Raw genomic sequence first — 143,298 nt, 5'->3', positions numbered from 1 at the left:
TGATTTATGTGTGATCGCTCAATGAACATCTTCAGTCGGCCTCTGAGATCAATCTGAGATCATCAGTTTGCAGATACTAAATCAAGAAACATTTAATTAATAAATACACTAGTATAGATGTAGTATATTATATATAACAGATTGCACGATGGTTTTTTTTTTAATATTCTTCTATATTACACTAATAGGCAGCTGTTATTCAAAGATTCAGTCTAAATGTGTAACTTCTAATGTAAAGTTTAACAAGAAATCAGATGATAATGAGTGTCCCAAGACGATCCACCAAAACACAACTTAAAGAGGAACCACAAAAAAAAAAATACAGGTCACACTTTGCATATCTGAAATTCCCTTCTTAACATAACAAATCCATTTAAAGAGCACAAGATTGGGAACTTGAGGAACATCCTGAGAAGTCGTGATCACTGAATCAACACTTCATCAGTTCACTCTCAGCGCAGTTTAACAGGTTAGTGCTCTTTCATTCATTCGTAAGTGATGAACGGCTGATTACTAATTATGCTGTACTTTCCACATCATTTTGCTAATGAAATATTACTTCAGCATTTGATGTACTTTTTTCCTTATACAAATATATAAATTTAACCTTAAAAAACAATCATGCCAATTCATCAGCTATGCAGACAGGACATTAGAAAACTTTTTTTTTTTTTTTTCCCCAGCAACAAAACCCACTGGCAAAGTGATGGACCAAATTTGGCTTCATCTGCTTTTTCTTTCAGGTAAAACATTAAACAAAACATTTAAATAACATTTCAAAAATGTAACAACATTACAAAATAAATTAGATTTGCATATTCTTGCTGTTTATCACGATATTATATGATATTGTAAAGAGACCTTGAGTTTGCAGAAAGACGCTATATAAAAAAAATAAACATTTTGTTTTGTTAAACAAAAATAAACAAAACGTAATAAAAACCTTGTAGGCAAGAGAGAGACAAAGAGAATTAAGAGAAGTTTAGCACATAAATTCTATATTTTTGTTCTTTTTTTTCTTTGTCGAGAAAAGGGGTTTTAAGCCAAATGTGTTGTCACATGACTTCGTGTTGCTCATGTTAAAGCACAGTTTCCCAGTTCAAAAGCGTATAAATCATATTCATATTATTAAATTGTCAAGTTACCTCATTAGATAAAATGTATTAATTTTGTTCCCCTTCAGTCGTACTCTATGACATTACATCATAACTGACGTATTTGGGGTCTCACTTGGGGGCCCAATCACCTCTGAGCTATTTTGAAAAGGCCAATGAAAACTGGCTAGTGGAATTTGCATGCCAAGCCACTCCCTCGTACATATGGGTATAGAAGTTGGCAGCGTGCATCCACTCATTCAGACTTTTGCTTCAGAGCCGATCGCTGCGTGAGCTGCTTCTACAAGAAGGAAGAAGATACCTTTATCGCTGCGGGAGTTTCTCAAGCTGTGTGGAACATCCTTTCTTTGCATTCCAGCGGAGAGATCGCCCTGCTGCGCTCAGATGAGTGCTGCGGTCCTCCCCTGGGCAATCCAGCCTAAAATAGCAAATTCCTACAGCATATACGGTCGTTGAGAGTGTCTTTTTCAAGACGCATCTCTGATCGTGTGCTTTTAGGGAGCGATAGTTTCCTTACTTCCTCATGACGGTCACAAACGCTGTCTCACAGGTTTGGGATGTAAACAATGCATGTTAAAATAGCGTCTGTGAATGGGTTATGCCCACGCTGAGTGGACAGACCCATTATTACGCTCGGTCATAGCTTAGATTTAATATGTGGGATGCCTTTGCGCTCTACCCTTCCGGTTTCACAGGTCGCTAGACTCCCGAGGCCGCATCAGCGGAGGGGCTATAGTCTTCTGATGCTGAAGATTCTGCTGAGCGGCTGCCCATTGTGGTGGCTGTGCAGTCGCCGTCTCAGGCTAAGTTGACGGCCATGTTCCTCCGGGCAGCCTCGACAACCAGGCCGGAGGTTGGGTTCCCGCCTTCCCTGCCTGTTCGCGGTCTGACGATTGGTTTCCAAGAGCTCAACTACATGTTCTGCTCTTTCCCTACACTCTCCTCGCGGGTGGGGGTGACCTGGAACACATCGACACCTTCCGGTGGAGTGTGCAATTGCGGTGCACTCGTGCTTGCAGGACGCCGCCACCTGATGAGGCTGTCCGTGTTTCCCTCCAAGCTTGTAAGCGTTGCCAGCCCTGACTGTAAAGCAGGGCTCACAACGCTGCAGGCCATGCCACCTCCGCCCTGCATGCCATGGTCCTCCTGCATTATATTAGGCCATGATTCTGACGTGCACGAGGATAGTTCTGACTCGAGGTTGATGCAGAAACTGCATATGGTGATCGAAAGGTCTCGGTGCAGTCCCTCGGTCAGGTGATGTCCATCTTTGTGGCCTAAGAGAAAAAAAAGTTTCTGGCTGAATCTGGTGAGATGTACAGCACCGACAAAGCTCACTTTCTTGGTGTTTCATCTCTCAGGCCAGCCTCTTCGGCGACACTGTCCAGTTCACACGCAGATAAGAGTGCCCATGGTAGGGCCGCGTTTTTCGTCTGCCATCGCCGAAGGTGCCCCCCGGTGGTCCCAACAGGACTTGCTACGCTCCCCTTTGGGGGCGTTGAGCTTGCCACACCTAAGGAGTGGTAGTCTGCCATCTGGGTTGCCTTGTGAAAAAAATAAAAAATGAGGCTTCCTGGAAGCAGGCTACCCTGGGTTTGCTCTTGGAATACCCTTGGGAAAGACAGGGGCATTCTCCACCGCTGCCGCCTCTGACCTACAGGTCAAGAGGTACCCACCCCTTCAATAAAAGAGCAATTTTCTCTGTGTCCTGTTGGGTTTGTTTGTGAGCGACGCAAGTCTTCCTCACACCGAAGCCCAGCACATGGTCTCACCGTCTAAGCCGAGGATGCAGGACAAGTCTTAAAGGAGAACGGAGCTCCCTCTTTTCTTGGTATGGAGTTGGATCCGGTCGAGATATGTCAGCTAAAAGGGTTGGTGCTGAACTGCCTGATTCTTTTCAGGCATAGGACAGCGGTCCCTCAAAACTTTTAGAGGCTCCTAAGGCATATGGCGGCCGTAGCCGCGGTTTGGCCGCTCGGCTGTTCCAAATGAGATCACTTCAGCACTGACGATACAACCGGATCCTGAGATGGGAATGGCACTGTGACACACTACGGGTTGGCGTCCCCCTCAGTGTTGCCACCTTCCCAGCTACCTGTCAGACCCTGTGTTCCTATGGGCAGCCATGCTCTTTGGCCAGGTGTCAAGCAGCCATCTCGAAAGCCTCCAACACAGACTGGGGTGCCGTTTGCAACATGCAGGCAGTCTCGGGCTCCTGGAGAGGACCTCGACTGCAGCGACATTAGTCGCTCGAGTTGCTAGCAATGCTTTTACCTCCACCGGTTCCTACCGATGCTGCGGGACAAGTACACACTAGTCCATAGAACACCATAGCTGAGGTAGCGTACACCTACCCCTGAGGTAGCAAAGGATGTTCCCTCCACTCTGAATGTGTTCATCACCAAGATGTAGTGTATGGCTGCCCCTGGAAAGCATCACCTGGCCATAAGGTTCCGGAGCCGTCCCCCTGGGCCACACCTTTTCCCCTCTCGAGATGTCCTTGTGACCCTCTTAGGTCTGCGGAGTGCTCCCTTGAGCCGCTGAATCAATCAAGCTGAAAATCCGGTTGCCTAGACCTCACTCCTGATTGCGCTCACGTCTGTTAAGAGGGTGGGGAACCTGCATGCATCTTTAGTCAACGGAATGTGCCTCTGGCTATTCTCACATGACCTTGAGATCCCGGTATGGTTATGTGCCCGGGGTTCCCACCACTCCCTTCAGGGATCAGGTGGTGAACCTGCAAGCGCTGCTGATGGAGGAGGCAGACCCAGCCTTAGTGTTGCTGTGTTTAACTGGGTGCCATGCACGTTACGTGGACTGCACCCGGAGCTCAAACGCTCCGTGCAGCTTTTGTTTGTCTCTTGCGTTAAGCTGTGTCCTTCCGTGTGTTACGGGGTAACTTACGTAATTGGCGGGAGGACGGCTGCGCCATTCCTTACAGATCCGTGCGCTTTTTCCCAGTCATTCCCTTCAGTGAACTCTGGGTCCTCCATTGCCCCGCAGTCCGGATTAGAGTGGAGTAGTCCGTGACTGTGCTCCAACTGAAGGTTGTGGCATGTGTCTCAAGCTGCGAGTTTGTAATGCTTAACTGCACACAGGAGGTGCCGGCACTGTCACTTGATTTTTTCTTTTTTTTTTTGTGTGTGTGTGTGTGTGTTTTTTTTGTAAGTAGAAACAACAAGTTACAATAGCTTATTCCTATGTTTGTGGTCATATAAGAGTAAGCCATTATTCAAACCTATTCTAAATATTTATTTTATTTGTGTATATTCACAATAAAAACAAATAGTGTGCCTTTGTAAAAAGGAAACAAACAGGATGCAACTTTCTCAAGAGTGCATCAGAAAAATGAAACTGAATTCATTTTTTATTTAGAAAAATATATTTCACATATAAGCCTATTTATTTCTTTTATATATAGCAGAAGTGCTACAGGTGTGTGAACATGCCAAACCTCACATTCTGTTGTTATTCTGCTTTTTGTGTGTATAAAATTAATCCATGGAAAACAAATTTAGGTACTTGGGTCACAGACATGAATCAATTCAAATTTCATTTAATTGTAGTTTAACAATCTTGTCTGTTAACAGTCAATGGGTAATAATGGCTTACGACCCTCGGTTGTCGGTTAGGCTGTAGGAGAAATAAAATAACCGAAATGAGCATTCCTGGACTAAAAAAAGTTAATCAGAAAAATGATAATACAACTGCTCCCGTTTATGATTACTGCTTGATGATCCAGCAAATAGTCTATAACAAAGTAGAAAAATAAAAACTAAAAATAAATTCATGACACTTGTTAATAAAACTAATTTTATGTAGGCCTATAATAGGTTTTGTTTGGCCTATATAATTTTTACACGTATTTATTTTGTCAATAACAAAACAAACTGGATGGAAAGTTGGCTAGTTACAGCAGCACGCTTTGCAACATAATGACTCGGACCACTAGTTCGCTTATAGGGAGGGCCGGCTCTGAATATGTGTCAAATTACGTCAAAACACCTGTCTTGGCGAGTATCCTCGTAAACACAGTTATGTCTTAAAGGCAGTGTTTCCCCTGCCATTACATTAGGGGGGCGGCCTGCCCCCCCAACGGCCCCCCCACCCCCTTGAAGGTCAAGTTAATTTTATTTCATTTTATTTTCTATATAGCGCCAGATCACAACAAAAAAAACTTTACCTTTCCTATACAACAGCAGCTCTATACCTTGTTCTTTTATTAAACAAACTAAATGGTCTTACGTTATTCATCTTATTCACACAACGGCATGTCATTTCTGTCTCTACATGGACGCTAGGGCTGTGTATTGCCAAGAATCTGGCGATACGATACGTATCATGATACAGGGGTTGCGATGCGATATGTTGCGATACACTGTGATACTGTAAACAAGACGATATATTGGGATATTTCTTATTTACTTGATAGGGCAGTATTACACAGGAAGCGAAGTGGGAGAGAGAGAGAGAGAGAGAGTGAGAGACGGGATCGGGAAGGATCTGCGAGCCGGGACTGGAAAAAGGGACGCGCAAAGCGCAACGTCGTTCATGTCGACGAGCTGAACAAGGCTGCACGTCGGTTTTTGAAGTCAACGGGGAGGAGAATGTTGGTTCACAACAATAAAATAAAAGTTTATCTACTGGCACCGTTTCCATTTTTTTCTTGTTGTTCTTGTTGTTATGGAAACGTTAGTTCTACCTACTCTCTTGTCATTGGTCAGCTGTTTCTTTCAGAAAAGCTGAACTTTTTTCCAACTCGAAAAGACGCTCTGAGCTGCAGAAAAAGACGCCGGCGGTGGCATTTAAAAAAAGCGCTCAGGCCTTTTTTGAAAACACGGTTTACTCCATAGGATTTTAATGTAAAACAGATGCTGACAGTTTAAAAAAAGACGCCAAGTGTGAACACAGCCTAAGAATCTGACTTGAACTTAAAACACTGTTTTAAAGTGCTTAAAACACATTAGTATATTTGTTCTATTGTATTTATTTGTGTGCCATTGGTTGTACTTTATGCGTTTTTATTTTATTACTGACTTCATTTGTCTTATGTCTGATAGTGTTTGTATAAGTTAGGCTAGTAGGTTTTTTTTTTTTTGTCCTGTAAATTAGCACTGATCCATGCTTGAGGGTTCAACTCTGGCAAATGAAGAAATTAAGACACATATTATAATTTTACTACAGTAAAGTAAAATAATATAATTATGAAACATTCATTTTTTTTTTACTTTGAAGTGTAGTTGTATTACAACATAATATAATTCTCTATTAGATATAATAATAATAATAATAATAATAATAATAACAACAATAACTTGTACATAATAACTTTTGTTCACAATTAAAATCCACAGTAACCTTTTAATTCTTTAAGTTAAACTAGACTTTTCTGATGGGTTGTTTTACACTACTGTAAGTTAGAAATTACAGTATTGAAACAACAGAATTAAAACAAGACACAAATAAAGCCAGATGGAAACTTTAAGAAGGAAAAATAAGATGACTTTACTCTCTTGCAGGACTCCTGTCATTAACTCTGTGTATACAGCGAGAGTATATTCTGATCAAGCAGATAATGTCATGGGAAAATGCACAGAATTACTGCAGGACACACCATATTGACCTGGCCACCGTTCAGAGTAATGAAAACTGGACGAGGCTGCAAGAAGCTGCAGATGAAAAACTGTTTACTGGCCTCGCCTGGATCGGACTGTACAACGACGTCAACAGCTGGCGCTGGTCTTATAACGAGGAGAGTCTGGTGTTTCAGTCCTGGGCTTTGGGTCAGCCAAATAACTACGGTTCGGGAGAGGAGTGTGTTGGGATGTATTCTTTTGGAGTCTGGTTTGATTGCTACTGCACAGATTTATATTATTTTGTGTGTTACAATGGTGAGAAACGCGTATAATCACTCTTTATTGATGCTCACTAATTCAGTGTATGAATGAAGACATGCAAAAATGATAACATTATAAAGTTCACAAGGACTCAGCACACAAAACTTGCTTTATTTTGACACAGAAAAGGCTAAAAAGAATAATAACTTGCAGTTCAGAAGTTGAGAAGCCAAATGAAATGAAAGACTCCAACCAGTTACATTAGTGAAAAATTAAAAGAAGCTGCTCAGATGAGTCATTTGTTTGCGAATCAGACTACACTAGTTTGTTCTTATATGAACAGGAGAAAAAAAAGTCCAGTCTTTTAATCTAATCACATTCAGTCTGAGTAAATATGATTTTATTTTTTATTTTCACTAAAGGTTTAGTATTGCAGGTAAACATATTGGTCCTGTCATGAGCAGAAGTATATTTCCCTCCCAAAATGACACTTATATTTCTACTATTTTATATCATCAGTGAATCATACAGTGTTCTGCCCATGCTAGATTAAGATACTTTATTTTGATATTTTACAAATTCGGAAAGCTGACAAATAAAACTTACAATGAGAGACTGAAGGTATAGTTCACCCAAAAATACAATTAACATGACTGAACCTCATGTCATTTCAAACCTGCACTGTAAAAAAAAAACACATATATATATATATTTTTTTAGTTCAATTATTTCTCAGTTTTCACTTCAAGCTTTCATGCTTTATTCAATGTGTAAATTTTACAAATAATTACAAGGAAATGGCAAGTAACACATTAAATCAAATGTGAAATTTGGAAAGTAGAAAAATGGAAATGGTATTTTCATGTAAAATTTACCCCAATAATCTTTGTTTACAACTTCAAAAAAGTCCTTGTCCTTGTAAGTAATAATCATAATAAAGTTAACATTTTCAGGTGAACTATGCCTTTATGTAAATATAATTTAAAAATGAACAATTTAGAAATAGTCTGCAGGTTTAAAAGACTCACACTTGTTACAGAAAATCAATTTTGTTTTAACACTATTTTTTAATTTTCACAGAAAGTACAAACACAACACAGAAAATGGTTTTAATTAATACTCAGAAGACATGGCTAGATGCTCAGAAGTTCTGCAGAGAACATTACACAGACCTGGCTACCATTAGGAGTCAAGATGACAATGACCAGATAGCCAGACTCATATATGATCCAACACGTCGAGTCTGGATCGGATTGTACAGGGAGACTTGGAAGTGGTCAGATCAAGCCATTGTTACTAACTCAACCCAACTCGCTACTCAGACATTTACTCGGTGGAACGAAGACTGTGTTTATGCAAAGAGTAATGATCGCACAATTGGCGATAGCTTGTGCACTGCGGGCAACTACTTCTACTGTAGCACAGGTAGGTCTGATCTGAACTATTGTGTACACTCATTTGTTATTTGTTGACAAAAAACCAAACAGGACAATGTAACTTTGATTTAATTTATTAATTTATTATCTACATCAGATTTTCACAAACTATGGTTCATGAAGGGATGGCAAAGGTGTTGTTAATATATATATTAATTTATATAATATAAATCAATTTCAATTCAATTTAAATGTTTAACAGTTACAAATTTTGCAAAAATGACACTTCTCAATTTAAAATGTCAGGTGACGGACCATGTTTTTGATTTTTGGTCAAAGTGGTTTGGCTGACAGAAAGTTTGTGAATCCCTGATTTAAGGGAAGATTCATGAGGTAATGTATAGAAAAACTAAGTAAAATGTACAATGTGCTTTTCCCACAGTCAAGAGGAAGAGGCAGGTGATCCGAGTGCAGGTGAAATCCGGTCAGAATGTGGATGAAGCTAAACTGAAGGCGCTCGTCTTAAACGAGGTTAATATTATAAATAATCAGATTTTCCTCCAGAGTGAACAAAAACCCACATCAGTCAGTCTTTTGACAATTTCTGCTCTTTCTGTAAGATTTACAGAAATGTTATTTTGTTATTTTGATCTGAAATGCCTCCAACTTGTTTGCCCGGGATTCATCCATTGAGTAATCAAAGGCTGTTTCTGTGGTTTAGTTGAAGCAGACGCTGAACAATCAGGACGTCACACTGACATGGAGAAGGCAACCCGACGGGAAAGTCTTCCAGAAGGACAGCGCTGTACGGAAACGCAGTAAAGATGTTTGTTCTTCTTTGAAGTGAAATTTACCTAAATTAATAATTCCAGATATCTGAATTATTACATTAGATTAACAATTTCATAACACTTTACAAGAATGTTTTATTAGCATGAACCAAGAATGAACTACTTTTACAGCATTTATTAATTTGAATGACTTAATGTTAATTTTAACATTTACCATTTCATTATTAAAATCACAAGTTAGTAATGAATGACTATTTTTTATTAACTAACATTAATGCAACGTTGTAGTAAAGTGTTACCAACAATTTATAGTAATTTCATTTTGCATTTATTCATTTAGTTAACAGCTATTAATGCCTAAATATGATGTTTTAACATTGTAATTGTTTAGCATTTGTCTTCTTTAAGAACAGATAAAGAACTTTGGCGACTGGATCTCAACTGAAACCGAACATTTTGTTTTGATAGAAAAATGATGGGGTAGACCTGAAATAATCCTTTCAACAAGAAAAACTTGAGCATGTAAATGCTTAAATCCATACAAAAGAAACATATTTTGAATTAAATTTGAGAGATTTTTGTCCCTCTATTGACAGTCTACGCAACAACCGCTTTGATGCATCAAAAACTTTATAAAGAGGCTGTAAAACGAATCCATATAAATGGAGCGCTTTAGTCCAAATTTTCTGAGGAGACCCAAGCGCTTAATACAAGACAACAGATTTAATTTCAGGCTTTTATTCACATATAAACATGAATAAAAGCACACCAGTCATGGCAAACAGAAGCTCAGCATGCTTGACGTGTGAAAACCAACGAGGTTCGTTCTCATTACATGCGGCACTGATGAGGTTTGTTCTCACACGTCAAGCAAGTACAGTTGAGATTCTACTTAAGTTCCCTGATAATGTTTCTGAAGACAATCACCTATTGCACCTTTAACCAATACTAAAAATGACTTCACGAGTCTATAATGTGTTTTGATTCCTGCTGTTTTAGTGCTCAGATATACTGCAGTGCCCTGTATGTGCTTAAGAACTAAAATAAACATGTTGTGATCATATTATTAATCACTGATTACCAGTAAGCAAATGTCAGATATGGTACTGGTGCATCACTGTTTTGTTATATTTACTTGTGATGATTCAGTAAAACTTATAATAGACTAACATTATAATATTTACAATAAACATAGTGTTTAACTATGATTTGTGGTCATGGTTGTTCTTTGTAATAAAGTATGTACATATTCCATGCTCTTGTGTTCAGATTAACGTTGTATGTCGGCACCAAAAGCCTGGTGGTCAGTGCGTCGACATACAGCGCAACTGCACTAACGGTGATCCGAGTTCGATTCCCGTCTCGAGGTCCTTTGCTGCCCCCCTTTCTCCTCCCACTGCTTTCTTGTCATCTCTCCTACTGTGCTATCTACAAGAATGCATAAAAACGCCCAAATTAATGTTACATTAGTATCACTGAATACAGTTTTTAAAATATTTTTGTTAATGAGCTTTTTACATATTTTCTGCATTCACTTTAATTTCAATTCCATTTTTACTAATTTAGTTCTGTTTGTTATTTTATTATTAGTTTTAGTTTGTTTAGTACATCAGTTAGGTATTTTAGTACTTCTAGTTAAATGAAATGAAAATGAGAAATGTTGCTTTGGCAACTAGCAGAGATGAGTAAGTTTTTTAGATTTTACGTTAACAATTATGCACTCATTTAAAAATGCAAAAAAAAAAAAAAATCCTTAATTCTGTTCTCACAATGTGAAACAGACAACAAAACACCTGATGCTGTCAATAGACTGTATTTCCCATTAGACTGCAAGATAAATTACAGACTGACTTGAAATTACTACTAGGGCTGTAGCTATCGATTATTTCATTAATTGAATACTCTACCAATTATTCCATTGATTAATCGAGCAATCGGATAAGAAGTTTTTCTTTATTAAAGAGCAATACTAAATATACAAGAGAAAATACGATAGGCCTCTTAAAATAAACAACTAATTTGTTTCCTTTTTAAAAAAATGACTTTTTATTGCAGAAATTGCATACATTAATAACCGTGAAAACTACACCCATTTAATGCATTTATTTGCCAAATTACATTCAAAATGCAAATACAAATATATCAATAAAAAATAAATTAAATAGACACATTTTTCTGCAACATGAAATTAGAGTTATTTGGAGAATAAAGGCTTTTAAATGTCTCTCTACACTGGTATGTGTGTGTACTAGTTTTTGCTACATTGTGGGGACCAAATGTCCCCACAAGGATAGTAAAACCAGAAATTTTTGACCGGCCTGCGGTCCCCACAATGTTAAAAAAATATTAAAAATAGTAAATGATGTTTATCTAAAAGTGTAATGATGCAAATGTGTTTTCTGTGAGGGGTAGGTTTAGGGTTAGGGTTGGGTTTAGGGGATAGACAATATTGTTTGGTCAGTATAAAAACTATAGAAGTCTATGGAAAGTCCCCACAATTCACAAAGACAAACATGTGTGAGTGTCTCTGTACTGGTCAGTTCACAGCAGTGATAGAAATGAATCTTTTCCAATAAGTTTAAATTGATTTTTTACATTTTATGGGCATTTTTACCTTTATAAAGCCTTTTTTCTAAAAGGGTGCATCCTGTTTTGAGTCAAATTCTTATATTTAATCAGTCAGTTAGAATAATAAGACATTTGGGCTGTTTCCAAACAAATGATCAGTATCAACAAAATTCATCTTTGCAATGAAGAGGAAACACAGAAGCTGCATCTGAAGAGGCATTTAGATGCAGGCCTATTTACACAATATTTAACCCTGGTGAAAAAAAAAAAACAGCATATGCTGGTACGTATGTTTTGATGCTGGGATGCTGGTTAAGTAGGTTTTGGTGCTGGTTTTGGTAAATAATATTTTGTTATTTTAAACAAAACATTGAATACTAATATTTACATGTATTTTTAAAATAAAAAGATACTTTAAATGTAGGCGGCAGCAAATAACCGTTAATAAGCGAGTCACTGCGATTGAACTGAATCATTTAACGGGTGATTCGTTCAGAAACGAAACACCATCATGTTGCTCAAAGACGTAAAACAGTGCTGTGGCTGTGTTTGGAATTATTATTTGTTGGCGAAATAGAGCAAAAACAGGCAATATGCTGTCTAAAATGTAAGTCTCGTAATATTAACTTTTTGTTTATTGAACTGTTGCATAAAATCAGTAACAAATTTGTAGTCATGCTGATTTTTAGAGGTGAAAACTGGCACTCTTCGTTTGATACTGAATAACTTTCTAACTTTCTGTGCGTCACATAAAGAAAATGAGACAATCAACATGAATGGCGCTTAGTCTTTCCAAAGACACAGCTAACTTAGGGACAACATATCTAACCACCACTGATTTAATGTCAGGTGTTTATCTGTTTGTGCGTCAGTAATAATGGTCCGTGGGGAATCACAGTGTTCTGTGTGTAGTTGCAGGAAATTTGGACTAAATGAAGCCTCGAGGCAAATTATTTGCCTTGATCTTTTTGTATTCGAGTTACTCGAGGAATCGTTTCAGCCCTAATTACTACAAAATAAAAATACTGTCTAATTTGATTTAGTAGTCTAATGTTTATGGATTAATCCATTTTTTATTCAGAATAATGGCAGTTTTTTCCCTAGTGGAGGTGTGATGAGTCCTCTAGAGGGCGCCGTGTCTGATCTTTTGCTGCTTGAACTCGACGTCAGTCCTGTTCCTGAAGATCTTCATCAGCTGCTTCAGATGTATTTGAATATGGTTGCGCACTTTTGCTCAGCACACACATTCTATCAGCATGGTTTGAATATTGCCTATTTTTGCTCTATTTTTGCTCGAGAATCCTGGGCAGAGAATGGTTTGTAATCGTGCCATGCCGTACCAGGCTCAGGTGGAAAAACAACTGGAACCGTACCTGACCGTTCTAAGAACCGTTTGGCCGACAGTGGAAAAGTGGCTTTTGTGGCCCAGCGAAACATACCAATTTGAAAAACTAACAGATTGTGTAACTGAGATAAAAAAAAAAAAATAAAAAAAAAATTCTGAAAAAACAGAGGTGCTAATTATTGGACCTAAAACCTCCGCATGTAATAACCTAAAACACTGTCTAATACTTGATGGCTGTTCTGTCAATTCTTCATCATCAGTTGGGAACCTAGGTGTGCTATTTGATAGCAATCTTTCCTTTGAAAGCCACATCTCTAGCATTTTTCCATCTCAAAAATATATCTAAATTAAGACCTACACTCTCAATGTCAAATGCCGAAACGTTAATTCATGCATTATGACCTCAAAGTTAGATTATTGTAATGCTTTATTGGGTGGTTGTTCTGCTCGCTTAATAAACAAACTCCAGCTGGTCCAAAATGCAGCAGCTAGAGTTCTTAGTAGAACCAGAAAGTATGACCATATTAGCCCGGTTCTGTCAACACTGCACTGGCTCCCTATTAAACATTGTATAGATTTTAAAATCTTGCTAGTTACTTATAAAGCCCTGAATGGTTTAGCTCCTCAGTACCTGTGTGAGTTCTTATCACATTATAGTCCCTCACGTCCGCTGCGTTCTGAAACTCTGCCAATTTGATAATACCTAGAATATCCAGATCAACCGCGGGCGGCAGATCATTTTCTTTTTTAGCGCCCAAAATCTGGAACAATCTACCTAATACTGTTTGGGACGCAGACACACTCTGTCAGTTTAAATCTAGATTAAAGACCCATCTCTTTAACCTTGCTTACACATAACACATCAACACATTTCTATAATTCAAATCCATTAAAGGATTGTCAGGCTGCGTTAATTAGGTCAGCCGGAACCGGGAACACTTCCTATAACACCCGACGTACTCAGTGCATCGTCAGAAGAATGGCATCTACGCTAATATTAGACCATGGGAACCAGACGAGTCCTCTGCGTCTGGCCCCCCGACTGAGCCTGGTTTCTCCCAAGGTTTTTTTCTCCATTCTGTCACCGATGGAGTTTTGGTTCCTTGCTGCTGTCGCCTCTGGCTTGCTTAGTTGGGGACACTTTTTCTTCACACAATATCGTATACTATTTGAACTGAACTGAGCTGGATGATGACATCATTGAATTCAATGATGAACTGCCTTTACCTGAAAATTGAGTGTTTACTGTTGCCTTTTTGCATTATTGATGCACTATTTCCTATTTAATACTGTACAGCCGCCTTGTCACAATTCTGTAATGTTAAAAGCGGACTTGACTTGACACTTAAAACTGACTCGAACAAACTGTTTTGAAATCATGGACAAATGTCATTTGTAAAATCAGAGTGTTTTTTGACCTTAGATGCATTTAAACCCGTCCAATACAATATCAGGACACTTTCAAAAACCATCTGACTTGCTCTTTAATTTTGTGTTACGTGATACACATTTCTTTTTTCATTCTCAGACAGGCTGCCACTGACTTGCATTTTATGAATCACCAAGGCCTGATGATGAATAAATTAACAGCATTTATCAATCAGCATTTCTGGCTGAACTCTCTCACTAAACATGCAACCTGACGAGGTCATGCGAACACATTTATTCTTGCACTCTGAATTCTCTATTTTTTAAAGCAGTAGTTCCTGCTACACAGCAAACACATCAAATAAACCAGCCGACTGTGATAAATTTCCATCTTGAAGACACTGGTTTCCATCCTGACCTGCACAAGGACACTTTATTCAAAGAGAAGAAGCAAATAATCTCTCCTGTTTGATCCTAGAGAGCCGCAGTCCTCCAGAGTTCAGCTCCAACTAGGGGGTGTGCAATATAGATTGTCTGCGATAACATCGTAATGTTTTATGTTCAATTTGACATTATCGGGTATTTTGCAAAAACCATTTAGAACACCTACCGAGTGCAGTCTAGACTAGTGCCTGTACGCATTAACGGTGCATTTTCACTGCATGATTTAGTCTAAAATACATTTAGAATGATCACAAATTCAAGACATGGAGGCAGGACTCAACGCTAAGGATTTCTTCTACTTGCCCGGTCAAAATTTCCACTGGCCCTACCACAAAAACATTAAATAGTTGCTGTCATCATTGTTTTTGACTTATGTTATCTTTTTATTTTAATAAATAAGCTTATATGACACCAAAAGTTTACAAACCAAATAAAATTGTACAACTCTCAATTCCAATTTCGATGCCACACCTAAACCTACTAGCCTAACTAAAGTCCAAACATTGTTCAAATTTTTTTTCATTATTATTAATATTTCATAAAAATGAAAAGATGCTTTAGGGAAAAACAGCAGACAGACTAAATAACGCAAACTTAGTCTTTGTCAACAGGTGGCGCTTATGGAATAAGAGTGATATTACGTTTCCAAGGTTACCATTGTAAACAAAGCAGTGCCGCGCTTACGAACACTACTTTAAATACATCATACATGGGCAAATGAAAAGAAAACGCCATGTAAACTTTTCTTAAAACAGTCCGTTCCCCTCACAGATACATCAAATATTTCCAGTATTTCGCGCATTGTGCACCGTGATCTTGGTCTGCCTGCTACACTATTTTTTTCTCTTTGCGTTCATCTTTAGCGTTTCTGGCCTCTGTTAACGGAAGTCTAAAGACACACACATGACATTTGGAAAGAAGACTGCATGCAGTTCATGTGCAAGCCCAGAATAAGAGATCGGTTGAAATATGTCTGGTCGATTGGTGCATCTGTCTCCACTGTATAAATGAAGTATGTATTGATCACTGTTAAAGCTACAAAGGTAATACTTTTGTAGGCTATTTTTTCATCAGAGACGTGTCTCTCTGTGATCGAAGGTTAAAAAACATGTGAAAATGATAAACTTTCGTGACAACGCGGCAGTGGCCCGATCTTTCAAGCGTCTTTCACGCGGGCCATCGGGCACTCCTTATTGTTGAGCCCTGCATGGGGGACAGAAAATGTATAGATTTATTTCACTTCATATAGTTAATCAATATCACACTAAGAGTGCCATTTTCTTCTCCAAAAATTACCATCATTACAAATGTGATATTGATTTTTTACAGTTCAATAGACAAGAATTACGAGACTTACGTAGACACCATATTGCCTATTTTTGCTCTATTTCACCAACAAAAATCATTCCAAACACAGCAACAGCACAGTTTTGAGTCTCATGACGGCAACATGACTGTATTTTGTTCCTGAATGATTCAACCGATTAAATGACTCGGTTCAATCGCAATGACTCACTTATAAACTGTGACTTGCTGCCGCCTACTAGCGATTATAATTACACATTTAAAGTATCTTTTTCTTATTTAAATAATTTCAAATCAGTATTCAGTATTCAACATTTTGTTTAAAATATCAAAACATTATTCATGCATTTGTAACTGCAGGTTAAATGCATTCATGACCTGCATTAAACAGTGTGTAAATACATCTAAATGCCACTTCAAATGCAGCTTTTGTTTCCTCTGCATTGAAAAGACAAATTTTGTTGTTACTGATTTCATTTGCTTAGTAACAGCCCAAATGTAAAAAATTGACTCAAATGACTCACTTTTACAAAAAACGGCTTTGTAAAGGTTAAAATGCCCATAAAAGGTACAAATGAATCTTTTTAAACCTTAAAGATTAAATTCTATCGGTGTGAACTGACCAGCTGAGAACTGAGTCAGCTGTCCATTAAGACAGTCCTTAAGATACGAGCACATTACACAAAGCAAATTATCATCTAATTATCGTTATTGATAAAATCCCAGAAAATAGAGATATTTTTTGTCAATATCACACACCCCTAGCTCCAACTCCCAGGACTGTGGCTCTCCAAGACCAAATTGCCTACCCCTGACACAGACTGATACAGGGCCTGGTGTTCCCATGGAATTCCAATATTCATCCCTTCCATTGCTGGTTGCATTATCCATAACCAGAGGAAAAGGAAAGGAGAAATCAGACAGCCTTTCCAGACTCCAGTTTCGGTGGTGAAGGAATCGGCGTTGCCGCTTTGCAATCTGATGCAGCAACTGGAGTTCCAGAAGAGGTCAAGGAATATGTTAATAAAGTGCTGAGGGATGCCTAGCTTCATGCTATATTGCTATGCTTCATTCCATATTTCAGGAATTCTGCAGGGGTTTGGACAGAGATTCCATACATACATACAGATTGTTTTTGGTTTTTTTTGATGCAAAGTTTCATTCCCTTACTAAAGACTTAGCTTTTCTTTTCATATATATTTTACATGTCAGAAAAGGACCTAAATGCATTATGATGGTTAATTTTCCATCACATTTTTCAGTTTTAAATTTTTCACATTTATGCAAATGAAAATGTGACCTCAAACTGTTACAGCACTCAGCACTCTTCTGTATATTTCACACTTTTAAAACTACTAATTAAATTCATTTAAATCGACTTCTTATAGTTTATTACAGGCTTTTCTGTCATTACCATAACATTAATAATATTATGTTTATAATTTTAAATGATTGAATATAACATCTCTTTTAATAAAATGCTATTATTATGATGTTCCTTCTGCACTCTAAATTTCCAGGAAAAGGGCCGAGCTACTAGCATTTGCATAGGAAAATAACTGCTGAAGAGTCAAAAAAAAAAAAAAAAAAAAAAAGGCATTCAATGTGGCATGATCTGAAAACATACTCTACTAAATCACAAACACAGCTGACCTGAAAACTGACAAAGAAACCAAACGCTTCAAAAATGTGGCTCTGACCAAGCGTGTGATTTTCTCCAATTAAAGCAAGAACTGATCAAATGTAAATGTGCACCTTGAATGCAACACCAGTTGGTTTGGACAGAAGTGTTGGCCAGATCCACACATGTAAGTGTAAAGTTCATTTTAGATTAAAAGAAAAGTGGATTTTCTAAATAAAACCATCTGTAAATGTTTGTACATGAAGTATGATCTTTCTGAGGTGACACTGTGTGTTTTGCATAGACTTGCATTGTCCTTATTTACATGATCCATAAGAACATTTAAACTGAAAAAAAAAAAAATAATAATAAAAAAACACAGACCACAATGTCACCCAAAACAATTAAAGTGACAGCATTCCACTTTAAATCAATGTTTATCTATTTATATTATTTCATCAGGTCAAAAGTATGTGAAAATGCACTCAGTGTCTTACACTACTTAGGAAATCATGACTAATATCATCTGTCTAATGTTTTAAAGCTGATTTGTGTGTGATCAGCCAATGAACATCTTCAGTCGGCCTCTGAGATCAATCTGAGATCATCAATTCGCAGATACTAAATCAAGAAACATTTAATTAATAAATACACTAGTATAGATATAGTATATTATATATAACAGATTGCACAATGTTTTTTTTTCATATTCTTCTATATTACACTAATAGACAGCTGTTATTCAAAGATTCAGTCTAAATGTGTATCTTCTAATGTAAAGTTTAACGAGAAATCATACGATAATGAGTGTCCCAAGACGATCCACCAAAACACAACTTAAGGAGGAACAAAAAACAATAAGGTCACACTTTGCATATCTGACAGTGATTCCCTTCTTAACGTAACAAATCCATTTAAAGAGCACAAGATTGGGAACTTGAGAAACATCCCGAGAAGTCGTGATCACTGAAAGTAGGCCAACACTTTAACAGTTTAACAGGTTAGTGCTCTTTTTCATTCATAAGTGATGAACGGCTGATTACTAATTATGCTGTACTTTCCACATCATATTGTTGCTAACGAAATATTACTTTAGCATTTTATGTTTTTTATTTTCCCTTATACAAATACGTAAATTTAACCTTAAAAACAATCATGCCAATTCATCAACTATGCAGCGGTTTTCAATTCCAGTCCTTGCTGGAATTCCAGCCCATAAATGCAGGCATAAATGCAATCATAAAATCAAAACTATATTGGCATAATTGTCAGGCGTTTACAGTATTTGCAAAATATATGGTAGCAAAAACTAGCATATACAGAATATTAATTAGGTAATGCGATACACAAATATAAAAATACCAGTTATTATATAACATATTATTATTTTAATAACTCGTTAGGGCTATATTTTGTAAACACCTCACAATTATGGCAATAAAATTTTGACTTTATGATTAATGCCTGTGTGTGATGATAAATGAGCATGTTTTCATTTACAAATGAAACTATGTGAATGTTTCATTCCTCAAAGAAACACTATATAGTAGTTATAATTACAGTCTACTAATTAGCCAAAATAAAATTAAATATATGTTAAAATTCAAATTTAAACTAGATTCCAGTAAAATAATCAAGCTTTACTGGCATGTCGAGCATTTACAGTAGGCAATCATTTACATACAGAATGTTAAGTAATGTTAAGAGATCGAAATGAAGGGGAAAAAACAAATATAAACAAAAAAAAAAAAAAATATAACCAATAATAAAGGCTAATAATAATAATAATAATAATAATAATAATAAACATATTATGGGAAAAAGACAGTTCAGTTAATGGGCTTACAAGACTGTGTAATGGGTTATTTTATTTGATGTACTTTATGTAACATTTATTCACGATAAACTTCATTCGTATGCTATCTACATCGCGTGTAGACAGCATGGCATATGACTAATATAATAATGTAACCGAGCGTTCGTGCAGGGTTCGCCTAAACACTTAAGAATAAGAAAACAATAAAACGAGAGCTTCTTAACTTGTCCCAACTTTTATTCTCCGTCACACTTTTTCAGAGAGAGCTCAAAACTCCCACACGCCAGCATGAAAAGTGTGCATGCTCAATGCCCATCAAAGGTTGGAATCGATTCCGTCGGGGGAATCGACTCCCCATTCAGAGCCGTTTTCAGTTCAAACAAAGCTTATAAGGGCGCCTCTCAAACGAACGGCTGCATCATACGAAGGCTGCATATCTTGGCTGCTGTCATCAAACGTCGCCGAACGCCGATTCACGAAAATAAACTGAATGAAAGGAGTCGGTACTGAGCATATCTGAGTTTGAAGATGCAGCTTTGCTCGCTAATAGTGATTAGAAGTCTGATTCGTTTCCACAAAAAGGTTCTTTTAGATAGATCGTTTTAATGAACCAGTTCAAAAATGATTCAGAAGTTATTTTACGGTGGAACTGGCTTTTGTTGTCCACATGAGCGCTGCACAAAAGAATAGATCATGACATGATCGAGGGTCTTGATCCTATTTCCATCTTAAATAAAACGCTATTTTTAACCTTTCTATCAGCCTCTGATCATTTTGAAAGCACCGAGAGCACAGATCAGTGGCGGAGAGTGAGCGTCTGACTGACAGATAAACCACAAGCTCTTATAGCAATGTTGTTGTTAATGTTCTGGTTATTTTGTTTCAGTGTACAGTTTGTTAATTTTGTGCAACGCATACGGTTGAAGTAACATCATTCAGCTGAACCGTACACGTCTTGTTTCATTCATGCAATAAACGCATGTACACTGCTGTGGGCTATGACTAATTTCATGGGCAACGCAGATAAAAATAATTTAAATACAGAAATGTATCAATTTATAAAAACAAAGCTTCATATTATGAAAAGGTTACTTTCTAAAACTTTTATATCCTACAGTGATGGCGAAATTAGGTTCCTCCAATCTAAAAAACAAGAATCGAAGAAGAATCGAAAACAACAGTGAGGAATCGATTCTTGGAATCGAATCCCATCGATTCCAGAAACAGCAATCGGAATCGGACTCGATTCCAAAATTTTCGGAATCGAACAGCCCTACCCGAGGGGGAAAAATGCGTTACAAACACACATACATAATGAGCGCCAGTACATTCAGAATTAGTGCAACATAACAGAAAGAAATAAAGTCTGTTACAATAATTTAATAATGTGTTCATTTCTATAATAATTAATATAATAATTTCTTAATTTAAAATCAAATATTAACAAAGCCATCTCTGATAATCTCGGGTTACTATGGTCATGCAGGTTTGTTTACGCATTAAACTTGTGGCCACAAGGAAATATGTTGTTCCCTTAACATAAGAAGTCGTGGCCACGAGAAATGGATGTCGTTCCTTCAACATAGCAAGTTAATATGACATTCACACTAATTAATATTCCGTGGCCACAACATATGTTCACACGAGTTAATATGTCATGGCCACGACAAAATTAAGTGAACCGAACATGTCCCCTTCCGGTCACCGTACATTCAAGCAGGAGGAGAATTTAGTACTATTAGTTCAATTTGCACTTGAACAGATAAATATGTCAAAATAGCACTGTCACAATAATAACATTTTGACTTCGAAATGATACCTGACTAAAGTATCTTGATACTACTACTTAGAGTTGGGAACCGAAAAATCGATTCCAATTCCAAAATCGGATACTTAAGTTCAGGAATCGGATACTTGTAAAATTAAAATTTCAATTCCGCATATCGATTCCTTTGTACGCTGCTGCTTCTTTTTTTCTTCATCTGTGAGGACCCGACTTAACGATCTGCCAGGACCTTGCTCGCTAATCTAAGCACTCCAAAGTTTAGCTACACTTGCGATCAGAGGCTGAAAAAGCTAAGTAAAATATTTGTGATAGGCTCAATATGTTGTAAGAGAGCAAAAAGAAAGCACTTTATTTTAACAGCATTCAATTAAGACATAATACAGAAATTGAATAAAGTAATGAAGATGTTAAAGTAATGCCCTCACAGTCTTCTCTGTATGAATTAAACATCCATACACTGATCCTTTTTAAAGGTGAAAACACCTCCAGATGTGTGTTTCAGACAGGTAGGATTCCAGGTTTGGGCGGGGGTGGGGATTACCAACAGTACGGCACTTTTTTCGGTACATTACTCTCTGTGTAATAACAAAAACATTTATTTCAGTTAAAAAAATAAGTCGAAAAATCTCAATTTCAACATTTTGAACAATAGGGCCCTACAATCTTTTTCCTTTTTTTTTCATAAATTCTTGTGTTTTTATTTTTTCTGATAATCAAATACAGGCATTAAATATTTATTTATTTTTAATGAAATTAAAATTAAACCTTTTTATTTGTTGCCAAACAAACAGTTTTTTCTGTTATTTCTGTTATTATTATAATTTCTGCATTTAATTGTTTAATTAAATTTTCCAGAAATAGGAATATTTAAACACCTACATTATACTGTACAAAACTAATACAAGACTAATACATTTCTGTTACATGTTAAACCGTACTTTTATTTTGACAGGTTACCGGTTAGTTTTTGTGTGTATACACTACGGTATGATGCTAATTTTCTCAAATGAAACGGTAAAAAAGTTATAGAGATTAAGTTCATGCATTTATGTCCCCATATAATGAGACGCAGAGGCCGAAAATAACCGCGAGCGCCACGTGAGCTTCATTATTTGTGTAGTAAACAAAGCCGTGTCTCTTCCATTCATTCATACAGAGCCAAGCATTTTAATATTCACAGACATTAGTCCGTATCACGATTCGAATTAAGTGAGAGACCTACTTTTGATTTATTAAACCAAAAATTGAGGAATTCTGCGGCATCCCGCGCTATAGAGTAAATTCCGTTTTCATGAATGGACTCTGCAATCCCGTCCACGTTTAGCGGAGGAGAAATTGTAGACGCGTGACCACGTAACGTAACGTTAGAGACAGAAATGACATGCCGTTGTGTAAATAAGATAAATAACATAAGGCTATTTCATTTGTTTAATAAAAGAACAAGGTATAGACCTGTTCTATAGGAAAGGTAACCTTAAATGACGTCTGTTGTGATCTGCCGCTATATAGAAAATAAAGTTTACTTGACCTTCAAGGGGGCGGGGGCTGCCCCCCTAATATAATGGCAGGGGAAACACTGTAATCTACAAGTTTTAAAAACGAGTTAATCCGCGGGTCACGTGCGTTCCGAATCGTGGGTCGTGATCCGCACGGATCACGGATCAACCGCGATCCGTTGCACACCTAATTATCTGTAAAGTGTTGTTCTGGAAGTGGACTTCTCCTTTAAAGCTACTGAAGTTAGTCTGTCAAGATCAGTGACTGATTTTCTTTTTCTTTTGTAATTTCATTAACATTATAGCCAATACACAGACAACAGTAGGGCTGTCCAAAAATAAATCAATTAAAAAATAAAAAAAGCAACATTTAGAATATTCGTTGAATTTAAAATAAAAATCCAAAACGTTGCTTTCGAATTTTAGGTGTGGGTCAGGCAGCCTTATAACCTACTGGTTTTCCGTGCTTTATATTATACTATGTATACATGATGCTATTTGTTTCTAATTGTTTAAGCAACTTAATTATATATGGTTTATAAACATTATTTTAAACATTACGCACTTTTTTTTTTTAAAAGGCGTATTATTTTATTTAGTAATATTATGCTTCATGCACCATCTTGTGGCCTCAGGAAAGAAGCCAAAACCCTGGCCAGGCTGGTTTTAGCTGGAAGTAGCTGGTTTTAGCTGGTCTCCCAGCCTGACCAAACTGGTGTTCATTTGGCCTAATTACAAATTAATCAGTTTGTTTCACTTACTGACAAGGTTCAATTTAAGGTAAGTTTAGTATCATAATTAGGTAGGTTAGATGATACAGCTTAAATTATTCTGGTTGTTAATGATAATATATCTGAGAAGAGTATAAAACAAAATTATTAAAGTGGTTTCACAAATAAATTATAGTATAAAGCATAAAATCAAGCTAGCACTCAAAAAATCAGCGTAGAACTCAAATCAGATTTAATTATAAAATAAAGATGTATATTATCCCTTACTTATTATAATCTTAATTCAAGTGATGAAGGATTTTAAAAGTCCGACAGTAATCAGTGTTGAGTGCTACTGTAAGGTTAACTCTGCCTGGTTTAAATGTTTCAAAATGATTAACAGTTGAAAATATTAGACATTTAGAAAAGTAATCAAAAAGTAATTAAAAGTAATAAGTTACATTACTTTTATAAATTAATTTAAAAGTTACACTACTTATTACATTTTAAATCGAGTAACTTGTAATCTGTAACCTATTACATTTCCAAAGTAACCTTCCCAACACTGCATCCAGCAACACAACACCTCAATCACTCAATTCTTGTCTAACTTACATCCATGCTCCAGCATCAAAACAATGGAGGTTGGACTGTGACAGCTGGTCTGAGGAAAACGCTCATGTCAGTCAACTATCGTGGGAGCGGCCTCTATCTGAGAACGGCTCGATTTGAAAAAGTGGATATTATTTTTACAGATTAATTAAAAACCACTGCATGGATTTTTATCATTATAGGGTACATGTGTACATACACTGCCAACACACATTAATGTTCAAACAACATGAAAAAGTGAACTTAGCATCCGATGACCCCTTTAAGAAGGAAAAATAAGATGACTGTACTCTCTTGCAGGACTCCTGTCATTAACTCTGTGTATACAGCAGGAGTATATTTTGATCCAAGAATATATGACGTGGGAAACTGCACAGAATTCCTGCAGGACACACCATACTGACCTGGCCATCGTTCAGAGTAATGAAAACTGGATGAGGCTGCAAGAAGCTGCAAACGAAAAAGCCTATTCCGGCTACAACGACATCAACAGCTGGCGCTGGTCTTATGACGGCTACGGTTTGGGAGAGGAGTGTGTTGTGATGTATCCTGATGGATTCTGGCAAGATTATCCCTGTAGCGACTCATTTAATTTTGTGTGTTATGATGGTGAGAAACACATATGGTAACTCATTAATTCAGTGTATGAATTAAAACACTATGATCACATTATTGGTGAAAATTTACATCATAAACCACTGTTATTTTAGTATTATTAACAGGCTGTTATAACTTTTGTTTATTTGTTTATTTTATTTTATTTACATTTTAGTCAGTGTTTATTTTTATACATTTTAGTTTTTTTATCTATATAGTTATTTATTTATTCATTCAGTTGTAGTGGTTTTCATACATCAAAACTTCAGATTGCACTCTAATCTAGTTTTTTTAACGCACACTCAACTAAATAAAAATTGGAAATGTTTCCTTAAAAACTAGCTGAAGTACATGATTTATTTAGAGAAGTGAAATTAAAGATTCAAGTCAATTCAAACCAGTTAGTGAAAATTAAAAGAAGCTGCTCAAATGAGTCATTTGTTTGTGAAACAGACCACACAAGTTTGTTTTTATCTGAACAAGTTGTCTTTTAATCCAATCATATTCAGTCAGCAATTTCAAAAAATATTTTTTTTATTTTCACTGAAAATTAAGCATTGCAGGTAAATATAGTGGTATCGTCATTAACGGAGAAGTTCACTTCCAGAACAAAAATTTACAGAAAATGTACTCACCCCCTTGTCATCCAAGATGTTCATGTCTTTCTTTCTTCAGTCGATAAGGAATTCTGTTTCTTGAGGAAAACATTCCCAAATTTTTCTCCATATAGTGGACTTCAGTGGTGCCCCCAAGTACTTCCAAAATGTAGTTTAAATGCAGCTTCAAAGGGCTCTAAATGATCTCAGCCGAGGAAGGAGGGTTTTTTCTAGCAAAACGATCAGTCATTTTTGAAACAAATTGACAATTTATTTACTTTCTAACCTCAAATGCTCATCTTATCTCATCTCTGCGATGCGCATATGTAGTCTGTGTAATCTGGGTCAATACTAGGGGTCGACCGATATGTGTTTTTCAGGGCCGATGCCGATACCGATTATTACAGATCAAATGCACCGATAAACGATATTTTGAACCGATATGTGTCAAAATACAAATGTCACATTTTTTGTCAACACAGTAGCTTAGGAAAAGCTGAAAACAAAAATTACATTTGCCATTTAAAATTATAAGCAAAAGAACAAATCCGTTGGCTTGTAGCCATGACGAAATTAAATAACTTTTAACGAAAAAATGTCCCGACGTCGATTTCAGCGTCTCTCCCACAAAGGAAAATATATATAAATACAACAACAAGTAGTAATAGACTAAATGATAGATGTCGGTTTCTTAACAGTAAACTGACCATTTTCTAGTCCAAGCTGAACGTCCTTCAAGGACAGCGCATCCACACTTTGCTCTGCCATGTGCCATTCTCTGTCTGTACAGCCCGCTCTGATGACCGTTATGCAAATCCTGCGTGCACAGACCTTGCCAATAAAATGCGCCGCAGTCCATGCGTGCATAACAGTCATGAGCGCAGGCCGTACAGGTGCTCTATAAGAATGAGTAAAGCCAAAGACTAAAGGACAGACATGCTGTTCAGAAAGGACGTCGGGAAAAGGAGATTATTACACTGCCTGCTCCCATCCAAATTACACCAGAGTTACCGACCGCTACCGCGTTTGTTTGTAAATTTATTCCGCGTCGCAAAAAAATCTGGTCGAGTCCCGCGGGAATGCAGACCTCTAGTATACGGTCCTACTTTTGATTAATTCATCCAAACTTTGATGACTCATCCAAACTTTGAAAAATTCCGTGGCATTTAGTGTTAACAGTATACAGTACATTCCATTTATATGACTGGATTCCGCGATTCCGTCCGTGTTTTCCGCATCCGGGAAATCAAGATAACATTGAGGTGTTTTTTTTCACCGTAAAGGATTGTGAATTACTAAAACACAATCAACTTCTGCTGCTGACTTACCTTTGAGAGACAAGTGATTACTGCCGCACGCTGCACGCAGCTCCAGCAAGCGCGTTCTGTCTGTGTCTTCACTTCCTTCAGCCTTGGAATTGATTGGTCGGACTCGCGACTTCCAACAAATCTGATGCGCGGTGGGCGGAGACTGCTCTAGGGCACAGAGTGGTGAGCTCTGACAGGCTGCGTCGGAGCCAAAGAGCGCATTTCAAAAATAAATTATTTTTATCGGCAAATCGGTTTTGAAAATAACCGATTCCGATAATCGTGAAAATGCTTAATATCGGCGCCAATAATCGGTAGGGCCGATAATCGGTCGACCTCTAGTCAATACACTTAGGGTATGTCTTGTTTTCATCTTCATCAATGTCAAAATCATCCTACATTGCTGTTTTACCTTTTTTTGTAAAGGTGTTTAATCTTCTCTGCATGTTCACTTTGTAAACACTAGGTTGGTACTTCGCCAGCAAACTTGGGAGCACAATTGGAGAATGTTTTCCTCAAGAAACATAATTTCTTATTGACTGAGAAAGAAAGACATGAACATCTTGGATGACAAGGGGGTGAGTAAATTATCTGTAAAGTTTTGTTCTGGAAGTGGACTTCTCCTTTAACAGAAATATACTGCCCATCCAAAATGACACTATTATATTTTAAACTATTTTATATAATCAGTTAATCATACAGTGTCCAACCCCTGCCAGAATTCATGATATATTTGAATTTTTATAGTTTACAAATTCTCAAAGCAGACAAATAAAACTTACAATGAGACTTCCAAAATAAAAGTTGTTTACAAAATAAACAATTATTATTCAGTTCAATTACTTTTCAGTTTTCACATCAAGCTTTCATGCTTAATTCAATAAGTAAATTTCAAAAATAATTACAAGGAAATGGCAAGTAACACAAATTAAATGTGAACTTTTGAAGGAAATATTGTCTTGTTAAATTGTTTACAACATAAAAAACGTTTTTTACAGTGTATATAAAAAAAAGTCATTTTAATTAAATTCTTTTAAGTAAAGTGAATCCTTGTGAGACATTTTTTTGGTGAACTATGCCTTTATGTAAACATAATTTAAAAATGGACAATTTACAAATATCAGCAGGTTTAACAGGCTTACGCTCATTTCAGAAATTAATTTGGTTTTAACATCTTGACTCTATTTTTTAATTTTCACAGAAAGTACAAACGCAACACAGAAAATAGTTTTGAGCAATACTCAGGAGACATGGCAAAATGCTCAGAAGTTCTGCAGAGAACATTACACAGACCTGGTTACCATTGGGAGTCAAGTTGACAATGACCAGATAACCAGCATAATATATGGTCCAGTGCTCGTAGTCTGGATCGGATTGTACAGGGAGACTTGGAAGTGGTCAGATCAGGCCAATGTTACTTCCTCAACCAAAATCGCTATTCAGACATTAACTCAGTGGAACGAAGACTGTGCTGGTGTATATAGTTCTTCTCACACAATTGACGATAGCTTGTGCACTGCGGGCAACTACTTCTACTGTAGCACAGGTAGGTCTGATCTGAACTATTGTGTACACTCATTTGTTTTTTGTTGACAAAGACCAAAACAACTTTGATTTAATTTATTATCTACAATAGAGTTTCACAAACTACGGCTCATGAAGGGATGGGACTGACTAAATGTTTTCGGTTTTTGGTCGAAGGGGATTGGCTGACAAAAACTTTGGGAATCCCTGATTTAAGGGAAGATTCATAAGGTAACATATAGTAAAAATAAGTAAAATATATAATGTGTAATATAATTTTTCCACAGTCAAAAAGAAGAGGCAGGTGATCCGAGTGCAGGTGAAATCCGGTCAGAATGTGAATGAAGCTAAACTGAAGGCGCTCGTCTTAAACGAGGTTAGTTTTGTAATTAAATCATCAGATCCCCCATCCAGAGTGAACAAAAACCCATGCCAGTCGGTCTCCATGTAAAAAAAAAAAAAAAAAACAAACAAACAATGTTTTATGTTTGAATTTTCAACAAATTCTGCTCTTACTGTAAGTTTTAGAGGGGTTCATTTTGAGCTGAAATCCCTCAAACTTGGCTGTTTCTGTGGTTTAGTTGAAGCAGATGCTGATCAATCAGGACGTCACACTGACATGGAGAACGCAACCCGACGGAAAAGTCTTCCAGAAGGACAGGACCGTACAGAAACATAGCGAAGCCAACACTACTCATGTTTGTTCTCCTTTGCAGTGAAATTTAAAAATTAAAGCAATTCATTCTTAGTTACAGACATCTGAATTATTACATTACATTAATATATAGTAATCAAAAACACAGTTACATATTCATTTAGTAAACAGCTTTTAACGCCTACATATGAGCTAATAACTGGAAGCATGTTTTAGCATTGTAATTTGACTTTTCATCAAGAACAGATAAAGGCCTTTGGAAGGATTAAAATGCATCAGATTTTCTCACAAATGCAGTTCACAAAAGCATCAGCAAAAAGCAGCATATTAAACACTTCTGAGCACTCACAATACTTACAAGAATACACCTTTATATCTGTAATAAAACTGTGTAAGCTTAGCAGAATTAATGTACTATAATGCACCATTTAAATGAGTAGATGAGTATAAAAGGTCATTCCAGCTGGAATCATCAAATTTTGGAAAAGTTCCCCACCTGACCTCCTCAGATTTGTCTGAAAAAAATCCATGTGATGGGTAATATGCCCAATAGATCATATACAAAATTTCAGATCTCTACTGTCGTACTTTTTTCACAAAAAAATCTGTAAAAAAGTTTGTTTTTTACCCTGTTTTGGCATCACAGTCTGAGTGACCATGTTCAGACTGAAATATCTCCAAAACTATTTGTGCCAGGTCCATGAAATTTTCTGGGCTAAGAGTCCTAGTCCAGAACTGCATGAATTACAACTCACAGCATTGTTACTGAATTTACACCTGAATGCTGGCCCTCTACTTTTTTTGAAACTATTACTTTAAGGGTTTTCAGATGTCCATAAAAACCTCAATTTTCAATGTATAAGCATCAAACTTGGTAAATGGTCTGATATGTACCATGTCTTTCACATCCTTTGATATCAGACAATAGAGTCTTATGGACGTTGAGATATTAAGGTCCAAAAATGGAAAAAAAAAAAACTAATTTGCACCAATGTTCAGAGCAATATTTCCCATGAATGACACTAGGTGTGAACATAAAACTTGTTTTTTTTGAAAGAGCATACTGTTACTGATAAAATATAAAAAAATTAGGATGGGGTTTTGCCTCATTTTTGAAAGAGTTCTCCCATAAATGCGTTCCATTGTAACAGTTGGCAAAAATATGGATGCCTATGGATAATTCCAACTGACTCGGTCTGCACTGAACTGGCCCGAGTGTGTGTTTCAGAACCCCAACTTAAGTGGCCGTTCCATTACACTTTCCTGAGGTGGAGGTCGGATTTCCCCGAGTCCCGAGCACAATGGAATGCTGCATTATAGCATTAATTCAGGCATATGAGTTCAAAATAGCTGGTACTACAGTAGTTGTGAATGTCACACAACAATGATATTTTTTTTAAATTATTACAGAAAAATGAGGCAAAACCCCATCCCAATTTTTTTTATATTTTATCAATAAGAACATGCTCTTCCAAAAAAAAAAAAAAGTTTCATGTTCACACCTGGTGTCATTCATGAGAAATATTGCTCTGAACATTGGTGTAAATGAGTTTTTTTTCAATTTTTGGACCTTAATATCTCAACGTCCATAAGACTCTATTGTCTGATGTCAAAGGATGTGAAAGACTTGGTACATATCAGACCATTTACCAAGTTTGATGCTTATACATTGAAGATTGAGGTTTCTATGGACATCTGAAAACCCTTAAAGTAATAGTTTCAAAGAAAAGTAGAGGGCCAGCATTCAGGTGTAAATTCAGTAACAATGCTGTGAGTTGTAATTCATGCAGTTCTGGACTAGGACTCTTAGCCCAGAAAATTTCATGGACCTGGCACAAATAGTTCTGGAGATATTTTAGTCTGAACATGGTCACTCAGACAGTAATGCCAAAACGGGGTGAAAAACAAACTTTTTTTTTACTGATTTTTGTTAAAAAAAAAGTATGCACAGTAGAGATCTGAAATTCTGTATATGATCTATTGGGCATATTACCCATCACATAGATTTTTTTCAGACAAATCTGAGGGGGTCAGGTGGGGACATTTGATGATTCCAGCTGGAATGACCCATAATTAAAAATCCATTACAACTAGGGCTGCGAGAGACAAGCTCCTGCGGTAATGATGCAATGATACTCGTAGCTGTACTTAAATACCGCTATTCATCACACCTGCACGACACCTCCATCAGATCAACAGTAAGACTCACAGACAGTCGCACTACAGACTCAAAATGACTTGACAAAACCAAACGCTCCTCCTCAACAAAAGGAACTTACTATTAAACCACTACTAAACCATCTGATGTACGATACTTAAAGGGTCATGAAACCCCCGTTTCAGCACTGGTTAGTATTCACCACAGTTTTGAAAAATGCTTCAAAAGTGTGCGTGGTGCGCTGCGGAGCAGAGGGGGAAGAGGGGAGAGAGTCAACTTCGGGTTCAGACAGTTTCATTTCGCTCCCATTGAGTTAACAACACAAATAAATGCACAGGCATTTGCACTCTGCATCAAAAACATATATGTGAGCGTGCTGTTGCACCTCTATTGACTTTTAAGGCTTATTTTGCGGCATTTATAATCCTTTTGATAGGTTGCATTAAGGAGTTGTAAAAACCGCTGTTACACTCACCTTATGAATGAATCGCATTTGTGCCGAACTCTACTTACAAAGCAAACCAAAACAGTCTCCTTCGATCCATTAATGTTTCTCACATCAATCTCACAGTCTGAAGCGTCTGTCATAGCAAATCAACACGCGCTGTCGTGAATAATTAGGCGAAGCCTCTTCTCATAGGATAAGAACGCGCAGCCTCATGAATAATTATGAGACACCGACGCAACATCGATGTACTATAGTCCATTGCCACGTCACAAACTGTGACATCAGCACAATGTCGATTTTAAACCCGGAAGATGAAAATAGAGCAAAAAAACTCAAAATTAACCAGTTTTCTCCAACAATTAAAATTAATGGATTCTAACATTGTCATATATGATGTGCAACACAAACACCTCTGCTCAAATATCAGAAAAAGTAGTCTGGGGTTTCATAAACCTTTAACCAATACTAAAAATGACTTCTATAAGTCTATGAGTTTATAATGTGCTTTGATTCCTGCTGTTTTAGCGCTCAAATATACAGCAGTGACCCGTATGTGCTTAAGAACTGAAATAAACAAACATGCTGTGATCACATTATTAATCACTGATTACTAGAAAGCAAATATATTAGAGTTGGTACCAGTGCATTGCTGTTTTTTGTTATATTTTCATGTGAAGATTCAGTAAAACTTTATTTATATTTACTAATATTTACAATAAAATTAGTGTTGAACTATGATTTGTGGTTATGGTTGTTCTTTGTATTAAAGTATCTAATTCACTTTGGTTTTAGTCATAGCTATTCTGTTGTGTGTTTGTCATTTACTACTTTTTATTTATTAAATTTAGTCTATTTAGTATATCAGTTTTACTTCTACTTCTAGTTAAATTAAATGAAAATGAGAATTTTTTGGCAACAAACAAAAATAACATGCATTTTATTTTTAAGCATTATACAATAATTATGAGGTTAAAACATATCACAATGTGCTTTGAGGACATATTTACCCCTCATACATGTAAGATTTAAGACATCTAATGCCTTATTATCAGAAACATTCAAAATGGATAAGAACTTTTCTTATGAAAATATTACACAGCTGGTGAAACACGGAAAGTAGGGAAGCTGATATTTGAAGCCAGAACTGCTTAGAATAAGAACAAAAGTAGAATAAATATGAAATGGATTCAATTTCCTCTTGGTAGAAAGTGCAGAGTCAAGAACATATTATGGTTAAATTTACAAAAAAATATGTTAAAGTGTTCATCAGTCTGGTCAGTGGCTTAAATTACAACCATAAACACCTGCATTTAGTTTCATAGACCGTCTTTGACAATGCATTTCGATTCTGACATCCAAAGGCACAACAAGCCATTTTTCTGTGTATTTTTCCGTAAAAAACAAAGCTTTACGAAGCAATTTAAAATAAAAAAAGAACACCTTGAGCATTCACACTAGGCTTGGGCGGTAATACGGTAATATGGTATACCGCGGGATCTAAAAATAGCAACGGTATCAGTTTCAATACCGTTACACTGTCATAAAAAACAATGCACTTATATAGGAGACAAGGATTAAGTATTAAATATAATTTATTTAATGCCTAAAAATTATTTTAGAAAGGATAAGTGTCTGTGACCCGTTAAAATACCAACATTTGTTTTCCGGGATTAATTTTACATGCGCAAAAAGCAGCAAACAACAGAACATAAGGATTCACATGGACTATATATATATATAATGGCTATATATATATAATGAATGAATAGGCCTATAAGATAAATATTTTTACTTAATAAAACAAACGAACAAAAAAAAGTGCGACAAGTAGCTAGTATGCAGAGTTTTGGTTCATTTTTTGTGCTGCGTGAAAAAAAGACGACTGAAAGAGACATCCTATTTTTCTGTATTTTACAAACAGCAAACTGTTTACAGTTTCGATTATCTGTAAAGAGTCGTTTCCCCTGTTAGAAGGAAAAAATCTAGTGATTGCGCCAGCGCCGCACGCGCACACACAATCAGCCAAACATATGGGGGGTAAATAAAAAAAAAAAAAAAAATAAAAAAAAAAAAAAAAAAAAAAAAAAAAATCACACTGCTTAATCGTTATCAACGTACTGCCGTGATATTATGCCAAACATTTTTTTATGTGGATATTGTAATGCGAGAAGTACAAAACCAGGTTTACATAATAAGTAATATTTTAGCATTCAAATACGTCTTGAATACGGAGACATTTGGATTTGTGTCGTATGACAGACCCAATGTTAGTTTCAGTGTCGTTTTAGCTTAAATGGTTTCGTTTTGGCTTGTCGCCGAGCTTCTTATATTTTTCATTCTTGTTCTTTTCTAAATACTGTTAAATTGAAAGGATTTTTTTGTGGAGTGAGGGGAACTAAAATAGCCTAGCCTATGTTTATAGTGTATTGTAAATATTTCGCGTCGACACCAGGGGGGTGTTTCATAAAACAAGTTTATCAAATAAGCCAGGCTAATTTCAGTTAGTCCGACTTATTGTCAATTGATTTTTGCTCAAAATAAGTCAGAATAACTGAAATAAGCCTGGCTTATTTGGTAAACTGGTTTTATGAAGCAGCGCCCAGGTCTTTCTGAATGTAATAATAAAATGCGACTTAACGTTATAGGCCTGAAAAAAAAGACCTTTTAAACCATTTAAATGATTGTATTAATCTGTCAAACTTCTTTCTGTCGGTTAACGGTTAATCGGTTAAAATGAGCATCCCTATTTAGGACTATTGCTTTGCAATACTTTTTAGAATATGGATGATGTTTATGTTAATTCAACTCTGGTTGACTGTTGTGGGTCTATTTGCACTTTTTTATAAGCTGCTCTTCTTTGTTATTAAAAGTTGTTCAGGCGGTGTGATTTAATTTAATTGATTTGTGTGCGCGTCTATGCGCGAAAACTGTTCTGGATGTTTATGTTAATTTAATTCTGTTTGACTGTTGTATTTGCACTTTTTTATAAACTGCTATTTGTTGCTAATAAAAGTTGTTAATATTGTTGTGCATGTTATTTTGTTATTGTTTCAGTAATAGTGTTTGGTATAGAGCTCGGGAGTTTACGTCACTGCGCATTGCATTCTGGGTAGTCGCCGCCATGTATTAGGACACGCTAAATAGCGTACAATGACAATACATACAAATCACTAGAGGAAAAAACGACTGTATTTGCGTTAATATTTTTAAGAGCTGCTTGCATTTGCGTAGAACAAATGTACTAATATTTGAATCCATTGCTTTCATTTGAGCACTCAGTCGTGTGGCCAGAACACAACACATACACACTCACAGAAATCATACCGCCGCCTTCTACTGTACCACACACAGGACCGAATTAATTTCTCTTTTGCAGTTTTTAATAACTAGGTGGCACTGATATATCTGCCCGATAAAATAAACACACTATAACTTGATCTCAGCCAGTTGATCCTGTAAGTGAACCACCACTCTGCACATTTTGTGTGTATCTCAGATGTCTGTTCTATTCAAAAGTAAGTGCCCTGCGAACTTGAAATATTCCACCCTGATAACCGTTCGAAGACAGCGTATATGTTCCATTCAACGAACATTAAAGTGTGCGACATGAATTTAAACTGCATTTATTTACAGGGGTATATTGTGTCACACTTCTCTAAGTTTCGTCTGTGTGTGAAGACTATGCAGGCGGTGGCGTAACGCAAATCCAAGAATGAATATTTCTAAGTAAACTTAAACTGATTTCCACTGCTCAGGGAGTGGGGAGCAATGAACATTGTTTAGGGACCATGTTAATCGCAACACAGTTCAGTCATGGAGCTCTCTCTGAACTAGCTGGTTATATGAATCAGGTTAAATAAGAGAGCCATGCAATATATGTAGAGCGACGGTACGTGAAGAATGGAATTGAGAAAGGCTGATGTATTTAATCATATGTCATATCGCCCTAATTTCATTGAGGGATAAAGTTCAATAAGTTTTACTGGACTTAAATTGAACAAATACACGATTTCTTATAAAGAGCTGCTGAACAGTAACGTTTAATCACATGAGTTGCTTTATGAACAGGGACAGTGATCGCAACGAGCCGTATCACAAATTAAATTACATTTCCAAACGTGTTACTGATGGCGTGAGCACTTACAAATTCATGTGGATCGGAAATTGTAAAACTGTAATAAATAATAAATACAAACGAAAAGCCAGATTTTTAAGTTGTTTATTTTCAATGAGCTGCTTTCGCCATTGTGTTGTTTTAAGCTGAAAAGCATAAAATTGCGCTTCATTTTAGATCCGTCCTCCACTCCGGTTATGATAGCAGATATGGCAGTTCATGTCACAGCAAGCGTTCTCAATTCTAATGTGTTTTTAAATATACAATATAAATTTTAACATCTACCTCCACTATTTCTCAATCTAGACTGTGGCGTCCATGTCCGAATGTCCCAGAATGCCATGCGTTGCTGACGTCAAACTCCCATTCGCTATTCAGTTTCTGAACGGTTTAGGCACAAGCCAACAGTTTGGTGACGGTGTCTGAGCCTTACGTCATATTTTTTTTTGTTATTCACGGTAATACCGTATACCGAGGTAAAATAGGGAGGAAGTTTGACGATATCAAAATTTGGATACCGCCCAAGCCTAATTCACACTAAGGAACAGACATACAAACACTCTGTATCACTATACCTTCTAACTTCAACTTAACTCTCCTCATGATAGCAATCAAACCAATAAAAACACTATTGCAAACATTTCCCTGCGCAGGCTCGGTGAAGCTTTAATTTTCTGATGTGTAGAGCAATAACTCATTCTGACTTCACTCGTTCAACATCTAGGGCATAAATCCGTCGGTTAGACTACGTCAGGTTTAAATGCTAAAAGCCAGTTTCCTACTCAAAAATCACCATTATTTCATAAAAGCAGACACTGAGCTGAAAAAAACTGAGGAAAACTCACCAGTATCGTCGAATAAATCCTCACAGGCCCACACCTGCTGATTCCGTTAACGTTACCTCAGCTCTTGGCGCTCACAGACGAGCTTTAACGGACGCGGCGTTTGGTCCGATATCCGATTGATGTTTCACAGCATTATCCGATCAAAAACGACAAATCGAGACAAGGGCCGTCGGTTTCAACAGCTAATTTGCACTGTTAATTTCTATCGCTCGATCTATTTCGCACAACAGTTGTCAAGTTCTGACTGCACTGAACTCGAACTCTCCGCGTCGGTGGGCGGGGCAACTTAATCACAGCGCGTAATTTGATTGGTGTGTGAACATCTGCAATATCGTATTTGCTTTCTGATTGGTGTTTTTTTACTGCATGTTTTAACAATTTTAATATATTTAATAATATTTGTATTTTTTCTTAGTTTGCGGTTTATTTTTAAATTTTATTTTTTCTTTGGCATTATAAATTAGGTAGATAAATCTTAAAATGAGTTAATATTTTTTTACAGTATTCTTTATTACCATTGTTGACATTATTAGGCCGTCACCATTCAAATACAACGCTATGTACTGTAGATCTATTTAAATTTTGTCTTTGACGTGTATATATTTTATCATTTAGGTTTTTTTTTTTCATGCTATAACTATATTCATGGTTTCATATTTTTTATGCTTACTATAGCACTTACTAATATGTTCAGTCCAGACATCACTTTACCATTGGCTGCAGTCCTAAGAGTAATTTAATGTTTAGTGTTGTGTTTGGAAGAGCATATGTGTACTTTATCATGATAACAGGACGAGTGAGAGTAAAAACGTTGCTGTATTTACAGTTTGTTTGAACGGTGGGGCACTTTGACAGGAACGGCTCTGATCCAAACCCTACTGGGCTTTCCTGCAATGCTATAAAATATAAAAATATTCAATAGTATGCAGACATGCTGTAACATGCAGATATTTGTGTGATTTAATGTATATTTTGTGTATTAATTGTAGAAACCTTACACCTGTCCACTATTCTTTGATCATTAAAAGTTCCTCACCTGCACAAGTCATAAGTTGTCCATCAGGAACCCTGTAGAGCTCAACGCCTCATTTAACAACATCTCATAATCAGTTATTTTCTACAAAAGGGGACAGTTCAGAATACACACTAAATCTACATCCAAGCTCTGTCTTGCCTACTTTTGGGAACAGCTTTTTCGTCAGAAGCATCATGATGCCTTAAAATACCCACACAGGGAACACATTAGGTTTTGGTTCAGAGCCACAGAGAGATGGATGGGGTGTGATTGTCCAGTGTTGGGGTGCAAGTGAATCTGTAGCATTGAAGGTAAGACAATTTTTGATGTTAAATAAGCTTTAATGATGATTTTATTTCAATGAGAGAGAGAGAAACAGGACAGTTCTGATACACAACTGAGATTAACTCTCACACAATACACTCTAGACCAGAGGTCTCAAACTCAATTCCTGGAGGGCCACAGCTCTGCAGAGTTTAGCTCCAGCCAGCTCCAACTCACACCTGCTTGGCAGGTCTTCAGGATTACTAGATAATCCTGAAGACCTTAATTAGCTGGATCAGGTGTGTTTGATTAGGGTTGGAGCTAAACTGTGCAAAGCTGTGGCCCTCCAGGAACTGAGTTTGAGACCAGTGCTCTAGACAGAAGTTGGCTTCCTGATGCATGAACACTGGAATTACACAAAAAATCTGTGAAATGTACAGTAAAAAGCAGCAGCTGTGGTTTTGCAACCTTTACCATAAAAATAAGGTAGCAACATTTTAGGTTATTTTTCTGACATTTTTCAGAGACTATAGTTTTCTTAGAAAGCTTAATTTTAGTTTTGTTTGTTTCTTTCTTTCTTTCTTTCTTTAAGAATTTCTTTTAGAATTTTTGACTGTGGACTTTAAATACAGTGAATGGAAGCATAATGGAAACTACAGAACAGCTTTTCTCATCTGGTGGATCAATATCCAAAAACGACAAAATTGTATATTTTTATATATTATATTTTACTATAATTTAATAATATTTTAATATGATATTTAGGATATTTTTCTTACTTTTGTTCATTAATCAGACTGGGAACTGTGTTAAATAAAAGTCCTAAAGAATACGAAAATCCATATTACAGTTAACTAAAAAAAAACTTAAACTTAAACTTCCTTTACTGGTAATGTTTATCACTGGTATAATGTTTATTTCAATTTAGCTTAACCTTATGTACTTAACTAAAATTGAAAAACTACATAGACATAGAAATTCCTAAAACTTTAAAATAAAAACCAAAAATATAAAATTTAAACCTAATTTAAAATCTGAATAAAACCAGTATCTCAGTGATACTAAAATAACACTGGTGTGTGTGTGCAGGAATGTTTGGAAGCATGATGGGAAGGCAGATGGTCTCTTCATAAGGGACGTCTGGTCCAGATGGCCAGTGTGTGTGTGAGTGTGCATTGCGGTGGACCAGTGACTTACACACTGATCCTGCAACACGCAAACACTGAAGTGCGAAATAGTCAAATGAGTAACTGAACACAAATCTTTTGATGTGCTCTTCTCACTCTGCATGTGCTGATATCTCGACTCGGTCTTGTGGTCTAGACAGGAAGGCCCTTGTTCACTAGTGTTTCACCACTGGATATTTCTGCATCTGCTCTGGACCTGCAAGATAAAGCAGCCAGTGAAACAGCTAAAGGACAAACTAAAACATCAACGTATTTACATCCAGGCAGGATGAGTGGCACAGGGTTAGCTCTTCTCTGTCTGATGGGCCCCCTGCTGGTTTGGGGCCAGAATGACACGGAGCCCATCGTGCTGGAAGGGAAGTGTTTAGTCGTTTGCGACTCCACTCCGACCACAGAACCCGCCGGGAACGCCTTGGGAATGTCGGTGCGCTCCGGGAGCGGCCGCATCGCTTTCTCGGCTGTGCGGAACAACAACCACGAACCATCTGAGATGAGCAACCGCACCATGACCATATACTTCGACCAGGTAATGACGCCTCCTATAGCTGCTTTATCAGCAGTGCATGAGGGTACCAGCGTTATGACAGAATGGATGGTCCCGGTTTCCATTTGTCTTTCTGTATTCCATTAAAGGTTCTGGTGAACGTTGGGAGTCATTTTGATCCGGCACGGAGTGTTTTCGTGGCTCCTAGAAAAGGAGTGTACAGCTTCAGTTTCCATGTGGTCAAAGTTTATAACAGACAAACTATACACGTGAGTCAAAAGAGAAACGCAGTCAACGCAGAAAAGGCCTTGTTGTTTCATGAGTATTTATTGCCTTTTAATAATTTTCTGAATATTTCAGGAATAGTTCTGCCAAAAGTGAAAAAGGGGTTGGAAATGTCCTCATCCTCAGACCATCTGAGATGTAGATGAGTTTGTTTGTTCATCAGATTTGTAGAAATGTGTCATTGTATCACTGTCTCACCGATGGATCCGCTGCAGTGAATGGGTGCCGTCAGAATGAGAGTCCAAACAGCTGATAAAAACATGACAATAATCCACAAGCAATCCAAACTTGCTAAAATATGATTCCATAATCCATAATAATGCGAAAAAGTGGTTTGGTTTGAATCAGGAGAGAAATCTGCACGGATCACGCATCGTTTAAACAGTCCAAAACAGCTTTAAACAAATACGTGGCTGGATTTTGATGAGAGGGATCTGTTTTTTTTTGTCTTCTCAAAATGTTAACTGTTGGACTGGAGTGGTGTGGATTACTTGTGGATTACTGTCATGTTTTTATCAGCTGTTTGAACTTTCATTCTGACGGCACCCATTCACTGCAGAGGATCCGTTGGTGAGACAGTGATGGAATGACACATTTCTACAAATCTGATGAAGAAACAAACTCATCTACATCTTGGATGGCCTGAGGGTGAGCACATTTTTAGCAAAGCTGCATTTTTGGCTGAACTATTCCATTAATTGTCTTTTTAAAACTTTTGTAGTGACAAAGGTACAAATCAGTACTGTCTAGATCAGCAGTTCCCAACTGGTGTCACTTCTCAGTGCTCCAACATTGCACAAGAATTGTTTATTGTACGAATGTCCTTAAAATTCTATTAAAAATCACATTACAATATTACAAAAAGTCTTTACTTTCCGGCTCTCCATCCAGGTGAGTCTGGTGTTGAACGGGTGGCCGGTGATCTCTGCTTTCGCCGGCGATCAGGATGTGACGCGTGAGGCAGCGACCAATGCCGGTCTGGTTACGATGGAGAGAGGAGACAAAGCTTACCTCAAACTGGAAAGAGGAAACCTGATGGGCGGCTGGAAATTCTCCACTTTCTCCGGATTCCTGGTCTTTCCCTTATAGAAAGAAGTTCATGTAGAAAACAGAGACAGAGCACATTTTGCAGAAAGACATGTTCAGACAAGGATGAATCCTCTGTTCGTGTACTTACACATGCGGCTGGGCTCCTTCCTCTGCATCTTTTCTTTATGCATGAACCTGCTTGTTGAGGTCAGAGATGCACGTTCTATGGCACTTTTTACTAACAAGATACAAAATGGAGTATAAAAATGTTTCTTTTTTAACAAATATTCTGTGCAGGGTGCTAAACCTACAGATTGTGTTAATCATCAACTTCGGGACATCAAATTACATTTATAAAAGTTTTTTTTTTATTTAATTTCAATAAACTAACTAACTTTGTAGGAGAAATAAGGACAATAAAGCGAAACTGCTGCAGGTTGCACACAATAATTCCAGATAAATATTACATTTTGATTAGTGATTAAACATTACTTACAAATATTTTTACTGTTACAAATCATCAGCAGATTGTCACAAAGGCGGCATTGATTTTAATTGTTTGATGCAGGCAAGAAAGTCGTGACGGCTGGACAGAACAAAAATCATAAATTGATGTTTAAGACAAACTTTTCTAACTGTACAATAAAATTCTGATGTCTTGAGGCATAAACGATTCTAAATTGGAACCTCCTTTGTTTTTAAACAATAGATAAAAGAATTTGTTATTTATTAAGATTTATAATATTAGCCATTACATCATAACTGGCCATTATAAAAATAATTATTGATCATCCTTATTGGCCAAAATTATTATATAGAATATCTTACAGTGAGACACTACAGGGAAAACTACCATTTGTTCATGTATTTGTCAAATGTAACTTTTTTTTTTCCATAGTATGTATTCTTTCAGACTCGTGTGTAATATAATGAAGAGTTATATACACATTCAATATATTACACTTGTCTGTTTGCATCTGTGTATTTCATGTACAGCACATATCTTGTTACATAAAGTGTTTGTTTTTTTTTCTAAATGAGCTTTTATCTTCAATTCAGCAGCACTTACAAACACCAAAATTTAGTTTTATTCATTTCTATATTCTTATACAACATTTTACTCCTAATGGTATCCGTTTTCTGTCTTTTGACAGTATTTTCTGATTTCTGGAAAGAGAAATCCAAAATCCCTTCTGCGAAGACCTAAAACTGACTATAGCCAGTGTTCAGATTCATGTTCTGGAAAAGTATGTAAATTAGTGCATGTTTAATTATGTATAAATAATAATTTGAATTTGAATATTTAAACATTACATTTCAGAAAACTTCTAATACAAAACAATTCCCTGTTGATTAAGCACGTTAAAGTATGTTGGTAACTATAATGATTTTTTATCCTGTATTTACCTGTGGTGTCTTGCCTCTAAAACATGATTCGTCTGGTTTCATTCTGCCATGAAGGTCAGAGTGTAAATGGACACAAGTGGCTGTAGAGTCTATTTATCATCATTATCTGCCATCTGTTGTTCTGGCTACAAACGTCAGAGCCAATAAAGCGACTTCCTCCAGGCCGTCCGAGGACAGCAGGTCTGAGAGCTGACGCGCACGCTCTCTTCTGCCATCACATGTTCTGTTTCTGGCTTCATGTGAATCATGCAAAGAGGTAAAGGAAGCATTAAAGGGGTAACTCGCCCAAAAATTCAAGGAGAAGTCCACTTTCAGAACAACAGTTTACAAATGATTTACTCACCCCCTTTTCATCCAAGATGTTCATGTCTTTCTGTCTTCAGTTGTAAAGAAATTATGGTTTTTGAGGAAAATATTTATTTTTCTTCATACAATGGACTTAAATTTTGCCCCCGATTTTGAACTTCCAAAATGTAGTTTAAATGCAACTTCAAAGGGCTCTAAACGATCCCAGGAAGGAAGAAGGGTCTCATCTAGTGAAACGATCTGTCACTTTTTTCGAAAAATAAAAATGTGTATACTTTTTAAGCACAAAAGCTTGCGTAGCACAGGCTCTCGGATGCGCGCTCTTGAATGATTTGTTCATTTTGAATCCATCTTAAATGTGACTCGGAAAGAACGAGTCGTCTCGGGGAGTGATTCGTTCAGTCGCGCATGTTCTGTACTGGAATTAGTTCACCTGTTTCGAGTCTTCGGGTTTTTCGAGTGGTTCGTTCATCTTATGCGGCTGTCACGTGATGAACGAACAACTCAAACCCGAAAACTTGTCAGATAAGAGGTGAGGTGAGCTAATCATAGACTAAAGACCCAGGTAAACAATGAATTAATCTTTTCTGTTTCTTATAGCATTACAGTTTTGTCTTGTTTGTAGTGTGATCAGCGTTTGTGTAAGCGGTAGATGTGTTAGGGAAGTAACACATATCATTTTAATTATATTTTGCTAAAATTAACGAAAAAAGATTCGTTCATTTTGCTGAACGAGACTCAAAGGTCCGAGTCGGTAAAATGATCTGAACTTCCCATCACTACTACGAATCACGTCTAAGTTCATCGTCTGTGTACTCCGGCTCAAAAAGGAAGAGTATGATGAAAAAAAAAAAAAAAATTCTCCTACAACTTTTGAATCGTAGTAGCTTTTTGTTTGTAAACAGCGTTTGACTTGCACTTTGTTAGATTTTTGCGCGTTCACTTTGTAAACACTGGGTCTGTAGTTCCGTGACCTTTCGACCTGATTCAATAGTGCGTAGTGTTGTGAAAGCACATCCCAGAGCCTGTGCTACGCAAGCTTTTGTGCTTAAAAAGTATACACATTTTTATTTTTCGAAAAAAATGACCGATCGTTTCGCTAGATGAGACCCTTCTTCCTTCCTGGGATCGTTTAGAGCCTTTGAAGCCGCATTTAAACTACATTTTGGAAGTTCAAAATCGGGGGCACAGTTAAAGTCTATTATATGAAGAAAAATCCTGAAATGTTTTCCTCAAAAATGGTCATTTCTTTACGACTGAAGACAGAAAGACATGAACATCTTGGATGACAATTATCTGTAAATTGTTGTTCTGGAAGTGGACTTTAATTGTATTTTTTTTTACATGCTAAGGAAGTCAGTTGCTACCGTCAGCTGTTTGGTTACCAACATTGTTCAGACATCTTCTTTTGTGTTTAATAGAAGAGAAGAAACAAACTCCATACAGGTTTGGGGGGGAAAAATGACACAATTTTTAATTTCCGGTTAACTGTCCCTTTAAGGTCCATCCATAACCATCAGTTGCGCGTTGTAGATTGTACAAATTCATACGAATTCGCCACTAGTTCGCCTAAACGTAAGCAAAATCTGCTAAATCTGCAACTCCGGTAATTACAAGCACCTAAGTCCACCTGACGATGGTTTTAAAGGGAACTACCGTCGGTTATTTCTGCATCCACCCACTCATTCCACGGCATTTTGTCCAGATCACCGGGAGAGATGCGACACGAGCGCACGGCATGCTGACGATACGGATCCGTGCCCGTTAGATTCCGGTGGGACAGATGGAGAGATGGGATTGGGAACGTTCCGAACGCCAGGATCCCGCTGACTGAACGGCACGAACTGTCACTCCTGATTAGCGCGCCAAATCCTCTGCGTCACGTGACAGAGCGCGCGTCATCTGATATTAAAACGCAAGGAATAGCCAACAGAGTCACATGTTGGAAAACAATATAAAATGTATTTAAAGGTAAGCACAGCACTTTGTTAGTTACAGTAGTTGATTGTCGCGTGATCCACAGACTACAGTAAAAGCAGTCGGCTCGATCTGAATTACTGCATATTCATGTGAATTTCACTCCAAAATCCAAAGAAAAAAACGAAAAAGACTGTATTTTGGATAAAGAAATTGAATCATATTTTTACTACCATTATTTGTTTGTTTGGTTGCATTGTGACAATTAAGCACATCTTCCCAATACTGTCATTATTATGATGCAAATATTTCGTGTCCTGAAAATCAGCCTAAATAAAATACAGTACAAAAACCACTACAGTGATGTGTATATCAAAATGTAAATATCTTTAACATATAAAGTTATAAAACCTATTCTTTTATTTTATATCTACTGACATTTGGACGAGGAAGGGTTAAATATATCTAATTGTCTTAAAAATGCAATAAAAAAAAAAAAAATGTGGTCTTAAAATTGATTTTCCATATGCAAAATATATGCTTATTTATTTCTTTCGATTTTGAGGTAAAACTGGAGTTGGACATGTTCTTCACAGGTTTCACCACCATTAAATAATATTTGGGCCTTAATTTAAGATTTATGTATTTGATTTGCATATTAAATTTCCATTCATCTGTATCACACGACTTGAACATAAACTCAAACATAAAAAAACAGGTCAGATTTCTACTTATCAATGAGATACTATTAAAAGCTGTTATATATATTTTGAGGTCATTTAGATTTTTGTAATTTCCTCTCATTTAAGTTTAATTAAAGTTATAGTAATTTCATTGTTTTAGTAATTTTTTTTATTACTGTGTTTACATCTATCTATCTATCTATCTATCTATATCTATATATATATATATATATGTTGAGTTTATTTGCAAAAACAGATAACTCAGTTATTTTTACTTAATAATCAGTTTGATTGAGATTAATTGCACAATGCACAATGAAAAAAACATGATTTGTAAAAAATTTAAAAAATGGAGTTATCTGTTTTTGCAAATAAACTCTTCATATATATATATATATATATGAAATATTTAAATAAAATATGCAAAAAATATTTTAAGTAATAAACATTTTGCATAGTTTATTATTAATCTGCCCTCACATTAAGTGAATAAGTCAGTTTATGTTAAAACAGTCATCCAAATGGATGTAAATTTGATATGCCAATCAAAGACATAAATCTTAAATTGAGGTCTAAATACTTTTTGAGTGTTCAGCCACCCTGAAAGTCACTAAAAGCCACTAAAACATGCTTTCAGCTGCCAAAAGCTGATGTTCTGCAGAGGTGAGTGTGATCACATCACGTCATGGTTTTTTCTGCGAGTTCTCTGAGTAGGAACAAGACGTGCCGACGCTGGAAGGAGCCGTTCGGTGTCTCTGCCGCGGTTTCTGAACAATATTCATGGTGTTGTTGTTGCCGATCTGAACCCCACAGACGTTTGACATCGAGATCTGAACTCCGCCTGAGAGGAAACCGGAAAGACAAGTGAAACGCTCAGTCACTGTTTCTGTTCCTGATTTCACAAAATCTAAAGACTCGCTCCATCTAGTGGCAGATGTGAGATATTCTTACTCAGCATCTTGATTTCTGACCATTTCTGACCTTTTTTTTTTTTTGGTAAATAAATGGCAACTGCTCGCTTTACTCTCTAACAAATACGCTAAGATATTATGTGTGACAGCCAGTTTCCACCATAAAAAAGGTCATTGCAATTTTTTCTCATACAATTCTGACTTTTCTTCTTGCAATTAGTAGTATATATCTCACAATTCAGAATTTTTTTCCTCAGAATTGCAAGGAAAGAGTCAAAATTGTGAGATTAAAAAAAAATTATAAACTGTGACCCTGGAGCACTAAACCAGTCATAAGAATCACGGGTATATTTATAGCAATAGCCAAAAATACACTGTATGGGTCAAAATTATAGATTTTTCTTTTAAGCCAAAAACCATTAGGATATTAAGTAAAGATCATGTTCCATGAAGATATTTTGTAAATTTCCTACCGTAAATATATCAAAACGTAATTTTTGATTAGTAATATGCATTGTTAAGAACTTCATTTGGACAACTTTAGAGGTGATTTTCTCGATATTTAGATTTTTTTTTTTTTTTTGCACCCTCAGATCCCAGATATTCAAATAGTTGTATCTCAGCCAAATATTTATTCAGGTTTCCGGTGATGTATAAAACTCAATTTTGAAAAACTGACACTTCTGACTGGTTTTGTGGTCCAGGGTCACAATTGTAATTTTTACTCCATGGTGGAAACAAGCTCCGATAATTATTTGTTCTGCAGATGCACAATTATCAAATAAAGAGATTTTTTTTTTCACACCTGATGTTGATGTTTGCTAAATGAGTCACACAACGTGGGATCTTTGCACTTTATCTTTTGCCTTTTATACACTTAAAAAGTAAGGTTAAGAATTAATCAACTTTAATTTTAAAAATAAATTTGCAATTTCTTTTTTTTTTTTTTACAAATAAAAACTCACAAAATTACTAACATGCTGCTTCAGTCTCAGTCTTTCTCTATATTAAATCTACAGGTCAGGAGATACGGGTCATTTTTCTACTGCATTATTTTTCATTATTTAACATTATTTATTTAATGTATTAATTTATTATTTAATTGATTTATTCATTCAATATTATTTATTTATTTATTATTGTTTCAATATTTTATTTTGTCAACATCCCTGCTTAAAAGCTAACAGTTAAATGTGTTTGTTGCATTTCCCATGGAGCTTTCAGATTCGGATGAAACAGTGCAAAACTGACCTGGTGTTGAAGTTTGCCGCTGTAAGAGGAAACACAAACACACAGCATGACGTTAGGATAGGAGAGGTCAGACCGTCAGTAATATATAGTATAAATATAATACAGTATATAATATAAGACCTGTGTTGTTCTGACAGGCGTCGCCGGCGGAGCAGGACGAGGAAACGTTTCTGTGAGAAACAACAACCAACACAAATACATTGAGCACCAAACAAATCATCCAAATCATCACAATTCATCTCTGCTGCTCAGATTACCTTTCCTTATGGGTTTTGTGAAACCGACAGCCATTTCCTACAAGACAAAATATTAGTTAATACACATCCTCAGACACTATACTGTAGTTCATTCATTTCTAAACACATTTTAAATACATTTATAGTCTTTTAAATGAAGACTTTTAAAAACAAGCCAGATTTATCATGTAAAAGTACAATTATTTGACTTGATCTCTTCTTAATTTTACACTGAATATTAATTTAACCATTTTAAAACCACAAATGTAATAATATTAGTAACAAAACAGCTTTGAATCACATGAGCTGCTGATTATTGATTGATTATAAAATATGAGCTGCTGATTATTGAGCTTGATGAGTACAGTTCGTTAGAGAAATACAATTTTTAACAATTCATTTTAAAAAAATGTAATATTTATTCAATATGTTATGTTAATTAAAATATTTTGATGCTTTTAATTAGTTTATATTGAAATGGTTTTAAAAATGATATAAAATTTCTACAGAAGTACATTAGACACCTGTTTAGGAGGCGAACCAGTGACGCAGGAAGGAACCTGAGGACGTATTTCTGAAACGCAGAGATGATCAAGAAGTCAAAATCATGACAGTACTGAAAATGAAAAGGCTTTATAACCTGCTATGTCCATTATGTGGCACACTTCCAGTATGTTCAATAAATGAGAAATGTACAGTTTTTATATTATATATGCTTGGTGAACATTTATTTACCATACATACCACCGTGTGGTTTAGAGATCTGGATCGATCTTAAACTGGAACAGACGTCATCATCCTGCGTGTGAGAAAATACTTTTTTTTTTTCTCGATCTGGATATATTTAAGTATTCACACCATTTGCAACCAATTTTACTCTCATCATTTGTGAATGAAACAAAAAAGTCAACTGTACCAGCTGCTTCAGAACATCATAGACGGCAGCATTGAGTCCATGTTTGTGCATATTAAAGATCTTCTCCGTCTCTTTGACGCAATCTGAGAACACGAGACAGTGAGGTGAGAGCCTGCGGAGGTCGGTTCACGCGAATCGAACGGGTTCGAGTCTCACCGAGGAACGGCGGTCTCCTCCCGGGATCCTGCTGCCAGCATTTAGTCATGAGCTTCACCATATCATTCAGACCTTTGGCCTTGCTGCAATCTATCGGCGTCAGATCGGGTCTGTCCCCCTCCGGGATCCGGAAGCGCACCAGAGTGGAAAGAACGCCTGCGGGACGAACACGAATGAAACACCGCAGCGGACGGGAACGAGAGAGCAGCTGAAGAACGCTTACCGCCGTACGGCTCCTTCCCGGTGATGATGGACCACAGCAGGACGCCGTAACTGCGGATCGGACCGTTCACAGAACAATGATTATCAATCTGAACCCTTCTATCAGTTTTGACTCAGAAGCAGTACATACAAATTTCTAAAAAAAATTCAACATTTTTTGTCCAGTAAAAAATCTTCACATTCATTTGGATTTTTTAAAATATTTTTATAAAATCTAAGCATTTAAACTAAATTGTACAGTACATAAACATTTCTAAAAGAAAAATGCAGCATTTTTGTGCAGTAAAAAATCTTTGCATAAGGATTAAGATGATGCATTTATTTTATATTTGGATTTATATTTGGATTTTTAAAAAATATATTTTTATAAGATATAAGCATTTAAACTAAATTGTACAGTACATAAAAATATATTTTTAAAAAATCTGCATTTTTGAACAGTAAAAATCTTTGCATAAGGATTAAGATGATGCATTTATTTATTTATTTTATTTATATATTTTATTTTATTTATGGATATTTAAAAAATATTTTTATAAAATCTAAGCATTTAAACTAAATTGTACAGTACATAAACATTTCTAAAAGAAAAATGCAGCATTTTTGTGCAGTAAAAATCTTTGCATAAGGATTAAGATGATGCATTTATTTATTTATTTTATTTATATATTTTATTTTATTTATGGATATTTAAAAAATATTTTTATAAAATCTAAGCATTTTAAATTGTACAGTACATAAACATTTCTAAAAGAAAAATGCAGCATTTTTGTGCAGTAAAAATCTTTGCATAAGGATTAAGATGATGCATTTATTTATTTATTTATATTTGGATTTTTTTTTTATATTTTTATAAGATATAAGCATTTAAACTAAATTGTACAGTACATAAAAATATATTTTAAAAAATCTGCATTTTTGAACAGTAAAAATCTTTGCATAAGGATTAAGATGATGCATTTATTTATTTATTTTATTTATATTTGGATATTTAAAAAATATTTTTATAAAATCTAAGCATTTAAACTAAATTGTACAGTACATAAACATTTTAAAAGAAAAATGCAGCATTTTTGTGCAGTAAAAATCTTTGCATAAGGATTAAGATGATGCATTTATTTATTTATTTATATTTGGATTTAAAAAAATAAATAAATAAATATATTTTAAAAAATCTGCAATTTTGAACAGTAAAAATCTTTGCATAAGGATTAAGATGATGCATTTATTTATTTATTTATATTTGGATTTTAAAAAAATAAATAAATATATTTTAAAAAATCTGCAATTTTGAACAGTAAAAATCTTTGCATAAGGATTAAGATGATGCATTTATTTATTTATTTTATTTATATTTGGATATTTAAAAAATATTTTTATAAAATCTAAGCATTTAAACTAAATTGTACAGTACATAAACATTTCTAAAAGAAAAATGCAGCATTTTTGTGCAGTAAAAATCTTTGCATAAGGATTAAGATGATGGATTTATTTATTTATTTATATTTGGATTTAAAAAAATAAATAAATAAATATATTTTAAAAAATCTGCAATTTTGAACAGTAAAAATCTTTGCATAAGGATTAAGATGATGCATTTATTTATTTATTTATATTTGGATTTTAAAAAAATAAATAAATATATTTTAAAAAATCTGCAATTTTGAACAGTAAAAATCTTTGCATAAGGATTAAGATGATGCATTTATTTATTTATTTTATTTATATTTGGATATTTAAAAAATATTTTTATAAAATCTAAGCATTTAAACTAAATTGTACAGTACATAAACATTTCTAAAAGAAAAATGCAGTGCAGTAAAAAATCTTTGTGTAAGGATTAAGATGACATTTATTTATATTTGGATTTTTTAAAATATTTTTATAAGATACAAGCATTTAAACTAAATTGTACAGTACATAACATTTTCTAAAAAAAAATCTGCATTTTTTGTACTGTAAAAAAAATCTTTGCATAAGGATTAAGATGATGCATTTATTTATTTATATTTGGATTTAAAAAATATATTTTTATAAGATATAAGCATTTAAACTAAACTGTAACACCTTTTGCATTCAGGCAGGTCTAAAGTGGTACATTTAAAAAATATATTTAAAAAAAATAACATATTACACATGGATTAAGATGATCAAAATAAACACCATGTATTTATTCTTTTTTTATATATATATATATGTTTAAGACATATAACCATCTAAACACTTTTGAGTAATTTTTATTTAAAACAAATTAACACTTTTATTTAGCAAGGACTCATTCAATTGATCAAAAGTGACAATAAAAGATTTGAGTATTTCTGGTGTTCCTCTGGTTACCTGTACACGTCGGAGGCTTTGCTGGCTTTGTAATTGACAGACTTCAGCGCTTCAGGTGGCATGTAGCTCAGCGTTCCTCCCTCGTCCTCACTTTTCTCTCGAGGGTATTTAGAAAGACTTCGAGCCACTCGAGACAGGCCGAAATCTGTCAGCTGCAGGACACAGAAAAACAAAGAGAGGGTTAAATAAATGTTAAATGCACTGGCCAATCAATAATAACATCCTGAACGTAGTGACAGACGTATTTTTCAGCAACGCATCAAGATCATTTTAAGACACTGCTTTTGGCTTTAAGACATTTAAGGCTCTGAAACTCTGGAGGTCTGAAGAAGCTCTCAGTCCTGTTTCTTACAGAAAGGTCAAAAGGTCTCATTCCTCATTCTCATTCTTGTAAAGGATCATCGGTTCGTCTGGTTTGAGTTTATGGCCTGGTCTGACAAAGGTGGAGGGGTTTCTCCTGCTGCGGGAGTGAATTACACTCATTCTTTGTTTTAAAGCGGTGTTAAATCAGCACATGTGGAGGGGGAGACGTCGTAACTGATGGTTTTACGGCTCACATATGTGAAGGAATCCAAGACTGCTCAAGTGGAGCAGCATCAGACTCTTTATGAGCTTCTAGGCAGAAACCAAACAGATTTGCGCTTTACGGTAGCTACGATTACAGCAACCAAACAATCTCTTAATAATCGACCTAAACCCCTCAATCTACTTTCTATCCAATGGCAAGAAGCGGAGGTTCTTGTAAAAAAGCTTTGAACATGACAGCTTCATCTCTAGAGCTTTTTTCACCATTTAAATTGAGCAAGTTATCATCAGATACACAAACAAATTACATTATAACCAAACTGAATTGACAGAAATGACAGAAATAATCCTCTTACAGTAGAACGTACTCCTCAAAGAAGTAGTAGTAATAAAACATATTTTTAAATGGAATATATCACACATTTTTTGTATTTTTGTTGCTACAGACTGTTCAAAATTAAACAAATTAAAGGATTACTTCAGTGGTTTTATGCATTCATTCGATTACCAAATTAATGGTTTTGATATTAAATCATAAACACAGAATCCAGACAAACTATTTTACAAAAAATTAAATATTTCTTCGGGCCCTACGATTGTAAAAGTTAAATAAATGATGATATTGTTAAAGTTTTATGAATGTAATTGATTAAACATATTTTTCATTATTAAATCTAAATGAAACGATTACAATAAAATCCATGTAAAAAATGTAATCAATTATTAGATTGATAAGTTTTATTATTAAATTATTAATTTTATAAAATTATAATTATAAATTATATAATAATATATAATACAATATAATATAATATAATATAATAAATTATGTAATTATAAAATTATTAATTATTAAAACCAAATTAAACAACATAAAATCCAGAAAAATTCTAAAGGAAAACAGAATTTGTCAAAAACTAAAACAGAATTTCAAACAGTCAATAGGGCATTGCTATTGCAAAAAGTGTAATAAATTATTAGATTGATAAGTTTTATGAATTCAACTAATTAGACATGATTTTTATTATTATTATTATTATTATTATTAAAGCTCAATGAAACCATTAAAACAGAATGCAGAGACTGAAAAAGGAAAACACAGAATTTGGGAAAAATAAAATGGAATTTGGAGGGGGAAAAAACATTCAATTGGGCACAAAAAATAGACTTAATATTAAAAAAGGAAAACACTAAATTTGGGTGGGAAATAAGCAGGCCTGGACTCGCCTTGGTTTTGAGACTGTCGTCCAGCAGCACGTTGCTGGGCTTCAGGTCCAGATGCAGGACCGACAAATGGTGAAGGAAGTTCATTCCCAGGCTGATCTCGTGCGCCATGCGGAAGGTCAGAGGCCACGGCGGCGGTCCGTCCAGCGTCTGCAGCAGATCGGCCACCGAACCGTTCGGCATGAACTCCATCACCAGCCCCGACCGGAGCGGCAGCTGCATGTCGCCCACACGGCCCTCGTACAGGCCCAAAATGCTGATGACGTTGGGATTCCCGCCCTGCAACATCAGATGAGCTTCTCTCTGAATGGAGGACGCAGATCTGCTTCAGGATGAGAGAAAACAAAGTCAACTATTTTACAGACCCATGCTTTCAAAGCACCACAGCATTTACAGTTTTAATCAAACATTTAAAAAAAAAAACACAAGACAATTTCTGCCAAAATACTGCTTATACCAAAATACCAAAATACTCAGGAAGGGATGACTGGTGACCAACAGTGGATTGTTTGGGGCAAGTTGTCACAATGGAAACCTGCTATTCAGTGGCAACGACTACAACAAATTTTATGCACTGAAAAAAATTGCTGTAGGATTTACAGTTTCCACTTTGAAATTTCATGTATATTTCACAAATAATTACAAAGAAACTGCAAAAAACATGAATCAAATGTGAAATGTTCTTGTAAGATGTACTGTTTTATGCTGTAAAATGTTTTGTTTTAAGCTGTACATGAAATGAAGATTATTGGAATATAGTGCTGTGCAGCAATTAATTGCATCCAAAATAAAAAAAAAAGTTAACATAATATATGTGTGTGTACTGTGTTTATTTATGATATATAAATACACACACATGCATGGATATACATATATATAGAAAAATAAGTTTATATTTATATTCATTATATCAATAAAAAGATATAGATGTAAATATTTTCATTTGTGTGTATTCATATACACATAATAAATAAACAGTACACACATATATCATGTAAACGAAATTATTTTGGATGCAATTAATCACGACTGATCATTGCGCGGTGCGTTTTACAAGAAAACAAAATACTGTTTCAGTCTTCATATTAAACAGTTTTACATCTAATGAGTGTTACTTGCCATTATTTGTGACACTGACTAGCAATTTCTAAATAAAAAAAACCTTTTTTTTGGCACCTTTTTTGTTCAGCGCATTTACAAATACATTTTTTTTTCAGCGTATTTTTTTCTTTGAAATACACGTCAAGCATTATACGTTATGGGAATGTTTCCATTTTTCCGATAACCAGCTATAAATATCAAACTAGAACTTAAAAGAACTCAAAAAAAAAAAAAAAAAAAGAACAAGAACAAAAACCACAAGGATCCACCTCAAAATCAAATCGTTTCTGTATAAAATCGCTAAATATAATTCTGTAATGTGTCTCCTTCACCTTCGAGGCAATCAAATCATTGTGTTAACAACGATGTTATAACAATGCCAGTTTCTTTATTTCACCCATGGCAGCAGAAATATGTTCTAAGAACATTTTGCGAACGTTTATTATATGTTATGGACAACACGACACAGTTCATGAAATGCCACCAGTGGAAATGATGAACAAACACCAAACCAGCATAAACTGCCTTTGTTAAATGCATTTTATATTTTTATCTAATGTACGTTTTATTTCTCTTAACAACTCTTTATTGAAAATCTCCCTTCATTACACTGATTTTTGTCCTGATGTTTTGGCTGTCAGTGTGGTTTCATTGTATTCACGTGATGCGGAGAACTTCCCAATGTGTGAAGTTGCCCCGACGTCCCCCGTTAAACTAAATAACCCATAAACAAAATCAAATCAAGATCGCATCTCATGCCATTTGAAAGCTAAATTAATTCAGAATAATTGTACAATAGTAAGGCTGCATTGGGCTTTCTGAACTGTAGCTATCAAAGTAAATATCTGCAAGGACAACGTCCATCTGCTGTCGTATTACCCGTCTTTATAACGTAATAACTTTATGGCCACGTCCCTTCCCAGGGTGGTGTGCTTCGCCCGGTAGATCTCGCCGAATCCGCCGGATCCGATGCTCGTCCAGCACTGCAGACTCTCATCGCGGATCACATCAACCCGGATGCAGAAAGAGTCGTCCATCTCGGCACACGAGCGTCCGATCTACTCAACGACTGCTTTATGAACACTTCTAAACGATCTCAACCGGACAGTGCTTAAACATGTCATATTCTGCTCGAGTCCGTCGCTGTCTGCTCCTCCAAGTTCCTCGTTAATGGCGACGCTTCCACATCGAGAAGCTCCTTTCACTTCCCCTTCAAACCAGCGCGCTACACTCACGACTGACGTCACCGCACCTGCTCACCTGAACAACGAACACCGAACGACTCCGCTTTGATGTGTGCTCTCATCACAACACCTGGACCTACATCAATAACCAACAGATCACGCGTTTTGTTCTGGGGTTTTTGGCAAAGTGTACATTTATAACAAGACTGGGAACATCCAACAACATACGGCACATCAAGCATTCATAACACGAATAAGCAACAGTAATTATTATTATACTCACAACAACATAGCAACAATCAGGGGGGAAAACACACACAAGGAGCAAAAATCAAAAGAAGAAAACCTAAATACAGAATACAGAAACAGAGAGGCAAAGAGTTTCAGGCTTTCTTTTTTTGAAGTATTTAAAGCTCTGAGACATTTTCAGAAAGAAATACTGTATATTAAAGGAGGGCTTGCATTTTTTTGCTTTTGCATGTGTGAATATGCTATTTACAACATATCTTGTTGACAACGTCTGAAGAAAGAAGAAACCTTGCAAACAAATGGAGGAATTGTTTTCATTTTTACTGATAACCAGCTATGGATATCAAACTAGAATTTAGAAGTAACCGGAAAAAAAAACCCCACAAGGATCCACCTTAAAACTGAATAGCTTCTGTATAAAATCCCTAAACATAATTCTGTAATGTGTCTTCCTTAACCTTGTGTTAACAACAACATTATAACAATGCCAGTTTCTTTATTTCACCAATGGAAGCAGAAATATGTTCTAAGAACATTTTGCTAACGTTACCATTACGTTTTTCTTCAGTAAGTTTTATGTAGGCTTTAGAGAAAACATTATTAAAGGGAATGCTGTTTTGTCATTCTACAAATACTTTTTCATACCATGTAAAACTAGGCCTAACATAATATCGGACAAATCTAAAAGATTTCAAATAACGTTCAATAAAAGATGTATAGATAATATATTAGTGCTAATGTTTTAAGAACATTATTAAAAACCAGATAACTTTAAATAAACGTTCCATTACCGTTGCTTGAAGAATGTTTGTTCATAACTTTGTGAGAACCTTGCCAAAACGGTCTAAGAACACAGTAGTTTTGTATACATTTTTATATGTAGGGTGGTTTTCATATCACACACCTTTTAATGTTTTAGGAAAATAAGAAAAGTTAGTGTTTCGCTCGTCTGTCCTTCCTAAAATATTGTATATTTACAAATTCTTCAATGAAATCTAAATTCAGTTATTAGTATAGGTATAAAAATACAAAAAAAAAACGGTCCCCATTCTGATACATAAGCGAAACGTGTAAGAAAGAAAAAATGTACTACAACGCATGATGAGGCTAAAACAAGCTTGGGAAGCCGATTTGTAAATTCTACCTGTTTGCAGTTGAGTTTAGACGGATGTGGCTTTTACGTCAGTGGAAATTCCCACACGATGTGACTGCATCTGACTAAAGCCATAATAAAGACTGCGTTCGTGTGTTTTTCACGCATTTTCATCTATTATGTCATGTTACGTGTTTCAAACTCGTTTCTGATCAAAGCTCGGCTGTGTTTCTGCGTTTCATGTCAGTAGATGTATGCGAGCAAACGTTAAAGCGCTCCGGGAGATTGTCGGTGCGCGTCCTTTACGCGCGTTACGGTAAAAGATGAACGCGAAGTTTCCCTTTGGTTTCATTTTATCAACAATCACCATGACCAGTCCAAAATGTGGACAAACGAGTCTCGCGAAACCCTGGGTGATTTCTAAACCAAAATAGGCAGTTTATAACGCAGCAGGACGAAATATAGACTGAATCTGGAGTGGCGCAGAGAGCGTTCCGATTAGCGCTCCGGATTGTTGATCGCGAACGCTTCCTAAACAGACGCAAGAGCGCAGTTTAAAGTTCACGCGATTATGGTAAGAACGCATGTTTACTGTCGCTCGCTCCTACATATCGTAAATGTTTCTGTTTTATCCTTGTGTTTTTGTAAATGAACAAGATTGCTGAGACTTCCTTGGGAATCTGTTCTGACTCGCAGTCAAACGAATCGTGTTTTCAGTCACTTGTAGAACATTCACTTTGAAGGAACCAGTTTAATCTTTAATCGTTCGGCCGAATTTAAACGGCGAAACCCATATTAATAGAAAATAATAAAATAACGTTTGGTAACGTTCCCGTTAAGTTCTAAATTTTCCCTCAAAACGTTTTAAGGTTTTAACCTCTTTTTTGGTTGTTTGAACGTTTGTGACAACATTAATGGAATGTTCACTTGTACTATTTTTCAAACATTATGGGAACCCACATGTTACTGGAAGAACGTTTGTTCATACCGTATATTTCATACCCTTAAACACCTTTTCTTGGTGACACTCACTTCTCAAATCTCTTTTTGAGAAAAGAAAGCATTGTGGAACCATCTGTAATTGGTCGTGTTTTAATAACTGAACTGAAAATCATACATATTGGCCAATACGTGTAGTGATCGTACAAGCAATCCAAATTTGTTTGAGGCCTTCAGTAGCAAATAAACTACAAACAGAGCTTTCTATTCCTTCTTGGTCCAGGGTTGGTCTTACTGTACAGTGTTGAATCATAAGCAGCGATTCATGTTTCTCACGTCTCTTCCAGTGAGTTGCATCATGGCTCTCTCAGGTCTCACACTGGATGACTTTCGATCCCAGCAGGAGGTTGAGGATGAGTTCACCTGTGCAGGTGTGTTGAGGGGGGCATTGGTGGCGCTGCAGCCCAACGTCGAGCGACTCTTTGGGGTGAAGTTGAGTATCGGGGGAGAGGACGCCCTGTCTGCGCAGAGCGGACAGATCTGGCTGCAGCTGCGGGGGGCTGGAAGAGAAGTGCAGGCAGCAAAGGTGCTTTACACACTTTAGACTTTCAGTTTCTGTGTGCATAAAGTGAAACAACAACAACAGCGTTTATTTACAAAGTCCAAAGTCAAAGCAATACAGCATTAACAACTGCATCAATTTGCATGGCTGTAAAACTGCATGTGTACAGATGCGTGTATTAGTTTATGGATTCAAAGGCTGTAATTACAGTGAACGTTTCCTATTAAAATGGTTAAGGGTTTACTCACCTTATGTATTTTGCAACTCTTAGCTTTTTGTGAAAGGTGTCGTCAATCAGGAAGCTCAGCAAGAAATCCAGTTTCCTGAAGCTCTTCAATGTGTCTTCTGTGGCGCTAAAGGGCTGTTCATGGACTGCCTGGTTAAAAACACCTCTGCTAATGTAGTGGTGAGTAAAAAGTCTTTTCTAAAGATCATTTGTGCCAATGCATTTTTTTTTAACCAGGAGCAGGTGTACTAAAGTATATGATACTGTACTATAACCCTTATTACAGAGAATATAGCCAAAGGTTTTTACAGATTTTTATGTATACTGTTCTTTGCCCACATTTCCGCTCCGTTCTCATTGTGCAAGTATCCAAAGATGGTGCGTGCACGAACAAGCTTGATTTTCCACCTCGTCTCCCTGCAGCAACGCCTTTTTTACTACGCATGACATAATTTCCATATGCATATTTCCACCCAGACATGATTCTTCTACCTTTGTTACGTGAAACTAGGCGAACAGGAGGTGATACAGATTATCATACACGCTACAGTGGACCTCTGTACCCAGAAAGAGAGAGATTTCACTGCTGAAAATCATTTTCTGTTTTGCTGACCTGAGACATAGGTCATAAACATCCATAATCAATCCATAAATCAAGCCAAAGATTACCTTACTGGATAAAGTGCATAACAGTCTAGATAAATCTAACAGGAGAAACAAAAATAAATGGTTAAAATGCAAGACTAATGTAACATGAAAATCAAAACAAACGGCATTATGTGCTAAATAAATGTTACATTAAAAAATGCATAAAAAGCAAGATAAAGATTACATGAGAAGCAAGATAAAAATGCACCCAATGCATAAATTGTGCTTTCTGTACCCTGTTCTAATTATTATTTGGATGGTCCACATTTTGTTGGTAATTAAGACAAGTTTTGAAAAAAAAAATGTAGAAGCCCTTTGGTTTTTGAGACCCTGGAAGTGTGTATCAAGCAAGTGACTAGAGTACAGTTTGATCCTATGTTGACTTCAAGCATGCACATATTCATTCAGTATTCATTTCTTTAAATGTACTTTTGGAAAACTCAACATTAGTTAAAAATTTTTTAAATGCATTTTAAAATGTAACACTTTAAATCGGACCCTAATTGTAATCCCTAATTTATGCTCTTGTTTACTGTACCGTAGTAAATCCTGTTGCGTAGTTAACGATAAGGCATCTGCTAATGAACATTGTGACTGAATCTCTCCTTCAGCTGGGATCTCAAGGCCTCGTCCTCATAACCGGGCTGGCAGAACCTGTGGTGAAAGCCTATTCCTTAATTTCAGACCTGGTGGAGAAGTACAAGAGCAGCCAGGGACGGCGCACCGAGGCTGGATTAGAATCCTTGGATTCGCGTCGGGCCTTCAAAACCATCGTCGAGAGTCTGGAGGATCGTCACACCCTAGACCTGTTGGTGTTACCTGTGATTGTGAAAGAGGTTCTGCTGGATTTAGTGAAGCAGTCTGGACTGGACTCGCATGCAAAGCGGGACCAGGAAGGTCTGATCCCGGTCGAAGCCAATGGATCACGGGTGATGCAGAGAACTGTCGGTGATGTTTTTGAAAGCTCTGAAGGACATCTGAGATCAAATCATAATGCGGAGAACTCTCATTCCCAGCAGCCCGTTTTTTTCCCACAATCTGGCCATCACAGAATTAACGGCACGGATGATTTCAGCAACCAATCCTACAATCCGTTTTCTCGAGGTTTCACCCTTGACCCAACACACTTTGAGATCCCAGAGTCTCCAGAACAAGCTTCGCCACAAGAAACTGAATCAGAGACGCGGCCACAGGACGCCGTTCTGTTGTCCACGGGGACCAGAGAGGATTTTGACCACTTTCTCAAGTTCTTCACCGCAATGGGATTTGCAGAGGATGTGGTGCAAGCTGTTCTAACCCGAAATGGTCCCAAAGAAGCCTCGCAGCTTCTGGATTTGATCCAGCAGGAGCAGGACAAAACAGGCCAGCGTAAACGCCACAGCGAGTCCCAGAACGTGGCGGGAATTGGTGGAGAAATGCATGAGGCTCTTCAGATACTAGAGGCCAGTAAAGGAGAACCCAACGCTAAAGAGGAAGACTTTGTCTTGGATGTGTTAAAGAAGGCCGCGGCAACTTGCGGCTACACCGAGGAGAGCGTAATGGAAGTGTACAGCAATCTACCCGGGCTCACGCCTCACGAGCTGCTCATGGAGCTACAGAAACAACGAGAGCCGAACAGGACGAAAGGTGGCAGTAAAAAAGCTGATTTGAAGATGGGCACAAATACATTGGCAGATCTTGACACTGGGAGTGGAAAGACTGGTGCAGAGATGAGGACCCCAAAACTAGATGCATCCAAACCGGTGAACATTAATGGCAGGCCTTTATCGGTGAGAGGCCCACCGCAGATGACATACTCCTTTGAAACCTTGGACTCTGACATACAACCAATGAATTCACCAGTCCGATCTCCTCCACAGACTGTCGGACAGAACCTGAACTTCGGTTCCCCAAATGTCTCCAACCAAATTACTGTGCACAAACCTAACCATGGCAGACCTGGTGCGGCATCTGTGGTCACAGGACCTCAGCGGTTCCTCGAGAGCCTCAAGACGCCCTTCCAACTGCAGCTGTCGGATGAGCCTGGTGACCCCATGCTGCGTTCGATCATCATCGATGGGAGCAATGTTGCAATGACGTAAAAAAAAAATCTCAATATGATATGTCTTTTAGTGGTTAGAATGAGAACAGAGAGGGAGTGTCTCTGTCAACTCCCTAATTCTAGCAAAATGCATTACATGCATTCCTGTCTATCAGCAGTCATCTCTAGTGTGTTGTTGCACTTAAAATGTAGCTAAACGTAACATTCATTTTTTCCTTGTTTTTTAGTACAGACATTCTTGAATCATGAAACGTTTACTAGAGATGCACAATGACATGTTAAAGCAAGACACCACAGGTGAAGACAGTAAAATTTTTATAGTTTCATACCAGCTGATTCATGACAAATGATTTGGTATTACAAATTTTCTTAAATGAAATGTTTAAAAACAGATGTCAGTCAGGTTCAAAAGTCTTCTTTGTTTTTGTTGACATATTAGAGTTAAAGGTTTTTACCAAGGAATTTTGGATTTCTCTTTTTAAGCACTACATAAATCAGAAAATACTGTCATAAGAAAGAAAATACTGTCAGTAGCCAGAAAAAAAATTAATTTAGGAATAAAATGTATAAAATCAGTCGTATGATATATGAACAAACCCCTCTGTAAAAACCTTCAGAATATTGAGAGGAATAAAACTGCTAAGTTTGGTGTCTGTAAGTGCTGCTGAACTGGAGATAAAAACTCAAATGGCCTTTAGAGATATGCATTGTATCTGAAATCTACAAACGCAAATAGATAAAGTGCAATAATACAACCAGGCAAATGATACATCAACAAAGCCCTCAGTAAAAACCTTCAAAATATATAGAAGAATAAAACTGCTAAGTTTAGTGTTTGTAAGTGGTGCTGAAGTGGAGATAAAAACTCAAACGGCCTTTAGAGATATGCATCGTATTTGAAATCTACAGACACTAATAGATAAAGTGCAATAATAAAATCAGGCGAATGGTATATTAACAAACCCTTCAGTAAAAACCTTCAGAACATAGGGAGGAATGAAACTGCTAAGTTTGGTGTTTGTAAGTGGTGCTGAAGTGGAGATAAAAACTCAAACGGCCTTTAGAGATATGCATTGTATTTGAAATCTACAAACGCAAATAGATAAAGTGCAATAATAAAATCAGGCAAATGGTATATCAACAAACCCTTCAGTAAAAACCTTCAGAATATATACAAGAATAAAACTCCTAAGTTTGGTGTTCGTAAGTGGTGCCAAAGTGGAGATAAAAAACTCAGTGGCCTTTAGAGATATGCATTGTATTTGAACTTTACAGGCGCAAATAGTAAAATCAGGCAAATGATATATCAACAAAACCTTCAGAGTATAAACAGGAGTAAAACAGAAATTTTGGTGTATTTAAGTTCTGCTAAAGTGGAGGGAAAAAAAACTTTTTTTTGAGAAACACTTTTAAATATATGCATTATATTTGAAATCTACAGATGCATATAGATAATGTGTAATAAAACACTTAAAAGTGTATTTTGGATGTTTTCTTTCCACTAGTCTGAAAGAAAATGAAGTGCGGTTTACATTTAAAACAAGAAAAAGAAAACTATATGTGCCAATGGGATCAAAAAACACAAGTTTTCTCCTTGAATTATTATTATTTTTATTATTTTACCTCTCTCTGATACTTGTTCTTGTTTTAAGCACTAATTCACTTAAATTTGATCAGTTTCTCAGTAAACAAGACTTATTCTTTGTCATTTTGCATCTTCAGTAAATGTTTCTGGATTTAAGAATGTTTAGATATTTGTACTGGAAAACAAGACAAAAATACAGAGGAAATGTTCTTGTCAGATAATTTAGTGAGCAGCTGATGATGTTTTGTGCAGTGCATTCGGTGAATGTCTAGGGAGTGATTGTGCAGTATGTGATTGATTTTTACGTTGGCCTGTGCATGTGCTCTTGTGAATCTGACCCTTATCCTCCGCAGTCACGGCTTGGGTTTTTTTTACTCCTGTCGAGGCATCGCTCTGGCCGTACAACACTTCTGGGCGAGAGGCCATCGTGAAATCACAGTGTTCGTCCCTCAGTGGAGACAGAAGAACAACTCAAAGGTTCAAGGTGATGCTGACTTCATGCTTTGCTATCTCAGCGTGTTGTGACAGCAGTCTGTGCGTCATCACGTGGCTCTGTGTCTTTTGTAGAACGGCAGTTCATGAATGAACTCTTCGATCTGGGTTTCCTCAAATACACTCCATCCAGAGAGGTCGAGGGCAAGAGAATCAACTCGTACGATGACCGGTAATGAGTCATTTAATCTCAAATCAACACAATCATGTGTAAAATGCGTTGAGTTTGTTTATGTTAAACTGTGTAATCCAAATAGATGGACATTTTACCTGTCATTCAAATACAGATATTCTTAAATTTAGCTCTGAATATTTTTGAGTGCAGCAGCTGAGACGTAAACCGAAACAGGAAACGCATAGGATGCAGTTTTCATTAAATAATGGGTGATTGTTCGTTAGATTCATGCTGGATCTGGCGCAGAAGACGAATGGAGTGATTGTGACTAATGACAATCTGAGAGATCTGGTGGACGAGTCGCCCGTGTGGAGAGACATCATAAAGAAAAGGTGGGCATCAGTAAAATATTGGAATATTTCTAAATCAGATCACATTTACAGTCATTTGCTCTCGGTTTGTTCCCCATCTTAGATTTTTTTTTTTTACCTAATGTGATTGTTTTATGTGTAAAGTGAGGTTTTGATATTTGAAGCGTTCCTGAAGCACCTAAAATGCTCTCTATGAAGGCAGATCACTTGGTTTTGTGTCTGTGAATAGGCCTGTCACGTACTAATGAAGGTGTCGTTTCAGTTTGCTTCAGTATGTGTTTGCCGGCGATCTTTTCATGTTACCTGACGATCCTTTGGGTCGCGGTGGACCTCATCTGAAAGACTTCCTACATAAACACAACAGGTACTACCAACATCCACACTAAAGCACACTATCTGTAAAAACAGAGAAATAATATTACACATTAAAACAGTAAAGACTGTATTTATAATGCGAAAGATTTCTGTCACTTTTGATCAGTTTAATATGTCCTTGATGAATAAAACTAATAATTTCTCTGAAAATAAATCTTACTGGGGTTTCTTCTTTAGGAAAGCCACCAAATGGTGTAATTTATCTGTAGAGCACCATTATTAAAATATTAAAGTGCTGATAAATGACTAATGATGTCATGAAATCAAATTGGAGTTTTTATGTCTGTAGCATTGAGCCAATTGATATGCTCATGTCCTCTAAAATTTTACAGTTAAAATCACTTTTTGCAAATATACACGTTTCATCTTCCTATTCTTGTTGTGTTTTTGTTTCTGCTCTAGCAGTAGTTTACCTGTTCCCGGCAGTCACTCGTACGCAGGTGCGTCTGCGTCCTTCCCTCCTCCGTCTGCGGCGCCGCGCGCTCACACCGAAGGGCTGCAGTACCGAGACAGGACACCGGGGGGGTCACGGCAGAGGTCAAGGGTCAGTCAGGGGTCAACGGGATGAGGGCGAGGGGCGTCAGGACGTCAGGGAGAGGACGGCGGAGGAGACGCTGAAGCTGCGGCAGAGTTTAGTGCAGATCTTTCCAGACCAGGAAAGCGTCATTATCATGATCCTGCAGTGTCATCCGGCAGTCACAGACGTCAACCGACTCACAAACCTCATCCTGGAACAACAGGAATAAATACAGACGAGCAGAAGATGAAAACGACAGGCAGCGTCTGCAAAAAACACAGCTGGTTTTGAATTGTGATCAAAACAAAACTAAAGAAAGTTCCTGAAAAAAAAAATGTGATTATGATTCTAAAACTATCTGACATCCATCGGTCTTCTGATGTGTTTCCAATTTGAAACATAATTTATACATTCAACCACTTTTAACATTTTTAAACTACAGTTGTGCTTTTAGAAGTTTTTAATCTGAAATGTTAACACTCAGTGTTTTGTTGATATTATTTATTTTCACATGCTCCTTTCTTAATGTAAGCATAATGAAAAGATGACGAGTATTAGACCAAATCAAGCAAAGAATATGTCTTTATGAGTTTAATTTCACATTGTCTTTGTTTTCATGTTGAGCAGCGTTGCTATAATCTGGCGTGTTTACAATTTGTATTTTTATACAGATGTTCATTAATGTGCACTGTCCCTATTACACAACGACATAAATAAGGTTGTCAGTTGATTAACCTGTGGAGTCATTTTCATCGATTTATTTTAATATTACATTTAAACTGCACAAATAGTGTAATATTTTTAGAATAATTATTAAAAAAATGATCTGAACCTACTGTTTACTTGATTTTTATTTTTTTTTAATGATGATTGTGAACATTTAATCACTTTTTAAAACTTGTGAATATCCACAGTCGTGCTGTGCCCCAGCAGAGGGTGCTGTACCTGCTGTACCACTGGTGCTGCATATGCAATCGGACATTTAAAGGGGTCATCGGATGCCCATTTTCCACAAGTTAATATGATTCTTTAGGGTCTTAATAAAAAATCTCTAATATACTTTGGTTAAAAATTCTCAATGGTTGTGTAAAGCAACACCCTTTTTACCTTGCCAAAATCAGCTCTGCAAATATTATCTCATTCTGGACAAGGCTGCTTTAAATGCAAATGCACATTATTAGGCAAGATTCATAAAAAAAACCCCTTATACTCACTTCTGCTGTAAGTGAAGCTGGATCATGAATGATGATGATAAAAAAAGCATATAACATAATAAATTTACTGTAAGATTGGAAGTGTATTTTCTTGAACCTGAAATACATTATGAAATATATTCTGGTATATAAGGATTAAAACTAAACATATTTTCTATTCCAAAAAATAGATTTCATTAAGCTTCACTGTTTACAACATATACAGCTATGAAAAAAATAAATAAACCAAAAGAACACTTGAAAATTCTCAGTTTCTCTGGATTACTATTTGTGTTTGAGTACAACATGATTTTTGTTTTGTTCTGTGAACTACTGATGACAGTTCTCCCGAATTAAAAAAAAAATGCTGTCATTTAGAGCATTTTTTGCATTAAATTGGGAAGAAATGATGTCAGACCTTTATAGAATTAACATTTTACTCAAATTCATACCTAATCCAAAGAAACAGAGAAATTTCAAGTTCTCTACTCAACTACTACTATTTATATATATATATATGTATATGTATATATATATATATATATATATATATATATATATATATATTGTTTTGTATTCATTCAGTCACTGATTAGGTCACACGACATAAACTTTGCTGTGTGATTGCTTGTCCAACAGAGTAACAAAAAAACCAGACTGGACAAACAAAACAAATACAAAAGTAGCCGAGTATGGTGCTCATACATGAAATTTGTGCTCTGCTTTTAACCCATCCAAACACATATGAAGTGAGGTTTGAGCAGATCATATGAAAACGGACAAATGGTCACACGTATTCGCCACCACATAAAATACAATCATACAAATTTGCCAAAACATACAACAAACCTCGCAGCCATTAATGACCAGCCAGGTTATAAAAGACTGATCAAAGCCTACATTGTTTTTTATGACTCTGAATCCTCGATCAGTGCGTGTTCCCACAGAGAAGAAGATAAAAAAAACAGATCCTGAGAGGACAAGTGAAATCGAGCCAAAATCTGAATGATCCTGCAATGAAGAAAAACATTTTCTTCTTCAAGGGTGACTCTTCTTACCACTGTCATTCCAGTAGGGGATAGCTGGAAATAATCTGTGCTGGAAATGTAAGAAAGAAGAGGGCACTTATTTACATATGATTTGGGAATGTTCTTTAGTTCAGCCATTCCGGTGTCAAATTCTGTGAGTACATGCAGAGTGATTGCGCTTTAATGTACCTGTGAAACCACAACTGTGTCTTCTTGGACACAGTACTGTTACATAGTTTTATTTGTTTCTTTGTTTGTTTTTTTATAGCAATTTTTACCATGCATTTTATTATTTGTGATTTATTTTTCATTTGCACACAGTTTTTCCTTAAAAGTTTCCCCAGATTTAGTCTTAGAAGGACAGTTTACACACAAACAATTCTTTCATCATTCACCCTCATTTTGTTCATTAAAAATATGACTTTGTGGAACATATAAGATTTGTTTTTGTTTTTTTTTGGATCACACAAAGTCAGTGGAGTCCAATCGTGTTTGGTTCCCAACATTATATATATATATTAGAGGTGTAACGGTACACAGATGTCACGGTTCAGTACGTACCTTGGTTCAGGGGTCACGGTTCGATACGATTTCGAAACAACAGAAAAAAAAAAAAAACAAACCTACCATGCTAGATTTCTTTTCATTTATTTTAAACAGACAGTAGTACAAATTACAATTTTTTCCACCCACATGTGAAAATACTAAATATTATATCAAATTATAATGTCATATATAGGCTATAAAATCTGCAGTACATATATACATACAAGGAATAAATACTTAACATTTATAGACAAGGGGAAAAAAAACAGTGTGACATATAACGTAGCCTATATTTGCTGAGTTTCAGTTCAGTTTTCTGACAGAAAGGAAACTCAAATGGCAGAAAGCGACATCCTGTTTGTTTTTTGTTTAAGTTGATTTTGTTGGTATGAGGAAGGCGCACACAAACACAAAACATATCAGCTCCAGGTTTCTAGCATTGCTAACTTGTCTATAATTCACATAATAAATAATAGTTTAGCATTTGGATGCATCGCAAATATGGAAATATTATGGACTATTTGGATTTGTGCCGAATGAGAGAGGTAGGATACAAGAGCACAAAGCTCCATTTCACACACAGTTGAGTGCACAAACCTTTAAAGCAGGGGTGTCAAACTCTGGTCCTGGAGAGTTTAGATGCAACCCTAATTAAACACACCTGATCCAACTAATCAAGTCCTTCAGGCTTAATTGAAAACTGCATAATATGTGTGTTGGAGCAAGGTTGGAACAAAACTCTGCAGAGCTGTGGCCCTCCAGGAACTGAGTTTGACACCCCTGCTTTAAAGTTTTACTCCTTTGTCAGCGAGAGACGCGTTCAGAATCAGCACACGGTCAACTCGGCGTTCGCTGTTCTTCTGTTATTAAACAGCATTGCATTACTGCGGGCGCCCCTTTCTGGATTGAAAGATGCCCGTACCGTGACAGTTCAGTACGAATACATGTATCGTTACACCCCTAATATATATATATATATTTTGTCAGTCATTTAGGGTTTGAACAACATATTAAACACAAAGGTGATTTCTGAAGTGTCTGGCTGACACACTTTACAAATCACATAATCGCCACCGACACACTTTGAATGTTATTTTCAATGTAAAATAGATGTGTCACTATCAAACACCTAAACAAAGCATGACAGGCTTATAAAACACTTTACAAAGTGGAAAGATCCCACACAGTCTTTCTGTCTCTGTTTATTTGTGCATCTGTGCGATTATTTGTTGGCGTGTCGTCATGAGGACTGATTTCATCTGTATGTTGTCATCATGTGAGTTTTTATCAAAAACTGATTCTTAACATTTAAATTGCTCCTTAATATAATTTTTTTTTCTTTGAAGGTAAAATGTTTGTATCTTTCTTTCTCCTTCAGCTCTGATGTGTGTGACGTTCTCGCAGCTTCATGACTATTTCTTTGTGCCTGAGAAAGTGAACTGGACAACTGCGCAGACATACTGCAGACAGCATTACACTGATCTCGCCACCATTGACAACCAACAAGATAATGATAATGTGCTAAACACAGCAGGGTACTCAAACTCTTGGATCGGACTCTATCGGACTTCGGGTGACACTCCTTTAATCTGGTCGGATGGGAGCAACCTCACATATTCAGACTGGGGTGCTGGACAACCCAGCAATAATAATAACGCTCAGTGGTGTGTTAGTATTTACAGTCAGCGCTGGAATGACAAAGAATGTTACTACATTTTTCCTTTTGTGTGTTATCTTGGTGAGTTCATTCTATCTTAATGTACATCCCCCATTTTTTTGCTCAATGAATGATTTAGGAAATTATATATAGATATATAGAAATGTGTCATTCCATCATTGTCTCACCAATGGATCCCCTGCAGTGAATGGGTACCACTTTTATTCATTTTAGCCAGAGGCAACGGTTTGACATTAAAAAATGTCTTGATGGATTTTGTTTCAGTTTTTGTCTTCTCAAGACGTTAAATGATGGACTGGAGTGGTGTGGATTACTACGTGTTTTTATCAGCTGTTTGGACTCTCATTCTGACGGCACCCATTCACTGCGGGGAATCTATTGGCATTTATATAAATCTGATGAACGAACTCATCAGTTCAAACTTGGATGGCCTTTTCAGCAAACCTTCATTTTTGGGTGAACATTTTTTTTATTAAATCCTTCAGACATGTGAATGTCATGCTTGATAACTGAAATACTTAATATCTGATAAGATTTAATACAAGATTCTAAATAAGATGCATAAAAGCCAAAAATTGGTCGAAGCCTGTAAATGAATGTAGCTGGATTGTCAAAGCTAGTCTCTGTATCAGCATGTCTCACACTGAGCTTTGACAGTTTGTACAGAGACATTCATATTTGTGACAAAACCAGTCATAAGGGTCAATATTTCAAAACTGTGATCAATACATCAACTGACATCGACTTCGAACTGATCCTGAAATCCTGATGAGAAAACACGACTATTGTTTAAATTGGTGATTTGATATGAATTCATACAATTTAATTCATACAAAACGTGTGATTTGTTTAAAAAGTATGCATGCAGCCTCTTAGTGGCGTATGAGCAGACATAGATGGATTTGCCACCAATTTGCCAAAATGTAAAATAGTTATGGATTTGAAGTCCAATTCAAAAATGTTATCTCCTTTAAAGTGTAATAAAGTGTTGGTACCCAACCCTGTTCCTGGAGATCAACCTTCCTGCAGAGTTCAGCTCCAACCCCGATCAAACACACCTGTCTGTAATTATCAAGTGCTCCTTCAGATCCTAATTAGTTTGTTCAGGTGTGTTTGATCAGGGTTGGAGCTGAACTAGGTACTTCTGCAGGAACAGGGTTGAGCATCCCTGATCTAGCTGAAATTTTGTTTTGTTCTTAGTTTATGCTCGATTGCACATTGTTCTTTATGACTCTGAATGCTTGTGTTTGTCACAGAGAGGAAGAAAATGACTGTGAGAGTGGAGTTGAAATCGAGTCAAAATCTGAACGATCCTGCAGTGATGAACGAGATTTTGGCAAAGGTGAGAATCTCACACACTTCATCATACATAGGAAAATACATCAGTGCAATCAAACTAAAGTCTGATTGTGTTCCTCAGATGGAGCAGATACTGAAGGAGAAGGGCTTGGAAGAGCATGCTAAATTGTTGTGGAGAAACCAGTCCAAAGGGAATGTCTTACAAAAGAAGCAACAGAAGAGCGACGCTAATCAGACTTGCCTTACAAACAAGTAGGGTTGGGTATCGAGAACCGGTTCCAAATTTCCAAGAACCAGGTATTCGATAGGACATGTGCATTTCGATTCCGCTTAACGATTCCTCCTGTGGCAATTTAATGTGATTTTAACTGATTTGCGCACAGGACGTGAAAGAACTTGAGCGATGTTTGCGTGCAGCACACACATCTGAATTATATAACCTTCTTTGACTAACTGTTAGCATGCTGTTCATATTCAATCCTTAGTAATGTACAGAGAGAATGCTGTATCTGTCTCTATTTATCTTCATGTCCACAATCTTTCCAGGGTGTCTCGTTATATGATAAACTCTTGTGTATTTATCAAGTGTGGATTCACGTAGAAATGTTCATTTAGCATTGCTCTCTGAATTACGGCTCTGAAATCATATCTGCATGGCATTATTAGTTTTGAATAGACAAAATTTGAAAGCCTAAACGCAAACTACTGGCAAAAACAACGATCAAGATCACTGTAGTTCATGTAAGCACAACACAGCAGTGACAGTTGGATTAAAAGTATATTTATATATTCAGTGTATATTCAGCTCTTATGTCCAAATTATTACCATAGCTGATAAAACAGTGTAAAAAAAAAAAAATCTAGTCTAGTGTAATGCATTTCCCAACTAGACCCAGGTCTGCTTTTTTCAGTAATTCAACTCAAATTGTGAAACTTGTGTATTAAATAAATTCAGTGCACACAGACTGAGTCTGAGTCTTTGGTTCTTTTAATTGTGATGATTTTGGCTCACATTTAACAAAAACCCACCAATTCACTCTCTCAACAAATTAGAACATGGCAACATGCCAATCAGTTAATCAACTCAAAACACCTGCAAAAGTTTCCTGAGCCTTCAAAATGGTCTTTCAGTTTGGTTCACTAGGCTACACAATCATGGGGAAGACTGCTGATCTGACATTTGTCCTGAAGACATTCATTGACACCCTTCACAAGAAGGGTAAGACACAAACATTCATTGCCAAAGAAACTGGCTGTTCACAGAGTGCTGCATCCAAGCATGTTAACAGAAAGTTGAGTGGAAGGAAAACGTTTTAAAGAAAAAGATGCACAACCAACCGAGAGAACCGCAGTCTTGAGAATCTTGTCAAGCAAAATTGATTCAAGAATTTGGGTGAACTTAAACACCGAAACACTGTCAAAGAAACCTGGGCTTCCGAGCTACCTCAGCAGTGCCACAGACTGATCACCTCCGTGCCACGCTGAATTGAGGCAGTAATTAAAGCAAAAGGAGCCCCTACCAAGTATTGAGTACAGTAAATCAACAAACTTTTCAGAAGGCCAACAATTCGCTAAAAATGTTTATTTATTTTTTTTTATTGGTCTTATGAAGTATTCTAATTTGTTGGTGGGTAACATGATGTCATGGATGGAGTAAAAACTTGTGAGGTTTTCTGTCGGCACAGGCTTTTATTCAAAATTACCACTTCATGCAAACACAAACAGGACGATGCAGTGTCTGATCTAAACCACACGAAGACCAGATGAGCTTCTTGTTTTGATCTATAAGACATTAATGGTTTGAAATGTTTAAGAAGTGACACAGAGTATGAACTCTCTAAAAAGTATTTTAGAATATGTAGGAATCATGGATACATCGACTTGTCCTGTTATAATGTACTGAATTTGTGGTTTTTATTAGCTTTTGACAGTCCAGTGTAGGGTTGGTTATCGAAAATCTCTATTCTTTCAAAAACATTGATTCATCCAGTAATGAACCAAGTAAATCTTGAGTGAATCACTGAATCATTTACTTATAAATTAGGCCTACATGTGATTTTGTTTAGTTGTCTAATGTTTTTTTTTCTTCTTTAGAATCCTAACAGAATCACAACTTCCATTTTTAACAACCCAGTTTATCCAGAATCACACAGCTCTATTTTGCAAACAGCTCTTAAATGAATCTTGCTTCTATGTAGCCTGTTATTTTTTGTTTATGGTGTTCAGCTGCAACTAAATGTTTAGCAAAAGAGAAACTGCTTGATATCATCTTTTATTCACATTGTAATCTGGGAATCGAAAAGAATCGGAATCAATAAGCAGAATCGGAATTGATAATATTCTAACGATACCCAACCCTAGTCCAGTAACCTATCCAGTTTTTATCCTCAGACCAGTTCAATGCAATTCCTAAACAGTCATTCAGTTAAAGCATTAGAATAATTTACCAATGGTCTTTCATGTTTATGAATACACTTTAAAAGTCTAAAATATCAAATGCAAACATGCATCAATAAGAAATGTAATATTTGTATTATTAGCTTTTGAAAGTTTAGATTTACACTGCATAGGGATTTGGGAAATCAGACTATAAACGTTTGAAATATGTGATGAAACCATGTTTTATTGAAATAAATGTACTTACAGAAAATATCACTGTCCAGAACAAACTATGATGACGTTGCATGGTGGATGCAAAAATATCTGACGGAAATATTAAAGGTTTTGAAAGTGTTTAAAATGTTTCCCCTCAATAAAGTGCCTGATCGTGCAGCAAAATAAAACTGCATTTCCATTCACGATGCAAAACAAAGCCTAGAGCTTATTTGCTTAATACATGCAAAGTACGTAAATAAACATGTCAAAGAAAGCGATGGCATGACATCAGAAAAGGTTTCTCAGGACAAAAGCAACTAAAATTGTTTATAACAAAATGAATTTTTTTTTGGCAAAATAGGACTAATAAATAAACAAGACTTAGAGGTGAGAAGAAATATATAGTTTTACTGTACATAAATATTTTTTTCCTGTTTTACAAAGAGTCAGTTCATATCTGTCAGGTCCTATTTCCATGAATTCATGTCATTCTCCAGCAGGTGGAAGATCTCTCCGTCTGACTGAACCCTCCACTGTAGTTTGGCGTCTTTAGGCATTCCCAGACTCACTAGTTTCTCCTGGATCTGAGATCATAACAGCCATGAGTTAGATACTAAACGCTCAGCTCGATCACATAAGGAATAATAAAAACTCAGTCTGACTCACCTTCTCCTTGATAAACACTTTCATTACAGGATCATTCACATTCTGACCTGATTTCAGCTTCACTCTCAGTATCTGCACCTTCTCTCCTGTAGCAACAGGTTGAGATGAGATTATGACGGGTGTCACAATGTTATGTGAAAAGTGTGTGGCGACAGGGCTGCTCTATTAATTCTTTTTTAACAATAAAAAAAAACAACCCAAAATAAATTTACTAGCCAAGTTATTTTTCCATGTCAAATGATTTGAAGGAAATGTTCAGCCAAAAATGAAAATTAGCTGCAAATGTTCTCATCCTCAGGCCGTCTGAGATGTAGATGTGTTTGTTTGAAGGATTAAAGAAGTACTTCACACCAAAATAAAGATTAGGATGAGTTTCTTTATTCATCAGACTTGGAGAAATGCGTCATTCCATCACTTGCTCACCAATGGGCCCTTTGGAGTGAATGGGTGCCGTCAGAACGAGAGTCCAAACAGCTGATAAAAACATCACAATAACTCAAAATAACATTTCCTCCATTGACAAAGTGTTCTGGTCTTAATCAGTAAAGAAATCTGCACAGATCAAGCACTGTTTACAAGACAAAACAGCAGCTCTAAAGAAATCTAAACAAATATGCGGCTGGATTTTGATGTGAGAGACAACAGGAAGACGCATTACTATGGATTATGGACTCATATTTTAGTTCGGAATGTCTTGATGATGCATTTTTTTCAGCTTTTGTCTTCTCAAGATGTTAACTGATGGACTGGAGTGGGTTTGGACGGCACCCATTCGCTGCAAAGGATCCATTGGTGAAACACAATGACATATTTCTCCAAATCTGATGAAGAAACAAACTCATCTACATCTCAGATGGCCTGAGGCTGAGCACATTTTCAATTTTAGGTGAAATGTTTCTTTAAGGCTTTAAACAAAACACAATGGTTTAAGTTAAACCCAGCATAAAATGTAAATGTACCATTTATTTTCTGAACGTTATAGATCTCATTGTAAGCAGATCATCTCTGTGCATGTGTTTCATTTTTAAACAATGTTTTGACCTCATAATGTTCAGTTAGAATGTCATAACAGGAAATTCTGGTGAAAATTACAGACTTCTCCTCATTTAAGCCCCCCTGCATTTTTGAGACACGCCCACATCTCAACATCCAATCAACAAGTGATGCACAAAACCAAGCCCCACCCCACATTTGTTCTTTTAGGTATACACTGATCAGTAAGATTTTGAATGTTTTTTAAAGATGTTTCTTATGCTTATTAAGGCTGCATTTATTTGATCAAAAATACAGAAAAAAACAATAACATTGCAAAATGTTATTACAATTAAAATTTTTATTTGAATATACTTAAAAATATAATTTATTCCTGTGACGCAAAGCTGAATTTTCATCAGCTGTTACTCCAGTCTTCAGTGTCACATGATCCTTCAGAAATCATTCTAATATGCTGATTTATTATTAGAATTATCAATGTTGGAAACAGTTGTGCTGACAAATATTTTTTTAGAAACTGTGATACTTTTTTCAGGATTCTTTGATCAATAAAAGGTTAAAAAGAACAGCATTTAAAATAGAAAGGTTGACTAACAATATACACTACTGTTCAAAAGTACTGTTTTTGAAAAAAAACAAAAAAACACCAAGAATGTGTTACATTAATAAAAAGTGATAGCATAGTTTTACATTGCTAGATTTATATTTTGAATAAATGCTGTTCTTTTTAACTTGTTATTCATCAAAGAATCCTGAAAAAAAGAATCGCAGGTTCCAAAAAAATATTTGTCAGCACAACTGTTTCCAACATTGATAATTCTAATAATAAATCAGCATATTAGAATGATTTCTGAAGGATCATGTGACACTGAAGACTGGAGTAACAGCTGATGAAAATTCAGCTTTGCATCACAAGAATAAATTATATTTTAAAGTATATTAAAATAAAACCCATTATTTTATATTGTAAAAACATTTTGCAATATTATTGTTTTTTTCTGTATTTTTGGTCAAATAAATGCAGCCTTGATGAGCATAAGAGACTTCTTTAAAAGCATTACAAGTCTAACTGATCCCAATATTTTGAGCAGTAGTGCGTGTCACAATATGGAACAAAGACCTGTTGCTACTTCACGGCGACTTTATTAAGAATCTGATGTAAAAGCAGCTCACCGTCTTGGCAGACGAACGGTCTCGTATCATTGCAGTTCTGATCGACCCACGTGTTTATATCTGACAGTCTTTGTGCAACACAAGCTCCAGAGTCATTAGGCTCACGGACGGACCAGCGTCTGAACGAGGAGCTGCTGTTATCCGACCATCTGAAAGTATCTTTAAAGAGGCCGATGAACACCAGAGCTCCCGGCGGCACCAACACTTGGACACGCAGGTTCTCATCCAGGTTCCTCACGCTGACCAGATCGGTGTGATTCTGCCTGCAGAACGTCTGAGCGTCTTTCCAGTTCTTGTTTTGATCGACAAACACGTACCTCTGAAGGGCGTTTTCGTTTCCTGTGACACAATAAGATATACTGTATGTTCATTACAGCCTAAACACCGCTAAATAAACTAAATGAGCCTTGCACTTGCTAATACAAGAAGGCAGTATACATCATCTGAAAGCTGAATAATTAAGCTTTCCATTGAGGAAAATATTTGGCTGAGATACAATTATTTGAAAATCTGCAATCTGAGGGTGCAAAAAAAAAAATTTAAATATTGAGAAAATCACCTTTAAAGTTGTCCAAATGAAGTTCTTAGCAATGAATATTACTAATCAAAAATAAAGTTTTGATATATTTACGGTAGGAAATTTACAAAATATCTTCATGGAACATGATCTTTACTTAATATCACAATGATTTTTGGCATATCGATAATTTTGACCCATACAATGTATTGTTGGCTACTGCTACAAATATACCCGTGATACTTAAGACTGGTTTTGTGGTCCAGGGTCAAATATAACAATAAAATGTAAAAAAAAATACATAATGCATTGTTTCTGAATTTTCAAATGTTAACCGATTTCAAATGTACAACAAATTTTACATGACATAAATACATAGATATACATACATACAAAAATGATAACTGTAACGGAAAGATTTATTGGACGTAATCTCTAATGGCTATAAATATCTAAATGGTCCTAAAAACAGGCTTGGATTGGAAAACAGGACTTAAATTTGGAGAGAAATACAAGACATTTAGGCCTAAGATTAATGTATTTGAATATTTAGTATTTGCATATAAAATTTGCATTCATTTTGGATCAGTTTTAACAAATCTAATGAACTTAATGTGATGCATATTTGTCAGTCACACAGAAGATTTCTGAAAGATTTCTCTCAAAAAATCATGACAATTTTATAACTATTTGCATCTATGTGATTTTATTGGACTAATCATATTTTCAAAATGCATTTATTCAAATTGCTTAGAATGAGCATAAACGATTAAATCCATTCATCTAAAAATGATTAAAAAATGGCTAGACATGGAACAAGCAATATTCAAGTTAGTTAAAATGTATGCGAAACAAATTGCATTTACTGATAATAAATACATAAAGCTGGTTATTGTGTATTTATAACCATCAGTTCATTTTTTTCAATTCTGTATGACTACCGAATATGCATCACATTAAGTTCATTAGTATAAAACTGTGTCATCCAAATGCATGGACATGCATTTCAAATGCATTAATCTTAAATTGGGGTCTAGATATTTTGTAGCATTACTGGTGCAGATGATCTGTGAATTTACTGTGTCCTTACCATCATAGCAAATGAACGGATATCGACTATAACACGAAACATCCCAAAACTCCCCACCGCCATCGACAGTGCAGCAGTTTTCATTTCCTCCAGCGTTGTCCAGCTGTCCGGCTCTCCAGCGTCTGTACTCGGTTTCTCCTTCCTTGTAGAAAGCACTGTCAGAAAGAGACCAAAGCCAGTTCGGCTCAGCTCTCTTCAGTCCGATCCACGCGTCCGGAGTTGTGATCCCGCTCACCGCGGCCTGCAGACTGCTAAAGTCTGCCGTGTCCTGAACGCTCGCCAGATCACAGTGAAAGCGTCTGCAGTAGATCTGGGCTTCGTCGAATGTTTTCGCCTCATTGACGAAGATAAACTGTTTGGAGGTCGCAGATGAGATGCATGTTCCTGTAAAAGAGCAGATTGGAAGTGTATAAGCAAATTTCTTGTATATATATTATCAAATCAATCAGTTTCTGAGTTTGTTAGAGGAAGCAACCAGGTTGCAGAAAGTCAAAATAAATGCATTAAGCAGATCAAACTAACGATGAATTCATATTAGATACATTTTTCCGTAATGAATTACTCATAAATATGTTCTTATACTCCGAAAATATGGGCCACTTCCACACAGTGAACTTTTTTTTTTTTTTTTTTTTTTTTAAGTTATATGAGATTTAACTTCAATTTTTAAGTCAGTTTATATAACTTGTACAGCCAATTTGATTATACTTAAAAATGTAAGGATGCAACTGAACTTAAATGCTGTTTTTTAAAGGTTTTTTTCAGTTTATTTAAATGTACAATGCTGGAAGTACTCTACAGAATAATTAGCTTTAAGTAATATAACAATAAATTATTATTTACTGAATGATGCACACAGTACTTACCCAAGACAAACAACATGAGATTCATTTCTGGACTCATGACTTCACACTCAATGCCAATGATTTCAGACAGTAATAATAAAAACTGAAAACAAAAAGACTGATTTAGTGAGAGTTCGTCCTTCATCACAAAATAGTAAGTGTCTTTACCTCTTAAACATAAAACACTTATAAAGAAAAATGAATGTTAAATGTCAAATGAAACGCAACACAAATTCAGGTCGGTCTGGATCAGATGCTGTCTTACCAGAGAAACGTTTCATGTTAGTATAAAAAGTAGGAACATTCTGAATGTGATAAACGATCTATTATACTATACATGATTGAGTTAATAGATTTTCAGCAAATTAGATTTACCTGTGATTACGGAGAAATAATTGAGCTTGCGTGTCGTGTTCACATAAAGATGAAGTCACAGATGGGAGCACAGATCTTTTTAAAGACTTATGCAAAACATCAACAAATCAGGGAAATGGGCAGCTGACATAAGGTCATTACCGAGGACCCAGAGTCCTCAACTATAGAACTACAGAAAATACCAGCCTGCTGAATCAGAGGAGGTCAGACTAGCATTACGTTCTTACGGACAACATATGCTTTTCGAATTTGTGTTATTAGCAAGTTTGCATCGCTAAATCTTGAATGACTGTTAACTAGTGAAATGACATTTAAACCCAGTCTTCAGAGCTTCTGTTAAAGGGCACGACAGATGAAGCCTCGATTCGAGGCTTGTTAACGTAGAAATCACTTTCATAGAAGCCTCACTTTCTGTCCACTTCTGATTCACTTTGCGTGTACATTTTCGACCTCCAGATCTTACTTTACATTGGGACCCATTCAGTGTTGGGGAGTAACTAGTCACATGTAACGGAATTACGTAATTTAATTACAAAATAAATGTAATTGTAATTGGTTGCAGTTACTGAGAAAAAATGTGTAATTAAGTTACAGTTACTTTTGAAAAATGTTAATGATTACAAAGGGGGTTTCATTTTTTTCACACACACACACACACATACACATTTAACAGACTTCTTTCATAAGTTGCACTGACTGCTCTAAAATGAGACACCAATGTTTCAGGAGTTTAGGACACAGAATAGGACACATGCTTATTCGATAATACTGGTAATACTTTATTTTCATGGTCCCTTTTGAACTGTTTTATTTCCTATTTGGGTTTATGCATATACAGTACTTTTTTTTTTAAGATTAATAGTTTTTTTTTAAAGGCATTGTTAGATGCTAGTGTTTCCTGTCATAACTATGCAAACATTCAAAACCAGTATCATAGCTATTAAACTATTTCTTGTTATGATTTCAAAACTGTATTTAACCTCAGAATGATCTCAAAGTAAATAAGAGGTGTTAAGTCTGAATTTGTGTGTGGCTGTGCTTTAAATCCAATTATTACACAGCTCTGTGGAATGCTTGATTCTGATTGGTCAGTCATGACATTCCATTATTCCCCAGTAACAACTGGTAAAAGCTAATAACACAGACTCATCCGGGCAACTGAAGTCACTTGATAGTTTTTCTTGGTGGAAGCTTTGCATTTGCTTAGCTAATAAAGTATTAAAACTCAGTTTAATATTATGTGTACAAGTTCTTAATTCTGTCATCCTGGTATCATGGACTCGTTCTATTGTTTCATACAAATGCAGCTGCTGCCATTTTGTTTTGTACACTGTAATAGATTATAAGATAACTAACAAACTAGTACTGTAAGTACTAGTACTTAATTATTTATGTGGTGAAATGTTGTGTAATAAAAGTGGTATGACTGCATCCCTTAAATGACTGTGTGGTTTGAACTTGCCACTTGCTAGCAACTCAGATCAGTGTTTTGTGTCTAATTATTTAGTTTTGTGGCAAGCAGCTGTGTAATAATTGGGATAATGTACATCCAGCCAGTTGTTATCGCAAAATATAATTTTCGCAATAAATTATCCATTGCAATAATTTTAATTTTAAGTGATAAAGGATTTTGAAAGTCTGACAGTAATCAGTGTTGAGTGCTACTGTAAAGTTAACTCTGCCTGGTTTAAATGTTTTAAAACGATTGACAGTTGAAAATATTAGAAATTTAGAAAAGTAATCAAAAGTAATAAGTTACATTACTTTAATGAAGTAATTGAAAAGTTACACTACTTATTACATTTTAAATTGAGTAACTTGTAATCTCTAACCTATTACGTTTCCAAAGTAACCTTCCCAACACTGGACCCATTTAATGATTTTACCGTGACGTCACTTCCCGTTTGTTGCGGTCGCACGCTTAGAGTTTGAGCTCCGTCAAGTTGATTTCTTATTGTCTATTTTTCAATCTAAAATCAATTTTATACACCATCATCTCTGTTTCTTATAACGTGTGAATATACCCCCTGTTGTATTTTACAACTAAAACATCCGGATTGCTTTGTTATCACTACTTTTGTTTTGATTTCCCGAGTTGCAGCACCAGCGTGGTTGCCGCTAATCCTGCTTGCATTGTTTACACACTATTTACACACATTACCATTGTTTACTCACTGTTACTTGCTTTAATTGAGTGCAGGTGAGGACACGTTCGAGCTGCACTCGTTGCAGCTGGAGCTGGAGGCCGTGGAGAAGCAGATTCAGGAGCTGTTGGTGAGGCAAACCGAGCTGAGAGAGCGGAGAGCTCTGGAATCCTCCCGGGTAAGTATACAGCGCGATACTAACACTCTGACCACCTCTACTCCGTGTGCTTCTCTGCACAGGTCCCGTGCACCCTGGACGCGATCTTCCCAGATGTCCTTCACTCCGGCGCCGGGACACCACGGACCCTGGGTGCAGCAGCAGCGGAAGACGCGAGCCAGGCCCCGGCCGAGGACCTCGCCCCCTCCGGTCTTCGAGATCTCCACCCGGAACCGCTTCGCTCCCCTCCGCAAAAACGGAACGCGACGCTGTGATCGTCGGAGACTCCATTGTCCGGTACGTCCGTGCTACTTTAGCTAAGGGTAAAGTCCACACCCACTGTTTTCCTGGTGCTCGCGTTCTCGATGTTTCTGCGCAGATACCCGCAATCGCAATTAAATATATGCCATATGCAATTAATAAATGAGTACACTATTCTTATATTACATCATATTGATATTCCTACTGACATTTAATGGCACTATTCAATGGGTAAATTAATTTATCAGAGTCAGAAATTCAACAAACACACACACGGTTAGGCTTTTTTGTGCATATAACATGAATCGATCTATGGAAATTGTGGTGAATGCTTCTTCCGACGGAGCTTCAGTCTTTTGACTGCTTTATTTTTACTAACCACCAGATTGCGCTGTTTTCGACACTCTCGGAGCTTTGAATCTTTTCCCGAAACAGAGGAAAGTCTCGGTACTTCACGAGGCTTCATTTGCTTTCCACGCCTTCTTCTTCTTCTTCTTTGGTGTTTAATGGCGGTTGGCAAACCAACTTGTAGGTGCATTACCGCCACCGACTGGACTGGAGTGTGGACAGGATACATGCTTATAGGATTAACATACTACGATAGATGTATGGGAATAAAAAAAAAAAAAAGAAACAAAAACAAAAAAAAACAGTCTAAATTCTTTTACTTAATTTCGTTTCTTTAATAAACTTAATAATATTATCATATATAGCTTTTTCCTTTAGTATACCTATTATAGAATAATCTTTATGCTCAGCTTTAATTAATGACTGAATAAAATGACGTCTTTCATTGTTGTATTTCCTGCAGTGAAGTATTACATGTTCAACTGTCTCTTGCTGACTACAGTGATTACATTCCCCAGTTGGGTGCTTGCCAATTTTAAACAGTGTACTATTCAATCCTGTATGGCCTATTCTCAGACGGGTTATAATATTCTCTTCATTTCTGTTCCTGCTCTCTTTCCTCCCAGCACCAACTTGTTGTTGAATATTATATAAGTGTCTTCCTGTTTCAATACCATCCCAGCGTACCTGCCATACCGATTGTGCATATTTCCTAATGAACACTTTAGCTTCTGCTTTACTTAATGGAACTTGTAAATCTATCTGCTTTATTTAAAGATTGTTTAGCCAAAACATCCACCTTCTCATTTCCTGCTACACCAACATGAGCAGGAACCCAAATAAATTGAATTGATATACCCATAAGCTTTATATTGTACAATTTATGGAATATTTCATTAATTATATCCATCCTAAAAGATGATCTGCCAGACCTTCCAGTGCTGAGTAGCTATCAGATGCAATAACTATGTTATCCATTCGCTTTTCTTCTGTCCACTGCAGGGCCATTAAAATTGCCAATATTTCTGTAGCATAAACTGATAAATGATTGGAAACTCTTTTCTTGATGTAAGAATCATTCACTGGAATATACACGGCTGCACCGGCATATCCTGTCTTCGGGTCTTTTGATCCATCCGTAAATAGAAACACTGAATCTTGGAAATGCCTCTCAATATAATTCCGTACTATATACCACACTGGAAGTTGATTAGATTGATCCTTTATTTCCTGTTGTATACTGAGGTCAACGGTTGGTAAGGGGAATATCCAGGGAGTGTCAGGACTCGGGTATGATCTGTCCATTTTGCTGGGGGGTTTTTCTATTTTTATTGTGTTTTTTTCGTTTTATTCGTTTTGTCTCATTTTTATCCTGTTTTATTCGTTTGGGTTTCTTTCTCTCTCTCGCCCTCGGTTATCTTTTGGGGTTTCTCTGTTTGTTCTGGCGCCAGCTGATTGTCCTCTGCAATCAGCGCGCCACTTGTTTGGCGCACCTGCTTCGCCTCACCTTTTAATTAGTCGGTCTATTTCTCCTGGCTGTTCTCTTTGTATTGTGTCAGTGTGTTCTGGGAGTTTGCGAGATCTTCTTTTGTTTGTCTCCAGTCTAGTCAAGTGTACTTAGATTCTTCTCTGCCCAGTTGGTGTAACGTTTGCTCTGCCCGTAGTGCTCGCTCTTCTTAGATTGTCTCTGTGGACCTGACCCGTGCTCTGGTTTTCGACGCTGTTTCTGGCTACCGTCCACATCTCTGTCTGCACCTCTCTCGACCCCGCTCCTCTTGACTATTCTCCTGCCTGCCGATTCGGATTCGTTGCCCTTCTTCTCTTCTGGCGCTGACGGAGGCTGAGCGCTCTGCCCGGACGGGGTTTGGATTATTTCTGGATTTTTGGATTTCGGAACTGTGCTTTTTTCTGTTTACGGACTATTTTTGCTTATCCATTTTTTGCCAGCGTACTGGCTAATAAAATTATTCTCTGCCTCATCCGCTCTTGGGTCCTTTCTGTCCTGACACCACACACTGACCAACAATGGACCCAGCGGAAGGATCGTCCCTGCAGTCTGCATTAGAACTTCAGGGAGCTATGTTGGGCCGTCACGAACAGGAACTGTCATCCACCCGCCACTCAGTGGACAACTTGTCGGCTCAGTTTGCGGGTTTGGTGGAGCGCCTCGATCGCCTCACACTTAGTGGTTTTGCCTCTGCTCCCTCAACGGTCGGCCCGTCCCCGTTGTCATCTGAACCTCGAGTGAATAATCCTCCCACGTATGCCGGTGAGCCTAAAAGCTGTAAATCATTCCTCATTCAGTGCGAGGTTGTTTTTTCTCTTCAGTCTAGAACCTACGCATCGGAAACTTCAAAAGTGGCATACGTCATTTCTTTGCTTACTGGCAGAGCGCGCGAATGGGGTACTGCTGTATGGGAGTCACAAGCCAGGTGCTGTTTTGAGTTGGAAAGCTTCAAAGACGAGATGATTAAGACTTTTGATCAATCTGTTTTTGGTAAGGAAGCGTCAAGGCTGTTGGCGTCCATTCAACAAGGCAGACGATCTGTGGCAGATTATTCAGTTGAGTTCCGCACTCTGGCCGCTACTTCTGGGTGGAATGCTGAGGCACTGGTTGCACGTTTTTTAGAGGGACTTAACGACGCCTTCAAAGATGAACTGTACGCTCGCGAGGTTCCGGATCGTCTAGACGATTTAATCAGTCTTGCCCTCCGCTTGGACGCCAGGAGAGAGCTGCGCCGTTGTGCTCGGATGCGCACTGAGCCTGTCGCGTCTACTCCTCTTGCCCCGAGTTCAGACGAGAGTGAGCCTATGCAGGTTGACCGCTTGCGCCTAACGGCTAAAGAGAAACAACGCCGCCTGCTGGAGGGTCTTTGTTTGTACTGCGCAGCTCAAGGTCATCATGCTCAGTCTTGCCCTGTTAAACAGTCCCGTCCGCCTCAAAGGGTTAATATGAGTGGTACGGTTATTTCCTCCACTCATGGGTCACGTACTAAGTTGTCTGTGTCCATAATCACTAAACATGCTTCTTTTAAGGGTTCAGCTCTCATTGACTCTGGAGCAGAGGGTAACTTCATTGATGAGGAGTGGGCGCGTACCCGGGGAATTCTCCTCCAACCCCTTTCTTCGCCTATTATCGCTCATGGGTTCGACGGCCGGCCTCTGATGAGGCTCTCGCAGATCACGGACTCGGTGAGTCTCCTTACCTCGGGGAATCATCGGGAGGAGATCAGGTTTTTAGTGTGCAAGTCCCCGTCTGCCCCTATGGTTTTGGGTCACCCCTGGCTCACTCGTCATGGGCCGTTCATTAACTGGGCAGACAATTCAATTAATTCTTGGAGTTTATATTGTCATACACACTGTCTTGTGGCTGCTCCTTCTCCGGTGTCTGTTTCTGTGTCCCTACAGGAAGAGGAGATGGATCTCTCCCGGGTCCCCTCCTGCTATCATGATCTGCGGGCGGTGTTCAGCAGGTCCCGAGCTGTCTCTCTCCCACCCCATCGACCGTATGACTGTGCCATTGACCTCCTCCCTGGTACTTCTCCGCCTCGTGGTCGGCTTTACTCCCTCTCCGCGCCTGAGCGGGAGGCTATGGAGAAGTATTTAAATGATTCTCTGGCCGCCGGGATTATTCGTCCATCCTCTTCTCCGGCTGGAGCGGGATTCTTCTTTGTGAAAAAGAAGGATGGCTCTCTGCGTCCCTGCATAGACTATCAAGGGCTGAATGACATCACTGTCAAAAACCGGTACCCCCTGCCGCTGATGTCTTCGGCCTTCGATCTCTTGCAGGGAGCTGAGTTTTTCACAAAGTTGGACCTTCGCAACGCTTACCATCTAGTTCGGATAAGGGAAGGGGACGAATGGAAGACCGCCTTTAACACCCCCCGGGGGCACTTTGAATATCGGGTTCTTCCCTTTGGCCTCTCCAACGCCCCAGCGGTCTTCCAAGCACTTGTCAATGACGTGCTTAGGGACATGATTGATAGATTTGTTTTCGTCTACTTAGACGACATCTTAATTTTTTCTCCTTCTTATCAGGATCATGTCCAGCACGTCCGGCAGGTGCTTCAACGGCTGCTAGAGAATCAGCTGTTTGTCAAGGCGGAGAAGTGCGAGTTCCACGTTAAGTCCATTTCGTTCTTGGGACACATCATCTCGGTGGAGGGGATTCGCATGGACCCTGCCAAGGTAAGAGCCGTCTCCGACTGGCCGACACCTGACTCCCGAAAGGCCTTACAGCGGTTCCTGGGTTTCGCCAACTTTTATCGGCGGTTCATCAGGAACTTCGGACAGGTGTCGGCCCCTTTGACGGCGTTGACCTCCACCAGGGTCGAATTCAGCTGGTCAGCGGCCGCCCAAGCAGCGTTTGATGAGCTGAAACACAGATTTACTTCAGCTCCCATTTTGGTAACTCCTGACCCCTCCCGTCAGTTTGTGGTGGAGGTCGACGCATCAGAGGTGGGCGTCGGGGCCGTGCTCTCCCAGGTATCCCCTCTTGATAACAAGTTGCACCCTTGTGCTTTCTTTTCACACCGTTTGTCTCCCGCAGAACGAAACTACGACATTGGTGACCGTGAGTTGTTGGCTGTTCGACTGGCTTTGGGGGAGTGGCGTCACTGGCTGGAGGGAGCGGCCCTTCCTTTCCTGGTGTGGACTGACCATAAGAATCTTGAATATATCCGGTCCGCTCGCCGGCTGAACGCCAGGCAGGCTCGCTGGGCTTTGTTCTTTGGGCGTCGACTTCACCCTGTCTTACCGCCCTGGATCAAAGAACGCCAAACCAGACGCCTTGTCGCGACTTTTCGCTCCGCCAGGCGAACCGCCTCCCGACACTGTAATTCCTTCGGGATGTGGGGTGGGGGCGCTTACCTGGGGAATCGAGGAGCGTGTCAAAAGAGGGCAGCGGGGAGTCGAGGTGCCCACTGGATGTCCGGCGAGTTAGTCCGCGCCGCCGTTCTCCAGTGGGGTCACTCGTCCAGAGTCATGTGCCATCCAGGCGTGAGGAGGTCGCTGGCTGCCATCCGCCAGCGGTTTTGGTGGCCCGCCATGGTGGAGGACGTTCGCCGGTTCGTGGGGGCGTGCTCCGTCTGTGCTCAAAACAAATCCTCAAATTCTCCTTCCGCTGGTCTGTTAATGCTGCTTCCTGTCCCTTCCCGTCCCTGGTCCCATATTGCCCTGGATTTCGTTGTCGGACTCCCTCCATCCAGTGGTAATACGGCTCAAAACTTCCCTCGGCTAAAGAGACGGCCCGGGTGGTCATTGACCATGTCTTCCGGATCCACGGGCTTCCGGAGGATGTGGTCTCTGACAGGGGGCCCCAGTTCGTTTCCCACTTCTGGAGAGAATTCTGTCGGTTAGTCTGTCGTCAGGTTTTCACCCTCAGACCAACGGCCAGACCGAGCGCGCCAACCAGGATCTTGGACGGATGCTTCGCTGCCTGGCGTCCCACAACCCCTCATCCTGGAGTCAGCAACTGACTTGGGCAGAATATGCCCACAACTCGTTACCGGTGTCGTCGACAGGTATGTCCCCGTTCATGTGCTGTCTGGGTTATCAACCTCCTCTGTTTCCTTCCCAGGGCGCCGAGGCAGCTGTCCCCTCTGTTCAGGCGTTTATTCAACGCTGTCGCCGTACCTGGAGGAGGGCCAGGGAGACACTCATCCGGACGAGGGGACGTACTAAGACTGCCGCGGACCGTCGCCGCAGGTTGACTCCCCGTTATATCTGTGGTCAGCGGGTTTGGCTCTCCACTAAAGATTTACCTCTCCGGGTCCCGTCTCGGAAGTTGGCTCCCAAATTTGTCGGGCCATATCAAATTACTAAGGTTGTCAACCCGGTGACGGTCCGTCTTCGGTTGCCTAATTCCCTTTGTCGTGTGCACCCTGTCTTTCATGTGTCTAAAATTAAGCCCGTCTTGCGTTCTCCCCATTCCCCTACTGTGTCTCCCCCCGTTGTTCCCCCCCCTCCTATTATGGTTGACGGTTCTCCTGCCTACAAGGTCAGGAGAATGTTAGACTCTAGACGCCGTGGCCGGGGACATCAGTACCTGGTGGACTGGGAGGGGTATGGTCCGGAGGAGAGATGTTGGGTTCCGGCTCGGGACGTCCTGGACCGCTCGCTCATCAATGAGTACATCCAACGCGGCCCTTCTTCCTCTGGTGCGCCAGGGGGCGCTCCTGGGGGAGGGGGTACTGTCAGGACTCGGGTATGATCTGTCCGTTTTGCTGGGGGGGTTTTCTATTTTTATTGTGTTTTTTTCGTTTTATTCGTTTTGTCTCATTTTTATCCTGTTTTATTCGTTTGGGTTTCTTTCTCTCTCTCGCCCTCGGTTATCTTTTGGGGTTTCTCTGTTTGTTCCGGCGCCAGCTGATTGTCCTCTGCAATCAGCGCGCCGCTTGTTTGGCGCACCTGCTTCGCCTCACCTTTTAATTAGTCGGTCTATTTCTCCTGGCTGTTCTCTTTGTATTGTGTCAGTGTGTTCTGGGAGTTTGCGAGATCTTCTTTTGTTTGTCTCCAGTCTAGTCAAGTGTACTTAGATTCTTCTCTGCCCAGTTGGTGTAACGTTTGCTCTGCCCGTAGTGCTTGCTCTTCTTGGATTGTCTCTGTGGACCTGACCCGTGCTCTGGTTTTCGACGCTGTTTCTGGCTACCGTCCACATCTCTGTCTGCACCTCTCTCGACCCTGCTCCTCTCGACTATTCTCCTGCCTGCCGATTCGGATTCGTTGCCCTTCTTCTCTTCTGGCGCTGACGGAGGCTGAGCGCTCTGCCCGGACGGGGTTTGGATTATTTCTGGATTTTTGGATTTCGGAACTGTGCTTTTTTCTGTTTACGGACTATTTTTGCTTATCCATTTTTTGCCAGCGTACTGGCTAATAAAATTATTCTCTGCCTCATCCGCTCTTGGGTCCTTTCTGTCCTGACAGGGAGGGATGGAGGATATTGGGACTGTGTTGCTGTACTGTACTTGACTTAGTCCTATATTCCTCGCCTTTGCATCACCTATCCACCCAAAACTCATAAAATTTGTTTTATTATGTTCCCAACAGTCTGTCAGTACACTTTTGACAGGATGTAAAACATTTTGTCCCTGGATATTAACCCAATATGCCAACATTAACTTCATTCGTCTTATACCTAAAGGCATTTCTCCCATCTCCACCTGGATAGCTGATACCGGCGATGATTTAAATGATCCACTGCAAATTCTTAGGGCTTGAGCTTGCAGTACATCTAATTGTTTGAGGTTTGTTTCTGCTGCTGACATATAGGCAATGCATCCATAATCAAAGACAGACCTCATGAGTGCCCAGTATATACTCTGTAGGGATGCCCTACTAGCTCCCCACTCCCGTCCTGATAAACACCGAAGAATATTAATAATATTTTTACACTTGTCCTTAATTTTATCCAGATGAATTTTCCATGTAAGTTTTTCATCGAACCAAACTCCAAGAAACTTGCTCCAGAGGATTCCCATATAATTTCAAAGAGAGGGGTATGTATCTGAGCCGCCTTGAAAAACAAATGACCTGTGTTTTTGATACAGATAATTTAAACCCCCATTTATTAGCCCACTTTTCAACTTCCACTACTGCATTTTGCATTTTTTTATGACCATATGATATATTGCGACCTCTAGTCCACAAAGCCCCATCGTCTGCATATAAAGATTTTCCAATGTTATGTTCAACTTGTGAAAAGATGCCATTAATCATTATATTGAACAGTAATGGACTGCATACACTACCTTGTGGTGTCCCATTCTCCACTGTATGCATTCTAGAGTATTCTTCACCTACTTTAACTTGTATTTTTCTGTCAAATAAAAAGTTCTGAACCCAATTATATGCTCTACCACTAATACCTAAAGACTTTAACTTAATTAATAATCCTTCTTTCCAAAGCATATCATATGCCTTTTCCACATCAAAGAAGATCGCTACCACTACTTCTTTGTTTGTCTGTGCTTTCCTAATGTCTGATTCTAGACATAATACAGAGTCCATTGTATTCCGACCCTTACGGAATCCACTCTGATAAGGAGACAACAAATTTTTACTCTCTAAAAAATATGTTATTCTTTCTGTGATTATTCTTTCCATTGTTTTACATAATTGAGAAGTAAGTGCAATAGGCCTATAACTAGAAGGATCTGATGGGTTTTTTCCAGGTTTAAGAATAGGTACTATTATTGCTTGTTTCCATACTAAAGGGAGTCGACCAGTTTCCCATACTAGGTTAAATAATTTTAATACTTTTTCCAGGGTATTATCTGTCATGTTTGCCAGCATTTTGTAACACACTCCATCTCTTCCTGGAGTAGTCTGCCGAGCAGTTTTGATTGCTCTTTTTAACTCAAACATGTTTATAGGCAAATCTAATATCTCATCTTTCTTCACCACATTAGGATAATTCATTAGTGTGCTACTCCTACATTGGCTCGTCACTCCTGTCAACTGTTGAATGAATAAGTGTCACGTCCCGCTTGTTTACTTTGAACCGGAAGACGCTCCCACTTTTGACGCAAGGCCTCATGGGGCGTAGGAAACTTGTGGATACAGTGAAGATTTTGCGGTGTTTTATTTTAACATTTATTACTTCATGAAGTAATACAATTCTATTTTAAAAAAAGATTCTATTTCAAAAAATATTATTTCATTTGTATTTTTGATTAATATATGTATTAATACTTTCGCTTGTAAGTAATACTTGGAGTGTTTACTTGCCTTGAGCTCGAGAATGTTTGACTTGCATTAGTTGATTCGTTTTTTATGTATTGAAATTATTATTATTTAAACATGGTGGCAGTTTCTAGCTTGAAAGAAAAATAATTTTTCTAACATCTTTGCAGCAACAGTTTTTATGGGTCCAAAACCATCTTGGGTGTGCATGATGATTTTTTAATAATTAAATGGCCCATCATCAATTATTTCTTATATAATGTAATTTATTGTAATTAATGTAACTATAAATGCATTCAAAAATAAAACAGGTGTGAGTTTGCTGTGACTTATGGAAAGTATAGGTAGGGCTTTATACACAGTGTATACCACTGTAAAGACTAGGTTTATCCCTCACAACCTCATTTTCATTAAAGGAAATAAAAGTCATATACAACCCAAAACACACACAGCCACAATCAGAAATAAAAGAGGTGCTGCAAGAGGCTACATGTTTTCTGCTCTTAAGGTCCCATTCACCAAGATACCTACTCCTTCCTACTCCACACCTGAATTTATACATTTACTACATCGATGAATAAAGTCAAGTCCCGCCCTATAATTTTTCACATTCTAAAACCTGTTTCACTCTAAAATATGTCACATTACATAGATCAGCCATAACTTCTGTTACATTACTTTATGAGATCAAAATGGCAAGATCCACTAGAGGTTTGCTTTTCTTACATTTCAACTGACATTGTGTTTTTCTAGTTGTAAAGGTTAAAAACAGGGGTGCCCAAACTTGGTCCTGGTCCTTGGTTTAGCTCCAACTTGCCTCAACACACCTGCCAGAGGGTTTCTAGTATGCCTAGTATAAGCTTGATTAGCTGGTTCAGGTGTGTTTAATTGGGGCTGGAGCTAAAATCTGTAGGACACCGGCCCTCCAGGACCGAGTTTGGGCACCCCTGGATTAAAACAATGTTAAGATACTGACAAACAGTAGTGTTTCCTTGGACTCGGACGGACTCGACTCGGACTCGGCCCATTATGGACTCGGACTCGTCTCGGACTCGATTGGTAAAAGACTCGGATTCGACTTAGGTGGACTCGAACCCAACACTACTTATAATAAACATAAATATATAAATAAATATTTTTTTCAAAATAAATGACAAAATGGTTTGGTTATTCTATAAAGTTTTGTTCAATTTATTTATTTATTTATTTTTAACCCTCTACCCAGCAGGCACACAACGTCATAAGACGCTGATATTTGGTTAAATTTCGGTTGCAACATCGGCTGACCAAAATTCAATGTAAATTCAACGTTTAATGTCAACGTTAAATTGATGTCCAATACCAATATCAGCTGACGTTGATATTTTGTTGTTTTTAGGTTGTGTAACCAAAATCCAACATTAAGTCAGCGTCAAATTGACGTCAAATACTGACGGCAACACGATTTTCATTCTCAACCAAAATGCAACGTCCGTCCGACATCATGTCCAACGTCAACCTGACGTTATATAGACGTCTAGTGCCTGCTGGGTATGGTACGGTGTTGCTATATGGCAACAATTACTTTCTACTTATTTCCTTGTTATTCTGAAAAAAAATACAATATATTGCAATTTTTTTTTTTTTTTTTTTTTTTGTATAATTGAAGCTTTCATGTAATAAAAACTTATGTGAAAAAATATTTTATGGTTAGAACATAACGCATACCATAGGTTGTTAAATAACATGAATGATATGAGGGTGAGTAAATATGACAGTAATTTTTGCAGGAAATATTCCTTTAAACGCTTACAGTAGAAAGTGAAGTCTTTATTAGTGCATAAAGATGATCATTACTGAATGGAACACATCCTATAATTGTGTAATTAATGCTATTTGTGATGTCATATATATATACCATAAAAATAGAAAATATATAGAAATAATAAAATAAATAATAGAAAATATATAAGAGAAAGTAATGTAAAGGCGATAACAGAAAGTCTTTTTAAACGGGTTAACAAGAACGACCGTCAGAAAGCTGTTAGTAGACATCGAGCTTGATCTCTAACAATACAATACTGACCTCTGGTGGTGAACTTATGAAGTTACAGGAACGTATTTGACAGCTGAAGATATGCATGTGACGTCACCGTCAGCCGGAATGACTGCGGCTCCGCCCACTGAGTGGCAAAAAAGACTGGGTGGCAGCATTGGTTTCAACGTGAATGCTGCTAAAACACCACTAAAACCAGAACGAGCTTTGCGACTGACTGACAAGAAACCTGAGTTATATTTTTTCAGACTGCTGAAAGCTGAGAAGCAAATTAATCGCTGCAATTCAGAGAAACAAATGGTCTCCAGGCAGCGAAACACGGATTTACAGTTATCATTTCATGTTGAATTGTGCAGTAACATCATATCCTGTATATTGTATTATAGTATATCGTATTGACAACTCATCAGCTAAATATTTACCATTTTAAATTCTGCATGTGGATGTTTTCTAATAAACACTGACAAAAACTATATATGTTTTTCAGCTGGACGATATGACGATATATAACACTGATATAAGAGATCACCGGGGTTTACACCAACCTTTTCTGTATTCACAAAATGAGTTCACAGGCAAATTTGCTTTATTTATTTTCCCCGGCGTCAAAATCAGACACATGTAAGTGTTAGAAAACACGATGCCTTTCTGCATCAATATCCACCGACCGCTGGATATTTGTTAAGTTGTTAGGAACATTACATCAAGTTCAGCAACCTTTAGTTTAAACTGATCATCGTTTGTTTTACTCGCGTTTTCGCATCTTTTGCCACTCAGTCCGGCTGAGGGGGCGTGTCTCGGCGGGAAAGTGACGTCAACGCATACCCTCTATAGTTGCGTTGTATAGTTATAAATAGTTAAGAATATCTTACAAAACCACTGAAATTCACCCGATAACATGAGTTGTCAATCGCCAAATTACAGACAAATATAATAGCATAATTACACTGACATAAAGTAATGATCAGCATACAGCTTGAGAAAGAACGTAAAAAACGCGACCCTGCATGGACATTAAGACTGTCAAAATTTTGAAACCTCTATATATTATTATACAGCAATTTAAATTCTTTCACTTTCAGCTACAGTTGTGCCTCTTACCAGTTTCTATGGCCCCTGGTTTTTCGGACTGATGTTTTCGGGATTTTTTTCCCCTTTGGATCGACAAGGATGCGGAATAGCCTTAGCAATAGTGTAGCAATGTGTGAAGGCATTCCCCAAACAAGCAGCATTTTGTTGATAAAAACGGTAAATCCGACGATTAACTCGAAACGGTTGCGAAAATTTTCCGTCACCATGAGGCAAATGTTACCCGGATGAGAGGCGATTCGAATTCGCTAAACTTGTCATTCCCACTTGCTCTGCAAGAGCATATTAGCCAAACACTGCAGTGATTAATGTAAGGGATTTACACGAGTAAAGCGGAGCAATTAATAACAGAATATCTTCTCACAGAACTCGAGAGAAACCCGCGAAAATCTTTCAGAACAGGATGTAGAGCAGCAGATCAACGGCCCGAACGTGCGTAGCCAAAAGGCCCTTTCACATGGAACGCGGCAGTCGCCAGTGTCTAGTTCAGGGGTGGCGAACGTCGGTCCTGGAGAGCCCTGCATAGTTTTGCTTCAACATTAATCAAACGCACCTGAACAAGCTAATTAAGGTCTGAAGGGTCACTAGAAAGCAACAGGCAGGTGAGTTTTAATTAGGGTTGAACTCTGCGGGGCTGCGGCTCTCCAGGACCGGAGTTCGCCACCCCTGGTCTAGTTCATTTTTAATGGGAGACATGCGGAAAGCGGCAAACCGCGGGCGGTTTCGCGAGATAGGGCCGATTGCAGAACAGCAGAACCATACGTCACAGCAGTCACACGGCAGCAACGCTGCGGCAGCAGGCTCAGACGGTAGTGGGCGGAGTCTCCGTCGCAGATCGGAAAAGGGTGAAAATAGCAATAAGTGATCAACTTATATTTTTTCTTGTCCTTTTCTTATTTTTAATGTTGTTATTGTTATTTGAAGAAAAAATAAAAATAATTATGAACACCAGAATTTGCTCTACTTATCTTTGTGGAGCGTTTCAAAGTTAAAGCTGTTAATGTTAAGTCCGTATTATGTATATGAGTGCTCGCGCCTGTTTATATATACACATATATACATACACGAAATTACTATTAACCGTAAGATACAGTTACACTATTAACTGTAATATACTGTATGTATGTATGTACATGCATACATACACACACACACACACACACACACACACACATCACTTATTGCTATTTTCACCCTTTTCCGATCTGCGACGGAGACTCCGCCCACTACCGTCTGAGCCTGCTGCCGCAGCGTTGCTGCCGTGTGACTGCTGTGACGTATGGTTCTGCTGTTCTGCAATCAGTCATTATTGGGTTTCGCTGGCGGCGCGGAGGTGGAGCACGGCGCTTCGCTGCAGGCGCCGCCAAAGATAAAAATATTTTGGCTGCGTCCGAGAGCCTAGTCAGCTGGATGGGAAGCCAAACAACCCAAGTGTGGGACGAAACAGTGCGGTATTAAAGTGTGGGACCGAGCCGCGCGACCGATTCGACAGTGCAAGGAAAATGTGTTTGCTAGCGCCACCCAATGGGCAGCGCGGCGCTGGCAAACACCAAAAGTGGGACGAGACAGCGCGGTGTTATATTGGTTTGCGCTTGGCTGTTTAAATGGACCTTTCGCACATTTCTCGGTCGCGTGGCTCGGTCCATTGGGCCGCGCAGATGACATGTCAGCGCGGCGCGAGCACTTTAATACCGCGCTGTTTCGTTGGGTTGTTTGGCTTCCCATAGGAAGACGGCAACCCCTCGGGACGCGGCAGTCGCAAGTGTATAGTTCATTTTCAGTAGGAGACATGCGGAAAGCGGCAAACGGCGGGCGGTTTCGCTAGGGGCGCGGAGGAGGAGCGCAAGCGGTGCTCGTGCACCCAAAATCTTGCCCCTTCCACGAGCACGGCGCTTCGCGGCAGGCGCCGCCAAACATAAAGGCCCTTTCACACGGGACGGGGCAGTTCATTTTCAATGGAAGACATGCGGAAAACGGCATCTTGCCGCTTCCACGAGCAGGGCGCTTCGCGGCAGACGGCTTTTTGTGAGCGGCAGGGGTAGCCGCGTCGGCTTTAACCAATCAGTGAACAGATTATTAACAACCAATCATAGAACATTTAACTGAACCTATAACGAATAGTTGAATGGAGAAGATTGTTTTTATGCTCTTAAAGCAATTCTTAAAAAAAAACAAAAAAAAAACTCCACTTGTGCCAAACGGAAAAATTAATAATGACAATAATTAATGGCAGGATTACACAAACACAGATATCCATTACGTTTTAATTACTTCTTAGTAAATACAAATGTGACCTTGACAGTTGTAAGCCTTAAGTCAGAAAGATGTTGATGACAGTGAAGTTAAACAATGAAATGTAGTTTGTTACAAAACACTATGTTGTGTGTGATACAGTTGTGTTTTATATGAACAGGGTAGCTAATAATATGAGTAATGATCAGATTTACACCAATCCGGTCTCCATTTACCACAGTAAACAATGAGGTTACCCGAATTGTTACTTGACCCACATTAAAACTATTTGTGCCACAGGTTTTCCCTGTCTAACACAGGGTTTCAGCAGGTCTTAAAATCCTTTATTGGTTCATACAAATCTCTAAACATCATTAAGTCAAGATACATTTACTGGAAATGCAAAATGAAATATGGATTTTTTTTTTCCTGATGAATTGAACAAAACTGTGTTTATGTTCAACATTTTCCGATCCCATATTGGCAGATATTTGTCCTTTTTTAATTCAAAACTTTGTTCATTTTGACTAATTTCACAGAAAACATGACCTGCTTCTCGAGATATTCAATGAAACATATCTTGATTTAAGTGGAATAGAGATCTGTTGGAAGTAGTATTTTATTTTCAAACTTTGAAGTCTCGCAAATACAACTCATTGTGTTCCCAAAGCAAATGGGTTATGGATTTGATCAGTTCTATTGGAGAACTTTTCTACTCAACTTCTATAGCAAAACACATATTACATAGGCTATACATAATATAATACTGATGATTAGTCATGTGCTTGGTTCTCTTTGATGTCATTGTTCATACACTAGAGGGAGTGATGGCTCTCTGACGCAAAGTGAACAACTACAAGACAATAATGCGTCAATACCCTATGCTTTCATGTTTTTCTGCTCTTTCACGCTTCAGCCCTTCATTCGGACACCGATCAAACTCAACCACGATGAAAAGGACATATCAGTTTCCGGGCGGCTAGAACGGAGGACGTCTTGTGGGAATTCCGGGCGGAAGTATCAGATATTTGCTCAAAGCAAAAAAAAAAAAAAAAAAAAAAAAAAAAAAAAAACGAACCAAATGTCACAGCAAGGCATTTAGGATTACTCATAGTTATTTAGAAATTCAAATTTACCTAAACTTCAACAAACAACTTTAAAGAACTAGTGTGACCATCTAGTAGTAAACAAAGTAGTAATCAGTCTTCAGTTTTCAGATTCAACTTAGATCACTATAACTAGTTATTAAAGGAAAAAAAAAAAGATGACAGTTCACAGAAGTTCACAGACTAGTCTAAGCAGTTTATGCAGGCGTCCACAGGAAACATGATTCATAAGTGGAAACGTTGCGTACACAAACCTCATTATTAATTTACATAAATGATGTAATAATTTACATGAAGATATTTTGAGAAATGTCTTTCTGTCGTTCTTTTTTTTTGTCCATGAAATGAAAAAGAGTGGGGTTCATTGTTGTTTGATTTTCATCATTCCTCAGCATATCGTCTTTTATATTGCCAGTAAAAAGGAAGTCATACGGTTTTGGAATGACCTGAGAAATTAATTCTCGATTGATTGGCTGATTGATGGAATATCCCTTTAATGAATATTATTATTGTAATTATTACTCAGTCAGTAATCAGTAATTCCCGTCACTTTCCCTTTGTTCTGTCACATATGTGTATGTATATAATTGTCAGTGTGATTTTGACCGGTGTTACTGTAATGACAGCAGCAGCAGTGCTCAGTGTTATGGTGAATATGACGGGGTTCCTCTGGGTTCGGCTCTGAAGCGTCAGTCATGCCGCCCAACCGGTTTGTCAAGTTAAAGCGAACAAAAAAATGGAACCGCCAACTATTTTGAGAACTGGTGTGACGGAGAGAACGACTGTGGAAAAGCTGACAGAATGGAGGTATGTTGACTTTCATCTGTTTTTACAGGCATAAGAGAGCGTTTTACACTTGTTTTAAAGAAACAAATGCTTTTTTTCAATGTGTGTTAGGGACTGTGTCATGTTTTCATCACATGGAGATTATTTCATTAAACCTGTGATGAAATTGTGAATAGCCCTGTTACAACGAGAATGAACAGGTGAGTACTGTATCGGACTTAGTAGCTTTACTGTATATTCAGCTCTGTCACATGAAAACACTGTGAGCAGAGTAAAGATGCTGTGTTTTGCTCTGTCATCTTCTCCTGTTACACACTCAACATCCGAACTGTTAGCAAGTGACTCAAACCAGCGTCTGTAATGGCCCTTTTGGAGATTTTTCTTTCTACAAAGACCTCCAGTAGTATATTTTTATGTTTAATCAAACATTTGAAGGATTAAACACACGTTGCACTTTCTCTTATTATTACACGAGCTGGAGTCCAGCTACAGCTGCATTATTAGTTTGATTTTGTAGAAAATGGACTGGTGTAATTTCAGTCAGATTAATTAGCTGTTAAAGCACAGTGCTTACAACGCCAAGGTCATGGGTTTGATTCTTAAGGAACACAGTGTTACAGCAGCCACAGTCAGACACAACATAAACAGAGCAGGACAATGTCATGATCTCAATAGGGGTGTTTAATAATACGTTCCTGGGCCAGTTTAAACTGCAATACATTTTTGAGCTTCATGAACATGTCTGCAGACTTACCAGGCTCTAGAAGATACTTGTCAATTAGTATTTACATATATATATATATAGGTATATATCAGAATTTTGCTGGGAACCGAACCCATGATTTTGGTGTTGTGAGTGTCATGCTGTACTGTACTGTACTGCTTAAAAATAAATAAAATAATAATAATAATAAAATAAAAAAATAAAAAGATTATATATAAATTGATAAAAACATTTTTTTTTTTTTGCTTTTGCAAATGAACTCTTCATATATATATATATATATATATATATATATATATATATATATATATATATATATATGTGTGTGTGTGTGTGTATATGTATGTATGTATACTGTATATATATATATATATATATATATTAGTAAAAATATTTTAAAAAATAAAATTATTATTATTTTTTTAATGTATATTTTTGTATTATTTATTTATTTATTATTATTTTTTTTGGGGGGGTAATTTGTTTTTCATAGTGGGATTTTTGAATCCATTTAGGTTCAGTTTAACCCGAACACAGAATTTTACTGAGAACTGAACCCATGATCTTGGCGTTGCGAGCACTATGCTGTATTGTTTAAGATTTAGGAAAACACACACACACACACACAAACTATAAATAATTAATAATATATAAAATAATTAATTTAAAATTCAAATTTAAATGACTGTTTAGAATAATTACATTTTGTGAAAAACAAATCTCTGGTCTTTTGGTCAGTTTTAAAATTCTATGTTTACTTTTTTAGTAAAGTGTAAAAAGCCTTAATGTTCAAAGTTTACTATTTTAACATTTTTGTTTGTTTGTTTTTCATAGTGTGATTTGTAAATCCAGTTAGGTTCAGTTTGACCCAGAACATAACGATCGTACCAAGACTTTTAACATAATTAAAATCGTAATGTGAAACACGATGGGAGCAACAAATCTTTTCTTTTAATGAATATTGTTTAAGGCTCATGCTAAATTTAATACTGACGTATGTCATTGTAATGACTTTCGGTGTGAGTTACAGGGAAAATAAGGGATGGGTTTATGGAAAACAGTCTCATATGAAAAGGCCAGATATGCAAATAAATTCAACTGGACAAAGACTTTATGACAGCGAAACACACAGACAGACAGAGACGACAACAATGAAGGTCTCCACAAAGAAACATTCATAGGTAATGCATTTTCTGACATATTCCTCTTTTCTCGTTCATGTTCGTGTTGTGAATGTGTGCTGTGTCATATGGTTCAGGGTTTTATTTCAGTACATTCTGGAGTTGCATCAGAGCGCGGCTGCCAGAGAATTCTAGACACGTAATGAATAGACACAGCAGGATGAAACCAACCCGCCGTTGAGTGTTTTCAGGGTGGCCTGGACAAGCCCCACAGCTTTTCTTTGATATGATGTGAGCGGGAAAGATCAGGTCCAACAATGATAAACGTAAATACAGCCTTTTGCTCGCCATTGACTCATGGGCTATTGTAAAAGTCTTTGTGAATGTCTGTGACTCACTGATTCAAAAGAGAGTGAGAAAGACAAGTGCGCTGATTTCAGATCAGTGTTAGACAGAAGTATTAAAGACCAGCTAGATAACAGATCTGATCTGAGGTCAGTGTTAGATAATATCATTAAAGGCCTGAGGGGTGATTTTATGTCAGATGCTTTGACAAACATCATTTTCTTAATCAACATTTTTATTGTCCAGTAATTAACTTGAAACAAGATAAATTCAAGTAATGGCTTCAAGTACTGGCATTTTTTCCCCAGCAAATGTCTTAGCAAATGTGTTGAGATTTACTGTTTAAAAGGTTGCGATTTTAGGGTTTTTAAAAATCCTTCTGCTCACCAATTTATTTGATCAAAAGTACAGTAAAACTGTGAAATATTATTGCAATTTAAAACAGCTGTTTTCTATGTGAATATCTGTTAAACTGTAATTTATTTCTGTGATGCGCAGCTGAATTTTCAGCATCATTACTCCAGTCTTCAGTGTCACATGATACAGAAATCATTCTAATATGCTGATTTGCTGCTCAACAAACATTTCTGAATTATTATCCATGTTGAAAACAGTTGTGCCGCACAATATTTTTGTGGAAACTGTCATACATTTTATTTTTTTAGGATTCAAAGATGAATAGAAATTTCAAAAGAACAGCATTTATTTGAAGTAGAAATGTTTTGTAGCATTAGAAATGTCTTTACTGGCACTTTTGAGCAATTTATTGCATCCTTGATAAATAATAGTATTAATTTCTTCAAAAAAAGTCTTTTGAATAGTACTTAATCGCAGAAAATTATCTGGAAATCAGGTATGAGCTAGAAGAGCATTGTTTGACGTACAAATCGAAGAATCAAAATGGGATTGGAATCAAAGTATTGCTCTGCCTCAAATGCAGGTGTGTGTGTGTAATCAGATGTTTCTGCTTGGACAACAGACATTTGGTTACACAAGTGTGTGTGTGTGTGTGTGTGTTTGTGTGAGAAATATTTGCTGTATCCAGTTCATCCTGTTCATGTGAATTCACTTTGAACGTGACATAAGTAGGTTTGTGTACAGTTGTTTTGTATGTAGACTGTATATACCCGTTGTCTCAGTTTTCATCATCTGTTCTTATTTGACGTGTTTGTTGGTTTTTAAATCTCAAAATATTAAAGAATAAGATGTGTTTGTTAACGGTGGAATATTGAGCTTTGCCTCCCGGTGCTTTAGGAAAATGAGTGCATTTGCATGTTTTGTTTGTGTGTGTTTGACCGTTTGAAGTTCATGTTCCTGTTGTCATTTTCTTAATGTTTTTACATAATCTACTGTTAACATTTGCTTTTTACCAGACACATTTTTAGTCTTAAAAACAAAGGTTCAAAAAGAGGGTTTTCCCAGTGATGCAGTAGAGAACCTTTTTTGTTTTCATTGTTTATTATACCTTTTGTGGAGTGGAAAAATTCCATGGATGTTAAAGGTTGTTTACTGAAACACCAATGCCAACTAAAACCTTCATTTTAAGAGTGTAAAATAACATACAGTGTATTCAAGGCATAAGTAAGCAAAGGTAAGAAAAACAAAGGTGTTCAAGTTTTAGACTGTAGTCCTGCAGCTTAGTTTAGCTCTGGAATTACATGTTTCTCATTGTATTTCTTGTGCGCAATGCATCCAAACCTGTCCTGGAGTCACGTACAGCTGTTATTTTTAGAGACGTAAAAGTAGTCTTAAAAATGAAGGTTCCAAAAGAGCGACATCATTAGAAAAATCTTTCAGTGAACAGGTCTTGTTCACCCAAAAATGAACATTTGTCGCAGTTTTACATACCCTTGGTCTATCCAAGTGTTTGTTTTTTCATCTCAGCAGATTTGTAGAAATGTGTTATTGCATCACTGTGTCACCAATGGATCCTCTGCAGTGAATGGGTGCCGTCAGAATGAGAGTCAAAACAGCGGATAAAAACATCACAATAATCCACAAGTAATCCACACCACTCCAGTCCATCAGTGAACATCTTGAGAAGACAAAAGCTGAAACGAATCCATCATTAAGACGTTTTTAACTAAAACACAAGTCCATAATCCACAATAACACTTCCTCCAGTGAAAAAGAGGTCTAGTCTGAATCAGGAGTGAAATCTGCACAGATCAAGCACTAAACAACAGCTCTCAACAAATATGTGGCTTGATTTTGATGTGAGAGACGACAGGAGAAAGGGAGAAAGAGTTATTATGAATTATGGACTCGTACTTTTGACATTAAAAATGTCTTGATGGATTTGTTTTAGCTTTTGTCTTCTCAAGATGTTAACTGATGGACTAGATGGTTGTGGATTACTTGTGGATTATTATGATGTTTTTTATCAGCTGTTTGGACTCTTATTCTGACGGCACCCATTCACATCCATTGCTGAACATTTCTCAGAATCTAATGAAGAAACAAACTCATTTCTTACATTTTTCCATTATAAAAAACCTTTTATCCAGTGAAATGGTTCAATGGATGTTAAACCTTCTTCATGGAAGCATAAATGCCAATAAAGAGCCTTCATTTTTAAAAGTGTTGCACAAAAGCTTCCTTAGATTAACAAAATATTATATAATAAAACATGGTTCTTTTAAAAGCTGATTGATGAAAGGGTCTTTGTGGAACCAATAAATGGTTCTATTGTGCTGAAATACGAAAACCCAGTGATCTCCTTTACCACTGTTTCCTTTACCAGTGTCCTTCAAGTAACGGCTAACGCATCGGACATGCTTCGAGAGCTTCCCTACATGGATTTACTTCAAGAGACTTGAAGAGCTTGAGAAGCTCTGACAACATTTGTTGTGGAAACAACTGGTTATCTGATCTGATTTGGACAATGCTTTAACCCAGAAAATAATTATTGGTGTATATTGCAGTTTGCACAGTGGCGTCTTGCTGAAACAGAAAACGTTAAACAAGCACAAATATAAATCCAAGGTGGTCAAAAGTCGGGCATGTTGGAAAACTCAAAGGTTTACATCGAGCTGGGTGTCGCCAGGCTCAGGAACGTCCCCGAACCCCTGAAACCGCGGACATCAGTGAGGGATGAGAACCATCTTAGCGTCTCTCCTGTGCCCTTGATCTCCAGCGTTTCCAATCCTAATGAGGAACACAATAATGCACTTGGCAATAGCACTTCTTCTCAGAACATCCCAGGCACTTCCACAGATTGGACTGAAGTTGACACCATTGGCAGGAGACACAGTTTGACGACGCTCTCTGAGACCTCAAGGACTTCCAATGCTGCCACTGAGGTTTCTCAAAACTCTCGCAGCAGGTTCATAGTGGATGATGAACCTGTCGAATCCCGTCGGAGATCAGGCAGAGGCGTGTGTTCGTGTTTCCGCAAGGTGAATATGGCATTTCTACGCTGTCTGGAGGAAACGCCGCTGCTGGTGTCTGGAGTAGTGCTAGCGATCCTCTTCTGCGTGACCATCATCATCATCATCCCCTCCACCGGCAGGGTAAGAGCCGAATGATTGGTGACGGACGCACTTATTGGTTATTCACCTTATTATTTGCAAAAAATGTATGATTTTATGTACATCCCTGCTGAAAAAACTGATTAAGGTGATCACTATATAAGTTTGGCATCAGTAAGACTTGTAATGTGTTTTAAAGAAGTCTCTTATGCTCATCAAGGCTGCATTTATTTGATCAAAAATACAGAAAAAACAGTGATATTGCAAAATGTTATTGCAATATAAAATAATGGATTTTATTTTAATATACTTTATTCCTGTGATGCAAAGCTGAATTTTCATCAGCTGTTATTCCAGTCTTAAGTGTCACATGATCTTTCAGAAATCATTGTAATATCAATGTTGGAAACAGTTTTTTGTTTGCTTTTTTGGAACCTGTGATTCTTTTTTTCATGATTCTTTGATGAATTACAAGTTCAAAAGAACAGCATTTATTCAAAATATAAATCTTTTCTAACAAAGTAAAATTATGCTATCACTTTTTTTTATTAATTTAACAACCTTGGTGAATAAAAATATTATTTTCTTTCAAAAAAGAAAGAATAAACATTTACTAACTTTTGAACAGTAGTGTATATTGTTAGAAAACAATAAATCAGCATATTAGAATGATTTCTGAAGGCACAAGACTGTAGTAACAGCTGATGAAAATTCGGCTTTGCATCACAGGAATAAATTATATTTTAAAGTATGTAAAACAAAATTATATTGTAATATATTGCAATATTTTTTTCTGTATTTTTGATCAAATAAATCTGACTTTTTTTCTTCTTTAAAAAAACATTACAAGTCTTACTGATCCCAAACCTTTAAACTGTAGTGTGTATATATTAAAAAAAAAAGTTCAACCAAAAATGTAAATTTGATGTAGATGAGTTTGTTTCTTCGACAGATTTGGAGAAATGTGTCACTGTCTCACCAGTGGATGCTCTGCAGTGAATGGGTGCCGTCAGAATGAAAGTTATGAGACAGCTGACAAAAACATCACAATAATCCACACCACTCCAGTCCATCAGTTAACATCTTGAGAAGACAAAAACTGAAACAAATACAACAGGACATTTGAACTAAAATCCGAGTCCATAATCCACAATAACCTGTGAAAAAGTCTGAATCACGAGAAAAATCTGCACAGATCAAACACTGTTTACGAGCCGAAACAGTTCAAAATTTTGATGTGAGAGACAACAGGAGATGGACTTTTTCACTGGAAGAAGTTTTATTATGGATTATTGTGATATTTTTATCAGCTGTTTAGACTCTCATTCTGACGGCACCCATTCACTGCAGAGCATCCACTGGAGAGACAGTGATGCAATGACACATTTCTACAAATCTGATGAAGAAACAAACTCATCCTAATCTTGGATGGCCTGGGGATGAACACATTTTCATTTTTGGCAGAACGATTTTCCAGCAGGTGTGTGTGTAATGTTTGGAAATCATTGTATAAATGTAGATTTGTTGAAATATTTGTTTCATCCAGAGCCTGAGCGTTCACGTGGCGGCGTTTGCAGTGGTGTGTGTGATGGTGTGCGTTTGCGTGTCTCTGCTGGCGTGTTTGCCGTGTTTGCCGGTGGTTCGGCGAGGAGAAACGCCTCTCGCGCTCTTCATCTGGTCCATGCTCTTCATCGTCGCCTTCGTCTTCATCTTCACCGGAGGCGTCGTCACGGCCTGGGAACAGGTCAGAAGATCATGACCATTTTAGACATGAGAAGTGTATACAAATGCTGATTTTTGGCTCTGTTGTGTTTGTTTTTTTTCGTCAGGTCGCGTTCTTCCTCTTCCTGTCGTTGTCCGTTTATACAGTTCTTCCTCTCCCGCTCTCATGGGCTCTGAGCTTCGGCATCGGAACCAGTGTTTGTCACATCGTCGTCATCAGTGTGTATGTGTCCGTCACCAGCCCTCAGACACATGACCTGGCTGTGCAGGTAACACACACACAAACTCACAAATATACACACACTCTCACACACTGAGCTCTTGATGGCTGGTCAGAGGAAATGTTATATGCAAACAGTGAGTGGCGGAGGCGTCTGCTGATGCCAGATGATTTTCCTGCCACCGCATTTATTCAAAACCTCTTTCTGTGTGTCAGCTGGTGGCAAATGCAGTGCTGTTTGTGTGTGTTAACGCCGTGGGTGTGTTTCACCTGTGGCACACTGAACACGCACACAGGAAGTCCAGCAAGAAACGGGAAGATTTCAGCAGAAACCGCGCCACACAAGCCAAACAGAAACGTGACCAGGTACAGTTTTTGAGCAGGTTTCTGTTGTTTTCCAATGCTTAGGCTTTGGAAAAGAGCTGAAATGTTAAATACATTTTATTAGTAGTGTTGTTATTGTTGTTATTTTTAAGCTTTTTTTTTATTATTAAGTTGGCTTGAAAAAGCCAGTTTATCCTTTTAATCCTATGTTATCCTACTACTTCTTCATCTTCTTCTGAGACCAAATTGTAAAGTGAATCTCCTCCTAGATGTTTTAAGCTATAACCACCAAACTTGGCCCAGACATTTAGACTGGTCTGCCTTAAAATGCTATATCTTTTCTAACTGATCCAGCTTATGGTTTTCATAAACCAGACTATCAAATCCACCAAAAATAGACTTTCATTGAGGGGGCGAAAACTTTTATACAAAAAGACCTATGGTGTATTTAAACTGTTTATTGCTATAGCAAAGCCTAACAAATCCCTACTGAAAAAACAGCAAACCAGCCTAAGCTTTGGCTGGTCTCCCAGGCTGGTTTAAAGTGGTTTTGGCCACTTTGTAGCTAGTCAGGCTGGGAGACCTGCTAAAAGACCAGCCACATTTAAACCAGCTATTTTCAGCTGAAACCAGCTTAGACTAGACAACCAGCCTAGGCTGGTTTTAGCTGTTTGTCAGCTGGTTTTTTACTGAATCAACTGGTTTCAGCTGGTTTATACATGCTAATAATACTAACAACATCCTAATCATGCTAGAAACATGCTAGCAACATGCTAGTAACTTGCTAATTACACTAGCAACATGTTAGTAACATGCCAGTCAGGCTAGCAACATGCTAATAACATGCTAATCATGTTAGCATGCTAGTAACTTGCTAATCAGGCTACACTGTACAAAATAAAAAACACAATTTGTTGAGTCAGCTTAAAATAATTTGTTACCCTGCTGCCTTAAATTTTAAGTTCAGTCAACTCAAATAAGTTTAGTTAACTTGAAATGTTAAGTTGTACTAAGTAACAACTTAGATATTTGTGTTTGCTAAACTTAACAGATGAGTAAGTAACCCAGCTGCCTTCAAATTTTAAGTTGATTCAGCTCAAATGTCTAAGCTGTCACTTAGTATAATTTAACATTTGAGTTGACTAAACTTAAAATTTTAAGGCAGCCAGGTTACAAATTATTTTAAGTTGACTCAACAAATTGTTTTTTACAGTGTAGACACAGGCTAGTAACATGCTGATCATGCTAACAACATACTAGTAATGTGCCAATTATGTTAAAAAGATGTTAGCAACATGTTAGTAACTTGTTAATCATGTTATCAACATGCTAGCAACTTGCTAATAATGCTAGAAACATGCTAATAACATGCTAATCACGCTACTAACTTGTTAATCATCCAAGAAACATGCTAGTGACTTGCTAATCATGCTAGCAACATGCTAGTAACTGGCTAATTATGCTAGCAACATGTTAGTAACTTGCTAATCATGCTAGAAACATGCTAGTACCTGGCTAATCATGGTAACATCATGCTAGTAACTCACTAATCATGTTAACAACATGCTAGTAACTTGCTAATTATGCTAACAACATGCTATTTACTTGCGAATCATGCTAACAACCTGCTAGTAACTTGCTAATAATGCTAACAACATGCTATTTACTTGCTAATCATGCTAACAACCTGCTAGTAACTTGCTAATTATGCTAACAACGTGCTATTTACTTGCGAATCATGCTAACAACCTGCTAGTAACTTGCTAATTATGCTAACAACATGCTATTTACTTGCTAATCATGCCAACAACCTGCTAGTAGCACCCTAACAACCAGTTTGTCTACAAACTTTACTATCTAGTTTTTAACTTGATTTTTTGTTTTCAGTTAATTTAAATTTAATGAATTTAGTTTGCTTGCCCTGGTGAAAAAACCGGCATATGCTGGTAGGTATGTTTTGATGCTGGTTTAAGCTGGTCCTGTGCTGGTTTATGCTGGTCATGTTGCTGGTCAAGGACCAGCATAAACCTGCAAAGGTCACCAGGGTGTACAAAATTGCATGCACTATATTTGACTAAAACAAGCACAACTGACTATAAAACAGAAATATCTGATAAATCTGATAGGATGAGCCACATTTGACGACAATGTTAAATATGTATGGTATATGCAAGTCGTCTGTGGTTAGACTAGCAAACTTTATGCCAGTTTCTGAAATTAAATGTAGGATACTCCCGTGGCTGTTTTCTTACATGCAGTAGTGTTTAACCAGTGTAATGTTTAACTGGTTAACCCTCCAGGAGCATCTCCTGCTGTCGGTGCTGCCGCGGTACATCGCCATGGAGCTGAAGACGGAAATCGTCAAGCGTCTGTCTGCGAAATGCAGCGCCGAAGAGAACCGACCGAACTTCCACAGTCTCTACGTACGACAGCACAAAGACGTCAGGTGAGACGAGACACACAACCACACACATGCACAAACCCAAAGCTCAGCCCCTCACAAACAGCGATTATAGTTTAATAATGGAATCATTTCGGCCTGCAGTATCCTGTACGCTGATATCGTGGGCTTCACGCACCTGTCCAGCACCTGCACACCTGAGGAGCTCGTCGCCGTCCTCAACAAACTCTTTGGCCGCTTTGACGACATCGCTAAGGTGAGCGATGACCTGCGTCATCGCTGTTGTCTGTGGTTCTCTTGTGTTCATGTACTCAACTCTTTCCCTCTCGCTCTCTGTAGAAGAACGGCTGTTTGCGGATTAAAATCCTGGGCGACTGTTATTACTGCGTGTCGGGTCTTCCTGATCCCATCTCTCTTCACGCTCGGAACTGCGTTCAGATGGGTCTGGACATGTGCACGGCCATAAAGTGAGTCAGACCATCCAAAAATCATCATTTTAGTGTATCAGTGTTATAATAATATCACTGATACACTGTAAAAAACAATTTGTTGAATCAACTTAAAATAATTTGTAACCTGGCTGCCTTAAAATTTAAAGTTCAGTCAACTCAAAAAAAAGTTTATTCAACTTGAAATGTTAAATTGTAGTAAGTGACAACTGAGATATTTGAGTTAAATCAACTTAAAATTTTAAGGTAGCTGGGTTACTTACCCATCTTCTAAGTTTAGCAAACACAAATATCTAAGTTGTTACTTAGTACAACTTAACATTTCAAGTTGAATAAACTTATTTTAGTTGACTGAACGTAAAATTTTAAGGCAGCAGGATAACAAATTATTTTAAGCTGACTCAACAAATTGTGTTTTTTATTTTTTACAGTGTAAAAAATAATTTTCAATTATTGTTGTATTATTTTCAGGTGATTAAAATATAAATTTTGTTGTAATTTTAACAGTTTTAATTTTTTTATTAACTCTTTATTTTTATCAGTGCTCATACTTTCTTTTTCACTTTTTTATTTTTTATTATTATGATTGTTACTATTTTATTTTTAATATTATTTTATATCTATTTTTGAACTTTTTTTGTTTTTATTTTTGTAATTCATTTTGTTATTAAAGTACAATCCAAAAATGATCTTTGCAGTGTTATTTCAGTATCACTGATATACTATTTTACAAATATTTTAAATGAGTTTATCATTCTGTTCAGTTCTTTTCAGTTCTATTCTATCATTTTTGTATTAACTTAAAAAATGTAGTAATTTTGTTGTTTTTGTATTTTTAATTAGTATTTTAACATCTATATAGTTTTAGTTTGTTAGTTTATTTTTATTGTCAGAAAGGCAATTAGCTGAAATAAAATCAGTGTAATAATTTTTACACAAATGAGAAAAACTGAGATTGTTTTTGACCTCTGACCCCTGCAGTAAGCTGAGGGAGGCGACGGACGTGAACATCAACATGCGCGTTGGCGTTCACACGGGTAACGTGCTGTGCGGCGTGATCGGTCTTCAGAAGTGGCAGTACGACGTCTGGTCAGATGACGTGACTCTAGCCAATCACATGGAGTCTGGAGGAGTGCCTGGGTACCACACATTCACACCTCTCAGGTCTGATTACCGTAGTATTATTAGTGATGTTTCTGATGATGATGACGGTTCCTCACAGGAGGGTCCATATCACAGAGGAGACGCTTGCTCACCTGGATGGGAAATATCAGGTTGAGGAAGGAAACGGCGGGAGTCGCAATTCCACTTTGAAGGAGAAGAGAACATTCCTGGTCATCGATCCTAATACAGACAACTCCAATACAACACCTACGGTGATTATCAATAATCATTATTGACTGCATAGATCAGTTGTCTGTGGTAGGAACCTATGAAACACATTTATTACTTTGCACTTTTTTTGTGTGTGTATTTGTTATTTGAAGTTTGTGAAACATTCTCTTCTGCTCACCAAGGCTGCATTTATTTGATCAAAAATACAGTAAAAATTGTGAAATGTAAAGTGAATATGTGTCCTTGATGAATGAAGTGTGATTTTCTCTGGCTGATTTCGTGTGTTTCAGCCCAATGAGCTGAAGGTGGACAACAAACTCGTGAACCGTCAGAAGCTTCGTGCGTCGGTTCGGATGTCGCAGTACATGAAGTCCTGGAAAACTGTCATACCGTTTTCTGGACTCAACAAACCAGAGGACTCGCTCACAGCCCCGCCCACTGACATCAGCCAACCACAGCCGGCCACAGTCAGTGTCAATCGTGATCACTGTCCACTCATACAGAATCACTTTAAATATGTTCAAAAATGGCACGTATTAATGGCACCTGTCATTTGTTTATTTTCTCATTAACAGGAGCTCCCAGAGAACAACACTCCAAGGTGAAAATGAAAGGTTTACACATTCATTTTAGCAATGTGAAATTACTTTGAACTGAAAATGGATCAGAGCTGAATTTCATGGCCACTTTGTGCTGGACTCATTTTGCTTTGCGGTTCACGTAAATGTGTCTGAATTTGGTTCTCAAGTGTGAAATCACTGTAATTCCTGTTCGTTTCTTTTCTTAGATCTTCACAAGTTCTGGAAAATGGACTGATGGACTCATTAGACTCTTTGGAAAACGTAGGGTGAGTGAATGATTCACAAATCTATAAGTTTCACAGTGAATGAGTCAAAAAATAATATTTAACTCAGTGTCGTCTTTTTTCCTTGTTTAGGAGACGAGCGAAGCTGAACAGTGTGACGTTGTTTTTTAATAATTTTCAGCTGGAGAAGCAGGTGTCAATTGTTGATTTATTTAAAAGCTTGTGTTCTTTCCATTTGTTTTTGATTTGGACTTTTATTTTCTAACTCTGTGCGTGTGTGTTTGTGTCAGTATTCGTTAAGTGAAGTCCAGGGGCTTCATCACTCTGTCATATGTTTGGCCTTCATCTTCTTGTCTGTGTTTGTGGTTCAGATGCTGACCTCGCAGAAGTGAGTAAATGTTAAAATTTATCATTTTAAAACAAAAACATTAACAATAAAACACTTACTAAAACGGATGAAATATTTTTTGTTTAGCTGCATCATAATCATTAAAATGAAAATAATACAAATAATACAGTTATTATAACTATAACAATAATGTTATAATAACTGGAAATTGGGAATCCCTGATCTAAAAAAATAAAAATATTTGTTTTTCATTTGATTTTTCAAATCAATTATTTTTTCAGCTGCTCCAGACACCTGTTGTACAGAGACACTTTTTTTGTTTTCTAATCTGTAATTGTAGTAGGAAAACTGGCTTCACATTGATTTTAACACAATGCACATTGCCTATTATTTATTTTGTCACGCACATTAAGACATTAAGGAGCGGTTTGAAAATTTTTTTTAATTTTCAAAATTTTTTAATTGTACACTGCTGAAATCTCTCTCATTCTTTTTGTGCACATACAGAAACTTTGCGTTGGCGGTGTCGTACGGTGCCACCTTTCCTGTCCAAATACTGATTTTGCTTGTGGTCTTCACTAAATTCCTTAAGGTATGACCACATAACTTATATATGTGACCCTGGACCATAAAACCAGTCATAAGGGATACATTTGAAACAGCTTTCTATTGACATATGATTTGGTAGGTTAGGAGAAAATCACCTTTAAAGTTGTCTAAATGAAGTTATTAGCAATGCATATTAATAATCAAAAATTAAGTTTGATATATTGACAGTAGGAAATTTACAAAATATCTTAATAGAACATGAACTTTACTTAATACCATAATGATTTTTTGCATAAAAGAAAATCTATAATTTTCTATTTTTTTATGATTTAAGAAAATTCATATTAGTGGATGAACATTGTGGCTTTTTAAATGGTTAACACTTACTATTACGAAGAATGTGTTAATAGAAAGAACAAAATGATGTTATGCAATTATTCTAAAGTAATTACACTAATGTTGTAATATGTGTTTATGTGTCAGCGCTGGCGCTCTAAGATTCCCCAAAGCATTCGCTGGGTCTCGACGCTGTTCGACGCCGGGGCCGCCAGAGCGACACTGCGGCTGCTGCTGGTGTTGCTCTGTCTGCTCATCACGCTGCTCATGGCAGTGCTCAACATAGTGAGTCAACACAGCAACATAATGAGAAACATCTGCACAAACATCAGCTCATAACTGACAGGACTGTTTGTCAAGACAAAGCAGTCGAAGCAGCCAAAACTGTCTTTAGACTGCGAAAGCAGATTATATGCCACAGAAAGATGTTTGTAGTGCTGCATGTTTTTTCAAACCAGTTAAAGGAGAACATCCAAAATACACATTTAGTGTTTATAAGAATGAGCTTTATCTATCTGCGATATTGTGATACATATCCTTGTGATACAAGGAGGTTTTCTAAAAATGAGTGTGTATCTCCACTTCAGCAGTACTTACATACACCAAACTTAGCAGTTTTATTTTCATCTATATTCTGAAGGTTTTTACTGTGGGGTTTGTTCATATATCATTCACCTGTTTTTTTTTTTTTTTTATTGCGCTTCAGTTGTTTGCGTCTGTACATTTCAAACACAGTATCTCTAAAGGCCGTTTTCTGAGTTTGTTTCTCTATTTCAACAGCACTTACATACACTAAACTTATCAGTTTTATTCCTCTCTATATTCTCAAAGTTTTTATAGAAGGGTTTGTTGATATATCATTTGCCTTGTTTTTTATTGCACTTTATCTATTTGCGTCTGTAAATTTCAATTACAATACATATCTTCAAAGCTCATTTTACTTTGTATCTCCATTTTAGCAGCACTTACAAACACCAAACTTAGCAGTTTTATTCCTCTCTGTATTCTCAAAGTTTTTATAGAAGGGTTTGTTGATATATCATTTGCCTTGTTTTTTATAGCACTTTATCTATTTGCATCTGTAGATTTCAATTACAATGCATATCTCTAAAGGACATTTGAGTTTGTATCTCCACTTCAGCTACACTTACAAACACCAGACTTAGCAGTTTTATTCCTTTCAATATCCTGAAGGTTTTTACTGAGGGGTTCGTTGATATGTCTTTTGCCTGAACTTACACAACATTTTATTTCTAAAAGCATGGCGAAAATGTATCCTCTTTGGCTATTGACCGTATTTTGTGATTTATGCAGTAATAAAAAGAAAAATCCAAAATCCCCTCCGTAAAAACCTTTACCTCTAATATGTCAACAAAGTCAAACAAGAATTCTAAACCTGGCTTTATCCAGTTCATTTGCACATTTAAACATATTGTTTACAAAAACTTGTAATTATATAAAATGTTTGTTATTCTTAATGTAATCAAACAACTTGGAAAGTGTGGTCATTATTCGCCTGGGGTGAATTGATGTTTGTTTAGTTTCAAGTGAGGAAGTTTGGTCACATAGTTAATGTTTCACAAACTAACTTTGTGATTTTAATGGTTTTCTCATACAACCTTGCTAAAAAATTATAGCACAAAAGTGTTACACTTAAGTTTTTTGATTAGCTTCACCTTCACTGAAAAACTTAATCAGTTTGAGCAATAATAATGATAATAATTGAAGACTTTATTTGCAAAAACAGATTTTCAAGTCTTTTTTATCATCTTATCATGTTTTTATTGTGTATACCTAATCAAAAAAACCCAAATGCAGTCTGATTGAGAATTAAAAAAAAAAACATGATTTCTGAAAATTGTTAAAAACTGAGTTTTCTGTTTTTGCAAATTAACTCTTCAATTGTTGTTATTTCATATTATTATGACTATAATAATTATAATAATGCCACAAGCACACACAAATGATTTACTTTCTCTTTATATCTGTCTTGAACTTTATCTCTTTGTTTCGTAGGTTTTTATTCCAGGTGATAATTGTTTAAATGTTTCCCACAATGCAACAGTACTGGACACTCTGAATCTCTACACTGTCCCGGTAAGCTTTTAGCTTATATTATAAATGATCACTAGAGATGGTAATTTACATTGATAATGACCATATGTTAATATGATGTGTTTGTGTGCAGTATTATCTGTACTGCTGTCTGTTGGCGATGCTCGGCGTCATTGTGTTTGTGCGTGTGAGCGTGTCTGTTAAAGTCTTCCTCCTGACTCTCGCCGTGGTGGTTTATCTCGCGCTCTTCCTGCACGTTTACGCGCCGCGCTCTGACTGCTACATAAAACAGCTCTACAGCGACAACAGCACGTAAGATGCTGCAAAGTTTCTTTTTATTACAGGCGGTAAATAGAGTCAGTATTAATTTATTTTGTAGCTTGATTGAAGGTTGAGATTATGTTTCTATGTTTCTTTTCCGTTGTAACTTTAACACGTGTCCAGAAACACTGTACTTGTTGAATAATTTCAATAAATGAAGCAGAAATGTATATTTATCATCATATTTTGCTGTGTGTGTGCGTGCGTGTGTTTTAGGCCGGGAGTTCTTAAGGAGCCCAAAATCATGTCTGGCATTTGGCTGGTCATTTTTTACCTGATTTCCCTTATTCTTGTGCGACAGGTAAGAGAGAGTGTGTGTGGTTATTAGTTTATTTTAGCTTAATATTATGTATTCAGTAATGAGGAAGTTCACAAAAAGTAATCTGCTCCAGATGACTAACTACAGTACTTCTCTAAACATTGTAAATTTTCTTTTGAATTGGCGCTGCTTCCTTTAGCTTTCGGGAATCGTGGGTGTTACAGCAACTGATTCATACATTATAAATATTTGACATTAGTTATACTGAGATATACTGATCAGCTGATGACAGGACAATCTTCGACTAGTTTATAGTTAACAAAACTAAAATTAAAACCATAACCTGAAACTTAACATACTTCAAATTAAATAAATGTGAACAGAAAAACCTCTCAGTTTCAGCTAGTTGCAGCCTTTCTCATTTTTAGTAAGTTTAACTTGAAGTAAAACTAAATAAATGAAAACATTTATTAAATAGACATATTTTGAGACACACACAACATAATTATGTTAAGCATTAACCAAAATTAAAATGCAAACAAAAAATAAAAATAAAAATTCAATAATGCAAAATTAACACTAGATAGCAAAGCCAGGGTATAACCCTGCAAAAGTTTTTTATAGAAATATAACTTATAATATAATATAACTTTTGTAGGGTTATTATACAAAAACTGAAACAAAAACATAGTCTTATTTTATTTAAGCTAATTGCTAAGGCAACCTTTTAAAATTTTATTTAGTTTATCTTGATGTACTAAAAAGTTAACACTGAACTAAACTGAACTAAAACTGAAAATTAATAAAAACTATATCCCTAGTAAAAAAAAAAAAATGCCATAATTTATTAAAGATTAATTAATTTTATGCTAAGTATACTTCAAATCCATTAACATATTTATTGACAAATCACTTAAGACTTACTGATATACAATTATAATTCAACTTTATTTGACTCAACTGCGCCACCTAGAGGTGAATTATTAACATCTATGAATGGGCCGATGCAACTCTATTTGATACATAAAGGCCTCTAAATGATCAACTGCATAACTTTTGTTGGGTTATTATACTGAAAAACTGAAAAAAAAACGTTTTAAATTTAAAATAAACATTAACTGAAATAAAATAAATAAATGCATAAACTTATTATACTTTAAATCCATTAACATATTTATTGACATATCACTTAAGACTTACTGATATACAATTATAATTAAACTTTATTTAGAGTGTTCCTTTACTGCACGATGAACATTGATTAATATTATGCCTAAAATGTTTTAATATCACTAATCATAAGGATTGTATGACCTCTGTATAATATCAGTCTTTAAATGCAAAATAATTAAAGTGTACCTGAAGTATAGTTCCACTTTAGCACAATCAGATATACTTAAGTATATCTTTAATTGGATCTCAACACCACTTCCACAAAATTAAAGTGCATTAAGTACAAAATTAGCAACTGCAGGGAATTTTTATTAAGCAAATAAATATGTAAATGTACTTAGCACAAAATAAGTTTATTTCACATATAGCTTAGTATTTTTTTTTTAGTAGCGATATACTGTACATATTTTACAATAAATAAATTAATTAATTAATTAAAAAAATATTAATAATAAAAATTATGAAAACAACAAATGACTTAAACTTTAAAGTCACAATAAAAATACAAAATAAAATCTAATTAAAATATATATTAAAAGTATATATAGAAGTATGATGATAATAAGAGAACACTTTAGTAAGACTTTTTTAGTGTTTCAGATTTTTTAAGTGTTTCTCAATTACACATCTTTTTCTTGCTGTCTCACTTTAACAGAATTCACCTGGTGTCATCTGAGTAATCTGTGTGTGTATTTTATATAATTCAGGATGAGTTGGGCTCCCGGACGGAGTTCCTGCTGGAGAAGTGTTTTAATAAAGAGACGGAGGAAATGGAGACGACCAAGAACGTCAACAGACTCCTTCTGCAGAACTTACTGCCAGAACACGTCACGGACTTCTTCATCGGCAAAGACATACAAAACCAGGTCAAACACTCACAGATGAGGCGCTTTGACTCAACTGCGCCACCTAGAGGCGTATTATTAACATCTATGAATGGGCTGATGTAACCCTGTTGATACATAACGGTCTCTAAATGATCAACATGATGAAAATTTTGCAGTTAAACCTGTTTCACACACAGTGCGATTGATAACTTAGTGTTTTCTTATCTATTGTAGTAAAAGCTCTTTTAGTGTAATTGTACAAATGTACATCTTCATCTAGTGCTTCACGAGTCTTTTAGCTGTTAAATCTCTACTGATTTCTGTTAGGTAAACGTCAGAATAACTAGTAATATTTCCAGATGAACACTTACTGGACTGAAGCAGCTTAGGTTTACTTGATTCTCAATGAATCATTTCAGACGATATGAGCCGTAAAAGCCTGATGGATCAAATATGATGTGAATGTGTTTTCTGTGATAGTACTGATTGTGTGTGTGTGTGTGTGTGTGTTTCAGGACTTGTACAGTAAGTCGTGCGAGTGTGTTTGCGTGATGTTCGCGTCCGTGCCGCATTTCTTCAAGGAGTTTTACAACGAGAGCAGCGTCAACAACGACGGACTGGAGTGCCTTCGCTTCCTCAACGAGATCATTTCAGACTTTGACGAGGTGGATGTCTGTCCAATATCTGTTTGTCCATCTGTCTGTGGTTGTTTTAACCCACCTGCCTCATAATCTTCTTCTACAGCTCCTTAACAAGCCAAAATTCAGCGCTGTTGAGAAGATCAAGACCATCGGCAGCACCTACATGGCGGCGGCCGGACTGATCAAACCTGCCAAGGCAGAGGAGAGACAAGTAAGTCACCAGTGTGTGTGTGCGTGCATGTTTTGCATATGTAAATACACATGCGAGGGTTTTCATCCGTTGTTACCGTCCACAGGCGTGCGACACGTCCTACGGTCACGTCCGTAGCATGCTGGACTTTGCCATCGCTCTAATGGGGAGACTGGAAAACATTAACATGCACTCGTTCAACAACTTCAAACTGAGGATCGGTACAACGCAGATAATATTTATTATTTAAAATTCTGCAGTGTTTATAGAAGAAGTCTTCTGCTACAGTGTTCTGCTGTAAAAATTCTGAAATAATTTTACAGTTTAAAACAGCTGTTTTCTGTGTTAATATCTGTTAAACTGTAATTGATTTCTGTGATGCGCAGCTGAATTTTCATCATCATTACTCCAGTCTTCAGTGTCACATGATCCTTCAGAAATCATTCTAATATGCTGATTTGCTGCTCAACAAACATTTCTGATTATTAGCAATGTTAAAAACAGTTGTGCTGCCCAATATTTTTGTGGAAGCTGTCATACATTTTATTTTTCAGGATTCACAGATGAATAGAAACAGCATTTAACATATAAACATCTTTTACTGTCACTTTTGATCAATTTAATGCATCACTGATGAAAAAAAAAAGTACCTCAGAGTTTTGAATGGTAATCTTTCAACACTGATAATAATCCTAAATGTTTCTTGAGCAGCAAATCAGCATATTAGAATGATTTCTGAAGGATCGTGTGACACTGAAGACTGGAGTAATGATGCTGATTTTACACTATATTTACACAGAGAACAGTTTTTTTTTAAGTTGTAATAATATTTCATTATTTTCTATTGTATTTTTAAAACTGCAAATGCAGCCTTGGTGAGCAAAAGACATTTCTTTCACAAACATGAATAAAAAAAAACTGAATATATCTAACATTCATTTTCATTGTGTTCAGGTATAAATCACGGTCCTGTGATCGCAGGCGTCATCGGCGCTCATAAACCTCAGTATGACATCTGGGGAAACACGGTTAATGTGGCCAGCAGGATGGACAGCACTGGAGTGCTGGATAAAATACAGGTGAGCGCCTTCACAATGTTAAAATATCAGTCTGTCTGTGTCAGATTGTAAGGAAGCAGTTCTGAACTTCATTTTCTTATAAAAACTGAGTTGTGTAATTTAGTTAAATGGCATTTAATATTTCAGATTAGATTGTGAACCTTTAGATCAGAGGTTCTCAAGCTTTCTGACTCATGACATTCCTAGCTGTTCATTATTTATCACACAAAGATTATGGATAAGGATTTTTTTTACTCAGTGTTTTTACATTTTTAGAGCTTGGCATAGAAATTATAATGTTTACTATTTAGAATTTACTATTTAGAAATCACACTTTTATATTAAGTCTTCATCATATATCCAGGATTTTCAGGATGAAAAAAAAACAAACATTTCTTGACAGAGGCAACTAACATAAATATCTTAATTTTTAGTCATTTTAGCTGATTTTAATAATTTAAAGCATTTTAAGTCGTTCTGAATAATATGGTATGGAAAATGTAAACGTTTTTGTGTTTGCTGAGAAATTTGGATTTGTTTGCAAATTGCGATCCTTAAGAAATGTGCATTTGTTCACAGATATTTTGCATTGTTTCTGAGAAATTTGCATTTTTGGCAAATATTTTAAGATCTCACATGACTTTAGTTTTATATTGAATTTCTTGTATTTATCTTAACCTGTGCTTATTTATTATTTGTTGTTAACATGTATTTAATATTTTGTATTTTTAATGTGAAAATTTGTGTATAATATTGTTTTGTTCTCTGAGAATTTTTTTGCAAACTTCCTGCATTTTTTTGCAAACATTTAGTGAAATATTTTTAAAACAGACATTCACACATCAGCAAACAGGTATGCACTTAGCAAGACAAATGTGTAATCCAAACAGGTATTTAATATGTTGTATGTTTAATGGGAGGCAAAAGGGTAATAATATTGACAGGCGAAAGTTATAAAAAAAACAGAGTCCAAAAAAAAAACGGGTTGTCCAAAGGTTAAAACAGACAAGACAAAATAACAAGGCGTAGAAACAAGACTAGAAAATAGAAATCAGGAAGGCTCTTAACGACTGCTAACACAATACAATGCAATAGTTAGCCAATTAAGGAAGTCCAAGGCTTTATACAGTGTCTGATTGGATGCATGTTCAGCACAATGGTAGACAATGTGGTTATTAAAGTTTGTGTAATGTGAATATTTAGGGCAACATCTGGTGGTGGGCGGACCAAAGGTCACCGGCCAGATTCGTAACAAATATTGTTTGAAAGTTATAAAAATGTTTTATTAAAAAAAAGTTTATTTTTAAATGTAACCATTTTTGTGACTAGAAAAGTAGAATAGAAAATAAAATGGCTGATATTTTGTGTTCTCTGACAAATTTGTTCGCAAATACTTTTGCATTTTGTATTCCCCAAGAAAATTTTGGTTGTTTGCAAACTTATACGTTCTCAAAAAAATTAGCATTTGTTCGCAAAACTTTTGTAAGAGAACACATAAGTTCCCAGGAAAAACGTGAGTGAAATAAAATGAGCTTGGATAAATATATGTTTCAATGTTTTTATGACAGAACACAAAGTTTCTCAGGGAAATGCAAAAGATTTGCAACTGAATGCAATTTTTAAGTCATCTCAAGGCCCCATTAAAGGTGTGCTGAGGCCCTTTACTGTTCCCTGGGCCCCTGGATAAGAAACACTGCATTACCTTGTGCAATAGAAACACTGCAATAGTGTTTTAAATCCATATTATCAAAATAGCATGTTTAAACTGGAATTAAAAAGTCTAAATGGGAGCCCCAGCATCATAAGTAGAAATTCATTTGAGATGCATGTTATTACAGTACCAGGTGTAAATCTCAATTTGTAGGGTCTGATGAGACAAATACGGATCTCATGTCAGATGTATGATGTTTGTTGTGTTTTCAGGTGACAGAAGAGACGGCGCAGGTGGCTCAAATGCTGGGCCACAGTGTGACGTTGAGAGGAGTGGTCAACGTGAAGGGCAAAGGACAGCTGACCACCTACTTCATCGACACCGAACATTCAGTCCAGAATGCTTAACATCCATCTGACATGTTCTTACACAGGCAAGCTCTCTGTCTGCTGTGAATGTTGACACTATAAAGAACTGAACCAGTAGGCACTTAGATTTAACCAATTCAGGTACTTTTAAAAATGAAGGAAGATTAGTGTTTATTGTTTTATTTCAGTAGGTTTTGTCTTTGTGAAGTTAATCTCCTTTTTTAAACAATGCAAATTGCCAACTTTTCTAGATTTCCAAACTCCCACATGACTTTAGTTTTATATTGAATTTCTTGTATTTTTCTTCACTTGTGTATTTATTAATTGCTGTTAATATGTATTTAATATTTTGTATGTTTAATGTAAAAAGAAAAAAATGTATAACGTTATGTATAAAATTTATTAAAAAATGTTTTATAAAAAGCAGTTGTTTTGTGAATAAGAAAGTAGAATACAAAATAAAATCGCTGAGTTTAAAGGTGACTCTTGCAATATTAGATTACTTTTTAATTCCTAATTCATATGGTGTTGGAAAAAACGTGAGAAATTAAAAATTATACTTCATTTTTTAAGACATCTTGATTAAAATAGTACAGATTTAGCGGTTTTCGTTTGTGTTTATTTGCCTGCAAAACTTTCGCGTTCCCCGAGAATTAGCGATCCCTTGTAAACATTGTAAACAGAATACTGATCCAGACCGCGAAAATGCCTCTACTTAATTCTCTCTCACATGTCTGTCACTACACGGAAATATTTGCATAATGCCGCCCGAATGTACAAGCAAAGGAAGAAGGTGTGGTTTCAGGTATTGCAGTCGTGTTGATGTGGTGGAAATTCTTGTGTGTTTCTATGCGAAAGCAAAAGCATTTTATTTGGCTTTCCGACAGTGGATGGAATATAGGAATCCATGGTTAGGTTATATTCACATCACTGATCCAGAATAGTGCGAATGTTCGAGTGTGTGCAGGACATTTTAAGCAGGACAGTTTCCTGAACTTGTGATTGTACAGCAGACTGTTCACAAAGGCTGTTTCGGGACAATTCCAACTATGACAGTCTGACGCTTCTGTATCAGCCCGAAGGTATGTTTTATTATTTGCTATTGACTGTTTGTATGTGGAGTTTGGTGGCGTCTAAATTAACGCATTAGGCTTATTGCACGCGCCCTTTGTGCTTAACACTGGCGGCTTCACGCGTAGCTTATCCGCGACTTGTGCACTGCACAAACATAGAAGAATCAACCACTGTGTCACTATTTTCAGGCTCAAACTGATACGGTAAAACTAATTTTTTTTAACTATATTATATATTAACTATATTATAATTGCATTGTGAGATGAACTTTGCGATTATGGTAATTACATTTTCGACACGCGCTTGAGATGTTCGGCATTAAAGCATGCTAACGTACTCTTACTGTGTCACCAGCATAAATCAGAAAAAAAGAGCAAACGTATCTTAATACGTTCAACTTTTTACTGAAGAACTGCATCTCTCCGTCACTTAAATGTGTGTCCGACAATCGCCTACAGCAACTCCCTCTAGAATCAGAATCAGAATTAGCTTTATTCGCCACGTGTGCCAAACACAAGAGGAATTTGCTGTGGTTTTTTAAGGTGCTCCTGGTACGTACATACCTACATAACTGACATGAGAACAGAGAAAAACATTTAAATAAAATAAAAACTTAAAAATAAATAATAATGTATGAATCTGGAACAAAAGATTTATGTACAGATTTGTGCATTATGTGGTACTTCTTAACCAACAGACTGTTACACCAAATACACAAAATAATGATCTTTGAAAATATCATCATGACCCGTTTAATTCCGCATCTGTTGGAATAAACTGCACTGTTATGCTTTTGTAGTGCTGTCCGAATTCTGAGTGAAAGACTTCATTCCCTGCATTCGTTTACTATGTTTTTTTTTTTTTTTTTTTTTTTACCCACAATGCATTCTGATTTCGAGTGCACAACCGATTTACACAGAGGGCGCATCCTTCGAAATGAGATACAGCTACACTCGCTGAAGCACTATTTCCCACAATCCAATGCGGAGAACCGACGAGCGAGTTTGAACGAGAGCTGTTTACATCTTTATTGTTACATCTTTATTGTTATGTTTGTTTCATTCGTTATTTATATTAAAATATATTAGGCATATATTAGGCATTAAAATATATAGGCATTAACATATTTTACTAATTTACTTAAGTGGCATCTTTGTTAATTTACAAAAAATATAATGTGGTGGATTTAAAAAAAAAAAAAAAAAAAAAAAAAAAAAAAAAACGTTTGTTGGTAGCGTGTTCATTCAGATGTAAAAATTAACGGTCGCCTGGGGGTCTTAGTATAGAATGCTGCTTGGGAGAGTTTCAAGACAAATATATAAAATTATGAAAGTGTTGATGTGTGTTTATTTTTGTTCACAGTAATTTAATATTATTTTATCAGGTATGTATGATTACAATATAAGTCATTTAAAGTATTATTGCTATTAATATTATTATCTAAATGAAGGTATGTAATTTAAAAGTACATATTTTATTTATTTTTATTTTTTATTTTTTTTGCAAAATATTGTAGAATGTGGTAGAAATTAAAATACCATATTGCAAGGAAAAATGCTACTAAAATGCCAAAGTCCTGCAGAGTGCAGTTTCAGTACACTTGACAAACCACTAGATGATCCCCTTTGATTAGACATAAGGTAAGTTTTCCGGGAGACTTAACACAGTACTGCATCTATTTTCAAGCATTTATTCTGGTATACTTATTAAAGCAATACTTTTTAAAAAGGGTTGAAATGTAATTAGTAGCTAGTAATTAATTACGCTTCCTGTTTGTCTCGCTGCAGAGTGGTTTATACTTGTAGCTACTTATAGTTTTGAATCTCTATTGTACTACCATTCCTTGTTGTTTATATTTTGTTGTTTATACAATAGCTATAAGTACATGTTGCACAAGCTGTGTTTTATTCTATTTATTGATTGATTGATTTTTTATTCTTGTGGTCTGTCCTCCAGAGGGTGCTCACTACCATCTCTAATTGTCATAGGCCCGGTTTCAGGCTATAGTTAAATTAGGACATTTAAGTAGCTTTTATAAACATGCCTACTAAAACACTACTGTGTGCACCTTGCAACAAAACAATGAAACTGACATATTTTAAGACCAGTCAGTGCAAGTTTCTTTCAGTTAAAACAGCCCGGACTTGCATTTTATTCTGCGACTAGGCTTAAGCCTCGTCTGTTATTGTGTATTTTATAATATTATGAAACCGGCAGATAAAGCATCACAAACTGCTAAACAGTAAATTAAATCTGACTGGCCAAGACAGAGAGTGCCTTTTTCATCATCTGGAAAATTGTAGGCAATGCACATTAAAAAAAAATCTAATTTGAACTTTTGCTTAGAAAAGGTTATGCCTTTTATCAATTAAACATTTTATTAATTGATTAGACATGCTTCTTGATTGTTAAAATTGAATTAAAACACAAAATAGAAATGAGGGTGGGAGGCCCCAAAAATCTATTTTATATTGAACTTATTGTTTTTATATTGTCCTATTGTTTATATTGTCCTGTTGTTGTTAACCTCCTTTTACTTTTGCCTCACAAGTATGAAGCGTCCTTCTACAGAGCAATAATAGTAAATGGCACACACTCTCTATCCAATCAAAAACAGAGGCTGAGCTTAATGCTAGTTAATTATGTAAAACAGGAGGAGCTTGGTCGAGTTTTTCTTTTTTTTTTTTTTTTACTGATAGCTACAACAGCTAAACAATAAACTCCACTGATATACTGAAGTGTTTGAAGAAACTCAGCAGAGAATCATCTACAGTGCCACAATGAGTAAGTTCTAAATGCTATGTCTTTGTCAGTTAAAGTGTTTCATTCTATGTCAGATTTTGTTTATAATGTCATAATGAGTTTGTTATAAATGTCAACAGGTATTCGCATTGTTTTGGTTGGTAAAACAGGAGTTGGCAAGAGCGCCACAGGAAACACCATTCTCGGGGAGAAGATGTTCAGATCAGAAGCAAGAGCTACATCGAGCAATAAACAGTGCACACCTGGAACACAGATGATAAATGGCAGAGAGGTGCTTGTTGTGGACACTCCTGGTCTATATGACACAAACATGCCTAATGACGAAGTGATACAAGAGATCACTAAATGCAGCACTCTTGCAGCTCCAGGTCCACATGTCTTCCTTCTCATACTTTCCATTGGACGCTTCACTGAAGAGGAGAAATCCGTCATTAGACAGTTCCAAGAACACTTTGGCAATGATGTGCTCAGATACACAATGATTTTGTTCACCAGGGCAGATGATCTTGAAGACAGGACAATTGAAGAGTACATTCGTGAGGTCCCAGAGCTAAATCCAGTGATTAAAGCATGCGAGGGCAGATACCATGCATTTAACAACAGAGAGAAGTTAGACCGTTCACAAGTTGATCAGCTCATGAGGAAGATTGATGTAATGATGGAACGCAACAAAAACAGCTACTACAGCTATGAGCTCAACCATACAAAAAGAATTGTGAAGGAAAAAGTGAAACATGAGTCATATTGTAGCTTGTCATAGACTTCAGTATGTAAATTATGACCAGTGTTTGTTTTTCTGTAATTTACAGTTGATGTAATTGCATTAAATACTGTGTAGATCAATTCTATGTAAAACAATTGAGGATTTAACATCTAATGTTAAAATGTATGTTTTTAAATGTAATCTTCTTCAAGAATAATTTATGCAATTGTTATGTTGTATAATATATTATGTTATTCTATTGTATATTGTTTATTTGAAAAAAGTAAAAGTGCAGTTTTGTGCCTATTCTTGTATTTTTCAACTGGTTGAGGCTGATATGGGTTTTAGAATGTAATAAGTAATCTAATCCTTTTAGAGTCAAGTCACCTTTATTTATATAGTGCTTTATATAGTACAGATTGTGTCAAGCAGCTTTACAGTGTTACACAGAGAAAATAATGTGTCAATAATGTAAGTGGACAATAGGAAACAGGGATTTTTCAGTTAAGGTCAATTCATCATTGATTCAGTGAAGTCATTATCCTGTACAATGTATTGTTTTGGAGACGAACTAGGTAGTCATGACTGTTTTCCAAACATGGTTGCATCTTTGTCATCAGCAATATAGCACTTTTTTATGCCTGGGGTGGAGTAATAACTTCTGCTAATTGATTCAAGATCTCTGGAATGCTGCTGTATTGAACATGGCACCTGATGAGTAATTTACTATTTTTTGCTCCCTGTCATTTTGCTTTATTTGATGTTCGAATCATTGTGGGTTCCCTCTTACTTCATACTTTGTGAATTTATGCACATGCGCACTCTTCAAAAACAGCACTCATTGAGCACACTCAAAAATATATAGATTAAAATGCATTTATATTTAGATAGAATTGAATATTGTGCCCAAGAGCAGTATTTACTTAAGCCCTTGTCTTAATGCTCATGTCAAGAAACTATGTTTCTAACCACAAGTTGTAGTTCCAACTGTAGTTCCAACCACTTAAGTTTGTAACTCTGTTTGTGAATGTACACTACCGTTCAAAAGTTTGGGGTCAGTAAGACTTGTAATAGTCTTTAAAGAAGTCTCTTATGCTCATCAAGGCTGCATTTATTTGATTAAAAATATAGCAAAAAAAACAGTAATATTGCAAAATGTTTTTACAATATAAAATAATGTTTTTTATTTTAACATACTTTAAAATAGAATTTATTCCTGTGATGAAAAGCTGAATTTTTATCAGCTGTTACTCCAGTCTTAAGTGTCACATGATCCTTCAGAAATCATTCTAATATGCTGATTTATTATTAGAATGATCAGTGTTTGATAATATCAACAGTTGTGCTGCCAAATATTTTTTGGAACCTGTGATTTTTTTTTTTTCAGGATTCTTTCATGAATAACAAGTTTAAAAAGTACAGTGTTTATTCAAAATATAAATATTTTATAACAATGTAAATTATTTATTATTAACTTAATAAACTTTTAATTATTAACTTAATACATCCTTGGTGAATAAAAGTATTAATTTCTTAAAAAAAAAAAAAAAAAAGAAACAATAAAAATGTACTGACCCCAAACTTTTGAACGGTAGTGTATGTTTGAAATATGAAACACTGATTAACTGAACTATGTTGGTAGCAATGGAACTTGCAACTATAGTTGGCTAACAATGCATTTGGGAGAGTATCTGTGTATCTGTGCAATCAAGCTGACAGTATTGCCAGAAATTAAATGTCCCCAACTATAAGCAACCCAAAGGTGATGGTTGCAAGGAACCAAAACTCCATCAGTGACAGAAATGAAGAAAAAAACCTTGGGAGAAACCAGGCTCAGTTCAACCCAGTTCTCCTCTGGCCAGATGAAACCAGCATGGTGTGATTTAATTCCAGGCTGCAACCACGGGTCAGATTGAGCAGAGGACTTGTCTGGTTCCCATGATCTTGTGTGATGGTCATCTGGGTGACGAGGTCTCTGTTAGGGATCTGTCTCTGGTGCTCATCTAACTGACAAGGTCTCCGCTGACATTTAGGGCTGTAGAGGTTATCTCTAGATGCTGATCCATCATCTGGGCTGGGTACAGACTGGATCTTGGTGGCTACTTTGAGAGTTTAGGTCATATTTTAGGTATATTCTGGTGTATATCTGGTGTATATTTTAGGTGTCTTCAGACCCTCTTTACTCTTTTTAATTTTATGTTGCAGCCTGATACTACAGTTGTTTAAATTTTTTTTTTTTCCTCATTGATCTACACTACGTACCTCATAATGAATATAGAATTTTAGAAATGTCTGTAAATCTGTAAACAGCCCCTAAGCCACTCCTGTGTTGCCTTGGCTGTGTGTTCAGGGTCATTGTCATGTTGGAAGGTGAACCTTCGGCCCAGTCTGAGGTTCTAAATGCTCTGGACTGGGTTTCAGTATTTTCTCAATATTTTGGTGCATTGAGCTTTTTTTCTACTCTGACAAATCCCTCAGTCCTTGGCAGCGAAAAATTTCCCCACAGCATGAGGCTGCTACCAGCACAATATTCTTTTGGGATGGTACGCTGCAGGTGATGACCTTCAAACATGATGCTTAGAATTGAGGCTCATCAGAGCAGAGAATCTTGTTTCTCAGAGTCTGACGGTCCTTTAGGTGCTTTTGTGCAAATTCCGAGTATGTTTTCATGTGTCTTTACTGAGGAGAGGATTGAGTGTGGCCACACTTCCATAAAGACCAGATCGGTGTTGCAGTGATGTTTGTCCATCTGTAGGTTTCTCCCTTCTGCATTTATGATCATGGAGCTCAACTATAGTAACCATCACATTCTTGATCACCAGTCTAGACAAGGCCCTTTGTTAGCGCAGCCATCCTCAAAAGAGCTAGGAATGCCGGCTATCATGACGGAGGATTAAACATAAAACACACACACACACAAACAAGCTCCGTTTGGCCTGCGTGCACTCCGCGGCTTTGTGGCCTTTCTGGCCGCAGTTGTAACAGGTGAGTTTCACACTCCAGTTGTCTCTTCCTTTGACTCTCATCACGCTGTCCTCACTCAAGCCAACCGAACCAAACTTCTCTGTGCTCTCATAGCTCCTCAATTTTGTTTTAAAATCGGCAAATGTTAACGTTTCATCACTCTGTGTAACGTAAACAGAGAATGGTTTAAATGCGTCAGGCAGACCCTTTAAAATCATTGCGGTCAATAAGCCGTCACTCAAAATCTCTCCTGCATTCCGCAGTGCTGTAATGGCAGTCTCTGCACGAATAATATAATCTGTAACTGTTTCATTCACACCTTTCTGAAGAGATGTCAGCTCTGTGTACAGACTTATCACGCGTGGCTTCCCCTTACCAGCGTAATGGTCTCTTAGGATCTGTAGCGCCTTCCTCCCATCGTCTGCAGCATCTCTCATTACAAGCGACAGACTCTTATCATCCAACAACTGAATTAAAACTGCATATGCCTCTTCATTTTTACTGGCATCTTCCACCGCACCCTCATCGTCCTCGGCGGGGGCTCCACCCAATATAGTAGTTTTCAGGTCGAGCAGACGCGAATGCGCCAGAAACTTTGTTTCCCACAGTTCATAATTCTTTTCGTCTCCGTCGAAACATAAACGATTCCATCGGCTCCCAAACTCTTTACTGGGCCCATAACCTGTTAGCGCAGCCATCCTCAAAAGAGCTAGGAATGCCGGCTATCATGACGGAGGATTAAACATAAAACACACACACACACAAACAAGCTCCATTTGGCCTGCGTGCACAGATGATTATTCAGGAGCTGTATTCACTTATTTTCTGAAAACTAAGAGTGATACTGTTAGAGCCACAGAGAGGTTCATTGCTGATGTTGCACCGTATGGTAAAATCAAATGTATAAGATCAGATAATGGAACAGAGTTTACATCTTCTGTGTTTCAGTCACTGCTTAGTAAAAATGCCATTAGACATGAGACCTCAGCTCCTTATTCACCCCATCAGAATGGGACGGCTGAAAGAGCTTGGAGAACTCTGTTTGAAATGGCAAGATGTATGTTAATTGAGAGTAAACTACCAAAAGAGCTGTGGACATATGCGGTACAAACTGCTGCAGTGATTAGAAATAGATGCTATAATAGGCGTCTTGGACAAACTCCATATTACCTGGTAACTGGAAAAAAACCTGACCTTTCCAAAATGAGAGTGTTTGGGTTAGAATGTTATGCATACAAATATGACAAGAAAAAGTTGGACACTCGTTGTGAGAAGGGAGTATTTGTTGGTTATGATAAAAATAGTCCAGCATATCTTGTCTTTTATCCAGACACAGGGAAAGTACTCAAAAATAGACTGGTAAAGTTTGTTACAAAGAGTACTAATGAGTGTGATACTCAAACAGAGGATGTGTATGAACACTTTGAACATAGGAAGAGAGCTGAAACTCAGGTACCAAAACTTGATGTGACTAAGGTAATCCCACAAGAAATAAAAGTAGAGTGTGATGCTGAAACCGACTTAAAAAGTGAAAGTGAGAGCAGTCAGAGTGCTCGATATCCAAAGAGAGAGAGGAGACCTCCTCAGTATTATACAGACTATGATTATGAGATAAAAGGTGTTGAGGATCAGGCATTAATAAATTTTGACTATTGCTATCGTGTTGCATGTGATGTCCCCCAGACACTGAAGGAAGCATTGAGCTCTTCAAAATCAGAGCAGTGGGTTAAAGCCATGAAGGAGGAGATGAACTCTCTTATAGAGAACAATACCTTCACATTGACAACTTTGCCTGAAGGTAAAAATGCAGTGGGGGGCAGATGGGTTTACACCATAAAAGAAAATCCTGATGAAATTATCTATAAGGCCAGATATGTAGCAAAAGGTTATAGTCAAGTGCCTGGTATTGATTACAACGAGACGTTTTCACCTACTGCTGATATGACTTCTGTACGTGTCTTAATGCAGCTTGCAGTTCAGTATGATTTAGAATTACATCAAATGGATGTCAAGACTGCATATCTGCATGCTCCTATAGACTGTGAAATGTATATGGAACAGCCTGAAGGATTCGAGGTTAAGTTAAAAACAGGAGAAAAATTGGTGTGTAAGTTAAATAAGTCACTGTATGGTCTGAAACAGTCGGGACGAAATTGGAATAAGATGTTGCATGATTTTCTGATTGAAAGTGGTTTTGTTCAAAATTCTGCTGACTGTTGTGCCTACAGTAAACAAATTGATGAAGAAAGAGTCATGTTGATCATTTGGGTTGATGATCTTATCATTGCAGCGAGTGATAATCAAATACTCAAGAATGTGAAGGAAACATTGGGAGTTAAATTTAAAATTAAAAATCTTGGAAAACTTAGACATTTCCTGGGTATTGATTTTACACAAGTGAATGGTGAAATAAAAATGAACCAGAAAAGATACATTACAAAAATTTTGGAGAGATTTGACATGACTCACTGCAAACCAAGGTCAACACCATGTGAAATGAAAATGAAATTTGACAATGATGGTGAATCTACTGACCCAAAGAGGTATCGTGAAGTGGTGGGTAGTGTTAGATCAGGTCCACACGCCAGACAATCAGGATCCAGCCCCGGACACCAGATCCCGTCAGAAATATATCAGTCTTTGGTAACAGAACAACTAGTCAGCAAGCTGTAGTTACCCCAACCCCACTAACAAGCAGGTTTCTGTCAGTTATGAAGTTGACCGATGAAAGCCAGAAAAGAGCAGAAGCAGGAGACGAAGTGATGATGGTAAAAAAAGGTATAATAGAATTTATTGAACAGTTTTAGTTGCGTATGTCTCAATGTTCAAACTTCGTCTGAGGAGTACAGCTCAAAGAACAATGATATATCAAACTGATTCAACATCCCATAAACCTTGAATTTCCATAAACATCCCCGTTATCTATTTCTTAGACCAAACAATTCATGAAACCCCACAATCATGGAACTGAACAATAATGAAAATGCATGAGCAAGGAAAATAATAAGAAATATAAAAACATATAAATGAATAATATAAATGAACAATATATATGAATAAATGAATAAATGATAAATACTTAAATAATCAAATAAATAATTAAATATGAATTATGTGAATGACTAATGATTATAAAATGATTATTAAATGATTATGTAAATAAATGATTATAAATGAAATTAAAAACAAACATAAAATTTAAACACAACACAATAATTTGCATGTAAGGATCTAAGGATCCTTCACTCCCCCCCTCTTAATCATATATGATTGAATTAAATGATTATTGCAAGCAAACTTTCATAATCTTTATCAAACACATCTTTAAAAGTTTGGATGGCCAGTCCATACTTTTCCCTTCTACATGTTCTGAAGAACAGGTCATCTCCGTTATCCCGCGTACCAGCGTCAGTTGGGGGGAGTATGTCGTCTAGCATTGGATGATGGCCTGAATGTGAAAGGCCTTCTGACAGTCAAACATCTGATAAGACAAATCAACACCTTAATAGTAATGCATAAGAACAAAATGATGATTAAAACTGAAATTACCACTACTACAGGTGCTTTTAAATGATCCCAAATTGGTCCCAATATCGATTTAAACCATGTGTCCCAATCAGATGAGAAAAGGCCGTTATCTTCATTAAGTTTAGTTACTTGCTCATGCAGGACCTTAGCTAAATTACGGACTGTCTTTCTGGCAATGTCTGGAATGTATGAGCAACATTCATTTGCAATCACTTTGCAAGTCCCGCCTTGGGAAGCTAAGACTATGTCAAGAGCCATTCGATTTTGCAAAACAACCTTTCTCATTGCGTGTATTTCGTCTGAAATATTAGCAATTGAAATGAGTGTGATATTGGCTGTAGCTTCAAATGCTTCATTTAATGCTTGTAGTTAATTTTGTAAATCAGTTACTCCTAAGAATGGAAGTAATCTTCCTAACCATTTTTCAGTCTCAGAAATTGAACATTTAGTATGTGTCATGATTAAATGGTGTTTCACATAATCCTCTGGCACTACTCGCATTGCTGGTAAGAGATAGGCCAGAAAACATCTACCCACCCATCCCTTAGGAAGGAATGGATAAGCCATTAGGAGCAATAAGTGTTTCATTTGTCATTATCAGAAGAGTTTTGTCACATTTGGAAAACTGGAGAGGCACATTTAGCTTGGAATTGGTTGAACCGTTCCCTTCTATGCACCAGGAAGAATTCCCTTCAAATATTATACTAAGAGCAAATTGTTGACTAGACTCAGTACTAGTACTGCTCTATGTTGGCAAATACCATGAATTAAAAATGGGATGAGAACAATTTCTGTATTGACATACACTGTTTGTGAATAGCCTTCTACTTTCCCATGGATAATCAACAACTTTAAAAACACATCTGTAAGGGTTTGACATTATTAGTGGTTTCATGATTGTGCACTTGGCACCAGCTTCACCTTGTGATTTGGTACAATTAGAATCTCCAAAGATCATAGTGAAAACATACTCTTTACCGCCCTTTATTGCATGTGCCTCAGCTTTTTCTAACCTTAATATTTTTGGCCATTTGTCACTTTTAGTGTCTCTTTGCTGTCTCATCAAAAGGGCATAGTAAACTCTAAATAAATTATCTGGAACGGTTGCAATTTTGATACCAGAACCATCAATTGGAGTGCACCATTCAGCGTGTTCGGGTGTCAACTATTAAATTAGTTAGTATTTTGCTAATTTTACCCATATTACTTTGTTCCCTTATGGAGATCAGATCAGACAATGGCAATGGATGTGCATCCAGAGGCCATGATGTAGATGTTTCGGGATAAGATTGACATATCCAACATTTGGAAATATTGAGTACCTTAGCATATGTTTGAGCTAAGATTAAAGCCGAATTAAGTTTACTGTGAGACTCAAACCATGGAATAATGGATCTGAATTATGGATCAGAATGGAAACCAACGTAGCAAAGAACAATATCATGTTCATGTTAGTTTGGTTCATACCCTTCAGTGTAATAATTAAAAATGAACCACTGGCCTGATGTTTAACTTAGATTCTGGAGGAAACCTTGTATGACAGTTATATGGTTTAAATTTCAATACCCCTGTATATATGTTGAAGGCCAAAATAGATATTGAGTGCATACAGTTAGAGCCCAGCTTGGTCGATTTTCAGGGTGGTGTATCCATGAATCATCCCGAACAGACATCTACAGCTAGTGTAGCTCTGTCATGTGACAACAATTGCAACTGTTCCAGTTGTGACTCTTGAAGTTCAGAATGTCTCGGCTCACGGAATGAAGACACCCAACCGGAATTCACAAACTCTTGCCAGACTGTCCTTCCGGCAGAATCCCAAGGCTGAAAATGGTGTGAGGTTCCAGCTATTCTGTCTGCTGGTGGTTGTCATCAAGGAGAGTTCTCAGAATGATAAGGCCTGAATCTTTCAGCGAAGTTCTTGAAGGCTGCTGACATAAATCTGTGAAAATATAAACACAAAAACGGAAAACAAGAGAGCTTCATGGCCATAAAAACAACTTTATTTTAAACAATTTAATTTTGTTTTGACTCCCATAAGATTATCTGGCGACTAGACTGCAGTTGGTGTAAGCTACCCATGAGCCCCCACCCACCATATCTTCATCACGAGGGTGGCCCCCAAGTCACTAAAAGACAAGGTTCTTCCTCATGACTCCATCCTACAGCATTTCGCCAGGTTGTTTAACATTTGGGAGTATGAGCTAATTTACAATGTCTATTATCTATCCATTTAATTTTGGCTAATAATTCTACATAATTTAGATCTGAAGGGGTTGCTAATGATAAACTAATTTTTACAGAATTCTATGTCTGCCCCCCTCTGGAGGAGGTTTCCATACATCCTAAAGCCTGAATTCAAACCTTTGCCTGATTGCCTCAGTTAAAACCAACTGATGTATCAGAAGAAAATCTGAATTAAGTGCACACCTGCCATAGCAAGATCTCTCATAGCAACATTTGACCTTCAGCCAAACTGAGCCGATAAATTTATATTATGCACAGAAATAATACAAGCATGTCTAACCATGTTAGCTCTGTTGTACCACATTTGATCTCAGAGTGTGATTAACTCTGTTGTTGGTAGTATGAAAATCCAATGAAGTCCACAGACTTCGTGACATACCTGACCATTTAAGTGTGTTTCCTCTGGCCAGAATCAATGGCATTTTATAAAGAGTCATAAAATCACGAATTCACAAAACAGCCCTGAGGGTGCAGGTTTTCCCAGCTAAATAGAATAGGGTTGCCAAATTGTGTTTTTGACGTCACGCATCCATTAACATCTTCCGCATGTTTCCTAACAATCCCCTCGCCCATATTGTTTAAACATGAACAAATTAAAAACGCCTAAGTGACGGACACACTGTGTATCTGGTGTGACCAGAAAAGGAAAGCAAGGTTCGGAGCCTAATGTCCATCTGATAATTTAGAAATTGTGAGCTGTGAGTGAGGTGTTTCAGTGCACAGATGACATGCCTGAGCAGTGAAGATTTCTGCCGTTCATGCGGCGGCAACCGCAGCTGCCTGGTCAGTGAGGGTCATCCGTCTCACCTCTCAGTGAGAAACCATTCTGCTGCCAACCTGCTCCAAAGTCATGCACAACACCCAAAGGCATAACGGAAGTCCATGTAGATTTCAGCATTTCAGCTGTTTGCCATTTGCCAACTCACATTTTGAACGACCAAATTAACACTGAGACTTTTAGTCTGTAGTTACTGCTCAACCTGTCTTGCATTCCCCATTGTTCACAAAAGATGAACAGCACAGAAAATCAAATTTGAATTTGGAGTTCCAAATTGTCTAAATGTTTTCTACCATTAAAAATATTCTTAAAGAGCTCTGCACCGTCTTGACCATCTGGAATTAGTTCAGATGAAACGAACTAGATTTCCCAAAAATTATGTTTGGCAATTTTAGCATTGTGGACCACTTGTCACACGTCTTGCTGCTCATTAGTCAATAATGCAACGCAGTGCATTTACAGAGTGTAGACAGCAAATAGTTAACATCAAACATTACAAAGACTTGCTTTGCAAAGCAAAAATACTGTCTGAACTGTATAAACAAGGCAAAGGCCTTGAGTCATGGTATGAGTTGTGGAGATTAATACCCTGTTAATTCTGTTTTTCCCATTCTTAGGTTAGCACAGATGTCATGTAACCAATGCAAAATCTCTACCACTGTATCTGATATATCTAGTGCGAATGCTGCTTGTGTCAATTCCTGGAAAAACGATTTCAGCTTTAGGAGTTCAGTCATTGAGCCCTGAACTTAACAAATTGAAGAAAACTGTTTAACACTGCAGTTTGCAGATGAGCTGCAATCCAACTACCCCTGTAGTTACATCCTCAAAAGAATCTTATCATTGAATAGTTCCAGAAATCAGTGTCCTAACATCTCAAACAGATGTGACTGATACACCAGTAAGGTGTTAAATCAAATCTGCCAAAAGACTGGTGAAATAGCGGTTACATTGTTAAACCCAAAAAAATAGCTAGTAGCATTGATCAAGCCCATTAGCAACATCAGTTACTAAAAACCATTGTTGTCCATAGAAATATCAAAAAATAACCAGCTTCACATGTCATTGAAATTTGTAAAAAAATAACCTGATGAAATCACTCTTTCTCAGAGTCTGAGACAAAATAATTTCTCATTTAGCTGTTGTTTTTCAAGCTGATAAACTAGGGGAGCAAGATTAAAACTATTAGAATTCCCCCACATTATTAACAGATATAAATATAGCATGTATGTATGTATATAATCACTCCAGGTTTCCTCGGAGGGTTTTAGACTGCAAATCAAGATTCACACCGGCTTTGAGGCTAGCACTCTCTGCTCATGCTACATCTTTGCAGCTATCATAATAACAATTCAACAGTGAGATTAGTGTCTGCATCACATCTAAACCCAGTCAATTTCCAAATTTCAGAGTTATTTACCCTACTGTTAATGATGTGCTTTCCACACGCAAAAACAAACATCAAACTTTTGTTCAAATTGTCCCGTTCTGCCCAAATTCTCTTTACCTTCACAGCAATGACTTTAGCATCTGTTTAATCTGACAAATATCTTTAAGAACCTTTAAAAACATTTTCAACATTTTTTTGAAAACCCTGTTTAACCCCTTCAGTTTTTCTGTTGTCCTTAGGTTAAAATGAGAACACCTTTCGGCACTGTGATTGTATTGTTTAGCAACTATTAATCATGTGTTACTGCTTCTGTTTACTGATCTTAAAATGCTTGTCCAATTGTTCCAAAATTATTTATCTCATCTAGCTTAACATCTGCCCACTCCATAACTGAAGAAATAATATAATCTGACCCAGTAGCAAGAAGCTACCAACACAGTACGTACTGAATTTTTCATGAAATGTCAACAGAACACACTCACTCTGCATCGCAGTAGTTAAGTCAGGAGAAGACGCCCGTGAGAGTTGTCCCCGTCCTCACTCGTGGCCCCGGAGTCAGAAGCCCAGTGGTCTGAGACATTCCACCATCTGGTCGTGCGAGAAAAAATCTAGACTCCGCTCTCGGAGATAACAGCATCGTGTTATTCCATCCTGCCGACTACGCCAATTGTTAGATCAGGTCCACACGCCAGACAATTAGGATCCAGCCCCAGACACCAGATCCCGTCAGAAATATATCAGTCTTTGGTAACAGAACAACTAGTCAGCAAGCTGTAGTTACCCCAACCCCACTAACAAGCAGGTTTCTGTCAGTTATGAAGTTGACCGATGAAAGCCAGAAAAGAGCAGAAGCAGGAGACGAAGTGATGATGGTAAAAAAAGGTATAATAGAATTTATTGAACAGTTTTAGTTGCGTATGTCTCAATGTTCAAACTTCGTCTGAGGAGTACAGCTCAAAGAACAATGATATATCAAACTGATTCAACATCCCATAAACCTTGAATTTCCATAAACATCCCCGTTATCTATTTCTTAGACCAAACAATTCATGAAACCCCACAATCATGGAACTGAACAATAATGAAAATGCATGAGCAAGGAAAATAATAAGAAATATAAAAACATATAAATGAATAATATAAATGAACAATATATATGAATAAATGAATAAATGATAAATACTTAAATAATCAAATAAATAATTAAATATGAATTATGTGAATGACTAATGATTATAAAATGATTATTAAATGATTATGTAAATAAATGATTATAAAAGAAATTAAAAACAAACATAAAATTTAAACACAACACAATAATTTGCATGTAAGGATCTAAGGATCCTTCAGTAGTTTAATTTATTTAATGACAAGTACTCGTCCAGATTTGAGCTTTATTGTTAGTAGATTGTCACAATATCTGTCTGTACCAAAAGAACAACATTGGGTTGCAGCTAAACGTGTTGAGGTATTTGAAAAGCACTGTGAACCTGGAATTGTGTTACAAGAAAAATGATGGAGATCTTAAACTTGTAGCCTATAGTGATGCAGACTGGGCAGCAGACCTAGATGACAGGCGTAGTGTTACTGGCTACTGTTTTAGTTTGTCTGAGAGTGGACCTATTATTTCCTGGAAGTCAAAGAAACAACAAACTGTTGCTTTATCCACATGTGAAGCTGAGTACATGGCTTTATCAGCTACTGCACAGGAAAGCTTGTATCTTGTCAATTTAATAAATGGAATGGATAATGTACTTGAATATGCACCAGTGACAGTTTTTGAGGACAATCAGGGTGCTATTGCTCTTTCAAAAAACCCTGTATGTCGCCAAAGGTGTAAGCATATTGATATCAGATATCATTTTGTCCGATCTGTACTCAGTGATGGCAAAATAACTCTTCGTTACTGTCCTACAGTTGATATGGTGGCAGATATTTTAACTAAACCTGTATCGAGAATCAGAATGGATAAATTTGTGTGTTTTCTATTTGGTATGTGATGTACTGTGTTGTACTTTGTCAATTTAAGAACAAGTGGGGGTGTTGAGTTATGTCCTTTGTATGTGTTCTCAATTGACCCTGTGACCTAGTTTTTTGGAAGTGGGTGTGGTGATACACCGGTGTGCAATTAATAAATGGTCGCTGCTCATACTCAGTGGGTGTGCACGCAGGCCAAACGGAGCTTGTTTCTGTGTGTGTGTGTTTTATGTTTAATCCTCCGTCATGATAGCCGGCATTCCTAGCTCTTTTGAGGATGGCTGCGCTAACACCCTTCTCCATCAATTGCTCAGTTTGGCTGGGAGACCAGCTCTTGGAAGAGTCATGGTTGTGCCAAACTTCTTCCATTTAAAAAAATTATGGAATTTATGAAATTATGAAAGCCACTGTGCAGCAGATTTTTTGTAGCCTTCTCCAGATCTGTGCCTCGATACAATCCTCTCTCTGAGCTCTACAGGCCATTCCTTTTACCTCATTGTCTGGTTTTCACTCTGATATGCATTGTCAGCTGTGAGTCCTTTTATAGAGAGGTGTGTGCCTTTCCAAATCATGTCCAATCTATTTCATTTACCACAAGTGGACTCCAATCAATGTGTAGAAACATCTCATGTGAACAATATTGTGGGGACAGTGAGGCTGGCTGTGCATGTGTAACATGTTAGACATTCAAGCACATTTCAGGCACAAGGATATATTGAAAACATTAACTTAATTTAAACAATGAGGAAACACTAGAAGATAACTTCTGGAAACAACACTTAGGCTCCACTGCTGGTCTTCTGCAGGGTTCGTGTGGTCATTAAAAAACCTAGAAAAGTCATGGAATTTTAAAAATTTTATGCCTGGAAAAAGTTTTGGAAATTTTGATGAACACAGAAAGTTTTGGAAAAGTCATAGAAATTTATTTCACAAATTTCTGTGTAATAGAATTATGTGTAACCCAGAATATAATTCTAGAATGTTGTGGGTTATATCATTCATTTACTGTTGTTTTGTTAATTTAGTCTCCAATTCAGAGTTAATGGAGTCTAAGTCTTCATAATTAAGTCACAAAATATATGTGCTGGTGTCTTTAAGAATGCCCTAATCAGGAGATAGTTTGATTGTTGTGCACATTTGAAAAACATGGTTTTGCCCTACAACTTAGGATGGTCTTTATTTTCATTGGCTCGTATTTGGTCCTTCCAGTGATTAAGAGAGACCGAAGAGGTGCAGCTGAGAGAAAGCTGATGAGAACGATTTAGCTAAAGATGGCAGTAATTACAGTGAATTAATCGATAAATCATCGTATTAATACTTTGAAGTGTAGAAAAGCTCAATGCACCAAAATATTGAGATAGCCTTAATGAAAACCCAGTCCAGAGCATTTAGAACCTCAGACTGGGCCGAAGGTTCACCTTCCAACATAACAATGCCCCCAAGCACACAGCCAAGGCAACACAGGAGTTTATGGATAACTCTGCCAATATCCTAGAGTCACCCAGCCAGAGCCCTGACTTGAACCCTATCAAACATCTCATCATCTCATCATTAAACATTACACCACATGAATTAATATTAAACATGTTTATTGTCCACATATATTTCCCTATTGCCGCAATATTTTTTCACACAAGATTTACAGGAATAAGAAAGTAAAAATCCACCTTGCATGTTTCTTCTAAAAGTTGATGGTCCGGTTTCACAAGCTTTAGTGCAGAGGTGCCCAAACTAGGGCCCATGGGCCAAAGTTTAACGCATTGCTTCACACATTTCTAAGATGTCATTACTTTTACAAGGAAAGGAAAGAAACTTGAAAAAAAATGAATTTAAACAGTTGTAGAATCAGACTGCAACATAACAAAATTGAACAAAGTGATGGGGGGCCTGAATGCTTTCTGAATTCACTGTATTATGTCGAAATACCTGGCAAGTCATACTTGGCGAGTATCCTTGAAAAAAATTGTTGGTTGTGTTTTAAGTGAATATTAACAGTCAAGTACTGCTCACTGCAAAGCCAAGAACAGCTAAGAAAGAAATTGGATGTGTATCATTATATTGGGTGCATTGTCTCTTAAAGTGACCATGCCTAACCTACTAGCTGCTGTCTGTGCCCTCAATGTTAATCCAAGAAATTAAATAAGAGAAAATCAGTCACAGCTCTTTACTGAATTACTTTGTAGTTTTAACAAGAATTAATCTACATTTAGTTTATACAGTGAAGACTGTGCAATGATATTTTACATATGATTACTCGGTTTCTATACCTGGACACCTACAAACTTGAAAAAGCATAAACATTTGTGTCTTTGTTCTATTTATTTATTTGTGCTGTTTACACAGTTTCACACAGGGCCCATGTACAAACCTCAGCTATGGCCTTGCTTTTCCATGACTTTTGAAATAATATTCATGATCTAATGTTTCATTATTTTACAATAAGAAAATCTGTTCAAATTTATCATAGCAAATCTAAACCAAAATGAATGACTATTAATGCTACTTGTTTGCTTTCTATTTGTTTTAATAATAAGTACCTATAAGCTGCAGCTGTGCCAGACGTTATTTCACACAGAGAACATATCATATCTCTGAATATTGTAATTTATATAGTCAACTGAACTGAATTTCTTTTTGATTTGTTTTGGTCTAACAGTAGTATTCAGGTACAGAAATTGAATAAACTGTAAATGAAAAACAGATTAAAGTTAAAGTTATTCAGTCAAGAGGGGTAAGTGATTGTGGAATGTTCAATGACCTTGTTAAATCTCTGCATTTCTGCTGCAAAACAAAGCACAGCCTCAAACCTTTCATTTCATCAGTAAAATGACTCATCATCACTGATCAACATTTCTTTAAAAGAGACTTCTTTGAAAGAGACGTTTTCCTTTTAAAAGGACTTAAAGATAGAAGACTTGTGAGACTTCTTGCTGGGGCAGTCATGGCCTAATGGTTAGAGAGTCAAACTTGTAGCCCAAAGGCAGGGATTGCTGGTGGGGGGAGTGAACAACCAGCACCCACTTCCACCTTCAGTACCATGACTGAGGTGAGACCCCTGAGCAAGGCACTGAACCCCCAGCTGCTCCCTGGGTGCTGCAGCATTGGCTGTCCACTGCTCTGGGTGTGTGTTCACGGTGTGTGTGCACTTGGATGGGTTAAATGCAGAGCACAAATTCCAAGTATGGGTCACCATACTTGGTCACACATTACATCCACTTCTTTCCTTTCCTTTCCTTTCCTTTCCTTACCTTACCTTATAACACTCATGACATCTTAAACTTAGGCCTGCGGGCCCTATAGTTTGGGCACCTCTGCACTAAAGCTTGTGAAACAGGACCATCAACTTTTAGAAGAAACATGCAAGGTGGACTTTTACTTTCTTATTCCTGTAAATCGCGTGTGAAAAATATTGTGGCAATAGGGGAATATATGGGGACAATAAACATGTTTGGTGTTAATTCATGTGGTGTAATGTTTAATGATGGCATTCATCTCTGTTGCTGAAACAAACAAAGCACAACCTCCATAATCTAATGAGGGAGCATGACCTGAGACACTGCTAAAATGGTCTCTTGCTGCCATATTTTCAATTTATCTCTATTTTTTTGGGCAGGAAGAAACAAATATTGTTTTTTTATGTAGATTTTATCATTGTAGCCAACACACAATATTTTATTTAATATATATACTGAAAATAAATGATGAAAATAAGTAATGATACTTCTATTTTTATATATAAAACTTCTAGTTTTATTTGAAAACTTACTTTGTGCCCTGTGGAAAACAAAATGAAAAAATAGCAATAATAAGATGACAAAATGATCACTTATTTTCAATAATGTTAAATTGTAAAGTAGCTTTGGATAACATTATGCTAAATAAGGCTTTGAAGTGATGTTTAAAATGTTAAAAATGACATTTTGTTGCTGCAGGATAAAAGTCACTTCAGTGATATTTTCACAATATAAAAATATTGTGTGTTGGCTAAAACACTAAAATCTACATAAAAACCAACATTTGTTACTTCCTGAAACAAATGAAATTGAAAATATGGCACCATGGGACCATTTTAACAGTGTCCCAGGTCATGCTCCCTCATTAGATTATGGAGGTTGTGCTTTATTTGTTTTAGCAACAAAGATGAATGCTATCATTAAACATTCCACCCCATGAATTAATATCAAACATAATTATTGTCCCCACATATTCCCTTATTGCCACAATATTTCTCACACGCAATTAACAGGAATAAAAAACCAAATGTCCACTTTGCTTCTTTCTTCTACAAGTTGATGATCCTATTTTAGGATCTATTTTACATGCTTTAGACCAGAGGTGCCTAAACTAGGGCCTGCGGGCCAAAGTTGGCCCTTGGTAACCTTTGATTTGGCCATAGCATACAGTGCCTATAGAAAATCATCATACTCCTTTTGAAATAGTTACTTTATTTGTCATACAGCCTGAAATCAAACCCTATTCCAAATAACTTTTCCAGCTTAATTTACAATTTTGGTCTTACAACATCAAACCAATGAAAGAAAAAACACAACAGTTCTGAAATTAATAAAAACAAAAAAACTAGAATAACAGGTTTGGAAAAGTCATCAGCCCCTTGATTTAATACTTCATAGAGCCACCTTTTGCTTTAATTACAGCCATCAGTCTTTTTAGGTATGTTTAGTATGTTTAGGGTCATTGTCGTGATGGTAGGTGAATGACCTGCCCATCTTCAGCTGTCTAGCAGAGGGACGCAGATATTCCTCAGGAATTTGGATGTACTTGGCAGCATCCATTTTGCCTTTGATCCTGACCAAATGGCCAATTCAAATTTCATGTTTATTTGTATAGCGCTTTTCACAATACCAAAATCGTTGCAAAGCAAGAAATTAACGTTCTACAATATATTTAGTAGTAGCTTACTATTGGTGACCATGTCAAGCTGATGTACATATGGCAGAGATGAATGGTAAAATCAGTTAATGACATATTCAAACAGACAATGAACACTATAACAGTAATGAAATGTATATTGCAATCAACTTATAGCTAAATCAGGTAGTGCTGTATGTTGTTTCAGGGTTGGCATCATCTGAGGTCCTCTGAGGGGTTGGCATCATCTCTTCTTAAGTGTTCTGGATCCAGACTGAAGCTTGTGTAATTCATAGTTACCACAGGATGTCAATCAGAGGAAACAAGTAGGGATATAATTAGCATAGCTGCTGATCAACCAAGCCAAAATTATTTGTTTAACCCAAGCTAAAGAGTAATAATATGCATTTGATCAGATATAACTACAGTACAAGATAATAAGATGCACTATTTGAATGCTTCGCTAAAAAGATGTGTCTTTAATCTAGATTTAAACAGAGAAAGTGTGTCCGAACGTTATTAGGAAGGCTGTTCCAGAGTTTGGGAGCCGAGCCCAGTCCCAGCTGAAGAGAAACACACTCACAACATAATGCTGCCACCACCATGCTTCACTGTAGGTACAGTCGTTGATGCAATCTTTGTAGGAGATCTGTCTCTAGGACTCGTCTAGTTGACATGTTCTTGTGTGTGTTTTTGCCACTATCTGCTGTGTCCCTTGTTTGTCTCCATAGATGCCCTTATTAATTGTGGAAGACACTCATTGGACCACTCCCACTTCTTGTTCGTTTCCATAGTAACTCATTGGTTCCTTTTGTTCTCCTGTGTGTAAATATAAATAGCCCTTGTTTTACATGTGCTTTGTTAGTTGCTGAATGTAATGGTGCCGTTTCTACTTGTATTTTCGTTCTCTGTTCCTGTTCCTAGTTTTCCCTGTGGTTTCTGTTTATTGTTTGTTCTTGTATTATCATTAAAGCTACCTGCATTTAGATCCTCATTCCCTGCCACTTACTTCGCCTTCCCTGCATTACAGAGTCTGTTTATTCTTGTTTAAAGAATGAAAGACCATGTTTATTATTAATACTCTGTTCTCGAATAGATGTTTAACATGCTAAACAATTGTTACACCTGGTTCAAAAATGTAACATTAAGGGAGAAGATGTAGCAGGTGTGCGTTTTTAGAACGTATT

The 143,298-nt window shown here is 36.9% G+C and overlaps 7 protein-coding genes across 12 annotated transcripts; 5 read left to right on the top strand and 2 right to left on the bottom strand.

Annotated features, from left to right (window-relative positions):
• The first annotated feature begins 38,799 nt into the window (after positions 1 to 38,799).
• si:dkeyp-74b6.2 (cerebellin-1) lies at positions 38,800 to 41,324 on the top strand. The gene is made up of 3 exons (XM_051114365.1): positions 38,800 to 39,426; positions 39,534 to 39,653; positions 40,561 to 41,324. Exons 1-3 carry the CDS (start codon positions 39,169 to 39,171, stop codon positions 40,756 to 40,758), a joined length of 576 nt encoding a protein of 191 aa, XP_050970322.1. The 5' UTR covers positions 38,800 to 39,168; the 3' UTR covers positions 40,759 to 41,324.
• A 2,965-nt stretch (positions 41,325 to 44,289) lies between these two features.
• Positions 44,290 to 56,002, bottom strand: ripk3 (receptor-interacting serine-threonine kinase 3). 4 transcript variants are annotated; one of them, XM_051114351.1, is made up of 12 exons: positions 54,770 to 56,002; positions 52,793 to 53,114; positions 51,041 to 51,192; positions 48,705 to 48,754; positions 48,482 to 48,637; positions 48,326 to 48,408; positions 48,145 to 48,208; positions 47,934 to 47,983; positions 47,431 to 47,467; positions 47,294 to 47,343; positions 47,174 to 47,192; positions 44,290 to 45,852 (listed from the first exon to the last, which is right to left on the bottom strand). In XM_051114351.1, the coding sequence occupies exons 1-12, from the start codon at positions 54,925 to 54,927 to the stop codon at positions 45,695 to 45,697; spliced, it is 1,299 nt and encodes a 432-aa protein (XP_050970308.1). In that variant the 5' UTR covers positions 54,928 to 56,002; the 3' UTR covers positions 44,290 to 45,694. The 4 variants fall into 4 exon arrangements, with proteins under 4 accessions (XP_050970308.1, XP_050970309.1, XP_050970310.1 ...); XM_051114352.1 differs by having other exon boundaries at positions 52,793 to 53,111; XM_051114353.1 differs by having other exon boundaries at positions 48,154 to 48,208; positions 54,770 to 56,001.
• A 378-nt stretch (positions 56,003 to 56,380) lies between these two features.
• khnyn (KH and NYN domain containing) lies at positions 56,381 to 65,546 on the top strand. The gene is given in 10 exon segments (XM_051114344.1): positions 56,381 to 56,990; positions 57,703 to 57,941; positions 58,189 to 58,323; positions 59,403 to 60,868; positions 62,771 to 62,901; positions 62,985 to 63,081; positions 63,309 to 63,416; positions 63,658 to 63,759; positions 64,173 to 64,298; positions 64,300 to 65,546. Coding segments are annotated over 9 exon segments (2,610 nt in total). The 5' UTR covers positions 56,381 to 56,990; positions 57,703 to 57,713; the 3' UTR covers positions 64,517 to 65,546.
• A 1,947-nt stretch (positions 65,547 to 67,493) lies between these two features.
• LOC127167938 (C-type lectin 1) lies at positions 67,494 to 70,957 on the top strand. Its single transcript, XM_051114367.1, has 4 exons — positions 67,494 to 67,599; positions 68,433 to 68,792; positions 69,989 to 70,074; positions 70,153 to 70,957. Exons 2-4 carry the CDS (start codon positions 68,438 to 68,440, stop codon positions 70,285 to 70,287), a joined length of 576 nt encoding a protein of 191 aa, XP_050970324.1. The 5' UTR covers positions 67,494 to 67,599; positions 68,433 to 68,437; the 3' UTR covers positions 70,288 to 70,957.
• Positions 70,958 to 73,026: 2,069 nt separating this feature from the next.
• LOC127167604 (snaclec purpureotin subunit beta) lies at positions 73,027 to 77,128 on the bottom strand. The gene is made up of 4 exons (XM_051113731.1): positions 77,066 to 77,128; positions 75,459 to 75,777; positions 73,293 to 73,378; positions 73,027 to 73,210 (listed from the first exon to the last, which is right to left on the bottom strand). The coding sequence occupies exons 1-4, from the start codon at positions 77,126 to 77,128 to the stop codon at positions 73,094 to 73,096; spliced, it is 585 nt and encodes a 194-aa protein (XP_050969688.1). The 3' UTR covers positions 73,027 to 73,093.
• A 19,895-nt stretch (positions 77,129 to 97,023) lies between these two features.
• Positions 97,024 to 119,877, top strand: LOC127167919 (adenylate cyclase type 4-like). Of its 3 annotated transcripts, XM_051114336.1 has the most exons (28): positions 97,024 to 97,146; positions 97,237 to 97,325; positions 98,880 to 99,030; positions 102,059 to 102,827; positions 104,332 to 104,529; positions 104,615 to 104,776; positions 104,944 to 105,093; positions 107,352 to 107,497; positions 107,597 to 107,708; positions 107,792 to 107,919; positions 108,883 to 109,041; positions 109,124 to 109,277; positions 109,527 to 109,703; positions 109,812 to 109,837; positions 110,024 to 110,083; positions 110,174 to 110,234; positions 110,332 to 110,429; positions 110,898 to 110,982; positions 111,423 to 111,560; positions 113,292 to 113,372; positions 113,464 to 113,642; positions 113,868 to 113,952; positions 115,791 to 115,949; positions 116,426 to 116,575; positions 116,655 to 116,762; positions 116,848 to 116,962; positions 117,696 to 117,820; positions 119,723 to 119,877. In XM_051114336.1, the coding sequence occupies exons 4-28, from the start codon at positions 102,318 to 102,320 to the stop codon at positions 119,855 to 119,857; spliced, it is 3,501 nt and encodes a 1,166-aa protein (XP_050970293.1). In that variant the 5' UTR covers positions 97,024 to 97,146; positions 97,237 to 97,325; positions 98,880 to 99,030; positions 102,059 to 102,317; the 3' UTR covers positions 119,858 to 119,877. The 3 variants fall into 3 exon arrangements, with proteins under 3 accessions (XP_050970293.1, XP_050970294.1, XP_050970295.1); XM_051114337.1 differs by lacking the exon at positions 98,880 to 99,030; XM_051114338.1 differs by lacking the exons at positions 97,237 to 97,325; positions 98,880 to 99,030.
• Positions 119,878 to 123,764: 3,887 nt separating this feature from the next.
• LOC127167603 (GTPase IMAP family member 9-like) lies at positions 123,765 to 124,415 on the top strand. The gene has a single exon (XM_051113728.1). The coding sequence runs from the start codon at positions 123,765 to 123,767 to the stop codon at positions 124,413 to 124,415; it is 651 nt and encodes a 216-aa protein (XP_050969685.1).
• Positions 124,416 to 143,298: the final 18,883 nt, after the last annotated feature.

The sequence above is a fragment of the Labeo rohita genome, chromosome 7, assembly GCF_022985175.1.
Source record: "Labeo rohita strain BAU-BD-2019 chromosome 7, IGBB_LRoh.1.0, whole genome shotgun sequence".
Taxonomy (NCBI): domain Eukaryota; kingdom Metazoa; phylum Chordata; class Actinopteri; order Cypriniformes; family Cyprinidae; genus Labeo; species Labeo rohita.
Note: the sequence above shows the minus strand (reverse complement) of the source record. Positions and strands in the feature narration are given on the sequence as shown.

Excerpts from the sequence above, each read along its gene's own strand:
- si:dkeyp-74b6.2 (XM_051114365.1), top strand. The coding sequence starts at position 39,169 with ATGAGTGGCACAGGGTTAGCTCTTCTCTGTCTGATGGGCCCCCTGCTG. Across the intron at positions 39,427-39,533 it reads TGACCATATACTTCGACCAG|GTTCTGGTGAACGTTGGGAG; the intron begins GTAATGACGCCT and ends ATTCCATTAAAG. Across the intron at positions 39,654-40,560 it reads ATAACAGACAAACTATACAC|GTGAGTCTGGTGTTGAACGG; the intron begins GTGAGTCAAAAG and ends CTCTCCATCCAG.
- LOC127167603 (XM_051113728.1), top strand. The coding sequence starts at position 123,765 with ATGTCAACAGGTATTCGCATTGTTTTGGTTGGTAAAACAGGAGTTGGC.
- LOC127167919 (XM_051114338.1), top strand. The coding sequence starts at position 102,318 with ATGTTGGAAAACTCAAAGGTTTACATCGAGCTGGGTGTCGCCAGGCTC. Across the intron at positions 105,094-107,351 it reads CCAAACAGAAACGTGACCAG|GAGCATCTCCTGCTGTCGGT; the intron begins GTACAGTTTTTG and ends TTAACCCTCCAG. Across the intron at positions 109,278-109,526 it reads ACTCCAATACAACACCTACG|CCCAATGAGCTGAAGGTGGA; the intron begins GTGATTATCAAT and ends CGTGTGTTTCAG.
- LOC127167938 (XM_051114367.1), top strand. The coding sequence starts at position 68,438 with ATGTGTGTGACGTTCTCGCAGCTTCATGACTATTTCTTTGTGCCTGAG. Across the intron at positions 68,793-69,988 it reads TCCTTTTGTGTGTTATCTTG|AGAGGAAGAAAATGACTGTG; the intron begins GTGAGTTCATTC and ends TGTTTGTCACAG. Across the intron at positions 70,075-70,152 it reads TGAACGAGATTTTGGCAAAG|ATGGAGCAGATACTGAAGGA; the intron begins GTGAGAATCTCA and ends TGTGTTCCTCAG.
- LOC127167604 (XM_051113731.1), bottom strand. The coding sequence starts at position 77,128 with ATGGCGGTGGGGAGTTTTGGGATGTTTCGTGTTATAGTCGATATCCGT. Across the intron at positions 73,379-75,458 it reads ACCGTTCGTCTGCCAAGACG|GAGAGAAGGTGCAGATACTG; the intron begins GTGAGCTGCTTT and ends CTGTTGCTACAG. Across the intron at positions 73,211-73,292 it reads AAGTGTTTATCAAGGAGAAG|ATCCAGGAGAAACTAGTGAG; the intron begins GTGAGTCAGACT and ends TTATGATCTCAG.
- ripk3 (XM_051114351.1), bottom strand. The coding sequence starts at position 54,927 with ATGGACGACTCTTTCTGCATCCGGGTTGATGTGATCCGCGATGAGAGT. Across the intron at positions 51,193-52,792 it reads ACGACAGTCTCAAAACCAAG|CTGACAGATTTCGGCCTGTC; the intron begins GCGAGTCCAGGC and ends TGTGTCCTGCAG. Across the intron at positions 47,984-48,144 it reads ACCACACGGTGGTATGTATG|AAATACGTCCTCAGGTTCCT; the intron begins GTAAATAAATGT and ends TCTGCGTTTCAG.